Source organism: Elgaria multicarinata, chromosome 1, assembly GCF_023053635.1.
Source record: "Elgaria multicarinata webbii isolate HBS135686 ecotype San Diego chromosome 1, rElgMul1.1.pri, whole genome shotgun sequence".
In the NCBI taxonomy this organism is placed as follows: domain Eukaryota; kingdom Metazoa; phylum Chordata; class Lepidosauria; order Squamata; family Anguidae; genus Elgaria; species Elgaria multicarinata.
In genome coordinates, this window is record NC_086171.1 from 125,184,040 (window position 1) to 125,328,218 (window position 144,179).

A 144,179-nucleotide genomic window follows, 5' to 3' on the forward strand; every position below is an offset into this window, starting at 1 on the left:
CTGCCCCAATGGCTCCCATGTAGCTTGGTATGTCAAGATCCATCTAGATTGCAAACGGCTCTATGATCCGGAGCACTGGTGAGAAATGGTGTCTAGACACAAGCAATCTACTACAAAGACTGCTATTGCTAGTGGGGAAAAAGTTAGTTTGTTTTTAAAGAGGGATCCTTTGTTACGTATGAATGTCTTCTAAGCCACTGAATTGCCAAACACCAAAAACAACAACAATGACGATGATGCTGTGTGGTGACTTGGCAATATACATGCTCAGATCTATGTTAATAACAGCTTTCAAGGGTTTCTAAGAAACCTATGAGTCGTTGGTATTCCTAAGATATGGCCACGACTAACAACATTTAAAGGGTATATGCAGCATGCTATTCTTTTATCCACATTCTAACAATGTGAAACAAAAGGTCCCCTGCTTTTCTCTCTTTTGGTTTCTGATTAGTTTACAGCCCTGTAGTTCCAGCTGTTTTATTCTGAAACTCTAAAACCCGATCGCTGGGGAGTTCTGTGTAATTGCCCATAATATGCGCCACATTATCCATTTCAGGAACTCTGCTGAAAGACAGCAGCAATAAGGGGTTTTCTAAAGGCAGTCTGGTTTACACTAATGGACCTAACAGGAAGGAAATGCAATTTGAAAGAAGCTGATGCCTATGTTCTATTGTTGAATATAATGTTTGATTTAATTATTAACTGTCAGTGATGGAGAGGCAAATCCTGCTTAGTTCTACTTTGGTTTTGGGGCTGTGTGCTACTGATAACCCTCCAAGACCAACCCTTAAGGTCTATACGGGGTGGGGGTGGGGCTGAAATGTTGATACTTCATCATGATTTTTAAAACCTTTCTTCAAATGTCTCCTCTGAATATTATGAAGGAGCCCTTGTAGTATAGTGGAGAGTGTGCTGGATGTAGCTGAGGAAGGCATTGGTTTCAAAGCCCAGCTGAGTCTGAGGCTCTCTGAATAACCTTACACCAGCATTCTCCAACCTGGTGCTCTCCAGTTGGGCTACAAATCATTCACAGCTAGTATGGTGTGATGTTGGCTGGTTTGGTGGGAGTTGTAGTTCAACACATCTGGAAAGCACAAGGTTGGGGAAGAATGCCTTATGCTGTTGTTTATAAGAACATCAGAAGAGCCCTGCTGGATCAGACCAAGGGTCCATCTAGTCCAGCACTCTGTTCATGCAGTGGCCAACCAGTTGCCTATGAGAAACTCACAAGCAGGGCACGAGTGCAACAGCACCCTCCTGCCCATGTTCCCCAGCAACTGGTGTATATAGGCTTACTGCCTCTGATACTGAAAGTGGCATATAGCCATCGGGACTAACAGACATTGATAGCCTTCTCCTCCAGGAATTTGTTTAACCCTGTTTCAAAGCCATCCAATTGGTGGCCATCACTATGTCCTGTGTGGTAGCGAATTCCATAATCTAATTATGTGCTGCGTGAAGAAGGCCTTCCTTTCATCTGTCCTGAGTCTCCCACCAGTCTCTCAGCCGCCTGAGAACCTACCTCACAGGGGTGCTGTGAAGAGAGAATGGAGGAAGCTTGAGCTCCATTTCCAGAGGAGAAGCCATACCTTTGCCTAGTAAGAGCAATATTAAATTGGCGTAGTAAGAGTAATATACATATAATAGCATATAACCTTTTGACTTTAAAGTTGATAGACGTATATGCCAGACATCAGCAACCTGGGGCCCTCCACCTATTTTAGACTTCAGTTCCCATCAGCCCCAGCCTGCCAATGTTCAGGAATAGTGGAGGTTGGAGCACAAAGCATCTGCAGGTCACCTGGTTGCAGAAGGCTGGGATATAGTGTACAAAAGGAGGGCACAGCTGCATGCTGATTGCTGCAGGGGTTGCGTGGATGTGGGCTTTTATACATGTTTGTAGGAAGCAGGCCATTAACATGAGCACTGTGCAGGCAGAATCTACAGCCTCTGAAGGAAAAGAAAGGTGGGAGCAGGGAGGGGGATGGACCAGAAACAGCGCCATTGGAAATTGGTAAGGATGGGAAATGACATAGGCCATCAGGGGAAATACTTGCAATGCAACCGACAGTGATGTCACCTTCTAATTAGTGCCTGGCATGTTATCATCAGGGCCACGTCCCCTAAAAAACAATAGTGATGGTTGTGCCTGCTGGAGGAAGAATTGCAGCAGACTATTGTCAGGCCTACAAGTCACCTAATTCCCCACACTGGGGCCTTAGCTAGAACTAAGGTTTATCCCGGGATCATCACGGGGTCATCCCTGTTCATGTAAATGACACACCGGATATCCCGGGAGCAGGCAGGGACGACCCCGGGACGATCCCAGGATAAACCTTAGGTCTAGCTAAGGCTAAGAGGATAGAAGCCCAAGCCAGACTGTTCTTCAGTGCAAGATTCTCACAGATGTGGTAGCCTCCTCCAGAGGTTTTCTTCCAATCCTTCAAAGAATGCATGGGGTTGGCGTGCGGGTGCCCCCAACATCCCCGTCCTGCTGGTTCTACCTTTGCGTATTGAGGCCAAAGGTAGGAAAGGGAGTTATTTTGGCACTCAACGGAATGTGTTTAAACACATGAGGGCACAGGTATGGCAAAAGGCTGGTCTTTATGTCGTTCCTGTGCCCTCATTGGCTGTGTCCACCACCCCGCAAAGGCAGCATCTGATTGGTTCAGATCATTACTATTCAAAACTTAAGGGGGGGGGTTGATTTTTAAAAAATGTGTGCCATAGTACCTATAGGTTTGCTCAGCGGCTGCCATGGTACTTCCTTTTGCCAGCCAGCTAGGAGAAGGAAGAGCTGCCACACAGCCACTGCCACATTTAGGAGCCCTCCCACACCACGAGGGTCTGGGCCTGTGCCCCGCAGTCCTGCCCTGTCGGTGCCACCAGAAGGGAAAAGGGCTAGTGTGTATGCCTCACTCTACCCCACCATGTTTTTGAATGCGTGAAAGGAAAACATCTGAAGGAGGCATTGAAAGCTGGTGACTCTGATGTCAGTGGGGCAGTGGAACCCAGGACAGACTCACCGCCCCACTGACATTGGAGCCACCAGCCTCCACTGGAAGGGGGTGAACGCCAGGGAGGGAAGCTGATGGTCAGAAGCTCAGTGGGTTGGCATGAGAAACATCTCCATCCCATTTCAATGCAGTGGGATAATGGAATGAAGCCTGGAGCTTCATTTCATGGAGCATCAGGCTATCAATGGCTACTGGTCATTATGGTTATATAGTACCACCAGTATGCCACTGAATCTCAGTTGCTGGGGAAGACAAGAAGGAGGGTGCCTTGGGGCTCATGTCATAAAGCTTCGGCTATTGGGCGGTATAAAAATGTAATAAATAAATAAATCAATAAATACTGCATAATAGCAGTATTGAAGTGCACTGACAACTGTTGGGGCCCAGGACACATTCTGTATACCGTTTTCAAACTGCTTTCATAGGCCATGGCTAGACCAGGCCTATATCCCGGGATTGTCCTGGGATCATCCCTGTGCATCCAAATGACACACAGTGGATCCTGGGAGCAGGCAGGGACGACCCCTCCATTTGCCTGGGATAATCCTTAGGTCTAGCTAAGGCCATAGTGTGATATACTGCTTGGCGTAGATCTGGCCCTACTTGTGGACTTCCCACAGGCTATTTGTTGTGAGATGAGCCTTTGTTTGGATCCACAAGGGCACTTTTCATGTTCTTTTCATTATCTTCTCAGTTGTCCGGTCTACTGACTACTTTGCCCTTTGTGGTTGTATTTGTTGAGTAAGCACACCTTGGTGCATGGAGACTTGGATGGACAGCCTGCTCTTCCAAGCCCTGCAGGACTTGGAAGAGCAGGCTGTCCATCCAAGTCTCCATGCACCCAGGTGCACTTACTAATTCATTGCAGGACTGAAGGGCTCCATCACCTGTTTAAAGTCTGCTCATATAGCTGCAGGAAATGTGGACAATGTCTGCCTCTGAATGCCAGGGGCTGGCAAACGAGAGCTGGATCAAGAAGGACTTTGGTCTGATCTAGCAGGGCTCTTTGTATGTTCTTAAAGGTTTCTGGGGGAGGAAGGAGGGAGGAAGTTGGTGACGGACATGGGTGGGTACGTGGGTGGAGCTGGGCTGCCAGGGGATGAGTTCACCACCACCACTTATCTCCCCTGTGAGGAACCAGCTGCCTCAGCAAAACAGAGCTTGCTTTTCATAGCATCTGCCTTTGTCTCTCCCAGCAGGAGATCATGACTACCTTCTTCTTGGGGCCATAGCCTGAACAAGAGCGCCTGGATTGCCTGTCAAGGCAGCCATCTTGAGACCTGAAGAAGTCTCGTTTGTTATAAAAAGCCCTCCCTAGGGAGGCCCATTTTATACCACTGACATAGGTATAAACAGGGCAGTGCGTTTTAAAAGCCTTCCTCCCTTCCTGCCTGTGAAGACCCTGATCCACACGTACAGCAGAATGAGGCGAGCAAATGAACTGTACCACTTCATAGTGCAGGTGAAAAAGAGCACAGCAAGGAGTAGGGATGAATGAATCTGCTCATTTCAGTTTAATGTAGTTTCTAATTTTCCTGCTCATCTGGGACTGTTTCCTCAGCAGTCTGCGATTTTGGCCAAAAAAACCAAAGTCCACACCACAATCTGTATGCATTTTTGTGTGTGTTTCTCCTTCTATATGCATTTTTGTACACACTTTTCCTAGTGTGTGCACTTTCTGTACAGCAGTTTTCCCTAATGTAATGCATGTTTTATGTTTATTCCCCGAATAGATGCATAAAACATGAGCCAGTGAAGTGTAGTGGCTAAGGTGTTGGATTGGGAGTCGGGAGATCAGAATTCTAGTCCCCACTCAGCCATGGCAAACCACTGGGTGGCTTTGGGCCAGTCACAGACTCTCAGCCCAACCTAGCTCACAGGGTTGTTGTTGTGAGGATAAAATGGAGAGGAGAAGGATTATGTACATCACCCTGGGTTCCTTTGAGGGGGAAAAAGGTGGGATATGAAATAAATAAATAAATAAATAATTTTTGTGTGCATGAGTTAAAAATATTCTCTCCTAGTTTTAAACATGCCATTTTATAGTGCTGAATTTTACCTGTAGGGAGGATTTTCCTCTTTTATGTGGAGGAGCATTCAAAAATATTATCCACGGCCTGAGTAGTACAGCCCATTCTATCTGAGGACTGTACCATCTTATTCCCACCTCATTGTATTCCATCTATAGCTTATCTGCAGTCCAATTCTCTAACTGGTATTCTTTTAGAACCAGTAAATGGCTGCATTGTGTTCCAAAGATCCATACCTTTTTCTATGTCTACAAACACAAAATGTAGAGGAATGCATTCATGATGAGCAGCTAACTAGTGCTTTTATTTTATCCCGCGTATCCCCTCGTTTCACAACAACATATTTTCCCTAACAGACCAAATTAAGTAATGAAACCAAGCGCTGCTGCACTTCCAAAGGTTGGAGAGTAAAAAGCATTCTTGAATCATTCAGATAGAAAACAGGAGTGTAATACCGCCAGTAAACAGAATAATTGAGCTGTGTAATTTTCGTTGTGTATTTTGTATCTGTCTGCTAAGATTATTATCTTTGACACTAGACTGCTGGACTGGCACAGGACTGGAGTTGACATTAAACAATAGTCATGATATTGGGAATACATCAAAAACATTCTGTATTGTTAGGGAAAGTGGCTTCCACGCCATTATTTGATCCATAATTTCTCATCTTTCATTACTCATATGCTTCCGCTCCTTGCTCACATGGCATTGGCTCAGTGGGACATATTTCTCATTATGATTTCAAAAGGGGTTGTTTATTTTATTTTATTTTATTTTATTTTATTTTATTTTATTTTATTTTTGTCATGAGTAAAACAGAAAGCAACAAAAGCTTCCTGGAAAGAGACCGCCGCCATTTAAATGCCTAATTGGCTTAGACAGACTAAGAGGAACATAGGAGAGTCATTGATAGTCAGTTTCCGCTCCTGGGATCAGAGTCAGAAATTTCTTGTACAACCATTTCCCTTCAACACCCCCTCCCCCTTCAGACACACACACACACACACACACACACACACACACACACACACACACACATCAAATGGCAGCCTGTACTTATTACAGCATGATCCATCTTGGGATTGATATCAAATCGGAATCTTTTTTCAGCAGCTTTATATAGAACTTAGGTAACTTTATCTGGAAAAAAAAATTATATATATGGAGAGAGAGAGAGAGAGAGAGAGAATCAATAGCCTGTCCCTCATTCCCCCATTGCACAAACATGAGAGTCCTAATTCAAGCATTAAAATTCACATTTTGTAGGAGCTAGGCAGTGGAGAACAGAGACACCAGCTTCAGCCATGCCGCTTCCATCATATCCCTGGGTCCAGTTCTACAGCTTGGCATTATACTGTAGGTCAAAAGTCTATAATAGGCACCCCATGTGATTTAGAACCCTGATTAAGGCATGGGGGGGGGGAGAGATGCTGCTATTCCAGAGGTGCAGAGGCTTTTTCAGCCAGAAGGCCAAATTCTGTTACACAGACATTCTCCAGGGGTCACATTTCAACCAGGCTTTTTTTAAAAGCAAATTTTCCAACTGCACAAATGCCCAGTCAGACAACCACCCTGCCCCCACCCAAGCCAAACACATTATTTCTCTTTCACGACTGAACAGATGATCACCAACACTATTAGCACTTTAAACTTAAAGACAAATTGACAGGGCCATACGGATACCCAGGAAGGATGACAGACCAAGAGAAGTACACCATTGCATGTCACCTATAGCCCCCCAAATGAAACCACTGCAACAGGTCATCGGTGAACTCCAACCCATCATCAACACAGACACTTCTCTCTCACAAGCCTTGCGGGGCAGACCAGTCCTGGCCTACAGACAACCTCCCAACCTGAAGCAGATGCTAACCAGCAATAGTACACAGGACAGAGACGCAGACAGAGGGACCAGACCATGCAATAGACCCAAGGGCCAACTCTGCCCCCACATCTATTCAGGCTACACTGTCACAGGACCACAACATCACTCACACCATCAAGGACTCTTTCACCTGCATCCTTTTTATTCTCCCAGTAATTTAACAGTCCATAAATTAATTTTAACTTTGCTGTTTCACATTTGTATTTCAAATTTGTATTTTTGCATTGCTGCTGTTTTTATCTGGTTGTGCTTTTATATTGTGTTTTATATTATGGTTTTATACTGTTGTTTTGTTTTGAATTGTCTTAAATTTGTAAACTGCCCAGAGAGCTTCGGATATTGGGCAGTATAGAAATGCAATAAATAAATAAATAAATAAAATCCTTCTATCATTTGTGTTACATGCCATCCCTGATTTTGTCTATTGTTAAGTTCTTAATAAACACATATGCATAACATACGTTTCTAAAGTTGATATAGTGGTTTTAAATGTATGTGAATTTTGCATGTTTTTGTGGTTTTTAATTTTTGTATATTGTTTTTAAATGTTTTATTAGGGTGACCATATTTGGGAAACCAAAAAAGAGGACACCTAGTGTGTGTGTGGGGAAGCAGCTTTCTGAGTCCTGCAGAAAGTACGTTATTCCCCCGCCACCTTAAAGAACCCGATTGGAGTGGAGGAGGGGAAAGGATTTCATTCTGCACCACCACCATCCACTCCAACTGGGGCCTTTTCTATAATGTCCACGAATGACCCACTTTCCCCTTTAAGACCTCAATTGGAGCTCGGGGTGGGGGAATGATGTGCCTCAAGAAAGCATGTCATTCCCTCCTGCCATGCTAATGGCAGCCTTAAAGAGAAAGGTGTATCATTCCAGGACATTATTGAAAATTATAGAAAATCCCCCCTGACACCATGGAAAGAACAAAAACTAGGACAAATCCGGGGAAATCCTGACAGTTGGTCACCCTAGTTTTATCTTCTGTGAACTGCCCAGAGAGCTTCAGCTATGGGACGGTATATAAATGCAATAAATAAATAAATAAATAAATAAAAACACATAACATATGTCTTATTTTTTTCACGTTTTTTCAACTGCACATTATCAAATTTCCAACTGCACATTTTTCCCCCCAACTGCACATTTTGTGTTCAACTGCACATTAAAATACACACACTCACTGATTTCAATGGCAGGCAGGACTGAAAGCCAAAGGAGCTGGGCTAAAAGACCAGCATATTTTAGGTTAAAGTTCTTACAGCCAGTAAGTAAGCCTTGGGCATTTCAACTTTTTAGAATGGAGAAAAGACTGTAGCTAGGAAGCCACCTGGGGAAGGGGGCAGGGCCATGGTGGGCTTCAGGTGGGCCCTTTTGGGCCTCCAAGCCTGAGGTTCTGCATATCTGAGCTACCCTGCTGTTCTCGGTTTGGTGAACGACTGTGTCCCCTTGCCAACATGGAAGTAAGATGTTACTGCCAGTCTATGTTGATTTTTTGTATATGGAATGGGATAGAGGAAACATCTTGGTCATTGCCTCAGGCAGCAAAACGTCTTGGGCTGGCCCTTCTCCCTACTCCTTTCCGCATATTTCCTTGCTGCCAACACACACAACTATATAAATAAACAAGAACCACTAGGTCAGGATTCTTGTGTATTTCTTTTCCTTTCCTTTCCTGGGGGGTGTCTATACGATGCTGCTTTGCTTGCTGATTCCCTCAAAACCCTCCAGTATCGCTGCTGCAAGGTGGCATTGATAACGTTACATGGCAGGAGGCAGTGCCACCAGCCATCTGGCCTGAGACAGCCAATCCTGATCCCAAGGAAGTAAACCCGACAGTCTCCAGCTGCAGTATTGTGCAGGCTTACTTGAGAGTAAGCCACAATGACCACAATGGGACTGAGTTGTTCTTTGATGGGGAAGGAAACGCCACTGGCTCGGCGGCTTCAGGAAGAGCAGAGCTCAACCTCTTCCTCTCCCCCCCTCCCCCGCCAAAAAGGATCTCCGCTTCATCTGGCCAGATTCTTGATCTGTGTTCTTTTAAAGAAGATCCCCGCAAGTCTGCAAGTAGTCAACAATCTCCCCCGAACCAAAGCCACCACTGACAGACAAAGAAACCACACTTATTTGTTTATTTATTTATTGCATGACTATCCCGCCCAATAGCCCAAGCTCTCCGGTGCCATTGCAGCAACTGAAAAAGTTGTGGTAAATCGGCACTTTGAAGAAGCACAATTTCAGGGGCAGGGGAGGGGAGGAGCCTGATGTGACTGTGCAACCATGACAGGGTACTGTATATAAAGCATATAGACAAGCCCCTGGTTTGATGATTTCCAGGTTACTTGCCTTTTATGTATTAATTTAAAGGTGGGTTTATTCTGGAAGGACTGAGAAAGGACACGGGGTATCAACGACTCTGTCAAAAAAGCCCTGTCCATTCACAAGAATGGATTGCATCCAGTTCTGGGCACCACACTTCAAGAAGGATGCAGAAAAGCTGGAGGGGGTTCAGAGGAGGGCAACGAGGATGATCAGGCGTCTGGAAACAAAGCCCTATGAGGAAAGACTGAAAGAACTGGGCATGTTTAGCCTGGAGAAGAGAAGATTGAGGGGAGGCATGATAGCACTCTTCAAATACTTAAAATGTTGTCACACAGAAGAAGGCCAGGATATCTTCTCAATCATCCCAGAATACAGGACACAGGCCTTAGCTAGACCAGGCTTTATCATGGGGTGAACCCCGGGATCATCCCGCGCAGAGCCGGGAGCTGCGCCCATTGGGGTTAGGGTGGGGGGAGCGGAAAAAGTAATTAATTTTTTTTAAAAAAACTTACCTTTAGCGCACAAGCATTCATGCGCTCTTTCCTCTTTAAGAAAAAAATGGTGGACGCGCACCTCTCCTCCTGAGGTCATCATGCCTCACATGTAAACAGAGGAGGGATCTCACGTTAAACACAATGTGAGATCTTCCCTCCTCCATCCTGGATTAAAAGGTAGGTCCAGCTAAGGCCACAGAATAATGGGCTCAAGTTAAAGGAAGCTTGATTCCGGCTGGAAATCAGGAAAAACTTCCTGACTGTTAGAGCAGTACAACAATGGAACCAGTTACCTAGGGAGGTCATGGGCTCCCCCACACTAGAGGCATTCAAGGGGCAGCTGGACAGCCATCTGTCAAGTAGGCTTAAGGTGGATTCCTACATTGAGCAGGGAGTTGGACTCAATAGCCTTATAGGCCTCTTCCAAGTCTACTATTCTATGACTCTATGAAGAGGCACAAGCATTTAACTTCAACAGTGATTGTCTGTCCATTTGTGGTGAAGGTAATTCATCTGGTCAGCTGCCCAGATAACTAACACGTGACCTTCTGCGCAGAGACGGCCTGGGTCAAGCCTTGGGCGCCGCTATGCTTCCCATGTTGCCCCTGTCCTTTTGCATTTTCAGGTGGTGCCAAGATGTATCATACTTCTCCTTCTAAACCCTCCTTCTCTCCTACCCAACCAGTGGTGATTAGCACTGATGTGCGGAATCTTGAATGCACGTGCTGAGTGACAAGCCGGGCAAATGAGCAGCTACGTAACAGTCTCCACCTTTACGGCTTTGCGTGCAAAAAGGCAGCAAACGCCTTCAGTATGTTCGCCTGCCAAGCCTTGCCGAAGAGGCAGAGAAAAGAGAAATAGGCAACTCCAATGTATTCCCCTCTGACGATTTCTCCTGTGCGATTTCTCTCACATATTCAAATGTTTCTGTCTTCAGCAGCATCCCCTCAGTTTCCTAGAGGGAAACAGGTGTATACGCCTTGTATGCTCCAAGGTTGGCTGCAGCCCCCTGTAACCCACACACCTGCTGCCTCCGCCTGACGTAGACATGAAGTCTTTTCTCTACCTGTGGTGTGCTGAATTAATTTGTTCTGAAATAGCCGACCCTCCGCTGATTTCAAGGAAAAGAGAGTGTTTGTTCTTTTAGGGTGCTTCCAGACAGGCGGTTACTAGCAGTACCAATCAAAAGGCATTGTGCAGCTATTCTGTCTCTCCCTCCTTAATGGATTTTCTGTGGGAGAGAGAGAGAGAGAGAGAGGAAGAGATGGAAAAATGCAGGAGGGTTACAAATGGAAGATGAGAACATCTGGATCCCCTGAAAAATTCCATCAACAAGGCAATAAAAGCCTCATCTGGAGGCAAATTCAGTCAATATTAATATAATATATAGTATAAACAAATATTACTAATACGTACACATATCTATCTATCTATGCTAGTAGTATAGGGATAGGCAAACTTAGGGTAACCATATGAAAAGGAGGACAGGGCTCCTGTATCTTTAACAGTTGCATTGAAAAGGGAATTTCAGCAGGTGTCATTTGTATATATGGAGAACCTCGTGAAATCCCCTCTTCATCACAACAGTTAAAGCTGCAGGTGCCCTGCCCTCTTTTAAATCTGGTCACTCTAGTATAGCTCCTGCAGCCTTAACTGTTATGATGAAGAGGGAATTTCACCAGGTTCTCCATATATACAAATGACACCTGCTGAAATTCCCTTTTCAACGCAACTGTTAAAGATACAGGAGCCCTGTCCTCCTTTTCATATGGTCACCCTATGCGGCAAACTCAACCAGGTGCCACCATTTGCCTCTGCCTGAGCTGCTTTGGTGGCTGGCGAGCATCCAATGAGCACCCAACAGCTGTCCGTCCCTGTTCAGAGTCTCCATTGTGCATGACAATGGAGGCTTCAGAAATGAGGTGATACTGCTGCATAAATGGCGGCCATGAAGGCCCCATTTATGCAAGAGTAAAGGTGTGAACAGAGACTTTGGACGGGGGTGGATGGCTGCCGGTGCTCATCAGATGCTCGTTGGGCCATGAGGATGCTCGACTCTTGGGTCCGTGAATGCGCTGCGGGCATCTGACCAGGTCCAGAGGGATGGTCATGAGGAAGCCTGTACCGCCTCTCACAAATGGATAAACATATGGATATCTGGTCAGCTTTTTCTTTAACCTTACGCATAATCTCTTTCCTTTTTTAGAATGTTGTACTTGATGGAATATTTCTGTTTCTATGCACGTCATTCTTGTTCTTTTTCCATTTTTCTTCTCATGATTTGGTTTGTGTTTTGTTTTGTTAAGAGAAAAAAAGATTAATAAAAAAAAGAATAAAAGCAATATTGTGCCAGTTCAGATGTCTCTGCACCAGTCAGAAGAGCATAAGTTTGTGCCAGTAGCATGGATCCATGCAAATGAAACACTTTTCTTTATCCACTGGTGGAAAACAGAACATCAAGAGTTTGAAAACTCTCTCTCTCTCTCCCTCTCCCTCTCCCTCTCTGAATACCACGCAGACACATGGTGTACGGCAAGTATTAATGGCATTAGGTAGACCTCACTTAGCCTGCTGAGGGTTGTCCTCTGATGTCATTACAGGAGGGAATGAATTTTCCCCAATGCTGACTGTCAGGAAGGCAGCTGTGGATTTCCTTAAAGTAATAGAAGTCTGAAAATAGAAAGAGTATTGATCGAGGCTTTCTTGCCTATAACTGAAAAGTAAAAAAGGCTCAGCAGGTAGAATACAAGAGTAGTTGGAAGGGGAGGGGGAGTAAGAAAGAAAGGAATGGCGCTGAAGAAACCTCTAAACTAGATTTCAAGTTGAGAAAGCAATAATGACACCCACCATGTTTTCCCAGAAGAATTTATATTTGGGGGAGGGATGACTGCAAATTAAATTAAAAACAAACAAGGGGGAAATAAGTCAGGCTGTGATCAACCTCTGGGGACTATCTGAGCCCCAGGAGGCTTCCCACCAGGGTTTCCCACCTCAGCATAATATTTATTTCAAAACACCCCTAGGTAGAAATCTTTCTGTAGGTGGAAAGCTATATCAAGAAGAAGGCTATGCCAGAAACCTTTGACATGTACCTTTTTCACATAGAGGGGAAGTTTGAAGTTGCTGGAGTGTGTGTGTGTGTGAGAGAGAGACTTTCAAACAAGTGCTTTCCCCATATGCATCCCGAAATTATATCCGAAAAAGCAGGTTTGAACTGGCTCCCTTGTAGGGTGTGTGTGTGAATGAGGCAACTGGCAGCATTGGCTTGCAATAGCGCCAAATCTGTGAACCGTGGCTAGAATGGTATGGCTGCTGCTCTTTGCTTTGACCGTTTGTGGTCTCAGCTAGACCTACCTGGTCTAGCGCAATGGAGGGGTGAAGATCTCATGATATTTTTATCCTGAGATCTCCCGCTCTGTTTCCACGTGGTACGCAATGACCTCAGAGGGAGAGGACGTCGCGCCCGCCATTTTGTGTGTGTTTTTAAAGAGGAAGCAGCGCACGAGTGCTCGTGCGTAAAAGTTAAGTGTTTTTTTTATTTTTTAAAAAAAATTCCTGAGGAGCTGTGCATGGGTCCCAGCTCCTCGTGAGTAACTGCAAGGAGCCAGGACAAACTGTGACGGGGGGGCCACACTTTCCACAGTCTTGGGCTCCTCCCAAGACTGCGGAAAAAGCAGGCTGAAAGTATAGGGCCGTATCCCAGGGCAAGGGAGGGATCATCCCTCCCTGATCCTGGGATCCCCTGTGCGTCATGTGAACACACAGGGACAATCCCGAGGATCGCCCTGGGATAAAGCCCCGTCTAGCTATGGCCAGTGACCTGGCATTTACCCTCCCCTTGCTCGACATGCTGGGCCCCTGAATTTTCCCCTGGGGTAAGACCAGGAAGCCTCTGACAAGTTTGAGGCCAATGAGTACAAGAAATAAATACGTATACCTGCACTGGTTGGAGTTATACCAGTGCGTAGCTAATAATTTCCAGAACCTTGATATGGATGCACATAAAGAAAAAGGATCCAAGTCAGGGATGCTTGATCATGGTTGAACTAAACCAGGTTTCATCAATACTTTTACACTCCTACACCCCATTCGTGAGAGGGGTGAACTTACTGCAGCTTCAGCACTTACTCAGACTTCGGTTTCCCAGAAGGAGGCCACTGGACACTTGTGGTGCATCTTCAGTGGTGCATCTTTTTTTGATCTTCAGTGGCCTCAAACTTCCATTCCTCCTCTTCCTACATTTCAGTATTTGATCCTGTGCATTTATTAGTTGCTTTCTGTGCAAGTTGTGTTTTCAATAAGTCTTAGGATTTATACAAAAGGGTGGATTGAATGTGAGTTTAGCTGCCTGGATTGACACACAGGCCTCAACCCACATGTGTTGAGGCCAGAACAAGGCTCTACCTCGAGGGGTCTGCTGTGAACTGGAAGATCATCCATTCCCCTGGGATGCTGGTGTCACATGTATTACTCCTTATGAATTATAATACCTGCACTCTTAGATTACAACTTTTTTCTTTATAAATCTCCAAGAAGAGGCTGTGATGGGGAAACAAAGGCTTGGATTCTGCTTGAGCCCCATGCAGTATGGTACTTATTCAAAATACAAGCCCGACTTCTGCTTAAAGCCTCCAAGATGGTATACAGAGTGTAATGGCAAAAATAGGAAGGGGGAAAGCTTTTTTGCAGAGCAAAGGACAAACTTTTTCTAACTATATATATTTCTTTTTAAAACAAACAAAAACAACCCCCTTCGTTTTCTAAAGAGGTGCTTTTCTCTAATACAAAAGAAAGTCAACGGGGGTCAACGAAAAATGTGGGGTTTGATTTCCCCACTGTGGGTGTTGTGCACAAAAAAGGCGGTGAAGGCACAGAAGTGGGTTGTGCACCTCTTTTGTGCGTAACGTCTTAACCTTAATAATGTATTGAGATAACCTTGACTTCGGGTGCAACCCTAGATGTTGTCTGAGAGGCCATAGGATAGAAGTAGGGACATTGGAGCAATCTGTCCAGAGGATAATGCTCAGGGGAAATCACGTTCGCCTGCCGTTGCTTCTCCGCCCTCCCTTTTGTTGCTCAATACTTCCTCTTTCCCTCAGGGAGAGGAAAGAGGAAGTAAAATAGTACACGTGGCCCATTCAGGGGGCATCTTTATCGCGCCTCTTCTCCTGCACACAGCAGGAGATAGTGGCAATTTCCATCTTCGAAAATAATATGGAACTACCAGGGGCGTTTTTTGTGATGAGAAGAAAGCTAGAAGGGGCAGGAGGCGCGTGGGAGGCAGACAACACTGTGAGAGGGACTGCAAAAATCTGTGAGTGCCCAGTAACGAGTGTGCAATAAAACGCTCATCTGATGGAGCTTTGGATGTGCTCTGGACTTCAGTTTGTTTGTCCACAAGCTGGCCCTACTCAATCTGCGTTGAGTCAGGCCAGCTCTCAGAATTTGTGGTTCGTTTGTTTTGTTTTTTTTGTTTTGTTTTGTAAATAGAAATTTGCTCAAACTACGCCCACAATTTGCATAAATTAAGCAAATCATGTCCAGAATTTGAGCAGATTACCCAATTTGCAGCTGCATTTTGTGCAAATTTCTATTTATTAAAACAAAAATGAAAAAAGTTCCCAGATTTTGGTGGGGAGAGGGGAATACTACTCGCTTCATGAATGCAAGCTGAGCCGGGCGAGGGGTGGGAATCCATCTGGTTAAAAAAGGGCCAGATTTGCAAATGGTGGACACCCCTAGAAGTGGAGATTCCCCTGTCTGAGGTCAGAGACATTTCTCCGACCTCAAGGAAACAGGATATGGCTACAGTGCCCAGTTGATTGGGAGGAACCAGCCAATCAGTGGGGGGAATGCATCCCTGCCCAGACCCATCACCACTTGGACAAGGACACCAGAGAGCTTTGGAAGTACAGATCTATCTTGAGCCACCCTTTCAAAAGGCAGTGAGCATGGAAGCCAAGGAAGCTGCTGGTGAAGGGCGTAGATCATGTGTGAACTCTTCTTTTAGTGGTTTCTACCTGTTGCGCCTGTCTTCGTTTTATCCTTCTCTCCCACCCACCCCCAGCTTATACATTGAAGTCTGAAAAGAGGTTGTGTGAAGTCAGTGCAGCAGAAAGACAATGATGGAAGGGGAAGAAATAACAGACTTAACCTCTCCCTGTCCCAAGGGGGGGAAAGGTCATTTAACAGTCCCACACTCGAGTTACCGTAAGTTCTTAGTGCTTACTGTACAAGTGACCTTTATAAGCTTATTGTTTATGCTTTCTTGGTGTGTGGCAGAGTAAGAGAGAGAAAAATATTCCAATTTATTTCAAAGGTTACCTATCAAAAACTGAATATTCAATACAACTGCATTATCATATTGCATAGATTTTACATAAGAGATTAGACCCTCTGCACTAGATGTCCTTGTGCCACTTTGATTTTCTACTCCCAGACCAGACAAAGTGAAAGATTTGCACTTAATAGTTCTTGTGAAGCACTGTGGTTCCCTTTTCCCAGTATTGTTACTGATTATAAAGTAGCTGCTTTTGATTCGTTGTTGTTGTTTTCTAGACAATCACCATTCCAAATAATAATAATAATAATAATAATAATAATAATAATAATAATAATACTCGCAGATGGGTGCATCCTATACATGTAGACTTGAATCCAATGTTAGTCTAACTTATGTCCCATTTGTTTTAATGAGACTACTCAAAGTAGGGTTAATATTGGATAAAACTTCTAATGTGTGAAGCCCTTAGCATTCACGCATAAGGGCCTTAGCTAGACCTAAGGTTTATCCCGAGATCGTCCCAGGGTCGTCCCTGCCTGCTCCCGGGATCCCCTGTGTGTCATTTACATGAACAGGGATGACACCGGGACGATCCCGGGATAAACCTTAGTTCTACCTAAGGCCAAGGTCTCTCTGCAATATCATCCTGAGTCTTGTTGAGCCGGAGTGAAATGTGCAAGTGCTAAAGTCCTCCTGCTTCATTTCAACATGAAAATATTAACTTTTATCCCCCCACCCCCCGGTTTCAGACTACTGCAGTGCATTGTAAGTGGGGCTGCCCAGAAACTGCAGTTGATATAGGACGGGGCTATATGACTTGTACCTGGGATAGCATGCTGAGACCATCTCTCACCAGCATTGAAAGAATTTCACTGGCTGCCACCTCATTTCCCAAGCCGAATTCATGTTCCTGTGGTGGTGTTGACCTTTAAGATCCTATGCTGCTTGAGCCTCAGGTACCTGTAGAAACATTGCTTCCATATCCGCCCACTCAGATATTAAGATCAGCTGCTGATGCTCTCTTTCTTGCTGTCAGTGGTGAGGCGAGTGATAGACAGAGGAACAGTGTTCTCTGCTGTGGCATCTGTCTGTAGAAGTCCCTCCCCAGACACCCACTATGTTATCCTTTAAACACAAAGGGGAAACTTTTTTTAAATTCTCCCAGGCTTTTAAAGCATTTATTCCTCATTCTCTTTTAACTATTATAATACTGTTGTTGTTTTTTTATATTGATTGTATTTTATCCTTTGAATTGTAAACTGCATGAAGATTGTTCTGAGGTACATCAGTGGTCTAAATCAGGGGTAAGCAACTGTGTGAGCCGAAGAGAAAGTGTCCTGGGCACAACCATAAAATGGCTGCCATGGGTGGGCATGGCTAGTCACAAAGGACAAGTAAACTGCCCAGAGGGTCATGGGAAATTAAGGGCTCATCTACACCAAGCAGGATATTCCACTATGAAAGCAGTATGAAAGTGGTAAATAAAAGGCAGGAGCAACACTACTGCTTTATAGCGGTATTGAAGTGCACTGACAACCATTGGGGCCCATGACACTTCTACACCAAGCAGGATATAACACTATGAAAGCGGTATATGGTATGTGTCAATGGGCCCCAACAGTTGTCAGTGAACTTCAATACTGCTATAAAGCAGTAGTGTAGATCCTGCCTTTTATATACCCCCTTTCATAGTGGAATATCCTGCTTGATGTAGATGAGCCCTAAGACAGCCCAGCTAAAGGTTCCCACTTCGCTTTGAAACAATCCCAGCTGCCAGTAGAAGTATAATGATATTTTTGAAATAGAAATTGGGAGGAGCAGGCTGTCCAGGTGGGCATGAGAGAAGGTGGGGTGAGTGCACCATGTTGCTCTAAAAAAAACATAATAAATGCTGCTCTGCGTTGTTCAGTCTTACTCTCTAAGGGCCTTGCTAGACCTACTGGGTGTTCCGTGCTTGAGGAGGGGTGAAAGCGGGTTTTCCTGTATAGGTGTGACTCCTCATGGTCCACACGTTGTGTGGGTTATCCCGGTATTGGAGGGGGCTGGTTGCAGGAGTTTGCTCCGGTTGTGGTGCTGTCGGGTCGAGCATGGGATGCGCAGCCACACTGGCCTGATTTTTATGGGGGGGGGGTTCATCTGTGGCACAATTTGTGCAAGTGTGAAAGAGCGCAATCCGCGGTGGTTGGCGGCAGTGGCGGTGGCTGAAGTGCCGCTGCTGCTTTTGTTGCATTCCCCCCCCCCCGAGCTGGGCACGGGGGAGCCAGTTGGCATTAGGGGATGACCCACAGGGGGCGTGGCCAGTGGTGGCAGGAGGATGGGAAAGAGTGGCATTGTTGAGCGGCAACATTGACAAGGCAGAGATGCTGTCATTTGCTTTCGGGGGTGATGACAGATGTATTGTGATCCGAGGACAGTCGTCTGCATGTGCACTCTGCGCCTACATCTCCCATCTGGCCTCTGAGTTTTTCCGGTGATGACCGGCCCTGCGCCCTTCCCCCCATCCCACGGAGCCAACCCACATTATGGTTCCTCACACACCGGTACTCTGTCCGCATGCCCTTGGTTTTAGTGCGACACTCTTCTGCGGTTCGTTTATGGCCTCTCTTGCCCATCTCCCGTGCCACTTGTTGGAACACATTAAAGTTGCGGTGGCTAGCCCCCAGCTGCTCCTGTATCCTCTGTTCTCCCCAAATGTCCAGCAGATCTAGAATCTCCTGGTGCCGCAAAGTGACCCTCCTCCCCTTCGGAGCCATTCCTGATACCTACACACAAGCCAAGCAGAAAGAAGGGGGGCTCGTCAGTTTCCGCACCAGCGGAGGTGCAAAACCGGCGTCAGCAGCCTGCCACCGTCACTCCACCCCCACCCCCAGCAAATGCAGTTGGAAAGATAGGGGAGTGTATTGACACAGTGCAAAGGGGCCCCAGGGCACATGCCCACCCCCTGGGCTGATGCTTCCCTGACCTTTCGCCTGCCACCATGCGGCCGATGGAAGATGGCCGCCCACCCTCGCCTGTTGCCCCCTTACACCCAGCTGCCGCGTACCCACACCAATAGGCACACAGCCCTGCCTGCCTCTACCGTGCCCGTCATTCCCCACTCGCCTTTACATCATTCGCGCAGCCTAAACCACCAGCATTAGGACGGGACCTGCAGCTGCCCACCGTGACAGGCCACCAACTTCCCAATACAGTTGGATGCCCGCCTTCCTGAAACGTTACCCACACAGAGGTAACAAGCTCCACATACCCCACACATCCACAACACCCCCCAACAACTCACCAGACAGTTTTTCGATTGTCCGTTCGTGCGCAAAGCGGACCCATTTAGTAAAAAAAAAAAAAGCCGCCGCGCCGCTGCCACAGCTGCACACGGGGCGCAAATAGAGGATGAGTTTTGGCCAAAACCGCTGGCCACTCCCCTTAGCGCGCCTTCTTCCTGACCAGTGCTGATCTCACCGGAAACCGCACTGACCTCATTTCATCCCACACCTCCGCCGCCCGTATCCAAATTAGCGCTCGCCGACAGGAAAAAGCGGGCTTAAAGCCATTTCGCAAAACACGGCACATCAGAGGTTTCACCACAGGATGAACACGGATCCTGGTGAACGTCATGTGGACCTGTAAAGACAATGCTGGCATGTAACACGCGCTACAGCCCCATCTAGCAACGGCCTAACTGTAATTTTCGGTCTCAGATTTGGTTTGATGTATGGTCGTGTTCTATGATGTGAGGGTTTTCATGGTATTTTTTAATGTATATCATCCTGGGATGCTTGTTAGGTGGAAGAAGTGATTCATCAATAAAGAAATATTTCTATTCTGCTTGCCCAGAGTTAAAGTTTTATTTCACTTATGTAGTATTGCATTTCTCTCATGCCGTTTTTCCTCTTGCAAGGAACCAACAGTGGCTTACATGGTCTTCCTTTCTATTTTATCCTCACAACAATCCTGTGAGGTAGGTTGGGCTGAGTGTCTTGACTGGACCAAAGTCACACCATGAGGTTCCTGCCTGAGTGGGAGTAGATCCTGGATCTCCCAAGTCACAGTCCAACACTCTAACCACTACACCACACCACTCTTCTTCCCACTGACTCCAGCATATGGTGTCCTTTTGAAGGTGTAGTTCACTGAATAGCACACTCCCTTGGAGCCCTGGAACCCAGATGTAGGATTTCCATCCTGTTGCTAAGCTACATATATCTTGAGATAGCACTTCCCTTGTAATGACTTCAAGTCGTCTGAGTCTAATGAAGGGATTCCTCTTGAAAATTGTTCTGTGTGAGCAGAGCTCATCTGAGAGAGAGAGAGACCAGAAAGCAGTCCCTTCAGAATTTTGCATACCAGCATGCATCTCTGGAATAAATCCATTGCCCGTCATGTACCCATCTGAAACATGCAAGGAGAATGAAGACAATTGGTTGTAACATCAAATAATGGATTTGTGCAGGTGGAAATCCATTCTACAACCTGCAAGGCGAGACATCTGATTTTCATCCATCTCGTCTCCTAAGTGCTGGAATAGCAATGGCAGGAGATCGCCAATTGAACGTTTCACCAAAGGGTTAATCTGCTGTTAAGAGAGCCAGTGTGGTGTGAGAGAGCCAGTGTGGTGTAGTGGTTAAGGTGTTGGACTGGAAGTCGGGAGATCTGGGTTCTAGTCCCCACTCACCCACTGGGTGACTTTGGGCCAGTCACAGACTCTCATCCCAACCTACCTCACAGGGTTGTTGTTGTGAGGATAACATGGAGAGGAGAAGGATTATCTACACCTCCTTGGGTTCCTTCGAGGAAAAAAAGATGGGATATAAATGAAATGAAATGAAATGAAATGAAATAAATAAATAAATAAATAAATAGAGTGGTAATAGCAGGGATCACCCAGGGTATTCAGCTCCCCTAGATATATGCAAAGAAAGCTGCCTACCAGCAAGGTGGAGCCAAACAAGACGTGTTTGGGGGGGGGGGGGTGCGACTTTAACAACCTGTTGGTTGTTTTATTATGGTTTTAATTTTTGTGAACCGCCCAGAGAGCTTCGGCTATGGGGCGGTATAAAACTGTAATAAATAAATAAATAAATAACAAGGGCTACTTCTTATACAGAAAATGTTCCATTCTTGCATCAGTATCTTCATGTGTGATTTTTGCAGGCAAGTAAAGTTTGCTTCGCTAAACCTTCACTTTGCGGACTCTAGTTATTCAGCCACTCTTGCTGAACTCATTGAAAAGTTGCCCCTGGGGGAATCCCACAGAACACCATGGAATATGATAAGGTTGGCAGCAGTATATAGGGGAGAACCCACAACAATCTTCTGTCAACACTAATGCAAAGCCACCGTTGGCTACAATGCCCCAAGTTTAGCCCTTCCACAGTTGAGCAGCTCCATTCTTTGATCTGTAGAAGCAGCACCATAGAGCATGTTTTGCAGGAGTCCATAGGATTTAATTAAGTGGGGCCCAAAAATGCTCATTGGCCCCTTTTTTTCTTCTTCAATTAAAAGTGTAATTGAATTGGATTCCATTTTCAGCATGGCCTGTTTATTTATTTATTTGTAGTATTGATACCGCCCTCTTCAGCGGGGAAAACTCCCAGAGTGGCTTACAGATCAATAAGATTGTGACAGTTCCTGGCTTCAGCTTTGCAGTCTAAAAGAGGCATGACACAAAAAGAAAAAGAGGAAGGGGCGGAAAAGGAAAGCAAGAACATGCAGGCACTGACATACAAAGAGCGGATTTTCGCAAATGTGAATTTGTGCAAATTTGGACAATGGGAATTCTGCCAATGGAATGAAATGCACCTGACAATTCATGAAAGGCAGATGGAGCGGATTTTACAAAATCCATACATTCATAGTTATAGCTGTTCATTTCAGCACCCTTGCAAGCAGGGAAGACTGTAGTGAACTTAACAGTATGACTATGCCAGATTGCCCCCAACCTGGTGGCTTCCAGATGCTAATGGACATGTTTGCTGGGAATAATGGGACTTGTAGTCCAGCACAATTAAATGGCAAGCAAGCTACATTCCAGGCAGTGCTGCTCAGGCTTGTGGCTCTGCTTCAAAAGGCAGGTGTACCCTTAGGGATGCATGGATTTTGTTCCATCTGTTCCATCTGTGTTCTGCAGATTGTCAGACATCTTCCATTCCATCATCCGCCCATTGGTGGAATCAGATTGATTAAAGCAGAATTTCATTCTTTTGCAAGTGTGCATTTTGCAAATGCGCACTTGCGCACTTGTGCATTCACAATTGCTGGTTTTGCATTCACAATTGCAAAAAAAAACTTGAAGGGGGGGGAACGGTCCACAAATCCGAGGGCTCAAAACAATCTAATGGGCATTTGTGCAAATGTGCTAATGTGCATTAATGCTAATTTGCATTAACTAGTGCACATCTGTGCAAGTGCGCAGATGTGCACTAGCACTAACGTGGATTAGCACAAATTTTTCCCCTTCCCCAAAAGAGAAAAACTGGTCCGCAAGTCTCCAGACTCCTCCTGACTTGGAAAAAGCCAGTCTGCTGCAAAATCCACAGGTCAGATTCGTAGTAACATGAATTCATGTGGATCCATTGCAGATTTCTCCAACCACCCTGTCCACCTTCTATGATTCTCCTGCCAGATCTTGCTCAAGAAAGGGAAAGGAGACACATTCAGCTTCATTGTGTTCTAGTGCCTTGTTCTCCACCTTTCAGATCTTCAGCTTGCAGCGGCTTCCCTCTTTTTTCTTGTTGCTATCCTGTAGGAGAGAGAGCGCCTCCCTTTTGTTTCCTTGCCTCATGGTAGACAATGATCTTGCTGCAAATAGGGAGAGCCATTTTGCTGTTAAGAGATGTTCATCAGTTCACTCTCAGGTGCATTTGGCACAAGCACCCTATGACAGGCACAGTGATGGGATTATCTATTTATTTAGCCTCTTGTATGATATGTTTGTTAAACACGTGTGTGTGTGTGTGTGTGTGTGTGTGTGTGTGTGTGTGTGTGTGTGTTAATGGTATCTGCAATCACACATACATAAAAGTACGCACAGACATACATAAGGGGGAGAGAGAGAGGGAGAGAGAGAGAGAGAGAGAATAGAACTGATCTTCTTGAACCTTTAATTCTGAAATAATTTATTAGACTCTGCATGGGACTTTACAAAAAGGCAGTTCTGTTTTAGTATATAGAAAATACATTTGCAAGGCAGGTCAGTGCTTCCATGCAGGCCTCTGGAAAAAGATAACTGTTGCTGTTGTTTTAAATTAGACAACCTAGAATTTCCCAACTGGATTTTCTATTGTGGATTGTTTCAGTCAGAAATTATTGGCATTAAATGCTATTTGGGAGACTGTATTGTCTGCGTAGGGCTACAGAGCGAAAGCTGATGTTTGCCTCTTGAATAGATTGCTTCCGTTGTTGATGCTGAGAGTATATGTGGATCTAATTGCAGAATGAGTGGCACAATGAGAGACAGAGCAAGACAGAGAGGAGGGAGGGAGGGAGGGAGATTGTTGACCAAGTTAAGTTTCCTGTCCAAACCCCACTGAAACGAATGGGATCTTGAAAGAGCACAACACAGCCCTTGCTGAAATCCATTCATATCTATGGGACTGATACATTCCCATAGTCTGCACACTAAAATAAACAGTAACACAATCCCGTATGCCATTCCCACTGGGGAAAATGTCAATTTCAAACTGGTAACCCTGATCCGTTGTTGTTGTTGTTTTAAGAGAGGAATAAACTGCGGAGAGTAGATATAAATATGTCTCCCACCCCCACCCCCCACCCCCCAATAACTGGTGGCATAACTTTACCCAATTAAAGTGATTTTCAGCTTATCAGATATAGCCAATTAGGAATGTTAAACTTATTTTAAAAGAAAGACACTGACAGTGTCTAATTATACCCATATATGTTTGGGAAGCAAATTAGTTCATGCCAGAGCAGCCAATGCGCCGGGCGTGCCGTCCTTATGCAACACTGCCATCTAGTGGGCGTTGTCGGGATGGTTTGCTTTATGGGAAGGCAAGAAGGCAGCCGGCTGGAATTACACCAGGTACTATAAATATGGGGTGGGGTGGGGTGGGGTGGGGGAGAGCCCATTCCATAAAACAAAGTGATTTAAAATAATCATTTCTAAAGCTGTGCATCATTACACCTTTTAACAGGCCTTTGAAATCTGTTCCTTCTGAAACCAATGAGATGTTTTAGCAACGAGTGGGCTTGGGGGGAGAGAGAGCCAGGCATCGTGCCAAACAGTTTGTAAGCCCTTGATTCCAAATAAATGAAGGCTGAACTTCAATCATTTTTTCCCCCTGTGCTGTGATTTTTCTTGTGGAAATGGCATTATTTGGAGAGTGACAATGGCATCCATTTTCCGCGCTCCTGCTGTTAGTTTGGACTGTTGGCTGAGGCACTAATTCTAAATGTAGGATGATTGGGGAAGCTTGGCAAAGGGTCTCGGGTTACTGGGGGACATCGTTCCAGCTTCTTTGTGCCTTTCAAACACATCCTACAGTATATTTCTTCTCTCTCTCTCTCTCTCTCTCTCTCTCAATCTCTCTGCTTTTTTCACCCATCCGTGTAGAAAAATGGCTACACGCCACATAAATCCTAACACATTTGGGATGTTTTCGTGGGTCGTTATAGGGGAGAGGCTCATGAGAAACTGCCATGGCTCTGCACAATGGCTAAGACCTCTCCCACAAGGCCTCGTATCTTCAGACCAAGGTAGAGGGACCATTTATGAATTGCTAGAGGAACATCCCCAAAAAAGAGGACAAAAGGGGACAGTGATTTGCATATGCTAGTTTATATGTACAGATACCATCATTATTGTAATTTAAACAGAACCACAGTACAGCTAGCCATGGTGTGGAGGATTATGAACAGGTAGACCATGCCCCTCTTGGCTGTCCAGATGCTTAAGTGTTGATGGCAACAATTCCCATGGTTCTTTACCTTTAAACAGGAATTGGACAGGACAGCCCTGCAAAAGACCATCAGAGATCTCTGTTACATCTCACAGCCATTCAAATAGAGGACTGTTTCCCATAAAATGATCCTAGACCAAGATCCCGGTGCCAGCATAAGAAACCAGCCATGTGAAGCAGTCTTACACTGAGTCTAGCCCATTGCTCCATCTAGACCACTAATGGCAGTGCCCCTCCATATCTCAGAAAGAGGACTCAGAAAGCCCTGATGTCTGTAAACTGGAGGCGTCAGGCACTGAAGCGTTGTAGCTCCAGGTTTCTGAGTGTGCTTGTGCAAGACCCCCTCAATGGGCCTCCTCCCTTGGTGAGTCTACCTTTTCACCACCATTGTCATCTCATCCTCCTCATCCTCTTGCTCCTCATTGCTACCACTTCCTTTGCTTGACAGGCAAAGAGCCAGTGAGCAAGCAGGCCAGTGGGCAGCTACTGCTCCTCCATCTCATAAGAACATAAGAAGAGCCATGGTGGATCAGACCAAGGGTCCATCTAGCCCAGCATTCTGTTCACACAGTGGCCAACCAGTTGTCGACCAGGGGACAACAAACCAGGACATGGTGCAACAGCAACCTCCCACCCATGTTCTCCAGCAATTGGTGCACACAGGCTTACTGCCTTGGATACTGGAAGTAGCACTTTGATAGCCTTCTCCTCCAGGAATTGATCCAACCCCCCTTTTAAAACCATCCAACTTGGTGGCCATCTTGTGGTCACGATTTCCATAGTTTAACTCTGCACTGTGTGAAGAAGTACTTCCTTTTATTTGTCTTGACTCTCCCACCAGTCAGCTTCATGGGATGATCCTGGGTTCTCATATTTTGAGAGAGGGAGAAAAATGTCTCCCTATCCACATTCTCCATGCATAATTTTGTACATCTCTATCGTCTCCCCTCAGCCTCCTTTTTTCCAGCTGAACAATCCCAGCTGTTGTAACTTTCCCTCATAGAGGAGATGTTCCAGTCCCTTAATCCTTTTAGTTGCCCTTTTCTGCACTTTTTCTATCTCTATTGTGAACAGAACTGTACACAGTATTCTAAGTGTGGTCACACCATAGATTTGCATAAGGGCAGGATGATACTGGCAGTTTTATTCTCAATTCCTTTTCTTATACTACATAACATGGAGTTTGCTTTCTTTACAGCTGCAGCTCACCACCACCTTTGTCAGGCTCAGAGCATGAGGCAGGCATATAAGCAGGCTGCACTGGTGGAGAGTATGAACAACTCTTGGAGGCTCTTCTCAGTGGGCCCCAGCTGGTGTGAGGACCCAAGGCAAGTTCCCAGCCAGGCCTACCCTTGACACCAGCCCTGCATTGAACTTTAAACTGTATGCATGCAAAGAATGTGTGCTACTCCTAATTTTATTTATTTATTTATTTATTTATTTATTTATTACATTTCTATACCACCCAATAGCCGGAGCTCTCTGGGCGGTTCACAAAAATTAAAAACATTCAAAGTATAAAACAACAGTATAAAACCATAGTATAAAATTCAATATAATAGCTCAACCAGATAAAAACAGCAGCAATGCAAAATTACAAATTTAAAACACCAAGTTAAAATTTATTTATAGACTGTTAAAATGCTGGGAGACTAAAAAGGTCTTCACCTGGCATCTAAAAGCATATAATGTAGGTGCCAAGCGAACCTCCTTAGGGAGCTCATTCCACAGCCAGGGTGCCACAGCAGAGAAGGCCCTCCTCCTGGTAGCCACCTGCCTCACTTCCTTTGGCAGGGGCTCGTGGAGAAGGACCCCTGAGGATGACCTTAGGGTCCGGGTAGGTACATATGGGAGGAGGCGTTCCTAAGCTATAGGCCCGTCCCTTTTCCCTGATCAAATATTCCAGAACTGCCTCCCCTCTCCCCAGCTTGGTGCCCTCCAGTTGTGATAGACAGCCATGCCGGCTGGGAAAGATGGGCAATGATGACCAACACATCTGGAGATGTGTTGGTCATCAACATCCATCTTTCCCAGCCAGCAAGGCTTTCTAACACAACTGGAGGGGGCCAGGCTGTGGGAGGCAGTTCTAGACATTGACTTCTCCAGGTCTGTGGATGCAACCACTTTTAAGGGGCTCTGACTCGGGCCTCTGTCTTTGCCCTTCTGAAAGGTTCATGGATGCTCCTGTACAGTGGCTGTTCCACACTCCACCTGCGTGGAGCAGTAAATTAAGGGCCTTATTACTCATTCATTTCACAGAGGAATATAGATTGAAGTGGAGATCTGTCAATGCTATTATTCATGGGAAGAGCCAGATCGACAACTCCCTCTCCTCATTACATCATTACTCAGTTTTCATGATATCTACATTAGTCCCTCACTCCCACCCCACCCTTCCATTGCCCTGGCACCGTTCTCAGTGCCACAGACTGAGAAAGTCACACACCTGGAAGCAGCACAGGGTTGTGGCTCCGATGCCAGTGGGGCGGTGAATCTGCTCTGAGGCCTTAGCTAGACCTAAGGTTTATCCTGGGATCCCCTGTGTGTCATTTAGATGCACAGGGATGACCCCGGGACGATCCCGGGATAAACCTTAGGTCTAGCTAAGGCCTGAATTTTGGCTAGAATCAGTGAGACCTCTAAAGACATGGAGGAGCCCTGCCATTAGAGGTCTAGATGGAGCAGTGGGCTAGACTCAGTGTAAGACTGCTTCATATGGCTGGTTTCTTATGGTGGCACTGGGACCCCAGTCTAGGATTGTCCTCTGTTTGAGAGGCTGTGGAAGCTATAGAGATCTTTGATGATCGTTGAAGGGCTGTCCTGTCTAATTCCTATGTAAAGATAAAGAACCATAAGAACTGTTGCTGCTTCACACCTGGGCAGGAGACTGGGCAGGCAGGCACATGAGCTACCTGTTCACACAGTCCTCCACACTGTGACAAGCTGTACTGTGGTTCTGTTTAAATTATTATAATGATGTCTAAATTGGCATCTATGCATATAAAATAGCACATGTTATGCAAATCACTGTCCCCTTTGCATAACATGTGCTATTTGCATAACATGTCCTCTTTGGGGGGTGGGGGTGTGCTCCGCTCTTTAGCAATTCACAAATGATCCCTCTACCCTGGTCTGAAGATACAAGGCCTTGTGGGAGAGGTCTTAGCCATAGTGTAGAGCCACGACAATTTCTCATGAGCCTCTGTCCCATGATGACCCATGACCTAACCAAGATATGGAGCAGTTAGAGTTCTAACTGGTTCTGACTGAAATCCAGAGCTGATTCACTGCCCCATTGATGTTGGTTCCACCCTCCTCCATGGAAAGAACCAGGTTGGGAAAAATATACACATGGATTTAACAGTCCATCTAGCTTGGCATTCATAGTTGCATCCAATGTTAGACCCATTGAAACGGAAATTTCTTAAGTTACACTATGCTGTATTTTGTGGTTTTGATTGTTGTGAAATGCTCAGAGAGCTTCAGCTATTGAGCGATACAGAAATGTTATAAATAAATAAATGAAATTAATAAAATAACCCCTCAATCTCTTTTCCATTCTTGGTGAAGGTCAGGCCCATATATTGAAATTGCAGACGTTCGTAAGAACGCTATTCATAGAGCCAAGTGCCAAGCAACACAGAGAAGCAAATGAAAATCAGATTCTTCCCCCCACACACAAGTTCTTAAAATGTAAGGAAAAACTTTCCTCCTCTAGCTTGTGTGCTTCTTCATAATCGCCACTTTACAACAGAATGTCAGAGTAAAGCGCAAAGGCAAAAGAAAAAAGAAAAAAAGATTGCCACAATTGGAATTGCCATGGCAACTCCTTAGATTTGCCATAAAAGTTTGATTCTGTGCAGATAGTACCATCCGTACTTGTTTTCCAAGTGGGTGCAATGCTGACTCTGAAGAACACTCCAGTCAATCCCGTTAAGAATTATAAAAGACGCAATTTGACACACAGATTCTCGACAACTAAACAAACAGAAACGGATATTTCGCACAGAGTTATTTTCCACATTGCCAGAGGGGAAAAAATAGATTTCGATATTGGAATTGGTGGTTATAATAATGCTTTAGAATAGGGATAGCTAACTGCTGACGTCTTCATCTTCCCTACGAGGAGATTTTATCTGCCTGCCCCACAGTGGACTTATCAAATCTTATTCAGTTATAGCCAAAATGTTGCTTGCATCACACATAAGGAAAAGAAAGAAAGATTTTCCAGGGTAAGAGATATTTCACCCTTTTGCATTTTGTGTCTAATAGCGTGATCCCACCAGCCTTATATTGTGCTGCTGCAGCGAATTCTATGCAAGGGACTCAAATGACGCAGACGTTATAGTCTGCTTTCCCTGCGAAGGACTCCGATGACGTTGACTATGTCCTGCTGTGATTGTGGTTCTTCTGCTCCTCATAGCAAAATATTTTGGTGTGCAGAAAGTCTGGTTCTTCTAGTCATGCAAAAGCACATCACTCAAACTTTAACATGTATTTTCAAACATCGTTTCATTGCACTGTTTTGTGGGCGTGGTTTCAAAGGGGGGTATTGCTGACAAAAGAGAGGGGTGTGCCAATTGGAAACCTTTCCTTCTCCTGCTTCCGAAATCCCCCATTTTCTCCTTGCGGGGGAAACAGGACCGGCTAATACCCAGTTTAACAAGCATAAAGCAGCAGCAACAACCCTCACCCACATTTATACAGGACTGTGAGGGAGGGAAGGAAGGAGGAGGGGGGAGAGAGACTCTTTAGATCTTTGTGTGTTTTTAATGGAGCCTTTGCTTCAACGCATATGGAAAATGCACCCTCCTTGCCAGCAGCACCCGCATTTTTAAAGATAAAGAGATCCAAATTGGCACAGTGGAAGGTCTTAAGGAGTGCTTTCAGTTTACCAAATTTTAATCAGAGTGTTTCATCCATTGATTATATATGATTTTTTTAAATTTTCCTCCCTTAAACCCTTACGGTTTATAGTTTTCCACTGGTCCATAGGTCCATAAGAGCACTATTCAAAGCAATACAAGGCTGGTCAGTTTCACCCAAATGTCTTGTCAGTTTTGGCTGCTTCTGAATCCCAGTGTGTGTGTGTGTGTCCTTTTCCATTCTACTCTGCCCCGTTCTCCTACCTCCTCCTTGCTCTCCATGGGGGTGGGGCCCCTCCCAACATCACAGACACAGGCTGTGTGTCTCTTCCCTTATTGATTCGTCTCCCTAAAAAAAATGTGTTCCTCTTGCTCTTATTTGAATGGGAATTGGTGGGGGAAGGACACAGATCGTTAGCGGGTGGTTCATCTGTCCGGCGAGGTGATGTTTGCCCTGTCCTGGACGGGGTTGCACTCCCCCTAAAGGATCGGGTCCGTAGTTTGGGGGTGCTCTTGGATCCAGAACTGTCACTTGAGGCACAGGTGAATTCAGTGGCAAAGAGCACCTTTTCTCAGCTTAGGTTGATATACCAACTACGCCCTTATCTGGACAGAGAGAGCCTAGCTACAGTTATCCATGCTCTGATAACCTCTCGTTTGGATTACAGCAATGCATTTTACGTGGGGCTGCCTTTGAAAATGGTCCGGAAACTTCAGCTGGTACAAAACAGGGCAGCCCGATTACTAACAGGGACTGGCTGACGAGACCACATTACGCCAGTCCTTTACCAGCTTCATTGGCTGCCAGTCCAGGTCCGGGCCTGATTCAAAGTGCTGGTATTAACATTTAAAGCCCTAAACGGTTTGGGGCCAGGTTATCTGAAGGAACACCTCCTCCCATATGTACCTGCCTGGACCCTAAGGTCATCCTCAGGGGTCCTTCTCTGTGAGCCCCTGCCAAAGGAAGTGAGACAGGTGGCTACCAGGAGGAGGGCCTTCTCTGCTGTGGCACCCCGGCTGTGGAATGAGCTCCCTAAGGAGGTTCGCTTGGCACCTACATTATATGCTTTTAGACGCCAGGTGAAGACCTTTTTATTCTCCCAGCATTTTAACAATCTATAAATACATTTTAACATGGTGTTTTAAATTTGTAATTTTGCATTGCTGCTGTTTTTATCTGGTTGAGCTTTTATATTGTATTTTATATTATGGTTTTATACTGTTGTTTTATACTTTGAATGGTTTTAATTTTTGTGAACCACCCAGAGAGCTCCAGCTATTGGGCGGTATAGAAATGTAATAAATGAATAAATGAATAAATACTTCCATTCCTTTGAGCATGTGAAGCTGAGTGGGGGGTGGCAGGAGACACAAACAGGGGGAAGCAGAGATGGAAACATTCTCCATGGAAACATCCTGCATCTCCCCACCTTTTACTTTTCTTTTCTTTTTTAACAATGGGGGGGTCCAGTTTTTATTGGGAGTCCCCACATGGGAAAGGATGGCTTAATCCTCTCACTAACTGTGATTTCCCTCTCAATTTCTCTGTCATTGGAGGTCCTGGCGCTGCGTTTGAAGTCTCCTCCTCCGTACACTGGGAGTTGAGATGGCCACTTCCTACCTCACTTTGCTCCCCCACCCTAGCCACCCACCCCGTGTTTTTTTCCCTTTTTAAAGTTGCTAACATTAAGACTACAATCCGAGGGGTTCTAATTTGGAAATGCATTCTGTTGAACTCAGTGGGATTTATTTGCTGAGTAAGCATGCAAAAGAGTTGACTGCAGTCTTACATAAAGTTCTGCTTTGGTGTTCAGTAACAAGAGAAGCAAATCCCAATCCCTGTTGTCTGAGTGGGAGTTGTCCCCACTTCAAACAACCAATAAACAGTAGGAGGAGGTACAAAGAAGATCTGGGGGGTGGGGATAACAACATGTGTGAGTGAACCTCAACAGATCTCCACAACGCACCACAGCAGAGGTGTAAGTTTGCAAGTTATCATATGCTATATAAGCACTACATAAGCACTATAAAACCAAAATGGGATAATTTGAGAGTTAACCAGAACAAAAGTGTACGTGGGATGAACCTCTACCATATACTAGTCTGCACTTGTTTTAACAACCACAGAGAGGGCTCCTCTCAAAGTACCTTCTATTACATCAAGTGACAACAAGGGAAAGACCCTTCTCTGTTACATTGTCCCATTTGTGGACCACCCTCTCCACAGAGGCACAAGTAACGCTGATGTTGCAATCATTCCTGTGCTGAGACAAAATGATTATTTTTGTTTGGGGAATTTAAAATTGGTCAGTCCGATTCTTGCTGGGTTAGTCACTACAACCAAAACTACAAGTCTTGTGGTACTGTTCATGGTCAATGTCTACAATGACCCTGAACACTTTTGCCAGAATAAATTGGTTAGCCTATAAGGTGCCACAAGTCTGTTTGATTGTATTACTGCATTTTAATGTTGTTTTCTGACTGTATTTTATTGTTCTATATTGTATGTATGCATGTGTGTGTGTGTGTGTGTGTGTGTGTGTAAGAGAGATTGAGAGACAGACAGACAGACAGACAGACAGAACACTGCCCTGATATCATTTGATAAAGGGCCGTTTATAAATATCCAAATAATATAAAAATAAATAAATACAGGTAATAATCATTCCTAGCTCATGTTAACTTTATTATCTGAGGTAAATTTGTGCAGCAAAATACCATTGTCTCGAGTAGGGACAGGGAATGTATGGCTCTCCAGATGTTCACATATATTTGGGATGGATATTTTATGTCAACAGAGCCAAAACTATTTTCAGGAACAACATGGGAGACATTAGCAATGTTTTTTTTTTTTTACATTTCACAACTTTCTGAGGAAAATTCCTCTGGAATACATTTTAGGCATTTTGTCTCACAAGAAAGAACACTGGTTTGTACAGGGCGGAGGGAAGAATGTAAGGAAATAAAGCCAAACTGCTCACTTGAGGGAATGGTATTAAAGGCAAAACTGAAGTACTTTGGCCACACAATGAGAAGACAGGATACCCTGGAGAAGAGGCTGATGCTAGGGAAAGTGGAAGGCAAAAGGAAGAGGGGCCGACCAAGGGCAAGATGGATGGATGATATTCTGGAGGTGACAGACTTGACCTTGGGGGAGCTAGGGGTGGCGACAGCCGACAGAAAGCTCTGGCGTGGGCTGGTCCGTGAAGTCACAAAGAGTCGGAAATGAACGAATAAACAACAACAAATATGAATAACCACAGATTCTAAAAATATATTTGTCAGGTTCCCGTTCGGAATCTTTCTTCCTCAAATAAGAGTATAATGTGCACATAGATTTAGTTAGTTAAAGCTGCAGGAGCCTTGCTGTCTTTTATATCTGGTCAGGTTTAACTGTTGTGATGGGGAGGGCATTTCACCAGGTGCTGCATGCATACAAATGACACCTGCTGAAATTCTCTTTTCTATATAACTGTTAAAGATAGAGGAGCTCTGTCTTCCTTTTCATGTAGTCACCCTACCCCAGTGCAGCAGGTGATGCAGCAGCTGTGGCTTCTCCTACCTGCTTCCCCACATGCTGTGATGCACAGGGATCCAAAGGTGCAGCACAAAAGGTGAGGGAGGGGACAGATGACCCGAAACAAGAAGTGGATAGGCAGAAGAAATGGCAACTTCCCTCTTTCCTACAGCACTGAGACATTTAATTCTAAGTAATTGTGCCTGTGCTTAATTAGATTGTATCGACACATTCTTCCGTGTCATTTCCACTAATGTGGAAACGATGCTGAAGTTTTTATGTGCATGGTTTTAGGGTTACACACACGTTTCAAGGGGCTTGGTTTTGTTTCACTTCAGCCGCGCATAGCCATGTGCAAGAGATGTTCTTTCTCAGACTCAGTGATGAAACTGTAAAATGGGAATAAGTGTGACTTTTCATTACTTGTGGTTGTTTTGATGACAAACAAAATATTGACTGTCCAGCACATTAAAGGAGCCACAGAAATGAATTGTGAGGATAATAACTTCATATTGATTTCTTTTATGATGAGTAAGCTTATTGCATAGGGGAAATGCATTTAATGCCCCCCTTTTAACCTAGTGCCTTGTATTCTCCCTAGCAAGAGTAATCATTTATTAATCACTGGCCTCTTCATCTATGAAGGTAGTTGGTATTAAGAGCCAGAGTTTTGTTGGAAGGTAGAATGTTTTCTCCCCCCTAGGCTTGCAATGTGGATTTGGTAAGGATGGATGGGAGATGTTGGTCCTTTTCGCCCTCTTTCCTCCCAACCTTACCGACTACATTCCCGAGTTGCACCTTGAACTGACACATTTTTGAAAGCAAGGGCCAGTTTATATAATTAGCAGAATCAAGAGGTACATTTTTTGGTTTTGGTTTCCTCCTCTGCCCTGTGCCACTACAGGTTGCTTGTTTGAATGCTCCCTACAAAAGGAGGGATGAAGCTTTCCCTGACTAAGCGTGCAATCCTATGCATGTTTACCGGGGGGGGGGGGAGTCCTACAACTCCCAGCATGCCCCAGCCCATTGGAGGACATTTTTCCATCTAAACATGCATAGGATTGTAGCCTTAGAAAACTAGTATGCCAGGGGAAAATAGTCTTCTTAGCAGGTATATCTCACCAGGTATACTACTTTGTTTCATGGTGAAAGGCCTTTGCGTGGAGGCACATTCAAGCCACCTACATTCAGCCTGAGGTGTTATAAGCCATGGCTACACCAGGCCTATATACAGGGATCGTCCCAGGATCATCCCTGTGCATCCAAATGACACACAGGGGTTCCTGGGAGCAGGCATGGATAATTTGCCTGGGATAATCCCTAGGTCTAGTTAAGGCCATAGTCCAGGGTTAACTAGGGTGACCATATGAAAAGGAGGACAGGGCTCCTGTATCTTTAACAGTTGTATTGAAAAGGAAATTTCAGCAGGTGTCATTTGTATATATGGGGAAGCTGGTGAAATTTCCTCTTCATCACGGCAGTTAAAGCTGCAGGTGCCCTGCCCTCTTTTAAATCTGGTCACTCTAGTATAGCTCCTGCACCTTTAACTGTTGTGATAAAGAGGGAATTTCACCAGGTTCTCCATATATACAAATGACACCTGCTGAAATTCCCTTTTCTATGCAACTGTTAAAGATACAGGAGCCCTGTCCTCCTTTTCATATGGTCACCCTAGGGTTAACTGATCCTTTTGATTTATGGTTCTGAGCAACCTGTTTAGGGAAGTTTACCTCCAGGGGTTCAACCACATGTTATGCTTAAACGCATGGATGATGCCAAAAACATGTAACTCCTTCCTCTCCTTCTGTGACATATGTCTAGACATTCTGGCATTCTGTACATAATTGGCTGGTGGCAGGGAAATATGGAATATGATAACATCACAAATTGGGTCAGTTCAAGTAGTTTTGTAGTACGACTTGGGTAGTAGTAACCGACAGAAGGGGATGGAGAGCTTCATGCACAGCTGCCATTTTGGTCATCAGTTGTACATTTAGTGTAATGACTACTTTGGTCCCAAGTAAACATGAGGTTTTAAGCTTTAAAAAGAGACAGAAAGATGGAATTAAACAACAAGCTGGGTAGCATTCTTTTGTGTGTTTCCCCCTTTCTTGGCTCCTACAGAGCAATATTTTGGTTTCTTATAAGCAGAATTCCCCACTCCTATTTCCCTCAGCACTAGACAACCTTGGCAGCACTCCCTTGCAGGTACCCAGGCATAACTATGTGCTGGGTTGAATTCTATTTCTTTAGAATCCATGGCTTTCTATAGTGGCACAGCTGTGATTTTATTATTGCTTTGTGGTGTTTTAATATTCATTTGAATATTATTGCACATTAGAATCCCTATTATAACTGTTACTAAGGACATGGGCCCCTAGAAGTGTCATTTATTTTATCAGATCACAGCTGCAACATAGCAAAAAAGCCTTGGGCAGCAGCAGTGGGGAAGCTGAGGGAATCGGCATCTTGTGTTTTTCTGAAGAGAGAAAAATTGTGGAGAAAAATCTTTTAAAAAGGGGGGGGATGTATTTGTAAGCATTTCAGCACAGCAATAAACACCCTTGGGTTTGTTTCACTGCATCTGGCTTGCTCTCTCTTGTTTATTTTTAATTGCTGAAGGGTTTTCCACATTGGTTAAAGGAAACAAAGACTGCTGATACAATTTTCAACAATGTTTCAAGGGTGTCTTCAGTTTAAAAGAAAAAAAGATGATGAAAAGCTCCACCAAAACAAAGCGAACTTTTAAAAAGATGTTGGAAATGTGATTTTCTTTGTTCAGTTGTATTTTCAATGCTGTGTACAGAGTCACCCCCTCATCCAAAAAAGAATAATGTAGGAGCTGGTAAGAATAGGATGGAGTTGGAACACTTTCCTATAATGAAAGACTAAAGATTTGTTTGGGTGGGTGTGCACACCACAAAGATGGGTCATGATAGTACCTCATTTTGAAAGTGTAGAATACTTGTTTTCGGCTGCTACTGAAAATCTTCCCTTCCTCAGGGCCGAATCAGACATGATGCAATTGCTTGAATGTTGTTTTTATTGTTGTTTTTAAGTAAATAGCAAGCATGGGTGGATGGGCTCAGGACCCTGGCAGGGGCAGAGGGATTCTAACCTTTTCCCCGGCTCTGATCCCTATCCAGATGGGAAGCCCTGCACCTACTCTATATCTTGGAAGAAAGTGTTTCTATTCATGCTAACGGAATCTTTCTTTCCCTCGCAAATAGCAGATGAAGCAGCTTCAATCCTGGCCAGGACTACAACAGGGAGCAAAGGCCTAAGTAAGGTTCCCATTCCAACTCATAAAGCCCAGGCATTTACTTGATGAAATATTTACTTGATGAAAAACATCCCCAATTGCAAATTGTGTGAATGGCGTCTGCTTAGGTCCTCAGTTCACCACAGCTACAAAAGTGTGAAGGAGCAATGGAATTCCAGCAGCCCAACATGTTGCTGCATATGTGGTTTCGATTGCTTTGTGCTGGTTGGAAGTAAACAATCAAACAAAAATTGCAATTTTCACATCTTTTTGGTGATAAAGCTACAGACGTGCCAAATTTCAGCTTTCATGCTAGTGTCGAATTTGGAGACCCGTTTTATTTCCCCCATTTTTAGGGAAACATGTACAAATATTCTTCTTTCAGACTTCTTTTTATTTTCACAAGGACGGGGGAGGGAGTTGGAGTACAGTATGGGTTCCAGTTTCTAGTGCTGAAGTAGCCTAACAAAGTTTGAGGTACACTTCAAGTCTCCCATTTCAAGGGGAAAATACACAAATGTGCCATTTGCAGACAGTGGCAGCAACTTCCCTCTTTCTGGGCTTCATGGTGGTGCCTCGTGGTCTTATTGGGGGCCCTTTTAGATGGCCATGTGTGTGACTTCAGAGTACACAACTAAACTTTCTCTATTTTCCTGGCCTGACCCAAAGCCATTCCAAACTGTTTGCCAATGAAAACAGGAAGAACGCTGAGCATACGCCACTTTGCATTTTAAACTCACTTAAAGCTTAGCACTACAGGAATAAAATGGAGTTTATTACTGCTGACCTGATGCTAAACACATTTACCTGGGAATAAGCACTATTTAGTTGTTGGAAAGAATAATATGTGTTAAAATTTAATATAATAAAATGAGCACCTGTAACTATGGACATGCCTGGTGTTAACTGTTGATGGACAACAATTCTTGTGGTTCTTTATCTTTAAACTAGAATTGGACTAGACAGCCTTTCAAACAGAGGACTGACGTCTGTAAAATAAGATACATGGCCACCCTAGGTGCAGCTGGTATCAGCATATGGCATGCTTGAGCAGATGCCCAGGCCATAAACCCCATCACTGATGCTTGCTCTCGTAATTTTTTCTGGCCCACCAATCCCTGAGACCTTCTGAGGCTGTGAGGTTCTTCTTTATAGGGCTATACCCCTCAGTGATGGCTCCAAGACATCCCTAAGCAGCACTCTGGAAAATTAAAATGGTGGTTAGGACCCCTACTTGAGGAGAGAACTCACTAGAGAGCAATTTGCCCAGGACCTTCTTAAAACTGGAGCCACGCTGAGGTGTATAGCCCTGTGAGCAAATACCTCACAGACTACTTCCTGCCACAGAAGGTCTCAGTACTTCCTGCTCCAGCATCAGGTGTCATTTGTATATATGGAGAATGTGGTGAAATTCCCTCTTCATCACCACAGTTAAAGCTGCAGAAGCTATACTAGAGAGACCAGATTTAAAAGAGGGCAGGGCACCTGCAGCTTTAACTGTTGTGATGAAGAGGAAATTTCCCCAGGTTCCCCATATATATAAATGATACCTGCTGAAATTTCCTTTTCAATAAAACTGTTAAAGATAGAGGAGCCCTGTCCTCCTTTTCATATGGTCACCCTAGGTACACGAACTCTGGCATTCCCCTAGGGTGACCATATGAAAAAGAAGATAGGGCTCCTGTATCTTTAACAATTGCATAGAAAAGGGAATTTCAGCAGGTCTCAATTGTATATTTGGAGAACCTGGTGAAATTCCCTCTTTGTCAACAGTTTCTGCTGCAGGAGCTTTACTAGAGTGACCAGATTTAAAATAAGGCAGGGCACCTGCAGCTTTAACTGTTGTGATGAAGAGGAAATTTCATCAGGTTCCCCATATATACAAATGACACCTGCTGAAATTCCCTTTTCAATACAACTTTTAAAGATACAGGAGCCCTGTCCTCCTTTTCATATGGTCACCCTACATTCCCCTGCATTGCTTTCTTCTGACCTTTTGGACTGTCCCTTTCCTTGTCTCCTTTGAGATAGGAAGAAGTGTTTATTCCTAGGTCTCTGGTGTTCCATTGCAGGCAAAGCCAGAGTCATATAAACTGCTCCATTTTTAGCATGATAAGTTGCCTGAGAACATCTCCGCAAGCCGCAGAGTGAAAAAGTGGTGAGGAGAGCGACAGAACATGTCTCGAGGTAAAGAAGCTCTGTGGGAGTTGATGAAAGTCTGTGGAAGGAAACAGCCAGAACTGTGGATAATGGGACATTGCGGTGGGAGGTGGTGGGGCTTATCTAGATGACAAATTGACGAAAAGAGACTAGGAAACAATGTTGATTTAATGCCGGCGATTTGAAACTTTGGCTGCACAGCTGTTTCAGGCAGAACTACCAAGATAAATTCAGAAGTGAGTACTCTGTTGTGGGAGATTAATAATAAATAAATAAACCCACCCAGAAATCTTCACTGCAGAATGATCACTAACATGCTCTTGGAATACATCAGATAATTTATCAAAAGAATGAGAGAATCCCAACAACATTAGTTTTTAATCAGATCTGTGTATTTTGTTTTGTTTTTAGAGAATGTTGAACTGCGCCCTTTAACTGAAGGCATGGCTAGACCAGGGGGATGGAGGGGGAGGATCTCGTGATATACTGATCGTGAGATCATCCCCCGCAGTCTACATGTGGCACGAGATGTCCCGGGAGGAAAAAGATGTCGCGCTCGCCATTTTTTAAATTTTTTTTTTATCAGAATTGAATGCAGGAGCACTCCAACGACAAAGGTATTTTTTTTAAAAAAACCTCTCCTGCTCACCCCACCCCACCCCACCAGTTCCCGGCTCCTCGTGGTTACTCGCGAAGAAGCTGGACAAACGGGGATGGCCCCCCCACACGCCCTGAAGTCTCAGGATGATCCCGAGACCACGGGAAAAGCTGGGATTAAAGTCGTCCCGGCTATCCCGGGGCAACGTAAGTGCTAAATAAAGACAATAAATAACAAAAACAAAGCTAAGAGGTTAGGGCAGGATTAGGCCCTCCAGATGTCGTTTAATTACAACCCCATCATCCCTGACCGTTGGTCAAGCTGGCTGGGGCTGATCAGAGGCCAAGGCCAAAATTGTCACAGGTGTAAGGCTTTATAGGTTAAAAACAGCACCTTGAATCTAGCTTAGAAGCATACAGGCAGCCAATACAAGTGGACCAGCATTGTTCACGTGCTCAGAACTTTTGGTCCCAGTAATTAATGATCTGACTGCTACATTTTGCACAAGCTGCAATTTCTGAACAGTCTTCAAGGGCAGCCCCATGTAGAGTGCATTGCAGTAAACTAATTTGGAGATTACCAGATTATATTTATGTACATATTTGAAATGGAAGTGATTAATCCTTTTTCCGCCTCTCTTCGTGTTCTTTTCCCCCCTCCCCTTTTTTTCCTCTATAGCAAAGAAGATGTCAATTATTACTGTGTATTTATATGTTTTATTGTATGAATTTCTCTCCCTTTTTGCAGGTGTTGTTATGGTTGTATTGCAAATAAAAATATAGATTTATAATATTGTATTTTAAAAGCGTTTAAAGAATTAAAAAATGGCATTGGAGGAAAGCGGGTTGCAAATGCCACAGTGGGAGAGTGGTCAGCAGGGCTCTCCAGAGCACCCACCTAGCAGCAAGTGCCCAATGGAACCTCTTGGGGATTGAAGGGATATCATATCTGGTGTAAGTATACTGCCCTCCTGCTTTGCACCTGTGTCTCTGCCCTGTTTGGACCATTCCACTGACATATTTCTGCCAGCAGAACAACTTTACCAGAGGTGTGTTCCACCAATGTACCAGGAGAGTACTGCTGGTACATATGAACGATCTGTCATAGTTGTGGCATATCTGGCATTCTGCCATTGTTTGAGGGCTTCAGCCAAATCCTAAAGCTCCTCAGCCAGAAGAACTTCAGTACAGGGCTCCACCACCACCACCACCACCCAAACACACACACACACACACACACACACACACACACACACACACACACAAATCAATTAAATAAGTCAGAATCAGGATACCAAATGAACATCCTTCCCTTATATACCTCCGGCCAGCCTCTAAGATCTTTAGAGGAGGCCTTGTTGGCCTTTCAGAGATCAATGTGCGGTCACCATGTATCATCTAAAAAGAGGGCCTTCTCGTTAGTGGCATCAATTCTTTCTGGAACGCCTTCCCCCGTATGGTTTGGGGGACAGAAAATGTGGTGTGTTTTAAACTCCTCCTTAAAATGTATTTGTTCAGACAAGCTTTCCCTAGTTTATAATTGATTCTCAGGATTCTGCTCCATTTGACTGTCTCTTTTTATTGTTTCATTTCTTGTTGAAAATTGAAATGTTTTATATTATATATCTAATTGTAAGTTCTTTTTTAAAAAAATCTGTAAACTGCTTAGAGATTTTAGTATATTTAATACATTTTTTATATAGCTACAAGAATATTGTATAAAAACAAGACAGGCCAATATTTTAGAATTCTATCTGATTGTGTCCAATTTATGAGGATGAGAAACTTTCCCCACATATGACCCTCTCTCCAGCATATGTTGTTAAATTCACTTAAAGAGGACTTCCTGCAGAGCTAAAAATCAAATACGGTAGCTAGGAAGCCTGCGGGATTGAGGTGGGGGTGGGTAGTGTGATTTGGAAGATATCCATTTGCTGTCTTAAGTGATATTCTATAGAAGAAATGCATTAGTCTTTTAGGCTACAGGAGATCAGTACAGCAGAAAAACGCAACATCTTCAGAGATAAGAATGGCAGGACTGTACAGTTAAAAATGGAATTCACTCAACTCTGGTGTTCTCAAACTTTTTCAAAAGTTAGATCTCCATATTAATGCAATATTGGATGCTATTTAGGATACTGTGCCATCTCTCATGCATCTTGGCTTGCAAAATCTTCCCATGTACAACTCACTATGCTGAATCCCCAAGCTGTCAAATACAAAAGTAGCTTAGGAATTTGTGATGGGGTCTGTGGACTTGGCTAGACCTAAGGTTTATCCCGGGGTCATCCCAGGGTCGTCCCTGCCTGCTCCCAGGATATTCTATGTGTCATTTACATGAACAGGGATGACCCCGGGATGATCCCGGGATAAACTTTAGGTCTAGCTAAGGCCAGTGTGTGTGCAGGAAGAAGATGCTAGAAATGGATGAAGTGGGCCAAAATGGGCACCAGGATGCATTGGTGCTATCTGCTTGGGTACACATTGTGGACCTACTTCCTTCTTTGTCTATTTTCTCTTTAATACATTCACTATTCCTACTTGTATACTGTATGTCTCCAAATTCATACTTACATATAATGAAATATTTTCAGTGGCTCCTCACTTAAAGACATCTTATATTGCTTTCCAATACAGTTAAAATCAGATATTTTCTGGAAATGAGTCGCCACAGAAAGCCAAATATATCAATATTTGATGTGCAGTAGATGCAGTCATGTACTTCAAACAGATAAGCCAAAATTCAAATATCTATCCAGCTATGACGCTCACTGGTGAGATGGTTTGCACAATGAAACAACCCATGGTATGTTAATGATGAGGTTTTGGGGAGTGTGCAGGAGACAGAACATGCTGGCTTCCGACCACTTGGCTGCTTCTGGTGCGCTAAACCAAGGGTGAGCAGGAAATAGCTCTCTAGATGTTTTTGACCTCAACTTCCAGAAGCCCTGCCATCCTAGCCAATCGTCAAAACTGCTCGAAGTTGAAAACCAAAATATCTGAAGATACAATTTCTGCCCCCTGCTCCCTGTGCTAAACAATGAAAGGTCCTGGGTTGTTCTCCCCGACATACGAATCTAGAACTCTGTGTTGTTGAGGGAGAAACAACCCAGAGTTATAACCCATGTTTTGTTCTTTGGTTATAACTCTGCATTATTTCTCCTTTAACAACCCAGAGTTCTAGGTTCACACCTCATTAAGAACTCAGGGTTGGGGCATCCCTGGGTTGTTTAGTGCACTGGAAGCAGGCAAACATTTGGAGCCAGCACACTTGCTCAGTAGCTCCTGTGCATTCCCAAACCCACAGTTCAAAAATCATGGCTTGTTTCATCGCCCAAAACAGGGTCATTGTCTGGACTACTCACAGATTTGTTGTTAAGATAAAATCAGATAACCCCATATGCAATGCTCTTAGCTTCTGAAAAAAGCACAAAAAATATACCTCTATGGTGTCTTATCTTCTGTTCAATAACCCATCCACAAAGTTTATAAACCTGATAAATTGTAAAACTGATGGAAGTGAGGGGGGGGGTTCTTATGAGGCTGCCTGAAAATTGCATTCATCATCTGAGGGTCTGTTGCATGCCCCACCTCCCAGAAAGGCAAGGTTGGTGGGTACTCAAAACAAGGTCTTTATTTATTTATTATTTTTCTATACTGCCTAATAGCCAAAGCTCTCTGGGAGGTTCACAATGATTAAAACCATAACATACAAGATGATCAAATACAATACAAAAAATTAAAAGTTTAAAACTACACTATAAAAATAATAACCAAGTAGAATATAGCTGCAGTGGAAAGATTAAAACACAATACCAGATTTAAAACAGAAACTTAAAAACTAAAATGCCTAAGAAAATAAAAAGGTCTTTACCTGGCACCTAAAAAAGCACAGTGTAGCCATCAGGTGAGTCTTTCTGGGAAGTTCAGTACCTGAGTGGTGGAACTCCTTCCTTGGGGAAGTTAAGCTAGCTTCTTTTAGATGGCTGGTGAAGATCACGTTATTCTACCAAGTTTTTTAATATCACTCTTTGATTTTACTACTCATCCCTTGGTTTACTGTACCTTGTGTTGTTTTTCCAAGTTGCCTTCTTTAACTATTTGTAGTTTATTTGGTCATGTATTCTTTTTATTTATTTTTTATTTTTACATTGCGTGATGTGCTCATTAAGCAGAGGAGCGATTATAGATAAAAGTGTACCTTTGATAAAAGTTTACCTAATATTGGCATCTCAGCGGGTGAAGCAGATAAACATTTTCTGCCACAATCTTTCCATTCCTCCCATCGTACTATATTTCTGTTTATAAAGTTATCATCATTTAGGCACTCCCAAGCAATTCTGTTTGTGACTTGGATGAAAAGTAGACCTGTAAGGTGGGTTGTCTTCCATTCCATAACTCATCCAAAAAGCATCCATGCTAGTCTACACTGCTATTTTATAGAGTTATTTAAGTGCACTGATAACTGTGGGGGCACAATCCACATTCCATGTACCAATTTCATAGTATTATATCCTGCTTTTTATTCCACATTCATAACTTAATTGAGTAATTGCACTAATTAATTGATTAAGGCTGCAATCCTATGAATACTTAACTCGGAATAAGCTCCATTGAATACAGTGCAATTTACTTCTGACTAAAACATAAATAGGACTGCATTATAATGGTTGTAGCATTAATTTTTAATTGCTTCAATGCTACCTTGGACAGTTTAGGTCATATATGCAAGATAAAACTTTGCAGCCTTATCCTGTGCATGTTTTTCCAGGAACAATTTCACTGAGAGCTTCTCTACATCAAGCAAAACCTCTGCAATCTTACTGTGCTTTCTTCTTCTGGAGTCTTTCCAGGTTTATGATGGGGTCCTTTAGATATCAAAGATGTGATCTGGAATTGAAATCTTCCCTTCCTGGTAATACTCTCTATATTCAATGAAACAGTGCCATCTAATGGCTGAATTATAGCACAATGTTGGCATTTTATACTGCTGATATGGCGCCATTAACTTTTATTACAGCTTACAGTATCTTTGATTTTTTGAAATCAGGATAATGAGGGGAAGCACAGCAGACATCCTGGAGGTTGACGACATTGTGTAAAGGACCCCCAAACTTCCATGACCGTGCAATAAAACTTCACAACCGTGCAATAAAAGCCTCATGTATAAATGCTCTTTGTGAATTAGACTCAATTCCAAGTAAAATGTGCATAGTCTGTTTGCAGCTCAGATTCAAGAAATGAATACCTCTTTCTAATCTTTGCTGTTAATTCTTGACAGCAAAACTACTGGGACCGGTTTTAGAAGCAGATGTGGTTTCCAAAATTTATTACACCACCACAGAATATAACCTCTTCAGTCTGACCTAATTTCTTTCAGTCAAAGGAGTCAACTGCTTGCCCCAACTTGTTTTGTTTTGTGGACAGCATCTCAAAACAAAGCTTTACTGGGACGTACTGGGCGACTTGCCTTAGCTAACTTTTGATGTCATTTGTTAGAGATAGAAAAGATCTTTGCTTTTATAACTGAAGTCAAAGTACCAAAAAAATAAAAAGTTCTAGAATGGTCATGACAATCAGTCAAGATTACAAGACTGTATGAAGCAACCTTCCAGTGAAGGTTTATCAATGGATATTCTTCTTGGCTTTTCAGGGGGGAAATGAACAGCCCATTTATTTTGTAGTGCCTTGGGACAGATCAGGTTGGTTCAGATGATCAGTTTGGTTTTGAAGTCTAACTTTTGAAAGAGTTGTGGATCTGGTCTCCTTATTGTTTTGAGTTCTTTTTCAAACAGTATATTTGCTGCTGCATTTTAATCATTTCATTCTTTTAGAATTGCTTTGTTAGTTTTATGATTTTAATTACTGGAAGTTCCTGCAAGCACAAGGAGAAATGGGGCATTAAAATTTTAAATAATAATATCACAGCTTTTTAATTTTTTTTGGAAGAGACAAAGTAGTTAGGCTAATCACTTCATTTTGACTAAAGATGACGTGATCAAATTTGCAAACCCTTAATTCTTTAAAAAGAATTCTTTGTGGACAATAAGAACTAGTCAGAAGGAACAAACTAGAAGATTTTTTTAAAAAACCAAAACACCACTAAGCATTTTTCAAACTTGAAATGAGAACACAGATTCACTTCAAGTAAACCTTATGAAAATAAAGTTCCCAAATGCAATCCAGCACAGAATTAAATGGACTTAAAGCACACTGATTTCAATGGGCTTAGTACACTTTATACTGGATTGCAACCCTATTCCCACAGCTGAGTTGCAAGGTGTGAAGGAGGTGGCAGAAACAGAAAGATGGGACAGAACTGCGCACATCATTCCTATTAGAAATGAATGTGCAGAGTAGGTTCAGGGCATAGCTTCTAGGTCTCAGACCCTTCCAGTTTGCTGTATCTTCAGAATATAAAAAGTACAATCACAGTGCGCAACTCTCTGGGGATATTTCTAGAGAAGATCACCTCTGCCCTCCAGCCACCCTGCACTGGATACTCACTAGCCTCTGAGTTCAGAGACTGCCGACTATCCTCATAGGATTGTGCCCTAAGCTTTTCATACACACTGAAGCATTAATAAACCAGACAAACTGCAAACAGCTGCCCCCAGGAATTCAAAGTGCAGAAAATAGCAACCAGGTTTCTTAGAGCCTATAGCAGCTGATCTCTCCCATGCTCCACTCCCTCATGCTGGTGCAGGTTTTAAAGCTCCAACAGAGACAAATGTGATGGTGTTTAGTCTCTTCCCCTGTAATCTGGATGTTTCTCTCTCTATCTCCCCCCCCCCCCTCTCTCCTGCTGTCAGTTTGCTTGTCCTCCAGTACTGCCAGCTTCTTCTCGCACTAGCAAAGAGAGGAGCATTTCTCTGCACCTTCCAGACTCTTCTCTGCTGCTGCTGGAATCCAAGCACTGACAGAGGTGGGAGAAAGGTGGATGGAATTGCTGGGCAGTGAAGGTATCTGTAGAAGTGATACCTGCTACAATCAACTGGGGCATGTCTACATGAAGGGTTTGCCCCGGGGTGGATTCCCAGCAGTGGCAGGTCATCTACATGATGCAACTGCTATTGTGAAGCCATCCAGGGCGAACCCCACAAACTCCAATGAAAAAAAGTTGGGCACTTACCCAGATGTTTTTGGCAGTGGAGGCTTGTCACACCCCATGGTGCCCCATGTGGACACCATGGGCTGGACAGGGAAGGGGGCAGCCCCACACCTCTGTAAAAAAAAAAAATGGGAGGGAGGAATGGAGCCATTCTCTCCCCCTTTTTAATTTTATTATCTGTATCTGTGCAGCTGGGCAAATACAGATAGTAAAAAAAATTAAAAAGAGGGGAGGAATGGGCAGCCAGAGGGAGGTCAGAGGGATGAGAGGTGGTTCACATGTTATCCCTCTCCACGTCCTACTCTGGCTGCCTCATTCCTCCGCCCTTTTTATTTTATTTTTATTATCTGTATATGCGCAGCCGCGCATATACAGATAATAAAATAAAATTAAAAAGGGGTAGGAACAACCCCGTTCCTCTCCCCCCCCCCATTTTTTTTTAATTTATTTGTAGAGAGCAGGAGAAGTCCACCCTTGAGTTCCTTCCCTTGCATATGCCAGGAAGGAACACAAGTGCGGGAACCAGGCACCTCATGGCAGCAAATTACCTCCATCAGGACGGGGGCCTGGAAGCTTCTGACCACTTGTAGATTCATTCACAGCCTACTGTATGAACTGGCTTTCAGTGATCTTTATACACACACACACACACACTGTTATATATTGCATTCATTCATTCATGTTTTCATCTGTTCTCTGAGTGAAATACATAAAGCTAAAAATACAATATTGGCTACTGGGGATCTGCAGTGTATGCATGAGGGCCTTGATCCAGTAATGGTCACACTAATAAGTACCAAAAAGTAGTTCCGTGCATAAAAGCTGTGAAAACCAAAGGAAGAAAGGAAAGACCCACAATTCGGTTCTGCATGAGTCACCTAAATATTCTGTTTCAAGATTCTGGAAAGAATTGCTAGCTGGAACGTGCTTCTGGGAAGTGCAGCTAGAAAACAGCTGACGCCTCTAAAGCATGAAGCTGGGTTAGTGGGTTAAAAGTGACTGAAATGAGAACTGGCAGGTTAAATGTCCACCGATATTTTCTAGTTAGTATAAATTGCCAGAAACGAGTGAATGTGAAATTGTTGGGGAAAGTGTTTTGCTTTTGCTTCGGTAAGGAATACAAGATTTAATCTAAAGTTACTCAACTTTTACTGGTCACTGCTGCGTCTTCTTCTTCATCATCATCTTTGTCTTCTTCTTCATTTCCTGAGGTATTTCTTTGCTTTTACATTCTGAGGCTACACTGTTAGGCATGTGTAGCGAAATCATATCAGTAAAAAGCTATCCAGATTAATGAGGCTAGAGATGTACTTCCCATGTTAGATGTTGGATAAATGAAACACTTATATAATCATTGTCTGTGCTGACTGGGGGATGATGGGACTTATAGTCAATACATCTGGTGGGCAGCAAGTTGGGGGAAGGCTGATCTAGCCAAACTGAAGCATTTTCAAGGCCCAAACCAGATGTGAGGCAAGATTTCTCCCCCTTTAAAGTAACCATGGTGAGGCTGATTGAACCCTAAAACTCTGCTCCCTCTTCTTTCCTGAAAGAAACATCTATTACCTCTGCTAGAGCAAAAAAAGGCAAGCCAATCTATTCTATTCCCCCTCCCACCTGGTTTTCTCCCCCCCCCCCCCCAATAACTGGGAATGTCAGTCACCCACCAATTTGTGCCCAGTGAGCCTGATCAGTCTTCACTGGGCTGTTCAGGATATTTTCTCTCTCTCTCATACATTTCTGCCCCCCCAACATTGTGTGTGTGTGTGTGTGTGTGTGTGTGTGTGTGTGTGTGTGTGCACGCTTCTCAAAACCATAGAGTTCCCCTGAGTCTGCTGATACCTATCTTTTGTGTGGGGTTTTTGCTACTGACATTTTGGCTCCATATGTGCAGGAACTTTGCTCTCAAATTGGAAATACAATATAAAATGATGAGATTAATTACATTAGCTACCGATGGAAACCATCAGATAAGAATAGAAAATATTTATTGTATTCCAAACTCTTTTTTTTTCTAGCCCACAAAACAATCCGAGCATCCCATGCATCCCTAATGCTAATAAATAAAATTGAATGAATACAGTCAAGATAAATATATCATATTGGTGTCCTAGCTGGAATAACTGAGGGTAGAAACCAAAAGCATGACTCAGATTTTCATTTGAATTATCTCCTGAGAAAGGATTGTCAGGCAAATGGCGACGTACTTACCATCTGTATGCACCTTTTAAAATTCCGGAAATGTACCCAAGTTCATTCTGTAAAAGATAATTTATTTGCCTCTGTTATGTTCTGAGGGTAACCATTATCTTTATTCAATATCCTTTCATATTCATCCTAATCAGTTTAATTAATCAGTCAGCTGAATTACAAGTAAGAGAGTTTATTGACCAAAAATTAATAGCTTCGCCACCCTGTTAATGATACTGAAACACTCCAGACAGAACTGTTGCCTTTGGTGATCACAAGCTATGGCCTGATTCGTATGTTACCTGAACAGTGTGGGAGTCACTGCAGCATGGCTACCTCCTACGCCATCCTACTAACACTTCAAGGAAAGCAATCATGTAGGCGGACCAAATGATGTTGTTGTTTCCATAGCAGAAGTACTGCAGCCTGGGATGTAACCATGCCAGTCCCACCCACTCACTCACTCCCACCCACCCTCATTGCAATTGCTTCCTTCCAAATGCTATTGAATCCTTTGGGAAACCTAACTTACATTGACCGGGCGATATATGAGTTGGGTTTTGCTGGCTTAGGTACTTAGAAAGGCAACAAGAGTAGATGTGTCGCCTCAACATATATTAAAAGCTTTCTGTGACAGTATTAATAATGTTTACTTTAAAATGCCAGGCTCCAAAGTAATTGAGCATGCCCAGCGCAATTTTTTTAAACTGTTTTTGTTGAGAGGCAACTTCCAAACCTTCTGTAACCGATATTTATTTATTTATTGTTACATTTATATCCTGCCTTTTCCCTTCTGGCTAGGAACCTATGGTGGCTCATCCTCTCCATTTTAGGTTAGGCTGAGAGTCAGCGACTGGCCCAAAGTCACCCAGGGAGCTTCATGGCCGAGTGGGGCCTAGAACCCCCATCTCCCAAGTTCCAGTCTAACACTCTTAACGAGACTTGGGACCTATAGGGATTATGGATTTCGTTAAATCTATTTGCTCTGTGTTTCAGGGATTGTCAGGCATCTTTCATTCTGTTATCCACACATTGACGGATTCGGGGGGGGGGGTTGTATGAGAACTTCATTCACTTGCAAATGTGCAATTTGTGTAAGTCTGAATTAGCACTAATGTGCATTGACACTAATGTATACTTGTGCAAATGCACATTTGCAAATGAACAAAATTATGCAAATCCCCCCCCCCCAAAGGAGGGGGAAAGTCAACAAATCTGCACTACTACCAAAAAAAAAAAAAAGCTGTAGAATCCACAAGGTGGATTCATAGAAATCTGAACTTGTCTGAATCTGTTGTGAATTTCTCCAGCTTCCCTAGGTCTCCATGAGCCCAAGCCTAGCGATACCTCTTTATGGCATCCACTTGCCCTCTCTCTCCAAAACTCAATTATTTTCATAGTCACTCCCCATCACCACCTGCTTAGCATTCTCCTGTTTGCTCCCCTCTAGAATTGCTGTTCCCTCATGCGGATCGCAATCACAATCCATGTTCTTTTCCTTTCTTGGTCCTTCAGATTATTTGCTCTCATCCCTAAGGCACATGATTCTGCACCTTCTTCTAACTTATCCAAAATACATGTAATAGCAATAATTATATATTCTTCCCCTGCCTTCTCATGCCTCCATTTCCTTCTCCTTCCTCTGTTGTTTCCCTGAGTCTATTTTAGACTGTAAGTCCCTTGGGATCTGCTGTAACTGTTTCCTATAAAGAGCCATACACAGAGATGGTGCTATTTATTTATTTATTTATTTATTACATTTCTATACCGCCCAATAGCCGGAGCTCTCTGGGCGGTTCACAAAAAATAAATAAATATCTAAATATATTATAGCACTATTATTTATTTATTATCTATTATATTATCTATTATTTATTATAGCACTATTATTTATTTATTATCTATTATATATAGATAAATAAATATCTGCATTTCATAGCTTGCCCAGAGTACAGTTTCTTGGTTATGGTATAGTGTGATGGAAGATTGGGACGTTTATAAATAGGGGTCTAGCAAATTAGATCTGTGAAAGGAAGGGGGCATATGGGAGGGGGCAGCATCCTGTCCCTAGAGATGCATTTGTGGTGCTCTTCTCATCTCTATCCAGAGAAAGGAAAAAATGGGTGCTGGATTACGATCAAGTGGTTCCATCTCCTTGTCAAATGTAGGCCATATTTGGTGCTGGAGAATTTGTGCTTAGAGGCAAGTGCTATCCCCGGGTAACACCAGTAATAGTGATTCTGGCAGAGTTACAAAGCTATTGTATTGATGCCTCTGGCACTGGTAATACAAGTGCTACCATTTTAAGGTAAGTGCCTAGCATTCCAAAACAGGACTTGGAAGTTCATATTGGCCATCCTTTTGACTGCAGGATTAAGAGATTTAAATCCCATAGCTGGGTGCTTTGTTTATTGAAAGATGCTACCAATATGATAAAACTGAGGCCTGACCTATGCAGAGAGGATTTTAAAATGTTGCTACTGGCACTCCAAAAATGCAGTGCTGTGCTCTTCAGTTCACAGCCAATCACTTGGAAACATGGACAAGCAAGCATTTTTTGTGCGGGCCGTACATTCCTCTTGTGTAAAGGCAGACTACTGTCAGAGAGGCTAATCTCCCAATGTACAATGTATTATCTACAATGAACAATGCAATGTGAAAACAATAAAGGAATCATACAGCAATGAATTTGGGAAAATAGTATAATATTGTATAGACATCTCTGAGGATCCACCTTCTACTGTCCCACTTAAAGCAGAATTGGATTAACCATGCAATAATTTTGGGGTCTTTGCTTGGTTTAATTACCAAGAAGGCATGATGGAAACCATCTCCATCCTTATGTCAGACTACCTTAAAACCCCTTTCAGCTTGGCATATTTTTATGCAGAACATGGTAGCAAATGTGTTTTTTACCAATCATACATCAAGTGTCTCATACAGCCACATATCTCAAAAATGAGTGGAAAACAGTTGTTCTGATGAACAATGGATGAAATAGGCCAAATATCCTACTAAGCAGGATGTAACTCTTTGAAAACGGTATATGGAATGTGTCCTAGGCCCCCAAAATTGTCAATACCGTTATAATCCTTTTTAAAGCAGTAGTGTAGATTCTGCCCTACACAGGCATTAGGACACACAAATGGTGATGATTTCTATATGTTTTGGAGATGTTTTATACAATTTGCTGATGAAAATATGGGAATATTGAAACCTCTGACAAAACATAATTTATGAAAGAAACACATGAAAGAAATGTAGCAGCAGGATAAGAGAGCTGTTTTTAGGGCACAATCCTAGCATGTTTAGACAGAAAAAAGGCAAAAGACAAAAGTCTACAGCTATACCGGCTAGGCCATGCTGGGAGTTGTAGAACTTTTTTTCTGTCTAAACATGCATAGGATTGTGGCCTTAAATGATATAAAGAATTCACTAATAGTAATACAGACTAAACACTCTGTCCACCTGATCAGATATTGATTTGTTACTGCTTACATGCTTTATCAACCCATGAAGCTTTCTCCTGCATTGCTAGCAAAGACTTCACCTGTTGCATAACTGGCTGCCCTGCATTTAGAGACACGGGGAGATTTGTCGCGTGTGTGTATGTAAATGGGGAGGACGGTTAGGGGTCGGGGGGAGTGGCAATATTATTTCAGCCTGAAGAAAACCCTCAAGCAGAGCCTGATCCTGATGGGATTGTCGTCTCGTTCTCTTCTCTCTCCCGTCCTCCCTTATCTCAATGGAGGCTGGTGGCTCCAATGTCAGAAGGGCTGTGAATCCGCTCTGGATTTCAGTCAGAACCAATCAGAACTCCAAAGGAGCTTTCCAAGGTTCTAAATCCATTTTGGGGGTTGTGTTCAGCACCTCTGGTAGCTGCGATAGAATTCTGACTGAAACCCAGAGCGGATTCACACCCCTCTTGACATAAGAGCCACCAGCCTCCACTGCCTTATCCTATTCCAAGAATGGGGTTTGGGAGCAGGCGTGGCGCTATAAAGAGGTCCCGGGCTCATGCCTGCCTCGCAGGCAAAGCCTCGATCCAAACCCAAGAATCAAGCCGGCGCTCGCTCGCCTTCTCCACCGCTGCGCAGCGGAAGGAAAGGGAAAGGGCCAGGAGCTCCGGCGACCAATTGCCGCGCCGGGAGGAGGGGCCCGAGTCGGGGATCGCCCGCCTCCTAGCCGGGGCGCCCCACACACCCGAGAGGGAGGGATGGAGCCTGGTCGCCGCTCGCCCTCGCCGCCGCCGCCGCCCTCCTCCTCCCTTCCCCCTGGCGGCGAGGTGGTTGCAGCAGACCCTGCCCTCGCCGAACCGCCAGCGTGTCCCCCGGGCTCCGCTCGGCCCCCGCTTCGTCCCGCCTCGCCGGAGCTGCTGGAGTTCGACGACGATGAGGACCTGGAAGTGTTCAGCAAGGTACACCAGCGCGAGCCGGGCGAGGTGGGGGTGGGGGTCCCGCTCCCTACTGCGCCCGGGGAGCCTGGCAGCCCTCGGCTTCCGAGCCGGGCTGCCGGCGACAAGCGCAGACCCCCACCCACCTCCCCCGGCCAGCCCCGCGAGCGATTCCCTCTCCTACCCCCGCCTCCAAACCCCCGCCCCTCAGCCCCGCTGGCCGGGTCAGGGAGGACAAGGAGGCGGAGGAAGGTGCGGACTGGGAGGAGGAAAGTTGCCTCTCCCTTTCCCAGGGTCGCGGCGGAGAAAACGTGCAGGGGGCGAAAGGGAGGCGACGACCACCCTGGCCCGTGCGCTGGAAGCGTTGCGGGAGCTCCCGCTCCTCCCTCTAGCAACAGAGCAGAAGTCGGCAAAGCTTTTTCGCTCCGCCTGTGGCAGCAGGAAAGGCTGGCGTCGGGCACTCCGCCTTCTCCACGCCCATAGATGAGATGCCTTGAGCTGAAGGCAAGAGGAGAGGGGACGCTTCCCCCAACCTGGCGGGGACGCTTCCCCTACAACTCCCATCATCCACTACACCCAGTCCCAAAGAACCATCAGGCCTAGGAAAGCCCAGGGCTTCCTCGCCGCATGGAACCCCTTGAGTGGGTATGGAGTGAAGTGGCAAAGCAAACTCTAGGCAGCTTTTCCACCCGTTTGTAGTCCGCGTGCCTGCTCCGCCCCCAAGGGCCAGGAAAGCAGTGAGACCTTAGCTCACCAGCCATGGCCCAAGATCGAAGGGGGCTTTATATTTGCCACATGGGAATGAACGGTGTGGCAGCTGGTTCCCTCGCGGTTTCCCGCATGGCCCACCACCATCATGCTGCTGTGTAGGGAGAGCCAGCCTGCCTGAGCTCCTCTGTGACAAATCCCCTATGAGGAGAGGGTTCATTTGAAGCCTGACAAACTTCGGGAATGGTGAGAAGGCTCTTAATTTAGGGTGACCATATGAAAAGGAGGACAGGGCTCCTGTATCTTTAACAGTTGCATAGAAAAGGGAATTTCAGCAGGTGTCATTTGTACATATGGAGAACCTGGTGAAATTCCCTCTTCATCACAACAGTTAAAGCTGCAGGAGTTATACTAGAGTGACCAGATTTAAAAGAGGGCAGGGCACCTGCAGCTTTAACTGTTGTGACGAAGAGGAAATTTCACCAGGTTCTCCATATATGCAAATGGCACCTGCTGAAATTCCCTTTTCAATACAACTGTTAAAGATACAGGAGCCCTGTCCTCCTTTTCATATGGTCACCCTACTTAATTTACATGCAGGGTACTTTCTAAACAATTTTGCTCTTACCTAGCTAGTATCTTACTCTCTTTCGTAGAGGTCAAGTGTGCTGTAAATTGGTTTTTCCATTTTATCCTGCACGGTGTGGCATGTTAGCTTGACTAATGGTAATGCTTTGGCCAGGGCCATTTAGTGAGTTTTGCAACCTGATTTGGGTTTGAACCCACCTCTGCCAGTTCCAGGTTTTCCATGTCTCCATATTGGCATTTTTCTCTTATGTCCTGCTGGACTTCGGAGGAGGCAGAAACTTTTCAGGTTCCCTCCAAAGCTCAGTGCAAAGTAACAGAACCCTGCTTTCTCCCATGGTGTCCTGAGGAGGAGTTATTGCCAGAGCTAGCAAGTAGATTTGAAGAGGACTATGGGAGATATTTCTGGGACAAATGTCACATTTGCTTTGGCCTTTATCCCACATTGCTAGTGGCCTAGTGCCTCACTTCCTGTGAGGTGGGGGGCAACTTGTGGCCCTCCAGATGTTTTTGCCTATGACGCCCATCAGCCCTAGCCAGCATAGCCAATGGCAAAGCATCATGGAGGTTGTAGGCCAAAACATCTGGAGGGCCACAAGTTGCCCAAACCTGCATTAGAGCAATTATGCTGCTGGTCAGCAACTCCTGTCCTCAGTAGGCAGAAGTGTGAGGGGCTAATTTATTTTCTTTCTCTCATTGCTGTTAGTGGCTGAGTCTGAAGAATGAGGTTCAGTCTTTCCTGGTTGGGACAGAGAGCTGCAGAACACAGGAGGTGGGCAGCACAGCCTGGGGGGTGGGCAGTTTTCCTCCTCTGTCCTGAACCTCGTCATGAGGAGGTTAGCCAGGGTTTAAAAAGGCCTACTAAAGGGCATAATTGGGAATGGTGGCCCAACTTGTGGTCATGTGTGAGATGGCTTTGATGATGAGTAAGCTTCTAACTACCTCAGTTTCCGGAGGGGTAGCTGTATTAGGGCATAGCTAGATGAGTCGATATCACGGGGATCGCACTGGGATCGTCCCTGTGCGTCCATATGACGCACAGGGCATCCCGTGAGCAGGGAGGGATGATCCCTCCCTTTCCCCAGGGTATCACCCTACCCTTTAATCCCGCTTTTTCCGTTGTCTCGGGATGATCCCGAGACCGCGGAACATGTGGGTGGGCATCGCGGTTTGTCCTGGCTCCTTGCTAGTAACCACGAGGAGCTGGGCATGGGGCACAGAGCTCCTCAGGAGCTCTGTGCCCATCAGGGGTGGGGAGTGTGGAAATTAATTTTTATTTTAAAAAAGCACACCTTCTCTGCACGAGCACTCATGCACTTCGTCCCCTTTAAAAATAAAAGACAAAATGGCGGGTGCGATGTCCTGTTCCTCCTAGGACGTCGCACACCACGTGTAGACAGAGGGAAGATATCGCAATAAACCGAGATCATACCCCCCTTGTCGCGATGCACCAGGTAGGTCTAGCCATGGCCCCAGTCTACAGCAGCGAATACAACAAATGGTCTTGTGTCAATTTAAAGGCTTTCTGGCATAAACTTTCATAAATGAAGTCAACTATAGCCCATAAAAGTTCGTGCCAGAATAAATATGTTAGTCCTCAAGACGCCCCAGCTCTTCGTTGTTTTAGCTCCCTATCAGTGATTTACAGAAATGGTCATGATGCCAAAAAGAAGAATGCACATTAGCATCCACCTTTGTTGTTTTCATGGATCCACTCTTTCTCAGCTGTCAATACAGGCATATCAATACAGGAGCCTCCCTTGTGCATTAGCACAAGTGCAAGAAACAGTATTCAAATGTTTACTGCGAGCCGAAACAGACAGTACTATAAATCTGCATCAGGCAGTCTTGTTGTCATTTGTACTCTGGAGTAGCTGCAGGGGAGCTGATCCAGATTGGGACCCTAGCATAGGAAGTAAGGGTTTAAGATCTGAGTGAGGCCCTTTTACTCACTCAGAGCAGGGGTGGTGGCAATTTGCGGCCCTCCAGACATTTTAGGATTTTTAGGTCAAAACGTGAAGGGCCACAAGTTGCCCACCCCAACTCTAGAATAAAAATGAAAAAGTAATGTCTATTTTGGCCCTGAATTGTCTGTAGCTGGGTGGTTTTTGGCTCATGGACCGGTCGATCTATTCCAAGGTCTCCAGTCTGCCAGGCAGACTATTCAGGTATGACACACGCTTTGTGCACAGCAGCTTTTTGGGTTGCAGAAATCAAATGCACACCACAGCTGCAATGAAAATCAAATGTAAGGCAGTTTAAGCTAGGGTGACCATATGAAAAGGAGGACAGGGCTCCTGTATCTTTAACAGTTGCATAGAAAAGGGAATTTCAGCAGGTGTCATTTGTATATATGGAGAACCTGGTGAAATTCCCACTTCATCACAACAGTTAAAGCTGCAGGAGCTATACTAGAGTGACCAGATTTAAAAGAGGGCAGGGCACCTGCAGCTTTAACTGTTGTGACGAAGAGGAAATTTCACCATGTTCTCCATATATGCAAATGACACCTGCTGAAATTCCCTTTTCAATACAACTGTTAAAGATACAGGAGCCCTGTCCTCCTTTTCATATGGTCACCCTAGTTTAAGCATTGGGGAAATTCAAAAGATCCCCTGCCTCTGGTAATGGCTCCCTGGCCTGGTCTTTCTTTGCAAAGCGAAGCAATCTCAGGAAGTGAGTTCTTTCAGCCTACGCTACCAGAGCTCCACACAGGCCACTCCTTGCAGGGAAGGAACAGGTCCTGGAGTTAGTACATGCAGTCACCACTGCCTGTGTGGGAACAGAGCCACACCTGAACCCCCAGGGAGACAGCAGAGATGCAGAAGCTTACGTTGGCCTGGGCAATTTTTCCCCCCATTTTTCCCCCAATTTTTTCCCCAATAGCCTGATATTGGAAACAAGAATCAGGAACAAACATCAAGAGATTTATCCCTAGCTCTTATTTTGTTTCCAAAAACCAGTATCACTGGTATAAGAAAATGCCCCTTAAAAATGGGAGGTATCTGCAATATTTCATGTTTTTAAAATTAGATGTTTTCACATTTAGAAAAACCACGGGACCTAGAAATTGTGTGAATTGTGATGTTCGCCAAAAACACACAAAACCATGTCCTGCAGTGAACTGTACATTAGAAACCAGCATGCTGTGTTCTCCCTGTTAGCCAGATTTTCTGCAGTTTATTTATTTATTATTGCATTTATATCCCACCTTTTTTCCTCCAAGGAACCCAAGGCGGCATACATAATCCTCCTCCTCCATTTTATCCTCACAACAACAACCCTGTGAGGTGTGTTGGGCTGAGAGTTTGTGACTGGGCCAAAGTCACCAAGTGGGTTTCCATGGCTAAGTGGCGACTAGAACCTGGATCTCTTGACTCCTAGTCCAACACTTTAGCCACTACACCACCCTGGCTCAGGAGAGTCAGGGAACAGTGATACCCACGATCTAAATGCATTCAGCTGCCATACACACACACACAGACACCTACCTTCCTTAGCTGCAAGTGGTAAGGCCATAGCTCAGTGGTAGAGCACCTGCCTTGCATGCAGAATGCCCTAGGTCCAATCCCCAGGACCTCCGGTTAGAGCTGGTAAAAGCCCAGTCTGAAACCCTGGAGTAGAACTGCCGGTCAGTGTAGCCCAGCCTTTCGTAACCTGGGGCACTCCAAGTGTTGTGGACTTCATCTCCCAGTCAGCATGGCCAATGGACAGGCATGCTGGGAGATGTAGTCCAAAGCCTCTGAAGGGCACCAGGTTGGGGAAGCCTGACTAGGCCAGATGGACCAATTGTCTGCCTCACTATAAAGTAACTTCCTACGTTCCTTTTCAGGTGTGAGTCAATTTCATGTGAAAATTGTCTGGCTTTGTGAATGCTGTAAAAAAGACATTATGGTTCCACTATGACTTGACACTTATCTCTTTTGAAAACTATCCAGAGAACTTTGGCTGCTGGATGGTATAGAAACATCATAGGTATATGTTTATGCTCATGGGGGAGTCAAATCACTACATTGGGCTTGAGCCAGAGATATATGGGTTCAAACTCTTGCTCAGAAGACAAGTCTGCTGGGTGGTTTGGGGGCAGTCATTATCTTTACTTAACCTACCTCGCAGAGCTGTTGTGAATTTATTCTTCCCAGAGCTGTTGTGAATTTATTCTACATGGTCATAAGTTGGGACTTATGACCATGTAGAATAACATTTGCCATATAGTAATATTTGAATATTCTAAAGAACTACATAAATGCAATCCTATACAATGTATAGTATATTTGTCTACTCTGTATATATGTCTACTCAGAAGTAAGCCCCATTGTGCTCAGTGGGATGTACTTCCAGATAAGTGAATATACCTTTGTCGCCTACAGCCTAAGGATCATTATGACTTTTTTTGGGTTTAACTCCAAGTTTGAATTGAAAGGCAAGTGAGGAGCATGAATATGGAAGTACACATTTTTGCAAAAATACACGATGGTAAATTAAGCATGACATATTTCACTTGGAAGAAATTAGTGACTAATAGTCCTTCTGTATTTCTCTAGTTTCTTAAACAGCAACATGTGCATTTGAATCTGTTCCTTTGATCAAAATGTCAGGATCCTTGCTGTTAGGCAGTAATGCCTGGGACACTAACTTGGGTCAGATCAGGTCACTACGTGACTTACACTATTTATTTATTATTTATAATTAAAATGTATCCTACTTATCCACTAAAACAAGTATTTAAGTTGGCTTACAAAAAAGTAAAATTAGTGTAATATCATAAATACAATAAAAATATAAAACCTTAACAAGTAGATTAAAAAAATCAGTGGACATAATACAAAGAGCTTTAAAAAATTAATATATCAGCAGATCAAAGATTAACAGGAGAATGGTTTTTATACATCATCCAAAGGCCATCCAAGAGGGAGTGAGTTGGGCCTGCTTAGGGAGAGAATTCCAAAGCCTAAGCACATCCAGTAAGAAGACTTACACCTGTGTCCCAGTAAAATGAGGTTCAAATGTTGGAGGGACACACACAAAAAAATGTCTCCAAAAGATCTTAGTGAGTGGGCAAGATATTAGTTGTTGGCTCTGGTGTGTCTGGTTCACACATAACTATAAGCGATGGTGTGATTTCTTGAAATCTGGCTTGTATTTGACCTGATTTGCATGATCGAACCAGCAGCACATGCTTGTGCATGCTGTGTAGGATTTACATATTCAACATCTGGCCACAGCTTGTCATGTCATGTGAACCCAGGGACCATGGCTTATTGTTTAGCCCTCACATAACCCATGATCCCAAGGTTTGCACAACACAACAAGTTGCAGCCAGACATTGAATGTTCAAAATGCACAGCCACATGCACCAGCACGCACCTCAGTCCACTGTGGCTTAAATAAGCCAAGATGGGCTATTTGAGCCTATGAACGGGCCCTTTGTGGCTTAACACATGGCTGCAAACAACCCATGCTTTGTTAACTAGCTATAAACCACAATTAGAACCCATGCTTTGTTGTTGACTTGCAAATTCTTACTTGTTTAAACTATGGCTTTTTGTGATTTCTGAGAACAATAGCTTATCCCTGGCTTCTTTGCATTGTCATCTGCCCTGAATATTGGCAAAATAGGCAGAAGAGAAACAAACCAGAAATAGGGGGAACAACCCACCATTTGTTTGTTTATCTGAAAGACAATTCATGACTAAAGTAACAAACTATGGATAATAGGGCAGCCATTGTCAAAGAAGTGGTCAGGTCAGAAGAACAGGAAATAGTAAGACAATGGGCAGAGGCCTGGAAAATAGGATCAGGCAAGGCTGGTCATCTGGGAAAGAAGCAAAAACAAGAGCCATGTGGAAGAGGCTACTTGAACATGGGAAGAATGTCTTTGACTGAGGGCAGTCTGGAGACAGGAAGTTTTAAATAGGACATATAATCAATCAAAAGGCCAGAATTAACATTGGTTGTGGCTTGAGGAATTTTGGTGATCAGTTGGTGACACCTTGAAATGCAGCAAAATCCAGTTACTTCCGTGATCGATCTCTGATGTGAAACTCTGACAAGGTCTTACAGTATTATTTATTTATTTATTTTTATTTATTACATTTCTATACTGCCCAATAGCCGGAGCTCTCTGGGCGGTTCACAAAAATTAAAAACATTCAAAGTATAAAACAACAGTATAAAACCATAATATAAAATTACAGTACACTAATTATTGGTTCAAAACCAGCTGTTCAGCATGGCAGACATTCAACCCTGCTGTTTTCCTAAAAAATAAGCAAAAGAACATTGACAGAGCAGCTGTAGGAGGCAACACACACTTTTCATTCTTGAAAATCTACTTTCACAGAACTGTTTATGACAGAAATTTATGGAGCGAAAAATCCAAATGTCAGCACCCTAAGAGTTGACTGCTAGATTTGCTACTGAATATAAGCCTAAGAGGCATTAATGAATCATTTATGGATTGTACACTTCCTAATGTTTAAAAATAAACTCAGCTAATGTTGAAATAAATATTTCGGCTTCTGCTCAGTGTACAGGATATTTTCTCTCTCTCTCTCTCTTTTGGTAAATACTTTGAGTCAACATTTTAATATTTGAATCTGCCATTTCTAAGGTTCCTCAAAAGAAAAAGCAATTTCTGTCAACTGGGCTTCGGGGAAGATGTATATGTGCAGAGGAAAGATTAATTGATGTGAAGTCGGGGTGGGCAACTTGTGGATCTCCAGATGTTCTGGCCCACAACTTCCATTAGCCCCAGTCAGGATTGCCGACTGTGAGGAGAGCTATATGCCAAAACATCTGGAGGGCCACAAGTTGCCAAGCCCTGATGTGAAAGGATATCTCCACCCTCAACCCCCAATTTCCTTTTCTCTCCGGCCCTGCTACACTTCTCAAATTCTGCCATCACCCACTCATCACCTGCCCTACATCCGCTACTGGTCCCACTCTGAGCTTTGCCGTGTTCCTCACTCTTGTTCATTCTATCCCTTTCCCTTGATCTTTTTCTCCTTCTTCTCCTTTCAAGTCCTTGGACTCTTCCCTGACATTGCCTTTCTTTGTACTGTCCTCTTTTTGCCAATGACTGGAGTAGTGCCCAGGGAGACAGGCACAGTGGCTGCATTGGTAGTAAGTGCAGTGGCAGAACAGTGCAGCGAAGAGCCATGCTAGATCAGATCAAGGGACCATCTAGTCCAACATCCACTTCACACAGTGGCCAAACAGTTGCCCATGGGAAACCCACAACCATGAGTGCAACAGCCCCTTCCTGCCCATGTTCCCCAGCAACTGGTGTACATAGGCATACTGGCTGTGATACTGGAGGAAGATATAGCCACCTAACCCTTTCCCTGTCACCTTAAAGGTTGTCTTCTTCTCCTCCTTATTTTTCTTCTTCATCATCGTCATCATTATTATTATTGAATTAGTATCAAATGTATTTCGTGTTTTTTTGTTTTCACTGTATTTTTTTGAAAACTCCATAAAAAAACCAATCATAATTCTCAAATTACAAACATAATAAAATATAATAAAACCATCAGTAAAACAGATGCAACCCTTACCTATATCCTAAACCGATTCGGCTATTGGGCGGTATAAAAATGTAATAAACAAATAAATAAATAAATAAACACCTGTAAAAATAAATACATCTTTAGCTGGAGCCTGAATAACAACAGTGTTGATTTTTATGTCATTTATTTATTTATTGCATTGATATACTGCTGAACTGATATACTGCCTTGGGGTGGTTTACCATCATTAAAAACAATGGCCAAATCCAAAGCTCTAGATAGGGTCAATGAAGAAAGGAATCCTTTTGTTGGTGGTGGCAGGAAGGCAGAGGTCATGAGATGAGGCTTCAGTGTTTGAGACAGTCACACACTCTTGTACTTTAGAACTGACTGCCATAGTCCAAAAATCTGCTTCATGCATTTAAATGCCATCCGCCTCCATATCCAGCAAAATCACACATGAATGCACATAACAAATGCCATCTGCTCTCTTCTTTGCTGCAAAGGAGTGTTAGGAGGAGTTAGGGTTGGCATGCTGAACAGTTAGGGTCTCCGACATGGTGTCCATGGGCACCAGTGTGTCAATGGATACCTCTCTAGGGGCTCACCAGGCTCCCTACACCTCTTGATTTTTATTTTATTTCTTAATAGTTTTAAAATTAAAACCAGTTTTTGGAAACTGAGCAACTGACACTGCAAAGCAAAGTGCTGCCCTCTAATGTGGCCTTTATTTGAGTTCAAAAGACTGTTTTTTTGTTGTGGAGCTCAAACCCCACCTCTGTTTTGTTGTTGTTGTTATTATTATTATTATTATTATTATTTATTTATTTATTTATATAGCACCATCAATGTACATGGTGCTGTACAGAGTAAAACAGTAAATAGCAAGACCCTGCCGCATACTTTTCTTTTAGTCTCACCAGCTTTGCTTCTGGGGAATGAATGCTTTGTGACTAGCCGTGACCACTATGCGAGCCATTCTATGAACGAGCAAGCCCTCCATAGCAGCCATGTTGTGAAAGTGCCCACAACACTCTTAAAACCCCAAATGTGCCCATTGATCTAAAATTTAAAAATGGTCAGTTCACTACATACTATCTGATCATGGTTAAGTATTCACTGAAGCTAAGGAGGCCTGCTTGCTCTCAAGCCTTTCAACAACGCCCTGAGAGCTTAATGATATAGGCCAGGATACACATGTTTTAAATAAATAAACGAACAGTAAAGGGCAAACCTAGCAGAATAGCAAAGCTTCTTCGGCTTGACAACTGCTATAACTTTAGGCTTCTCTAAACAAGAACAGGAATACATGCAGTTGCCAGTGGCAAAGATCATGGTCTAGGGCTCTGTTGGGCTTGCTTGCAGATATGGAGTATTGTCTCCATGAATTGCATTCTCCAGTTACGGAGTCGTCTTCCCAGTGAGGGCTGCCTGGTCCAACCATTATCATCTTCTCAGTGCCAAGTGAAGACCTTGCTCTACTCCCAGGCATTTGATGGCATATGATGGGCTTCTTAATTTATTATTATTATTATTATTATTTATTTATTTATTTATATAGCACCATCAATGTACATGGTGCTGTACAGAGTAAAACAGTAAATAGCAAGACTCTGCCGCATAGGCTTTATCTTGTCTTGGTATTTTAAAATTTGTTTTTAGCGGTTTAAAATTATTTGTATGTTTTAATCCCTGTTGTATGACACTTGCTTCCAAATTGATTTTATTTATTTATTTATTATTGTAGTTTATTGTTACATTTATTTTTCCTCTTGCAAGGAACCCAAAGTGAATCGCATGGTCCTCTTCCACTCCATTTTAGCCTTACAATAACCCTGTGAGATAGGTTAGCCTGAGAATCGGTGACTGACTGGCCCAGTGTCACTCAGTGAACTTAATGCCCAAGTGGAGGCTAGAACCCAGATCTCCTAAGTGCCAGTCCAACACTCTAACCACTACACCACACTGGCTCACAGTGCCAAGTCTCTGTGCATTTAATGGACATTCCTTTGCTCACTTCACTAACTCCAAGTTGTTGTTTTTTGCCACTTTATTGTATTGAAATACCATTTGAGGTATTTACATCCTTTCCTTGAAAGGGAAGCAGCCACTTGCCTTTATCTACAGATCGGTATTTTATTTTATTTTATTGCAAAAATCAGGTTTTGCAAACATTAATAGAAGTGTTCCTACAAAATCAATATTAATATGAAGGAAATTCCCTTGTTGCCGTGATCCTTCCATGTATTCATCTGCAAAGTTTGCTGCCTAACCAAAACATTATTTTTTCGAGTGCATGAGTACCTGGGAGTAAATTGACTTCATATATCATTCCTTGCAGCTTGCACAATGGAAACAAAACAGCTCCCTAAGTGGTGAAAAATGAGAATCTTAAAACTGTCAAGTTTAATAATCCAGATTATTACTCAAAAAACATAAACATGAAGTACATACGATTTAGAAAATACCTGGCTGTACAGCCCAGTGGTCCCTGGAGCACAGAAACCTTGAATGGAGTCTTAGAAGATAATAATGTAGGCCGTCACCTGTTCCTGAGGTATGAGAAGCAGGAGATTTTTATATTCTGTATCTAGAGCTGTGGCTACTATGTTTTAAAAGGTTAAAAAGCTATTCTGGAGTAGAGATGTGATGGGCAAGTGAGGGGGGACGGTTTTCTGTTTTTGTTTTTGAAAGACTATTTTTGGTCGTCCCCGTCCCATCCCGTCCCCCCCGGCCGAATTGCAAAGTTGAGCAGCCTTAGATTATGAAATATTTTCTTTTAGAATTTAAGACAAGATGTTTATATATTGTTACCAAGCCTTTGCTCCCCTCCACAAATGATTTCTAAAAACTATGGAATAAGAAGACTTTAATAGAAAGACTAGAGATTCAAAAATGTCTGGAAATAATGGAAAATGGGTGTGTGGGGGGGATAATCTTCTCTGTAAATTTTCTGCTTAGTTATTTCTTCCATTTCTAATTAAAATTATTGAGTTCCAATATATATTTTACTGATAGACATTTTGGGATGTTCCAAGTCATGCTCAGTTGTCCAACATGTGAGTAGAGTGACCTTATTATAATATAGAAGAAAATGTGCATTATTGGCAGTTTGGGTTTTGTTCTTCTGAGTCCTGTGTTTCTGGACTTGTCTTCCTCTGCCTCCAGTTATTTCTGCTTCTTCTGGCTTCTAGGATGATTCGGATGTTTCAGGGATTACTTGCTGAAGTTACTTTTAGTCAGACATAAACTAGGAACCTGAAATATGTATAGGTTTGCTGATAAAATTAATAATTTCAGTACATTAAAATTTAAAAGTATAGTTTATTCAGGCAACAATTCGTTTTTTTTTTAAGTTTTCAAATATAATGATAATTTTATGAGCAAACCAAGTTATGCATAATATAACTTGGGAACATAAAGTCTGCTTTCTGTTCCTACAGCAGTATTCCTCAACCTGATGTCCTACAGATGTTTTGGACTGCAATGGCCAGTATTCCTGACCATTGGCCATCCTGCCTGAGGCTGATAGGAGCTAAAGTCCAAAGTATCTGAAGGGCACCTGGTTGAGGAAAGCTGTGGAAAAGCAACAAAGTGACTTTAGATCTATAAAGTGTTCTTGAAAAATAAGTATTGCTTATTTTTTTCATTTTCTCCCAAATTTCTATTTCCCCCCCCCTGAAAACAAAACAGGGGAAAACTTTTTTCTGCCATGGCTTCTAAATGTCCAAAAGTTTTACATCTCTATTCTGGAGAGAGTTACCTTTACAGTTTCTTTGTGTCAGGTACCTGCTTTAAAATCTGCCTGGCACCCAGGAACAACTTACTGCAATTTTGTGCCTACAGAGCAAGTGTAGTGCAGTGGCTAAGGGTGTGGACCGTGAACCCAAAAATCACAGTTGAAATCTCACCTCTGTCACTTAGGTGAGCCACATTCTTTCATACTCATAAGAACATAAGAAAAGAGCCATGCTTGATCAGAGCAAGGGTCCATCTAGTCCAGCACTCTGTTCACACAGTGGCCAACCAGCTGTCGACCAGGGAACCACAAGAAGGACACGGGTGCAACAGCACCTTCCCACCTATGCTCCCCAACATCTAGTGTATACAGACTTCCTGCCTCTGGTATTCAGCCACCCTTCAGCAATATCTCAGAAGAATAAATATATCAAAGGTCTGTTGTATGGATTGTTTAGGTTAGGGTGGCGTAGGTAACCTGGTGCCTTCCAGATGTTTTGGACTATAATTCCCACCATGTTGGCTGGGTCCCATGGGAGTTGTAGTACAAAACATGTGGATGACACCAGGTTACTGACCCCTGATGATAGAGAAGTGCTTTAAAACATTTTAAATGTGCTATACACATGCTGTGAGCATGGAATCTCTTCCTATAAAGTGGAAAGTATGTACGTCAATAATAAAACTTTGGTTTGAGTTGGATTCTCAGTTAAGTTGACTTATGGACATTTTCTGTCCCTTGCTATCAATGGCTACTAGCCCTGATAGTTATGTGCTACCTCCAGTATCCAAGGCAGTAAGCCTGTGTGCATCATTTGCTGGGTAACATGGGTGGAAGAGTGCTGTTGTACCATGTCCTGCTTTGTTGGGCCCTGGTCAACAGCTGGTTGGCCACTGTGTGAACAGAGGCTAGATGGACCCTCAGTCTGATCCAGCATGGATAGCAGAGTTGGAAGGGGCCTACAAGGCCATCGAGCCCAACCCCCTGCTCAATGCAGGAATCACCCTAAAGCCTCCCTGACAGATGGTTGTCCAGCTGCCTCTTGAAGGCCTCTAGTGTGGGAGAGCCCACAACCTCCCTAGGTAACTGATTCTGTTGTCGTACTGCTCTAACAGTCAGGAAGTTTTTCCTGATGTCCAGCTGGAATCTGGCTTCCTTTAACTTGAGCCCGTTATTCCGTGTCCTGCTCTCTGGGAGGATCGAGAAGAGATCCTGGCCCTCCTCTGTGTGACAACCTTTTAAGTATTTGAAGAGTGCTATCATGTCTCCCCTCAGTCTTCTCTTCTCCAGGCTAAACATACCCAGTTCTTTCAGTCTCTCTTCATAGGGTTTTGTTTCCAGACCCCTGATCATCCTCGTTGCCCTCCTCTGAACACGCTCCAGCTTGTCTGCATCCTTCTTGAATTGTGGAGCCCAGAACTGGACGCAATACTCTAGATAAGGCCTAACCAGGGCCGAACAGAGAGGAACCAGTAGCTCACGTGATTTGGAAGCTATACTTTTATTAATGCAGCCCCAAATAGCACTTGCCTTTCTTGCAGCCATATCGCACTGTTGGCTCATATTCAGCTGGTTATCTACAACAATTCCAAGATCCTTCTCGTTTGTAGTATTGCTGAGCCAAGTATCCCCCATCTTGTAACTGTGCCTTTGGTTTCTATTTCCTAAATGAAGAATTTGGCATTTATCCCTATTAAATTTCATTCTGTTGTTTTCAGCCCAGCATTCCTGAGATCACTTTGAAGTTTGTTTCTATCTTCCAGGGTATTAGCTATCCCACCCAATTTTGTGTCATCTGCAAATTTGATAAGCGTTCCCTGCACCTCCTCAACCAAATCATTCATAAAAATGTTGAAGAGCACTGGGCCCAGGACTGAGCCCTGCGATACCCCACTCGTTGCCTCTCCCCAGTTTGAGAAGTTTCCATTGATAAGTACTCTTTGAGTCCGATTCTGTAGCCAACTGTGAATCCACCTAATAGTTGTTCCATCTAGCCCACTTTTAGCTAGTTTGTTAATCAGAATATCATGGGGTACTTTGTCAAAAGCTTTGCTGAAGTCAAGGTATATGACGTCCACAGCATTCCCACAGTCCACGAGGGAGGTTACCCGATCAAAAAATGAGATCAAATTAGTCTGACAGGATTTGTTCCTGACAAATCCATGTTGGCTTCTAGTAATCACTGTATTGTTTTCAAGGTGTTTATAGATTGACTTCTTTATAATCTGCTCCAGAATTTTCCCAGGGATGGATGTCAGACTGACTGGTCTGTAGTTCCCAGGTTCCTCCTTTTTGCCCTTTTTGAAGATAGCGACCTCCTCCAGTCGTCCGGCACCTCACCCGTCTTCCATGATTTTGCAAAGATAATAGACAAAGGTTCTGAGAGTTCTTCCGCTAGCTCCTTCTTTACTCTAGGATGCAGTTCATTGGGCCCTGGAGATTTGAACTCATTCAAGGAAATTAGGTGTTCTTTGACCATTTGTTTATCAATCTCAAACTGCAATCCTGCTCCCTCGACTTCTGCTTCACTTTTTCCAGGGGGGTCATAGACCCGCTTTTGGGAGAAGACTGAGGCAAAGTAGGAATTGAGCACTTCAGCCTTTTCTTTGTCATCTGTTATCAATTTGCCATCCTCATTAAGCAGTTGAACCACCATTTCCTTCCTCTGTCTTTTACTACTCACGTAATACTACTCATGAAGGACATTCTTTGTTACGTTAACCAGCCTGATGCTTCCTGGACTAATACATGGTCTGGATCACTGTTAATCCTGGGGATTAAGTCCTCCAAATTTTATGATGTAGTTTTCTGCTCAAAAATTGCATACAAATTGTATATTAGGGGAAAGTTGGATGTGAAAATAACTGCATTTTCATCAAACCCAGGTGAGGCAGTGACTGTTCTGAACCAGTGCCTGGGCACGGTAATGGACTGGATGAGGGCTAACAAACTGAGACTCAATCCAGACAAGACGGAGGTACTGTTAGCGAGTGGTTCATCTGTCCGGCGAGGTTATGTCCTGGATGGGGTTGCACTCTCCCTAAAGGATCGGGTCCGTAGTTTGGGGGTGCTCTTGGATCCAGAACTGTCACTTGAGGCACAGGTGAACTCAGTGGCAAAGAGCACCTTTTATCAGCTTAGGTTGATATACCAACTACGCCCTTATCTGGACAGAGATAGCCTAGCTACAGTTATCCATGCTCTGATAACCTCTCGTTTGGATTACCGCAGTGCGTTATACGTGGGGCTGCCTTTGAAAACGGTCCGGAAGCTTCAGCTGGTACAATACAGGGCAGCCCGTTTACTAACAGGGACTGGCCGGCGAGATCACATTACGCCAGTCCTTTTACAACTTCATTGGCTGCCAGTCCAGGTCCGGGCCTGATTCAAAGTGCTGGTATTGACATTTAAAGCCCTAAACGGTTTGGGGCCAGGTTATTTGAAGGAACGCCTCCTCCCATATGTACCTGCCTGGACCTTAAGATCATCTACAGAGGCCCTTCTCCGTGAGCCCCTGCCAAAGGAAGTGAGGCAGGTGGCTACTAGGAGGAGGGCTTTCTCCGCTGTGGCACCCTGGTTGTGGAATGAACTCCCCAGAGAGGTCCGCCTGGCGCCTACACTGTACTGCTTTCGTCGCCAGCTGAAGACCTTTTTATTCACTCAGTATTTTAACACTTAATTTTAACTTAAATTTAAATTTTACTGTTTTAACTCTGTATTTTAATCTTATATCAATTTTGCTGCGTGGTTTTATCCTGGTTGTGCTTTTTATACTGTATTTTGTATTTGTGCTTTTAACCTGTTGGTTGTTTTATTAGGGTTTTAATTTTTGTGAACCGCCCAGAGAGCTTTGGCTATTGGGCGGTATAAAAATGTAATAAATAAATAAATGAATAAATATTTTCTTGTGGAAATTGGACAAAATGTATTTAGGACAGAATACATGCAAAACTGCCAGGAACTCACGATTTAGACAAACAGGAGAAGATAGTTCTAGACTAGCAAGACAGGGAAACATTTGAAGCAAGCACAAGAAGCTTAAAGTGCAAATAAGAAGCAAGAGCGAAGGGACGAGTACAAAAAAGTAATATGATCTGAATGGCAGTGGAAAATATTAAACATATCAGTGTTTTAATAAACATTTTTTTTAATAAACAAGTGCTGCCACTCATTGGAACCAATCAAACCATAGTTACCGTAAGCTAAGTGCTCTAAACACCAAGTGGATCCCAGCCTAAATTAAAAAAAAGTCACATCCAACCAGTTCCGTGTGGTTCAAATAAGTGTCATGATATAGATGGGGACTATGCATTCCAATGTACATTTACATTGGTTAGCCATGTAGAAGACGGCTTCCATGCATGGATCACACTTGCTGGATCAGGGCGATGGTTAGAAAGAAAGTCAATCTGTAATACAATCCTTGAAATTAAGATTGGGCTAAATAGCAGCTTTGGTGTCTGGGGAGAATTTTGGGTGAGAAAATGGTGCAAAAGGAAAGGGAGGCATCCTTGCTGTGCTTTGTAAACAACAAAGGTGTGACCAGTACAAACACATTATTGAATCGTGTTCTGAAAAGCTGGTCTGGTTTGACCCTGATCATATTGCAGATGAGATGAGAAATGGTTGTTTGATGAAGGACATTAAATTCATGGCAAAAGTGAGAATTGCATTGAAGACTTCCTGGGCCTTAGCTAGACCTACATGTTATTGTACGACGGAGGGGTGAAGATCTCGTGATGTTTTTATCACGAGATCCCTCCACTGTTTACATGTGGCACGCGATGATCCGCCATTTTATTTTTAAAGAGGCAGCAGCGCACAAGCGCTCATGCGCAGAAGGTAGGTGCTCTTTTTAAAAAATAATTATTTTCCCCGCTCCCCCCCCCCCCATCCCCGATGGATGCAGAGCTCCTGAGGAGCTCTGCGCCCCATGTGCGGGTCCCAGCTCCTCGCGAGGAGCCGGGACAAACCGCGGCACCCAGCCACAAGTTCCGCAGTCTCGGGCTCAGGCTGGGACCACAGAAAAACGGGACCTAAAGAGTAGGGCAAGATCCTGGGACAAGGGAGGGATCATCCCTCCCTGATCCCAGTATCCCCTGTGCATCTTGTGGACACACAGGGACTATCCCAGGGATCGCCCCGGGATTTCGCCCCGTCTAGCTATGGCCCTGGTTTACAGCTCATTTCTGTTAGCCATAGTGCTATCCTCCTTCTAAACCTTGTGAGGCAACTGTATTTGTGGGTATGTATTTGTCACATTCCTGTTCCACAATACTGCGTGCAAATAAAGGCTCCTGCAGCAGCTCAGGGAGTTTTTCATAAAGTACCTGTTTGTGTAGCTTTGCAATTTATATAATGATCTACCAGGAAAAGGTGGGTAGAATATTAGCACTTCAACCATTGTAAAAACGTGGTTTCCACTGCACGGTTCAGCTCCTTATCTACAAAGGAGCTCTGTTGCTTGAAAAGAAGCAAAAAGCAGAGATGTGTGTGACCTTTGTGGGGCAGGGGGTGCAGTGCAGGGAAAGCAATGCAGTGAACCCAGACTCCAAGGCCATTTCCAAGAAAATAAAGGCTATTGTGGTGTGTTGGTTGATTGATATGCCTTCCGCCCCGCCCCGCCCTTGCTGCTTCATTGATGAGTGGCCAGTTTTCATTGAGACAGCCATTGTGGAACGGGCTGTTGCCTGACAATAAAAGAGCAGCTGGTTGTGGCTAGTGTGCCGGTGTGGGAATAAATTCTTGCTATATATAGAAAAAGACTCAGTTTATTCTAGAACAGTGAGTCAATCATTTAATCTTTCGTTCATGTATTGCTGATGCCCTTTAAAAGCTTAAGTTACACAATAAGCTGTCTAGTAGTGTGTGTGAGAGAAACAGAGAGAGAGATACAGACTGCTGCCAGTGTTCTTTGCCTCCAGGTAAAGAGATGTAATAAAATTATGCAATTCTTTAATGTAGCATTTCTTGTCTACCCCACTGTACTATATACTAACATTTGCTGGTAAATGTTGTTGCCACCTTTTCCTCATAATCTTGAGGGCTTGGAAACATGGTTTCAGTGATCATTTATCATCTCAAGATTAGAATGTGTACTTCTGGCGCATAGAAAACGTCTCAGGGACGAAGTGCAACCCTTGGCTGTCTGCTGTTACGGCGACAAGCGGTATCTTTTGGGGATGAGTGACAATTCATTCAAACATCTTTTTTTACCCACAGGATGCATCCCTAACGGAGGTAAATTCATTCAGCCCTTTGATGCCAATGTCTCCATCTTCAATGATAAACCAGTACAGATTTGAAGATGAGCCAGAATCAAGGGATCTTTTCATTACAGTTGACGAGCCTGAAAGCCACATCACTGCCATTGAGACATTCATCACCTACAGGGTTGTTACAAAGGTGAGCTTTCTGTTACTGTAAAGGTGTAAAAAGGGTAGAAACGAGTTCTCAAGATGCTGAACTTTTTACTTTTTTATATATTAGGCCTTGCGAAAATACAGGCTGAAACACGTCGGGCTTCTCAACCTAATATAAAAAATAAAATAAAAAGTTCAGCATCTTGAGAAATCGTTTCTCCCCTTTTTGCACCTTTTTTGATGCTTCTCTACTCTCATTTTTGCTGTTACTGTAAAGCAATGATTCAATAATTTAAACCGGAGGTGTGCAATTCTGGAAGGTCTGGGAGCCATGTTCACATACACACACACACACACACACACACACACAGAGAGAGAGAGAGAGAGAGACCACACATACACACATCCCAGCGGCACTGTTATTTATTTATTTTAAAATAATAGTTATTCTCTAAAACACTGGTTTGCCACTGATATTCAGTGGTGACCCATTCTAAAGTGCTCAGTAGTGCTAAAAGGGTTAAATTTAGCTTGATTACAAGTTAAATTTGACCCTTTCAGTGCTCTGTACAAATTACGGAGTGCTAAACTAATTTTTGTGAACTGCCCAGAGAGCTTCGGCTAGTCGGCGGTATAAAAATGCAATAAATAAATAAATTGGACACAAATGCAAACAGGCTAAATGTCACCTTTTTAGCACGCTGTAGCCACTATGCCATTGTGTTTCTTAAAAGTATATTTTTTAAAAAATTCAGGGCTGCAGCAGTGGTGGGGAGGAGCCACATCAGGGGACGGTGGGTGCCACATGCAGCCCATGGGCTGTATGTTGCCTACCCATGATTTAAACTTTGCATGGCCACTACTCATCTGATAGATTGCAGCCTATAATTTGCATCGACTTTCAGATCAACGTAGTAAAATGTTCACAAGAAGAGGACTAAAAAATGACTAAATCAGCTTCAGTACCACTGCAGGAAAACTTGTGACCGCAATTGCTGTTGGATGTTATTGGACCATAATTCTTATCGTACTTTACTATTAGCTGGGCTGACTGGGGCTGATGGGAGTTGTAGTCCAATAACATCTGTGAGAACACAGTTTTATCCTGTCATACAGATAAAATGGAGAGGCGGGTAAGAAATAATAATAATAATAATAATAATAATAATAATAATAATAGTGATATAGCATAAAAGATCCAGTTTGGGCTTGTGTTTTTGTGACAGCAGCCCCCTATGCCATATGGCAAGGGTAGGCAACCCAGTTAGCTTCAGGTGTTTTGGACTACAGCTCCCATAATCTCTGCCCATTAGTCATGCTGTCTGGGGCTGATGGGAGTTTTCCTCCAGATGTTTCAGATTACACCAGGTTGCCCCAAACTGTTTTTGAAACCAAGGGGAATGGTAAAAGTAAGTGTGTGACATGACATGTAAGAGTGCTTTTCAAGGGGAAAAATGATTCCAGAGCACCCAGGAGTGTTGCCCAAACCCTTGGATCCCATCCATGGCTCTTTATATGCATAGTTAGATCACAGGGAGGTGGTTTGCAATGCTGCCTCTCAGTTTATCATAGGTTGCCTTCTGCCACTATTCTTACTTATACACACACATATCTATATCTACCTATGTCTATCTTGATAGAGATATATCCTGTCCTGTAATTAAATTTTTATTTATTTATTTATTTATTACATTTTTATACCGCCCAATAGCCGAAGCTCTCTGGGCGGTTCACAAAAATTAAAACCATCATAAAACAACCAACAAGTTAAAAATACAAATACAAAATACAATATAAAAAGCACAACCAGGATAAAACCACGCAGCACAATTAAATGATTTTCCATCATAAGGAATTCCTTTATCAATTCCTTTCTGCACACACATACACGATTGTATGGTTGTTACGAAGCAGTATTAAAATAAGAGAGGGTATTTTTAGCATAGGAGTGTGTGTGTGTGTAGTTTAGCTTTAATGTAGTTTGTCCAATTTAAAAATAACAAGAACATATAATTGGCCACTTATGAAGACTCCCTGAGAAGTGCTGTGCTTATATGACCCTCTGTTTTAAGTTGCTTTCCTCACATTCCCATTCATAAATGCAAGAGAAAATATGCACTCTGATCCTATGCATGTTTACTTGCAAGCCAGTCCCACTGTATTCAGTGGGGCTTGCTCCCAGGTAAGTGTGCACAGCCTTAGAAACATAGGGAGAGGCCAGCCAGTGTTGTTCCTTCTTTTATTCTTCTCTCCAGGTTCTTCTGAAGGTAGTTGACTTAAAGCTTAAAAAGATTTTAGACCAACTTACAGACATTTTGGACTGCATCTCCCATCATCCCCAGCCAGCATAGCCAATGGTAATGGATTATGGGAGATGTAGTTCAAAACATCTGGAGGGCACTAGGTTTCCTACCCCTGCCTGCAAATGCAAGTAGGGCAACTGTACTTGTACTAGCCTGTACTTGTACTAAAATGTTCTGCAACATGGGTCCAGCTCATGCACAGAGTCATGGATTGTAGTTATACACAATATCTCAAATACGTCTTGGAAAGTCTTACTAAAATTAGTGACGGCTGCCTTTTGAGAGAGAAAAACTGTGAACAGGTTGAGGATTACTAATGCTTGGGTTAAGGGAAAGGAGGCAGACTGTGGCCTTAGCTAGAGCTACCTTTTATCCCATGATGGAGGAGGGAAGATCTCGCGTTATGTTTAATGCGAGATCCCTCCTCCATTTACATGTGACACGCGACAAACTCACAAGAAGAGGTGTCACGTCCGCCTTTTTTATTTTTTAAAGAGGAAGGAGCGCACGAACGCTAGTGTGCTAAAGGTAAGGGTTTTTTAAAAAAAATAATTTAAATTCCTGCTCCCCCCACCCTACCCCCAATGGGCTCACGCTCCTGAGGAGCGCTGCACCCCATGTGCAGCTCCCGGCTGCACGAGATGAATCGCGCAGTCGGGTCAACCCGCTGCAACAGGCCACATGTTCTGCGGTCTCAGGCTCAGCCCGAGACCACGGAAAAACCAGGGCCAAAGTGGAGGGCGAGATCCCGGGGCAAGACCCCTGTGTATCATGTGGATGCACAGGGACGATCCCGGGGTTTGCCCCAGGATAAAGCCCCGTCTAGCCAAGGCCTGTCTTTGAACTTGCCTACAAATAAAAGTCCTTGTGTGAGAGAGGAAAATTCCCATCCATAGTGAATTCTCAGTGATCATATAAAAGTTACATTTAAATGGGGATGCATGGGAAATTCTTCAGTTCGTTTTTGATCAGGATTTACCCAGTTCTCACTTTCTGGACCCAACACAGATTTGGTCACAATCTCTGCTTGCGGTCCGTATATTTCCGAGCTTGCCATTGTGATTCACGTACCCCAAATGTCATTCAGTAGCATGCATACATTTGAAAAATGCACCTGAAAAATGTGTACTTTTTAAAAATGCACACAAAAATGCTTTAATCAATGGGGGAAGAATGTGTACATTTAAAATTGATGTACACCCAATTGATGTGTACATTTGGAAAAAAATGTACACAAAAATACAAACAGATTTTCATGTGAAAAGAAAAAAAAGCTTGCAATCATACAGACTCAGAATGAGTTTCGAGATGGAATTCAGAGCACTTTACTGAGCTTGAGTTTTGTTGATTCGCATATCCCTATCTCTGTAAACCAAGAGGTGGGGAACATGTGGCTGTCCAGATGTTGCTGGATTGCAACTCTCATCATCCCTAACCAATGGCTATGCTGGTTAAGGCTGATGGGAGTTGCATTCAATCACACCTGGAAGTTCACATGTCTCCAGGTGTCTCCATGGGGTTGCACTCGATGGCCTTATATACGCTCCTTCCAACTCTACTATTCTTTGATTCTATGATTCTCCCACCAGTGCTGTACATCATAGAATACACATGCCTTATTTGCCTGGTTTTCTTTATGGTTTTCAGACAACCCGTGGTGAATTTGATTCCAGTGAGTATGAAGTTAGACGACGATATCAAGATTTCCTTTGGTTAAAGGGAAGACTTGAAGAAGCACACCCAACGCTCATTATTCCCGTAGGTCTAGTCAATGTTTTCTTTTGTTTTCTTTACTTGCACAGATCCAAAGAAGGGATAAAGCATAGAAAACTGGGGCTCATACAGCCAGAAATTTGTCATTTGTTTCTCTGCTGTAGTTCCTGTTGTTGAAGAGACTGGCCTTCTTTGTAAAATGAATAGAGGCTTGTCTCTTCATTCATATCACCTTTTAAACCCTGGCCCAAATATTTACCTGTGCTTCTACAATCAAACAAAATAGCCTGCAAATTGAGAATGTGGGCATTGATTTTTGAGTGACATGGTAATGTTTCTTTACAGTAGCGTATTCTCTTCATTATATTTCTAATAATGAAATGGCTGCAAGCCATTTTTATTTTGAGGCACAAAGGACTGTATTTGTGTATTTCTGTATTGGACTAAGGACTGTATTTTTTGAACCGTTGTTTAGGCATACATGTAATTGTGCGGCTTAATCATTTTTCTTCCTTTTTTTTCCTTCTCAGCCGTTGCCTGAAAAATTCATAATGAAGGGAGTCATGGAACGATTTAATGAAGAATTCATTGAAACAAGAAGGAAAGCGCTACATAAATTTTTAAACCGAATTGCTGATCACCCGACTTTAACTTTTAATGAGGACTTAAAAATTTTCCTTACTGCACAAGCCTGGGTAAACAAGTTTTTAGATGTTGTTATCATAAGGTAGGATTTATCATAACCTAGTAATATCCAACTAGGTTATGGTGAGTTCTTTAACAATGGTCATATTCACATTAGCTTTCTCCCAGGATTATACTTGGGGATAAATCATGAGTTAGTGCCAGGCTTCTCATTTCCATTTCTGTTCCCCATTCACTGTCTTGTGAGAGAAATTTCTCTTTATTGAGGGAGAAAAGAACAATAAAACTGGGAGAAAGTGGCAGAGGAGATACTGAGTTCAAATAAATATGGGAACTCCCAGTTTTCTCATTTAGAAGAGACACAAGCCTAAGATCTTCTGCCTGTCTATTTCTGGGTACAATCCAAATGGAAAAGACTGCCTGCATTGGGAGATGTAACACTGAGTCATGGTTTAACAGTATGAAGATGAATCACAGCAAGTCTTGGGTTCACATGTTTTCCTCTTCCGGTCTGACTGCAGGAGGAGACTGGTAGCTTTTGCTTCCATTTTAGACTAACCATTTTGTTGTGTCATCTAAACCTGGATAGACTGCAATTAGTCTTAACTATGGCTAGTAGAAACAAACCAGCTTCAAACCATAGCCCTTGCTAGACCTACCTGATAATCCGGTGGGGAGTCGGGGCGAGGCCACGCTGCAGCTAGTGCGGGCCGTCGCCCCTAGCTAGACGTAACATGCGACGGGGGAAGGGAAAGCCCCATCGCGTCCTCCATTTTTTTTTATTAAAGGGCCATGTGCGCAGGAGCGCACCAACGGAAAGGTAAGGCTTTTTTTAAAAAAAATAAAGAGTTCCCTGCTCCCCCTGCCCCCGATTCCTCCCCCACAATGTCTGATGCCCCCCCTGCCCGCTCGCTCACCCGTCCTCCCCCTGCTCGCCATGTCCGCCCCCGCTCGCTCACCCGTCCCCGATCTCTTTGCCCTGGCCCCGTTCTTCTTCCCCCTGTCCGCCATGTCTGATGCCCCCACTGCCCGCTTACCAGCCCGCTCGCCATGCCCACCCGATCACCCGCCCGCCATGTCCGATGCCCCCTCCGCGCCCCCCCATCCGTGATCTCCCCACCCTGGCTCCACTCTTCCCCACCATCTCTCCTGCTGGGTCCGCTCTTTCCCCCTGGGCCCCATCTCCCCCCCCCCCCCCGGTGATTTCCCTACCCCGGCCCGATGGGCCAGCGCTCCTATGGAGTGCTGTGCCCAGTGTGCGGCTTCTCCCGGCTACTCGCAAGTAAGCGAGCAGCTGGGAAAAGCCACGGAAGTAGCTAGACCTTCTGCAGCCCCGGGCTCAGCCCCGGGGCTGTGGAAAAACCGGGCCACAAGCGGATCCGGTTATCCCGGGTCAAGGGAGGATTTAGCCTGACCTGACCCCGGGATACGCTGTGCGTCGTCTGCATGCACAGCAGGGAGCCCGGGCCTCGCACTGGGCTAAGTCCTCATCTAGCAACAGCCATAGTTTATGAAGCTGGCTTGTTTTCAGTAACCCTAGTTAAGAGTAATCAAAGTTTACAGTTCAATGCTAAACTGTGGTTAATCTAAAACAGAAGGAAGGCTTCCTATCTTCACATGGCTTTCCTGAAGGAGGGTTGGAAAGGAGAGTATGGGCATGTCTACACCTAAGGGTGTAGAGGGAGGGAAGGGGTAGGATTGTGGACTTACCAGCTTCCACGATCCTCCCCCAGCATCTAGATGGCTGTGCGATGTCCCGGGAAGAAAGAGGGACATTGCGGCCGCAATTTTTTTTAAAAAAAAAAATCGCATGCTGCGAAAAGGTAAGTAAAAAAACACATACAGCGCCCAACCCCACCCTGCAAAATTGCTGCCCCCACCCCCATGGGCACGGATCCTACGTGCGCAGCTCCATGCCCAGCCTGGCTACTTGCAGGGAAGAAGGGAAGCCACACCGCCCACATTCCTCAGGATGGTCCTGGGACCGTGGGCAAAATCGGGATAACTGAGGTCTCAGTTTTCCCGGGGAAATGGAGGGCTCATCCCTGCATGCCCCCAGGATCACCTGTGCGTCATTTGGACGTACAGGGATGGTCTAGGGACAACCCTGGGATAAAAGTATGGTGTAGACTTGGGCCATGGCTAGACCAGGCCTATATCCCGGGATTGTCCCGGGATCATCCCTGTACATCCAAATGACACACAGGGGATCCTGGGAGCAGGCAGGGACGACCCCTCCATTTGCCTGGGATAATCCTTAGGTCTAGCTACGGCCATGCCCTATGAGGCTTGCTGAGGCTTACCCTCAGTATTGTAAACCTCAGCAGAAGTGCAAACCAGCCATTGGATTATTTTGTTTTTGTTTTTGAAAGCTGCAGACAAAGTATAGAGCACTGTGAAATAACATAACTTCCCAGAAAACTTGGAGCCTTAAAAAGGTTCATGTCTGTCTCCATTGTGTGGATGCCTTTGAATCCTTAAGGACTCACATTTACTGTTACATGCTGGTATTATGGATGAAGCCATGGAAACCAAAGAAATCCTCAAAGGCACTAAACAGGACTGCAAGTGAACAGCAGGTGGCTTTCTTTCTTTTTTGGTAGCTATGATGGGCACATAGGCCTGCCAAGTTCCATCTGCACTCTTTTGTAAAGCCCGGATATAGACTATGGGGTGTGTGTGTTTTTTGTTTTAAAAAAGAGCCATTTGCTTATATCAGTGTTGGATTACCTCTATTAATTTTTAGGAGCTTTCATCTCACAAGAAGCAAGGCCCTGGGTTGTTCAGCAGAATGGGACAAACTGTTAAAGCAGTTGCTTCATCCATGCGAGGAGGTTCCGTGAAAAACCGCCCTGAAGCCTTTACAGAAATGAATGACTATGTGGACATATTTAGCCAGAAAATCAGTCTGTTGGACAAAATCTCCCACCGAGTTTACAAGGAAGAGAAAGGTTAGTGGAAAAGAAGGGCCAAACACAACTACAGGGTAGATGAGGGGTCCCCAACCTTTTTGGGTTGGTGGGCACATTTGGAATTTTGAGAGAACGTTGTGGGTGCTTTCACAAAATGGCTGCTATGGCGACTTGCCCATTGACAAAACAGCTGGCATGGCCAGTCACAAAACACTCATTTCCTACAAAGCAAACTGCTGAGACTTAAAAGAGAAGTAATTTGCCCAAGAATTTAAATTTGAGGCAGAGGTGGGGGTCTCAGCTCCGAGACACAAAACCATTCTAATGAACCCAAATAAAGGCTCCTGTATCTTTAACAGTTGTATAGAAAAGGGAATTTCAGCAGGCGTCATTTGTTTGCATGCCGTACCTGGTGAAATTTCCTCTTCACCACAACAGTTAAAGCTGCAGGAGCCCTGCCTACATAAGAGGGCAGGGCTCCCTGAACTCCACTGAACCCTCCCTGAACTCCGCTGTATTGGATAATTGGTGGTCAGGCTCCAATATTCCATTGTTGGGCAAAGTGGAGCATGTGGTGGTGTCTCAGCTCCAAGGGTTTCTGGATGATGCAGATTATCTAGATCAGGGATGGCCAATGTGCCCCCGCCCCCAGCCTGTTTTATGTCCCCCTCCAACGAATACAGTGCTGCCGAAATTGGTGGCACAGCAGCAGGAACAAGGAAATTAGCTACCTTTTAAAAGCTGAAAGTATGGTTTGTTGCCAAAATGTGATGGCCCAGCAGCAGCAGCAGCAAAAATCGGCCATTTTAAAAGTGAAATGGTGTCATATTCTTGCCACTGGATCTTGTTGACAACCCACACTTTCAGCTTTTAAAAGGAGGCCATTTCTCCTTGCTGCTGCACCAAATGTCAACAGCTAGGTGGTGGTGAAACAAGGGATGGGATCTGGGAGGGGCAATGAAGACCCCCAAACCCTGGAAGCTGCTGACTCCAGTCTAAATCCATTTTAATCTGGCTTCAAGCTGTCCACCTTAGTGGATGATCTATATCAGGAACAAGACGAGAATGTGCCCTTGTTGGTTTTGCTGGACCCATCAGTGGCTATCAGTACCATTGATCCTGGTATCCTTCTGGACCACCTGGCTGCAGTGGGATGTGGAGGCACCATTTTATAGTGGCTCCAGTCCTTTTTGGAGAGGCAATTTCTGAAGATGGTGCTGGAGGACTCTAGTTTGATGCAATTGCCATTGGTTTGTGGCAGCCTTCAGGGTTCCATCTTGTCTCCCATGCGTTTAACATACACATGAAACTACTGGAAGAGACTGTTCAGTTTTGAGGGGTTTGGTGACACCAGTATGCTGATGACACTCAACTCTCTCTCCTTTCCATTTAAATCCAAAGAATCTGTTTAAGTTCTAAATCAGGTGCAAGATCTTAGTCGGAGTTCGATGGTGGCCTGGAGTACATTTTCATAGCTAAGGGTACTGTGGCAACTACACCTGCTCCAGAAAATGTCTGGCCTTGGTATGGTGACACATGCTTTAGTTACATTTCCTTTGGATGTGGAGCTGCCTTTGAAATGCTGTGGCTAGACTATTAATTAGAGCCAGTCATAGGGAGCATCTGACTCCTTTGTTACAACAGCTTCACTAGCTATGGGTCTGTTTCCAGGCACAATTCATAGTGCTACTTATGACCTATATAGCCCTACATGACTTGGGACCAGGATATTTGAAAGATCGGAAGAGACCCTTGTCTTGTTTCTGCCGTTATTAGAGGTTCTGCCACTATTAGAGAGTGCAAGTGAAGGCCTTCTTGGTGGCCGCTCCCAGACTTTTGAATACTGTTCCACGGAAGTCCAGATTAGCTCCATCTAGGACATTTTTATGCGCCACTACGTTGTTTATTTGGGATGTAGTTTTTAATCTGGTGGGTGCTGTTATTTATTTCTAATTTATGTGTTTTTATTGGATGTGTTCCTAGTTTATGTATTTTACTGTTTTAATCATTACTTTGTTATTTTATCTGTATTTTATTGTTAGCTGACTCGAGCACTCTTTTAAGTGTTCTTTTTTTTAAAAAAAATTGTTGCATTTGACATTTAAAAGCATGTATCCAAGAGCACATACTTGATCCCTTCCTCCATCCCTTCAATCTTATCCACTTTTGAAACCTGAAATGGCGTTCCTGCATTACAAATCGTATGTGATTATTCCTCCGAAGAATGTGTGATGTACGTTCCCATTTTAATTGCTTGACTTGGATGCATTAATTGTTTTAGAAATTGATCTAAATGCAAATCCTTCTTTCCTCCCCCTGCCCCCTTTTCTTTTTCAAGACTATTTTTGTGAAATGAAGGAATTTGGCCCAATCCACACACTGTGGTCTGCCTCTGAAGAAGACCTAGTAGACACACTCAAAGGGCTGGCCGGCTGCATTGACAAGTGTTGCAAGGCTACCGAGAAACGGATGTCTGTGCTCTCTGAAAGCCTCTTCCCTGCGATCCATGAATATTTGCGTTACAGTGAAATATTAACGGTAAGATGGTTCAGAATGTTGGGGACGGGGGTGTAGCTCAGCGGTAGAGCACCTGCTTTGCATACAGAAGGTCCCAGGTTCGATTCCCAGCATCTTCAGGCAGGGCTAGGAAAGAATCCTGCCTGAAACCCTGTGGAGCTGCTACCAGTCAGTGTTAACAGCGCTAGGCTAGATGGACCAATGGTGATGGACCGGTGGCAACTTCCTATGTTCCTATGAAAGTCGGCAGGAATTGACAGCACGGCACTCTAAAACATTATGGAGTTTCAAGAAAGCTTTTCCTCCCTACATTTATAGTACTGGAATATTATAGGCCTCAGCTAGACCTACCTGGTCTAGCACAACGGAGGGGTGAGGATCTTGTGATATTTTTATCCTGAGATCTCCCCCTCTATTTACACGTGGCGTGTGACGTCCTTGGAGGGAGAGGACGTCACGCCCGCCATTTTGTTTTTTGTTTTTGTTAAAGAAGAGCGCTCGTGTGCAAAAAGTAAGGTTTTTTATTTTAAATCATTCTTCCTGCTCCCCCCACACCACCCCCGATGGGCGCAGAGCTCCTGAGGACCGCAACACCCGCACACACGTTCCACAGTCTCAGGATCAGCCCGAGACCGTGGAAAAAGCGGGTTCAAAGGCTAGGGCTAGGTCCTGGGCAAGGGAGGGATCATCCCTCTCTGCTCCCGGGATCCCCTGTGCGTCATGTGGATGCACAGGGATGTTCCCCGGGATATCTCTCCATCTAGCTATGGCCATAGAAATTCCAGTAAAACATATAATTCACTGTTATTATACGTCTGAAATGTTAGCATAGTGGAATCCAGGGAGCAGATGAAAGAAGCCAGCAGGCAAGTGAAGGGGAAGGAAAGAGGCACGGGTGAATAGCTTCCTTAGGCAGGCCCAGATGAAAGAGATGTAACAAAGCTTTTCATGAAAACCTTAAGGATAAGTGATGCAACACACACACACACACACACACACACACAAATATAGATTCAGTTATTAAGTTGCTCTATGTTTAAATGCAGTTTTCTCTGATTGTATTGCTGCAGTGGCCAATGTGTGACTGCAGTCAGGGCATTTTCTTAGTTGTCGCTGATCGTGGAGGGCTGAGGACGTGGGCAGAATCCACTCCATCACGATGATATCTGAGCACTTCCTTATTTTGTGTGATGCTTTCATAAATGGAAGTCTTGCTTTCATGGCTGCTAGTCTCCAGGGAGAAAACGACGAAAGGTCAACTAGGAATCATGGGGGTAGGGTCTAGATAAGTTGGGAATGATATGGTGTGCTGTTCTGGCAACAGGACCCTGTGAGATTCGAGAGGGTACAGTCCTTCACGTTGGCATGTTTTCCACCATGGGTACAAACAGTGCAATTGTTCACAGCGCCCTAATGCGTGAACAACAGTTGTATCCATGGCAGCACACATGCTATCCCTTCAAACATCCATGTGGAAAATGCTCAGATCAACAACATGACAGGTTTTCCCTTGGATGGTACTAAATTCCTGCCAGGCCAAACCAAAATCTGAAGCTGTAAAACACGCACACACAAATACACACACACACACACACACACACACACGTACATAGTATATTACTATTAAATATTACTGAGATTCCAAGGCACATATTGTAGGCCAGGGGCAGCAATGTCCAGGCATTGGTAGGCTGCATTACTCCCCAGAACCTACTAGGGCTGCACTCCGCCTTTGTAACATTTTGAAAGAAGATGCAAGATGTTATTTATTTTTATTTATTTATTTATTTATTTATTTATTTATTTAACATTTTTATGTCACGTCCTATATCACTAAGATCTCAGGGCGGCATACAGATAAAGACATACAGTATAAAACAATAAATATACACAGTTAAAAACAAATTAAACCATAATCCAAGTTAAAACAATATATAATTTAAAAGCAATAGATAGTGTTAAAACAGTTAAACCAATGTGCCAGTGAGTTTAACCATCAAAGACTTTGTTAAAAAGCCATATTTTTACTTGGCGTCGAAATGCAATCAGTGTTGGTGCCAATCGGGCCTCCAAGGGGAGGGCATTCCACAGTCGGGGTGCCACCACAGAGAAAGCCCTCTCCCTTGTCCCATCATAACGTATATGTTGCATTGGTGGGATGCGGAGAAGAGCTCCTCCAAATGTAATAAATAAATCAGATGCACAGGAAAGTGGGGGGGGGGGACAAAAACTTCCAGGAGGATAGCATATGGGCCTTGTGTGGGCCACCCTTCTTGTAGGCATTAGGGCACCTATGATTAACCACTATCCAATGAGCCAAACATTATGTTGTCCCTATCTTAAACTTTCCTCTGAGAAAAACTCTTCCTTTTGTTGCAAGGTTACAATTTTGTCGTGATGTACACCATGAAGAAAGCTCCACCTCTCTAGTTTCCTTGTCTTTTAAAAGTATAACACCTACACAGTGGGTGCAGCTCAGAGTAAAACGTGTCACACCTGAATTCTGCTGGCTTCAAACGAATGATTTGCCTGTTTTCTCTAAATCACATCTAGCTAGGGATGATGGAAGGTGGAATTTGACAAGTTTTTCTATTACACACACACACACCGCGAACTTTGTTCTGGATCCTGCTGCGGTGCCCAACTCAATCTTGAAACAGATTTTCTGGGCATTTTGCACATTGTTCATAAGTTCTGCAAAAAAGATTCTGGAGTCCAGGGGAAAGCCAACAGCTTGGGTCACAAATGCAAATTGAGTCATATGTGCCACAAAACTCCATTGAAGAAGAAGAAGAAGAAGAAGAAGAAGAAGAAGAAGAAGAAGAAGAAATCAGATTTACCAGTGACATACATCAGCATGCTTTCAAATTCCATGCTCCTACTTTAGTGTCCTTTTAGCTTCCCCAACCAGGTGCCCTCCAGACTTTTTGGACTACAACTCCCATCATCCCTAACATCCCTAAAAAGATAGGTGGGGCATTTGCAGTGGAAAGATATATACATTTGATAAATGAATGGTGCAAAACATGGGGGGAACCTGGTTGGGAAAGGCAGATGTACTTACTAACAAATGTGTGGCATTTTCAAATTGGAGGGGACTTGTATATACGCTTGTGGTTGAACTGGTTCTGCAGCCACCATAGCAAACTTGGGAGTGCAGGCACCATAGCAACGAAGGGAAATTACTCTGACTGTATGACATGTATACACATGCACACAAGCAATGTATGCTCAGCTCTGCTGCTGTTGCAACACAGGTCTCTTTTTATATATGTAAGAGAACCATGAACCTACATCAATAAAAATAGATTGATACTTTCTGATGCTTGTCGCTTAATTTAGCTTTGAATGCCATGGGTGGAACGGGGTGGTTCCTCTGCTTTGTACAAGAGCATTCAGCCGCAGTACTTCGAAAGGACAACTTTAAATTTCTATTTTAAGTAATGCGCTTGTTAAAAAAGTGGAAATGAAAGTGCATATCCGTTTTTGATGTCAAAATGGGAGAACAGCAGCAAGATCTCTCCCGTCACGAAAGTATTGGGCCTCAGTTCTCAAGACCGAAACAATAAACATCCACAAGGGGGAGACTTCACAAAAATATTGACCATGTTCACATCACAAGGTAAAAATCACCTCATGATGAGCTGAACAAGGCCTAACGGGACATCTGTATCATTCATTGACATTTTAATGTAGGTGGAGAAATGTGTCCTTTGCCGGCTTATGCTGGCGATTAGCAAGGAAAGAGTCTAAAGGATTTTACTGCATTTGTTAGATCCCTAAACTCCTCCTCAGCCATATAATTAGGCTACATTTGACGCAGGCAGGGGGTAGATCATCCTTCCATTAACACAGCATTTCGGATATAATTTCTATTTTATTCCTTTGACAGCTGCAGGACCTCCAGGGTGCAGGAGTCTCCTTTTTTAAGGTTTAAAAGCAGTACAGCTGTTTAGTTCTTGCACACACAAACACACATGCACACACACTTGTACCAGCACAGCAAGGCGCTGTCATGCAAGGGGGAAAACGACATACACGTAAGATGACCTCAAGTTGAGAGGGAAGGGCTCTCTCTACACTTCCTCCCAAATTCTAAGAAAAAGATAGGTGGGGAGTTTTCTTTTCCAGAATTATTATCTACACAAAATCTTGTCCTCTAACAGCTATATTTATCTCTATTTTTTTTTACGATTCAGGGGGTTTTGAAAAGAAGAGACCACATCCAGGCAGAACTGGATTCCAAAGTTGATGCGGTATATAGTAAAAAGACCGAAAATGATCTGGTAAGTATGCAATCAGTTTTTAAAATATCTAACGGCAAATTTCTTGCTATAATCGGAGATTGGGTTACAATCCTTGTCATCACTGTTGTTACGTGAGACTGTTAGTGAAGATGGTTGACCAAGTATGTAACACCTGGCTTGTAGTATCTGCACTGACTTCCTGGAATGGAAGAAGCTGCCTTATACCAAGTCCTCAGAGCCACACAGCGCTAGGTCCAATGGGGCAGGTCTGCGGTAGAGAATAACAACGGTAGAGAATAACAACAATCAGAATAACAGGAATCCTTTTATTACTGACCTGGAAGCTTTTATAGAGGTCAGGCTCTATATCACATGACCTGTTCAGTTTGAGGGCTCCATTACTGATGTTGCTTGTTACTCTGGAGGTTCCTTCTTTGACCAGAGCTCAGTGCTGCTGTCCAGATCCCCAACTAATACATCAAACCCCAAGTTGAGCATCTGTTTTGTGAACTGCCCAGAGAGCTTTGGTTATTGGGCAGTATAGAAATGAAAGAAATAAAGAAGGAAATTGGGGTTTGAATTCTGACACCTGTCGAGGAGCCATCCCACATCAATTGATATTTAGCACACTAATGACCACTTTACCATTTCATAACAGAAAGATCAGAAAATCCAAACTGAAATTGCTACCTCAATTACATTTTTAACAACTATGATTGAATGCAAATTAGAAGTAGACTTCAAAAGGAACTCTTAACCATTATGTAAATTGGACACAGCTGTTTCCTTGCGCCTGGATATGTAATTTGTTTGGAATTTGAGTGCAGCCGTTCACTTGCTGATGTAAAAAAAAAATGATGACCTTCTTATTGTCAAGTTTTGAAGTACTTATACCCGGGTTCTCTACTCACTCCATGGTAAGGAATAGCTGCTATAAAATGAAGATAGTTTTGCATAAAATTTAACTTAGGTTACAAGCCCATAACACTTACCTGAGAGTGATGCCCACTGAATTTAATGGAATGTGCTGGTATGTATGGAATTGAAGTTTGTCATATTTCTCACCTTTTTTCATTTATTCTTATGGTGGCTACTATTCCAAATTAAAAATAAATTCTCATTTTGCAAGAAAAAAAGAAAAAAGGTGCCAATTTTTCCTTCCAGCACAGGTTACAGACAATATTCACTGATAGCTTCAAATTTCCATTTCTTTGTATCACAAGTCATCTATAGCTACGCGTCACCTATTGGACTTTAGATTTTCTCACCATTTGGGTGTAAAATGTTATATTATCAAAACATAAATATGGGTGTCTTATAGGTGCTACTGAAGAAAACATACAAACTTAAAATGTAATATATAAAAACCCTGAGGAATGAAGTTATGCGCCCCTGCCTTTGAAGATCAACTTTTGTAATGTGGATGGTGATTCTTATCCCTATTTTGCAGTGGGACAGCTGAGGCTGGGCATAGTTTGCCTTAGGCCACATGTCAGAGTTCCACGTATGACCTCGGACCCCTGAACATCTCCTTAAGGATATTTTGTTTCCTTAAGAGTCCTACCTTCCTTCCTTCCCCTTCCCAATATCGTGGATTCAAGAAGGACGCAGACAAGCTGGAGCGTGTTCAGAGGAGGGCAACCAGGATGATCAGGGGTCTGGAAACAAAGCCCTATGAAGAGAGACTGAAAGAACTGGGCATGTTTAGCCTGGAGAAGAGAAGATTGAGGGGAGACATGATAGCACTCTTCAAATACTTAAAAGGTTGTCACACAGAGGAGGGCCAGGATCTCTTCTCGATCCTCCCAGAGTGCAGGACACGGAATAACAGGCTCAAGTTAAAGGAAGCCAGATTCCAGCTGGACATCAGGAAAAACTTCCTGACTGTTAGAGCAGTGCGACAATGGAATCAGTTACCTAGGGAGGTTGTGGGCTCTCCCACACTAGATGCATTCAAGAGGCAGCTGGATAATCATCTGTCAGGGATGCTTTAGGGTGGATTCCTGCATTGAGCAGGGGGTTGGACTCGATGGCCTTGTAGGCCATCCAACTCTGCTATTCTATGATTCTATGAGTTTAGGCTGTAGATGTGGAGTGAGACACTATAGGTTTAACCCAACAGTTTACTAAAATATTAAAACAATCAAATTACAAGTAAAGGTATTTAGTCAATAGAGCTGAAGGATACAAAAGCACTGAAAGAATATGAAAGTTGCAAAAACACAAATACTTTTACCCTCACTGCATTTAGGCTTTTCCAGCTGCTTCTTCCTCATGTTCTCATCTTTTCCTGCTTTCTCTGACTGGCTCTTTCCTCTCTTTTCCTCTTCCCCCAAATCAGAAAGTACTCTTTGAACCTTGAAGAAATGAAACTTAACTGGAAAAATGAAACGCTCTCCCAACAGAATAACCCCAGGCTTCTAAGGCCTGACCGTTTTACTTTGCCTCTGCAGGCCTCAAACCTTCACACTACCTAATGAGGTTGTGGCAACAGTGAAATTCAAAGATGGGTCTTCCCAATTCATAGGTCAATCACTACCATACACCACAGACTCTTTGGGAATAATGGAGAAGTGATTTGGAGCCGATTACATGCCTTGCTGTACGGAATAACATTTGGCTCTGTTTAGCAACCTTACCCTCCCCTCGCTTACACATTCCTCTCATAGGTCTTAATGAGCTCTACACAACTGTCCACTTGAGCTCGCCTTTGAAAACAGATAGCTAAAAATTGCGTTGACAGTGAGTGGCATGAACTTGAATGTAATGTGAAGAGTATTTGCACCAGAGAAATGGAATCACAAACATGCCATTAGCACTGAGAAAAGGCTACGGCGTGTGGTGTTTAAATGGGACATCAATTCGTTCCTGTAGAGAGCTCAACTGTGACGCTTAAGAAACAGGAGTAGAGCAGGGCTAAGAATGTTTTTTCCAGTCCTCATCATATCTGCTTTAAGACTGAAAATAGACCTGTTTAGAGAAGTTGTATAATAAATACAATAGCTTTCAAGCTGAAGCCTACCATGAACAGTCTCCGTTTTTCGTTTATAAATCAACTCCTTTTATAACAGGTCTAGAGGTGTGATATAAGTCAGTAGAGCGACCTGGTGCCCCGTTCTAGACTACAATTCCTGTAATCCATTATAACTGGCCATGCTGGCTGTGGTTTATTGGAGTTGTAATCCAACACATCTGGAGGGCATGCAAATGTATGGTGCCACCACACTTGGAATACTGTGTACAGTTCTGGTCACCATACCTAAAAAAAGATACGGTAGAGTTGGGAAAAGGGCAACTAAAACGATCAAGGGGCTGAAGCATCTCCCCTATGAGGGAAGGTTACAACAGTTGGGATTGTTCAGCTTGGAAAAAAAGATGCTGAGGGGAGACATGATAGAGGTGTGCAAAATTATGCATGGTGTGGAGAATGTGGATAAGGAAACATTTCTCTCTCTCTCCCATAATACTAGAAGCCAAGGCCATCCCATGAAGCTTATTGGTGGGAGATTCAGGAAAGATAAAAGGGAGTACTTCTTCACATAGCACATAGAGTATGGAATTCGCTACCACAGAACATAGTGATGGCCACCAATTGGATGGCTTTAAAATGGGATTAGATAAACTCCTGAATGAGAAGACTGTCAATGTCTGCTAGTCCTGATAGCTATATGCTACCTCCGGTATCAGAGGCAGTAAGCCTATGTACACCAGTTGCTGGGGAACATGGGTGGAAGCCTGACTGTGACTCCCAGCTCAATAGCTGGTTGGCCACTGTGTGAACAGAGTGCTGGACTCGATGGACCCTTGGTCTGATGCAGCACAGCTCTTCTTATGTTCTCATAACTGTACCTAGGCTACCCTTGCAGTAGAGTGTTGGATTTGGGCCCCCTCCAAGGATAAGAAGGGTTATAGAGCACATGCTTTTTATACAAATGTTCCCAGGTTCAATCCTGGCACCTCTGAACAGGGCTAGGAAAGATTCCTGTGTGAAACCCTAGAGACTTGCTGCCTTTCAGTACAGACCAGGAGTGGACACTGCAGATGTTTTGGCCTACAACTTTCATCATCCCTAGTCAGGATAGCCAGTGGTGTGGGCTGATGGGAGTTGTAGACCAAAACATCTGGAGTTGCCCACTCCTTGTCTACACTGACAGGCAGCAGCTCTCTAGGGTTTCACACAGGAATCTCTCCTAGCCCTGTTCAGAGGAGCCAGGATTGAACCTGGGAACTTTTGCATAAAAAGCATTATTTATTTATTGCATTTCTATACCACCCAATAGCGAAAGCTCTCTGGGCAGTTCACGAAAGCATGCGCTTTACAACCCTTCCTATCCTTGGAGGGGGGCCAGGATCATGCTGTATATGAAAAACATAAAATAAAGTTGTAGCCACCAACCATCCATTGTTTGCTAACACAGTTCCATTACCGTTTTCTTGATAAGCAATATGAGCCCTCCGCTTCCTTAATCTGAGTATTATTGTTTTCCCAAGGCATCTGAAGACATAGGAAAACTTGAAGACAAAGTAGAGTGTGCCAATAATGCTTTGCAGGCTGATTGGGATAGGTGGAAGCAAAGCATGCGTCTGGATATGAAGTTGGCATTTAGCGACATGGCAGAAAATAATATCCACTATTATGAACAGGTAAAACACATTTCATACATAAAAAAAGTTGTGTGCAGTTGTGCATTTTATTTTATTTATTGCATTTATATCCCACCCTTTTTCCTCCAAGGAACCCAAGGTGGTGTACGTAATCCTCTCCATTTTATCCTCACAACAACAACCCTGTGAGGTAGGCTGGACTGAGAGGCTGTGACTGGCCCAAAGTCACCCAATGGGTTTCCATGGCCAAGTGGGGACTAGAACCCGGATCTCCTGACTCCCAGTCCAACACCTTAGCCACTACACCACATTGGCATTTTGCTTATAAAAGTAATAATCTAATATTTAGGGTGAGCGAGAGATGTGTTTAGAAGTGTAAATGCTGCTTTCTTTTCCAATATATTTGATTTGAATTACCTACTGTACACTCAAACTGTTTCAGAGTTCACTATCAACAGAGGGCAGTCTTGTTTTACAAAGCACAAGAATGTAGGCATATACTTTTTTTTGCTTCAGGATTGCTGCAAGTGTATCAGCAGGAGAGCTTTTGCTTCCTGGGCTGTGTAAATATAGGATTACCAGATTTGATCAGCAGATCGATCACCTAGAGCAGTGGTTCCCAAACCTTTTCAGGTCACCGCCCCCTCGGTTCCACGAACTCGTGCCCAGCGCCCCCCACCCTACACTATAAAAATCATTATTCAGAATAGCGGTTTTCATTGACCCACTAAGGAAGATAATAACAATAAAATTCAAAACAGTAACAATTAATTGAATATTTATGCAAAATCCAAAGCACCCGCCGCAGGCTTGCCTAGGGAGGGAGGGAAAAGAGAGTGAATGCCTCTGTTTTGCAACCAGCGTGGCGGGGCACACCAGGCAGGGTATGTCTCTTCATTAGCGTTTTGGTGCTTTTGAAACATTACAATTCACCATTAAAAGGACTCGTCTTAAACTGTATTAATACATGTGTGGATTCTTCCCCTATATGGCTTGGGACTAAACTACCTTCTCCCATAAAAATGTCCTTGGGTTTTTAGACTTTCTGGAGAGGCACTTCTCAGAAAAGACCACCTCAAATGCCCCCCTGCCGCCCCTTTGCGTCTTAGCGCGCCCCCCCCCACTGCCCCCTTGCCTCTTAACGCCCCCCTATGCAATCCCATCGCCCCCAAGGGGGCAGTACCACCCACTTTGGGAACCACTGACCTAGAGCTTCAGGTGTTTAATCAGTGTGGCAAATTTTAATCAGTCGAGACTGATTAAAGGCAGAGTGCAGATTCAAGAGAGTTGCCATCTGTTTTTATTGGCCATCCTGCTGCTGCTGCTGCTGCGCTTTAAACAGCAGCCGAATATGCAGAAATGAAGCTGATAAAACTTTTCCTGAGACTTTTCTCCATTCTTCATTTATTATTATTCATTTGTTTTCTCCATTATTTATTATTATTATTATTTATCACACTAGTTTGCTTTCCTTAATGCTATTTTGGCTCTTGTGAGTCAGTGGCTGTATTTGCACAGAAAGATAAGCAAGGATTCTGGAGAATCCTGGCTTATTGTGAGCAAGTTACTAGAGCAAGTGGCCCATCTGTTTCTGCCTTGTTCCTCCACACTAGTGAAAACCAACCAGACACCGGAAGTTTCATGTGTTGTCTGAACTGAGGGTCCTGGCTTGTTGCCAGAATTAATTTTTTTTACAGTTTTGTTCTTGCTGTTTGAATCCTGGCTTGTTTTGGATCAACAAGCCAGGTTCTGTGGTTCAGACGACATGCTAAGCTTTCCGTTTCTGATTTATTTAGCAGTTCTAGCTGGGAGAAGCAAAATAGGACCAAGCTGAAACCTGGCTTATTGATTTGTGCAAATGCAGCAAGTGTACTATGGAATGAAAAAGAAAATATAAAAGATAATATTTTGTCTAACAATGATCATCTTCAGTGGTTGATTTCTTCTTGTTGTAAAATCTAAGTAACGATGGCACTTCCTAAGAATCTGATCCACTAAAAACATACACGTGGTACCTCCTTGCCGTATTTGAACTTTTTTCTTTTTTCTTTTTTAGCCAAACGTGAAATCCTAAAGCTAAATAGGTTTAGCTGGTTTTCTTTATAAATTTAATTAATTAAAGGAACCAAGAACAAATGAAGCTTTCATACAAAGGAAAACCCATTTTCCCCTTAAATCTTTTCTTATTGAAAAGGTACCTACGCCTGTTTAGACTGAAAAAATTCCTGCAATCTACAGCATTCCAGTTTTAAGACTTTTTTCTGTCTGAAGAGGCATCGGATTGTGCCCTTTCTGTATTTTGTGACTGAATAGAGCTTATTCGTTTATTTCTTTTTTAAGTAATAGTCTCCATACCTTGTAATATATATTTATTTTCATCTGACCTCTGGAAGAAGAAGAAGAAGAAGAAGAAGAAGAAGAAGAAGAAGAAGAAGAAGAAGAAGATATTTAATTGTTACCCCGCTTCTCCCTCTGGATCGAGGCGGGGTACAACACTAATAAAAACACCATAAAATCCATACAACTAATTCAAACATTTAAAACCAGTGCATCATTAAAAGCAGCACACCATTAAAAAAGGCATCTTATTAAAGTGTTCTGTATGTGCAGATCATTTTGGCAGAATGTCATTGGAAAGGCAGAGCTCTTGATAACCAGGGCTGCTTAATTAGTCTGAAAGAGGGTACGGGGGCATTGACAGTCTGCTGTTCTAGATCAAGATCAAAACTTTGCCTGACATTAGGAAGATTTCCTGCTTCTTGTCATTTCCTCAGCTTTTTCTATCCTCACGTGACGTCTGAATTTTGCATCAGTTCCATGCCTCAAAGCTAGTCGTCATACGGATGTTGCACTCTAAAAATATCAGACTGTTTGCAGACTAGTCTTGAGACCATTTTTCTTTTATTTATAGATGAAAAAGAAAGGATTTGCAAATAGGGATGCTGGAGAAATACTCAACAGAGTTAAAGCGGCAGTGGACTGGCTCTCCCTGCCAGCGTTGGCACTGGCTGGGAGGGCGGGAGGGTTCTGCACGGCTTGCAGATTTTGTCTACATTTTCTCCTTTAAAAATGGCAAGTTAACATAAATTGCGTAAGCTGCAATTTATGCATAACTAAGCACTTTACAGCTCCAATTTGCATAAAATATGTGAAGTACGGCCACAGTTTGTGTAAAAAAATACAGTACGGCCACAATTTATGTAAAATAATACAGCCTTAATTTGCACAAGATTTGCAAATTGCTTACACAATTTACGTATCTTGCCCTTTTAAAAAAAGGTTTACGTTTTCGAGCTCACCGTCACTCACCTGCCACTCCTTCGGAGGAGGGATCCCTTTGGAGTGCATTTTGTTGTTGCCCTCCTCCTCCTGTTCTGTGCAAGAACAACCTCCGAATTCAGAAAAGTAATCACAGTCATGATACTTTAGAATTAATACAGCACGTTTGCTAAGCTCCTGAACTTTGTGTGTTTGTAAATCCACCCACAAACCAAGGCGAGAACATCATAAGCCCTGAAATTCTTCTGTGGCTTGCATCAAAAACCACACCTAGCTTCCCCATCACTAGCTCCTCTTGGCAGGGACCCCACTATTAGCCAGTGTGTCAGGGCAAGGGAGAGGAGAGAGAGCCCCCATCCTTCCCTGCTCTTGCAGGATGCCCTAGCTGCCAGAGGAAGGGAGAAGTGACTTTTTGCCAGGGAGGAGGGTGCTGGCAAGGAAATTGGTAGGATGGCAGTTTTTCATGCCCTTGAATCATAGACTCATAGAATAGCAGAGTTGGAAGGGGCCTACAGGGCTGTCGAGTCCAACCTCCTGCTCAATGCAGGAATCCACCCTAAAGCATCCTTGACAGATGGTTGTCCAGCTTCCTCTTGAAAGCCTCTAGTGTGGGAGGGACCACAACCTCCCTAGGTAACTGGTTTCATTGTCATACTGCTCTAACAGTCAGGAAGTTTTTCCTGATGTCCAGCCGGAATTGGGCTTCCTGTAACTTGAGCTCATCATTCCGTGTCCTGCAGTCGAGAAGAGATCCCGGCCCTCTCCTGTGTGACAACCTTTTAAGTATTTGAAGAGTGCTATCATGTCTCCCCTCAATCTTCTCTTCTCCAGGCTAAACATGCCCAGTACTTTCAGTCTCTCTTCATAGGGCTTTGTTTCCTTGGATTGGCTCAGGAAACTTTTCTATGGTTCCCCAATTATTTTTTCCAGGAAATATTGAAATGCTCCTGAATGATTCTGAGGGGAGCCTCAGTTGGATTGCCCATCTCTACATCATCTACACATTATCAGTAATTCTTCAACAGCCTTTTAATGTAGATTATTATTATTATTATTATTATTATTATTATTATTATTGTTGTTGTTGAGTGCAAAAACTGTCCCTTGTCTACAGAAGCCTAATGAGTTCACTTACGTTAAGATTTGAACCACTGATTTCCTGGCTCATAATTCATTCTAGCTCCAGGGTGGGGAAACTGTGGCCCTCTAGAATTATTGGACTCTGACAACCATCTCCTTCTCTCATAATACTAGAACCCCGGCTCTTCGATGAAGCTGAATGGTGGCACATTCAGGGCAGACAAAATGAAGCAGTTCTTCATGCAGCGCATAGTTAAACTATGGAATTTACTGCCACAAGATGTAGTGATGGCCACTGCTTGGACGGCATTAAAAGGGGGGTTGGACAAGTTCATGGAGCATAAGGCTATCAATGACAGCTAGTCCTGGTACCTGTATGCTACTTCCACCATGAACACCAGTTCCTGGGAACATGAGTGGGATGATACTGTTGCACTCATGTTCTGCTTGCAGGCTTCCCATGGGCAGCTGATTGGCCACTGTGTGAAAATAATGCTAGACTAGATAGGCCTTTGATCTGATTCAATGTGGCTCTTCTTATGTTCTTACATTGTTATTGGAACCAAACAGCAGACTCGTTTAATTGTTCTGGCTGTTGAAATGTTGGGTGTTCCCAGCACTCAGTACAACCCCCTCAGGTGTATGAAGGGACAAGGTATCCTCTTGCTTCATTTTTTAGTTACTGTGGACTAGACGGTGATAAAAGTATCGCAGACTCTTTATCAAGCCATGCAGATATTTCTAAAATGTCATTTCTCTTTTCTTAAGACTGGGGTAAAGACGTGACCTTCGAGTTGTTCACATCCTTTCTTAGGTACTTTTGCCTGCGGATTTTTGCTGTCAATCTGTCGAGCCCCATTTAGCTAGTATGTAAGAACAGGTTTTATCCTCCTTAAGCCAGATTAATGCTGTCACTATGTGAAGTGTACCTATGAATTGATCTCCACTGAGCAGAATGGTTTAAAATGAGCTGCCTGTAGGTTTTTGTATTGTTACTGGTAGCTAAGATTTATTTCTGCCCTGCACCAGTGGAATCCCCTTCTGGGTGCTGTTTTAATTATGTCATTCAAAATTTGTATCAAGAACCCTAGCAAAACAGTGCCATTGCCATCCTGTTGAATTGTGTGGCAAAAGACCCATGGGTTTGAATTAGGACTGTCAGTCAATTAAGAAATTTTACGTTTTTTACAATGCAATCCTATGCAGGATTGAGACTTACTCCAGGTATGTGTGCTGAAATTTTGTCTGGGCAACAGCAGTCTTTGCAGTGTCTGGCCCCAGCTTCTGGCTTGTGATTTGGTCCCTAGCTTCTGATTTCTTCTTCTGTCTAGCCCTCCTTCCCCAGTTTGGTGCCCTCCAGATTAATTCCCATCATCCCCAGCCATCATGTCAACTTAGCATTTCGCATTAGAGATGCCACTGATGTGAAATGCCGAGCTCACTCCCCAGAAACAAACTTTGGGACTTGTAACACCACCCTTAAACCCAGGGGAGAGCATCGTAAGCCTTGAAATTCATCCATGGCTCAGCTCATAACCCATGCCTGGGAAGAATTCCTGGCTTCGCCATCACCAACTGCCCACGCTCTGGCATGCTGTTAGTCAGTGAAACAGGACTACAGAGAGGGGGAAGAACCCCCTTCCTTTTCTGGTCTTGCAGGTCGCCATAGCTGCCAGGGGAAGGGAAGGTTGCAGGGCGTGGGTGCTAGCCAGGGGCATGGCTACCCCAGTGTTTATGCCGGGGATCATCCCTGTGCGTCCCATGACACACAGGGGATCTCGGGAGCAGGGAGGCATGATCCCTCCATTTCCCCAGGATATCTGGGAACACTTTTAGCCTGATTCTTCCCGCAGTCTCTGGATCATCCCAAGACCGCAGGAGGTATGTGGGCGATCGCCCTGGCTTCGTCCTACCTCCTTGCAAGTAAACGTGAGGAAGCAAAGGGCACAGGGCACAGGGGTCTTCAGGTGCTCTGTGCCCATCAAGGGTAGGGAGCAGGTGTTTGTTTGTTTTTACTTAAAGTTTTGTTGGAGCGCAAGTGCGCTCATCTCTGTTGAAAAAACGAAAAAAGAAAATGGCAGGCGCGGCATCCCTCCTTCCTCCTGGGATGTTGCATGCGTGTGTGGAGAAAGGAGGGGGATCTCGCGAGCAGAATATTGTGAGATCCGCCCCCCTCCCTCCCTCGGTGTAGACATGCCCCAGGAGATAGGGTGACAGATTTTTAAACCTTTGCATTGGCTAAGGAAACTTTTCTGTGGTTCCCCAATTATTTTTTCACAGGGAATTTTGGAACTTTGAATGATTCTAAGAGCTTTAGTTGGCTTTGCTCATTTCTATTTCACAAACGCATCATCTACAATAGCCTTCTATTGTTGGCTATCATCATCATCATCATCATCATCATTAGACATGAATGTTCCACAGAAGAGGTAATTTCAGAAATGACAAAAAAGGTGTTCAACACTTCTGTGTTGCTTTATCTGACAGAGGTACCAAAACAACATTGCTTTAACCAGTGTCTTCATTTATTTCCTGGTGCAGCTAATTTGGCAAACTGTAAATTTATATTCAAGGAATGATATTCTTCGGATTTAAAAAAATACTTGAACTCAAGGGTTGTTATGGCTGCGTTATGGTAGCAAGAACCTCACTAATCTACTTGCATGAACAAAAATCGCCACCGAGGGATCACATCGGGAAGTTTTTAAAAGCCAATTGTTACTTCTTTTTGCTCTCAAATCCACAGTGAATCAGTGCTAGGCAGAGGTAGAGTGAAAGACTAGATCAGTCTTCCATAATTTGGGCCCTCCAGAAGTTTTGGACTACAGCTCCCAGGATTCCTGAGCATTGGGATGATGATGATGATGATGATGATAGTGACCATCATCTACATTAGCCTGTGTAGACACTCTATGGCCTTAGCTAGACCGGGCTTTATCCCAGGGCAAACCCCATGAACGTCCCTGTACGTCCACATAATGCACAGGGGATCCCGGGATCAGGTCCCAAGCCGGGAGTCGCGCACGGGGCGCAGGGTGGGGGAAGCGGGAAAAGTAATTAAAATTTTAAAAAAATCTTACCGCACAAGCATTTTTGCGCTCCTTCCTCTTTAAAAAAAATGGCGGGCGCAACACCTCTCCTCCTGAGGTCGTCGTGCCTCACGTGTAAATGGAGGAGGGATGTCGCGTTAATCACAATGCAAGATCTTCCCTCCTCTGTCGTGGGATAGAAGGTAGGTCTAGCTAAGGCCTATGAGACAGTACTTTCAAAACTCTTTAGGTGCTCTTTTTAGTAAAACAAAATTTCATTCGCATTTTGGTATGCATTTCTCCTAATGGATGTATTTTTGTACACATGTTTTGTCCAGAGAGCTGCACCTCAAAATAGGGAGAAGTGCGAAAACTGATGGATAATTGCATTCCCTTCTGTGTATTAATTAAGTCCATTTGTGATAAAAACTGAACCAAATAAATTTTCCCTGATCCCCAAATTAGTCTGCTACGTCACCTGCTCCCCCATAACAGGAGTCAGTGGGAAGAACCACTAATCTACTAAGGCTTTGCAGGGCCAAGGGGGCGGGTGCACTCATGGGAGTTGTTATCTTCCTGTAGGCTGACTGCTGCCTTGATAGAGAATAGAGCTCTTTCCCATAATGTAGAGTGACAACTGCAGTTTTATTATTGTTGGCATTGTTGGAAGTATAGACTTTCCCCCGTTTTGCATGAGTAAGCTTTTGTTTTAAAATGCTGCTCTGTCAAGCCATTCTTGTATGATCGTGTTTACATCTGAGTAAGCAGCTCAAGCCAAGCCAGCCCTTATCTGCATGATTCTTTAGTTAGATCCTTAGCAGCGCAGGCATTGTTTGGAAGAGATTGAAATCATGTCTTCTTACTTCAAATAATGCATTTGCAAAAGGGGGCCTGCCCTGAAGCCGGTTGCTGATGCGTGTTGGTAATGCGTATACATGGTTCAGCAGAAAATTTGCCACTCCCAGAGATAACTTTGGCCCACTGGCACAGTGAAAGAGGCACATAGGTAAGATTGCTTCATGACACCACAGTGATTTGCTCTGTGTAAATGAGCTACCTCAGGCGGAACATAAGAACATAGAACAGGCCAAAGGCATATCTACTCTGGCACTCTGTTCCCACAGTGGCCCCCCAAATACCTATGGCAAGTCCACAAGCAAGACATGAGCACCTTCGTACTACTGCCTCTGATACTGGAGGTAATATATAGCCATCACAACTAGTAGCCACTTAGGCCTTAGCTAGACAGGGCGAAATCCCGGGGCGATCCCCGGGATCGTTCCTGTGCGTTCACATGATGCACAGGGGATCCCGGGATCAGGGAGGGATCTCACCCTACCCTTTGAGCCCGTTTTTCTGTAGTCCCAGGTTGAGCCCAAGACCGCGGAATGTGTGGCCTGGCCTCACGGTTTGTCCCAGTTCCTCACGGTTCCTCACAAGGAGCCAGGACCCACACACGGGGTGCAGAGCTCCTCAGGAGCACTGCATCCCGTCGTGGGTGGGGTGGGGAGAGCGGGGGGAATTTGCTTTTAAAAAACCAAACCAAACCCTTACCTTTTGCGCGCAAACGCTTGTGTGCATCTTCCCCTTTAAGAAAAAAAACAAAATGGCGGGCGCGACGCCACTCCGTCTGAGGTCGTTGCACACCGCGTGTGAACAGAGGGGGAGATCTCATCCAGCTAGATCAGTAGGTCTAGCTAAGGCGTTATTCTCCTTGAATTTGCATAGTCCTCTTTGGGAGGCACCGCAGTTGGTGGCCAGCTCTACATCTTGTGGTAGCGAATTCCATAGTTTCAACTATTTATTTATTTATTACATATTTATACTGCCCAACAGCCTAAGTTCTCTGGGCTGTTTACAACTAAAACCATAAAATCCAGATTAAAACTTTAAAATCACACCAAACCAGAATAAATTTCAGTCCAGGGAAGGCTTGTTTAAAAAGAGATGTGTTTAGGAGGCGTTTAAAAGTTATTACATTTTCCGCAACTGTGTGCGGAGTGAAGAAGTGCTTCCTTTCGACACCTTCAGTCATGCATTCAGCTGCCAGTGACCCAAGTTTCATGTGATCCCATGCGCAGAAGTCAGGCGCTGTGCATGCATTGTGAACCATCCCTCGGAGGCTGTGTTCCAGGTGCCTGTTCTTGTCACTCCCCCCGCCCTCAAAAAAAGGGAAAGAAGAGAAACCCATAGTGGGAATTACAAAAACGTGGCCGCGCAAATGCAGCCTGCTTGGCAATCAGAAGAAGAGCATGCTGTTCTCAAAACAGCAGGTAACCGGCACAATTGTGTTTGTATCACAAGTCAGCAGGGCCTCTCCTAGGAGAAGAACAGATGAGTTTTATGCTGTCCTCCCTAACACTCCATACCTATAATGTTTAATTCATCATTTCAGAGGATAGCTTCATTAGCAATCACATCATCTTGCTGGAAGGGGTCTTACTACGTCCAGAGAGACTTGACAGTTTTAAGGCTAGATGAAATCAGACGAGCTTAAAAACACTTATCTGTATAGACTGTTCATTTCATGGGGAGATGATATCGTTGGACGAGGGTTCCAGCATGGGAGTTTGCACAGCAGGCACAGCTACTTGGGGGTGTGGGAATAAGCTTAAAATAAGGTGTTATACCCAAAGGCGGCTTTGTGGTAGCGGAAAGCGTTGCCGTTCATGTAAGGCAGGTCACCCAGGTTTGCCAGTGTTCCTTATCTTCTGTACCCCTCTGTGTCATATCCAGTACTGTTCCAGGTTCCCAGCCCTCAAGAGCAGCTTTCCAGAGGGCATGGGGGGGGGGTGCAGTAGCTAGGAGAGAGCAGTGAAAATTGGACACCCCACCATGTGCAAGCAGAAATGCTTTTCGCTTGGGCAAAGCCGGGCATCCCCTTTTACAGAGGTATGCTCTTCAACTACAAAGGAAAGGACCTTTTCAGCCACAGTGCCCCCATGATGGGTTACCCTCCTTAAAGAGGCTAGTCTAGCGCCTGGGCTGCATTCTTTTGGGCGCCACACAAATTATTTAACCAGGCATTTCAAATGCATTGTAAATCCCAGACCTGCTTTTAAGGAATGGCTGTATTGATTTATGATTGCTCTTTGTATTATGGCACATATTTTGCAAACCACACTGAAATCTTAGAAGAGTGCCTATACCAGGGGTGCAGAACCCCAGGCCTTTAAATGTCACAGTCTGGCCCTCCAGAGTCTCCCAAGAAAGCCAAGCCCCTCTTCCCCAGCCATCGATCATTTGGCGGTTTCCTCGCTTTTGTGCAGTCTCCCCCTCTCCCCCCCCCCCCCATTCCTCTCCTAAGGCTTAGTTAATGGCAGCAAGAGCTTTCGGCTAAAATAGGCTGGTATTTTAGTACTCTGTACAGCACCATGTACACTGATGGTGCTATATAAATAAATAAATAAATAATAATAATAATAATATTGGGGGCCCTGTTCCTTTTGCCTTCAGCCTCCTGAATGTGACTTTTGAGAGTGTCCGAAATGGAATTTGACCCTCAAGGTAAAACGGGTTCTGCACCCTGGCCTACACCCATATGAACCAGCCCAAGTATTAAGATCAGCTGCAGATGCCCCGCTTGTATGCCCACTAGTGGGAGTAGTTAGCTTGGTGGGCATGAGACACAGGGTCTTTTCAGTGGTGGCTCCATACTCCATCCCAAGAAGGTACAATGAACTCACTGCCTACTTTCCTTTAGGTTGGACCACCATTTTATTTTAGACTGCTTTTAATTACGAGGCTAGGTTGATGTTTCTGCTGCTGCTTGTTGATTTTCATGGTTATGTATAAGGATTGTTTATGGCTGGTGGCTGACCTGCTATTTTTAATTATTGGATCCAGTTTATTATGTTCATAGCCTGCCATTCACCAAAGGGTTAACTCATTTTTTCCTGTCACAACGACCCTTTGAGAAAACAGGCTGAGTGAAACTGAATGGCCCAATCCCACCTGGCAAGTCTTCATGGCTGAGCAGAGATCAGAATCTGGGGCCATGTCTACACCTATGGGTGTAGAGGGAGGGAGAGGGGAGGATCTCGCGATATGGTGATCGTGAGATCCTCCCCCTCAGTCTACATGAGGAAGAGGACGTTGCGCCTGCCATTTGGTTTTTGGTTTTTTTATTGAAAATGAGCGCAGGAGCGCCCAATCGCAAAAATAAGTGCTTAAAAAAACACTTCCCAGACCACAGGAAAAACCAGGATTAAAGGCTTGTGCCAATATCCCAGGGAAAAGGAGGGATCATCCCTCCCTGCTCCTGGTATCCTCTGTGCGTCATGTGGACTCACAGGGATGATCCCGGGGCGATCCCCGGGATATCCCGTCGTCTAGCCGTGCCCAAGGCCTCCCTCATTCAGCTCTACGCATAAGCTCTACGCTGGGCATGGGTTGGGAAGCGTTGCATCACAGGAGATATCCACTTGGTGCTCAAAGCCCTGGCGTGACCACATTTCATACAAGAAATGCAGTAGCAATGGGCACACCATGTGAGGAAAGTGAGGAATAGTAGTTTGAGCACTTGGAAATTTGATATGCTTGCCTCCTAAGTATAGCCCGGAGTGGAGGCGTGTGGAGGACTCGCTCACAACAAATGGATAACAGAAGTAGCATTTATTGCACAAAAAACCTGATTGTGTGCAAGAGTTATAAGATCCCTCATCTGAGCAAAATCCAAAGTAAATTGCTTTAAGTTGAGGGTGAATGTCAGTATGTATATGCAGGCAAAGGAGAGCCACCGTGTGGCCCCAATGGTCCATAATCGAAATACATGTTATTTATTTGTTTGTTCGTTTTTAAAAAAAGGCAATTTAAGGCCCAACATTGAAAAGAAGAGTTCAGAATTAGAACAAGGTGTCTGAAGCACAGGGCAGGAGGGGCGGAGCATCACCTATCCTTAAGGTTTACATGAAAAGCGTTGTTACATCTCTTTCATCTGGGCCTGCCTAAGAAAGCTATTCACCCGTGCCTCTTTCCTTCCCCTTCACTTGCCTGCTGGCTTCTTTCATCTGCTCCCTGGATTGCACTATGATTGCCCTATGCTAACATTTCAGACGTATAATAACAGTGAATTGTAGGTTTTACTGCTACTCCTATAAAATTATTCCTGTACTCTAAATGTAGGGAGGAAAGATTTCCCTGGGATTCCATAATGTCTTCCTACAGTGCCATCCTGTCAGTTCCTGCTGACTTCCATAGAAACACTGGAACCTGCCTCATACTGAGTCAGACCCTTGGTCCATCTATCCCAATACTGTTAACACTGATTGGCAGTGGCTCTCCACGGTTTCAGGCTGGAGGTATTCCTGCCTTACCTGAAGATGTTGAGGATGAAACCTGGGACCTTCTTTATGCAAAGCAGGTGCTGTACCAGTAAGCTAAGGCTCCTCCTCAACAACTTGAACCATCTTACCGTTAATATTTCACCGTAAAGAATATACTTATGGATAGCAGAGAAGAGGCATGCAGACATGGGGCCCTTTGCATGCATAAAGTATGGTCTGTACTGCTGAGCTATCGATCCAGCACTGCCGTAACTGGAAGACTGCAATGCAAACTGAATAACCAGGTCTGGTACACCTATTGTCCCTGGTGGCCATTTGGGGACGAGGTTGGTGATCAGCAGAAGTTGGTGGTCCCAGCTATACGTAGAGCAATTTCACTCGTCAGATGCACCGCATAAGATCAGTTAGGCCATGGCTAGACGAGGGGGTTGGTGTTGAGTTATGGCTTTTGAAGCTGTTTAGTTATGGCACAGACTGGGTTTCTGGCACATAACCTTTTGTGTTAAGTCTCTGTCTGGGCCCTACAGAGACGAGCAGAGATTACAGCGGTTCTCAGCCAAGTCAGCAAAGACGTGAATTAAGACAGAGATTTATGTAGGTTAAAATAAACCTTTTTTACTGGCAAATAAATATATAATTTAGTTATGGCAGTACAGATACAAATACTTACAAACGGTCAGTCAATACAGCTCACATGAGGGACATGGAAGTTATACAGGAACTTGAAAATACATTTACTTTTATAGACAACCTGTACAATGATGCAACTCCTTGCAACCCTTAATTGAAGACAATCAGTTAGACAATTATTCAATTATGACACTCAATGTCCAGGTGTAGAGTTGACCTTTAAGTTTCTGCTGAGTCTTCTGTTCCTCCAGATCCTCAGCAATTAACAAATCAATGGAAAACATAACCAGGATCCATTCCAGGATCCAACAGTTGGAGGGCGGCGATCTCGCAATTTTATGATTGTGAGATCATTGCCCTCGTCTTCACGTGGCGTGCGACATCGCGGCTGCCATTTTGGATTTTTTTTTAAGGGAAAGGAGCGCTCGAATGAAAGGTAAGATTATTTTTTTTAAAAAAAAAAAACCCACCTCGCCCCACACCCACCCCACTCCCGATGGGCACAGAGCTCCTGAGGAGCTCCATGTCCGGTTCCCGGCTCCTCGTGGTTACTCATGAGGAGACGGGACACCCAGCCACACGTTCCGCGGTCTCGGGATCATCCCGAGACCACGGGAAAAAAGGGTAGGGCGATATCATAGGCCAAGGGAGGGGTGATCCCTCCTTGCCCCCAGGATGCCCTGTGCGTCATGTGGACGCACAGGGATGATCCCAGGGCGATCACCGGGGTATCGCTTGGTCTAGCCGTGGCCTCAGTCCCAAAAAGAGCATGGTATGTAGACATGAGCGAAATACAAAGTGGCGTTGTTTAGAACGACAATGTTAAAATGGCTCATTTATCGCTGACAAAACAAGAGATTTTAAAATTAAAATCGCAGTGGCTCATCTTTGAAGCAACAGTACAGCGTAGCTTTTCGAAGCGATGATTTAAAACCTCTTTTACTTATGTAAGTTTTTCAGTTTTAAAGCTTATCCTCATTTATGTTACCAAACGTGTGTTCCCAAATTCCGATGCTTCTGTCGCTTATTTTGTTGTCTGAGATCTGAGCGCTGCTCCAGCTGACGAGATATATAATTAACCACACCAATACAAAAGTAGGTCTCTGTGCCTCGGGCTCTGGGCCTTTCTTCTCCAGAACATCAGCTGCAGAAGTGACATTGCTTTCAAGGCGTGCATTTCAGCTGCTCTGAAATTATTTTCTTCCAGTCCCTTAGCATGAAAAGGAAGAGGGTTGATTCCACATAAAGGATCATTAATGCAAAATAACCACAGTGAGTAAGATGTTAAGAGGAAATTTAATTTGGATTGAATTTGTAGTTTAGACTCTTATTACTCGTAAAACTGTTACGGGTCACGGCGAAAAGAGAACTACCCAGAAATGAAATGGCGGGAGCGTGCCTGAAATTGCACATCATATCCAAATGTGATTGCAAGTTACAACATACAAATTACACCATCAGTTTTAGGAGAGGGGCGGGGGGAACCTGGAAAGTGTTTCAATATTGCAGACAGCTGTGTGTTCAGTTCATTAGCAACTATGTTAATTACGGCATAATTCTGTCTGGAGCGTTCGCAACGACCATGAAGTATTTAAGAATGGGAAGTCATTTCTGATCCAGTGAAGTGAATATTGGATGTGCTGTGTTGAGCTGAGATCAATAAAGCATTCCCTTGGCTTATGGTGTGTGAGAGCACTGCAGCCTTCACTGCAGTTGTGGCAAGCTTAGAACTTCCCAGTCCATGGTCTCTCTTTAGGGCTAAGAGGTGTTGGAGACAATCATCAAACTGGGACACACACACACTCACACACACACACATGCGCTTTGTATCCTTGTTAGACAATCTGGAGTAGAAAGCACCCCATCTACTTCAGGTATTTAAGATCATTATCACATATTATTTTGCCCATAAGCTATACCACGAACACCCTGACATCACCAGCAGTAATACCATCTATGTACATTAAGCTCTAGAAAGAATAGGTTTGAAAGTACAGTCTAAAGATAGTCACAAGGGATAATGGAAGCACAGGTAAACAAGGATGCGAGATTAGACATAAAAGGGAAAAGACAGAGTGTAAGGAGCAACCTCTGTGCATTGAGTGGCCCTAGCGTGTGCCTTTGGATCCACAACTTTCAGGAGTGCAACTAACGGCACAATCCTATACATGTCTACTCAGAAGTAAGTCCCAATCAGTTCAAAGGGGCTTATGCCCAAGCAAGTGTGCAATCTTGTTAGACCAGTTCTTCGCCCTAGGGATGGGATCCAATTAGCCCCTAAGCACGACTCCGCACTTCAGCAACAGAGGGTTCAAAAGCGCTTTATTGATTATAATCAAGGTCTAGTCTCTTCAAGGCGAGCAGTCAGACAGAGAAGCAAGGAATTCAGTACAGCATTTGAAGCCTGCAAGGGGCAGTGCCTAGTAACAGCATGAACCAAGCAGAACGTAACACTGGAGCATAACGGTCTTTCTAATCTTCACTAAACAACCCCTTTGCTCCACTGTAAACTAACTTTTGTGCTGGAGCCGAGGCTCTTGTTTATGTCAGATAAGACAGACACAAGGAGACACCCGCGGGTACGTGACGCTTCGCTTGCTGCATAATGGCTGTTTCATAGTTTCCTTTTTAAAATGGAGTCACTTATGCTAACAATCTGAGATTGCAATCCTATACACCAGGAGTGGGCTGCATGCATCCCCAATGTGGTCCCCATCACCCCACAATTTGGGGAAACTCCCAAAATGTTGCTTTAAAAAAAAATGCAACCAAAATGGCATCCTGAGCTGATACAGGGTACCAAAGGGGTAAAAATTAGCTCTGTAGCAGTTATGGCTGCCATTTTGTTTTTATTTTTGTTTATATTTCATTTCCCAGTTTGGGCACCCACAAAGAGGGGTGAATCCAGTCTTGGTGGGTGGCAAAAATGCCCCCTTGAACCTCCCAAGTTGTCCACTCCTGCTATACATACTCACTTGGGAGTACCTCCTATTGAACACTAAGGAGATGTGGATAGGATCACAGTGCTGGCTGGAGTCCTAGGCCATAGCTAGACCTAAGGTTTATCCCTGGATCGTTCAGGGGTCAAACCTGTTCATCTAGGTGACACACAGGGGATCCAGTGCTCAGGCAGGGGCGAACCCTGGATGATCCCAGGATAAACCTTAGGTCTAGCTGTGGCCCTAGGGTCACCTGTTAAAAAAAGTAAGTGCCAGTGAACTCGGTAAGACTTACTTCCAAGTAAATATGCATAGGATTGGACTGCAAGGTTTGAATCCTAAGCATACTTCCTATTGAACTTAATGTGACTTACTTCTGGGTAAACCTTAAAGAGAGCATGTCTTTCTCACAGGGCACATCTCCCCGAGTGGGAATTACAGGGCTGTGCCCACAATGAGTGTTACTCTTCAGGCTATCTGAAAATCACAGGCACGGAGAATTTTCTAAAACTGTTGGGCACAATCCAGGAAATGTTAAGAACGTTGTTGTTGTTAAGGAAAATGATGAAAAGCAGTAGGACAGTTACTTACGTATTTATTATCACCATTATCATTTGCCTGTGCATAGTTCTTGTGCTGAGTGTCCAGCAAACATCCAGCAGCATTGCTCGGCTACTACATCGAGGCAATTTTATTGCCGGATAAATCCCATTTAATTCAGTGGGACTTGCTTCTGAATAAATGTATGTACGGTTTGGCGTTGGATGTATTCAGGAAGACCCTAAAAATTCATGCTGCTGCCTTGAACCAGCACTCAATTTATCCCTTTGCATAATCTCCATTGCTGTTGCATTGCATCAGGACAGGAAAAGATCTCTAGTGACCCCAAGGCACACAGGGCTTATTGCATCTATTTTTGCAGCTCAGTCATATACGTGTCTACTCAAAAACAAGCCCCATTGAGTTCAATTGGGACTATTCCCAGGTAAATGGGTATAGGATCGCATCCGTATTTAAACATTTGCTGCTTTCTGTTTTTGCCACCTTTGTGGAGGAAGTAAACTGGAAGAGGAAATAAACTGAACTGAATATAACTGGGGGAAATGGCTTTGTTCCTTTCTCTCTTGGAGTAGTTTAGTATGCACAGTTTCACTGCCTGAAGGCACAAGGTTATTCATCTTGGCATGGAAGAATTGACAAAACTCAGAGCTTTCTCTCTTTGAGGTCAATTTCACACATTACACATCAGCCAATCTGGGTTCCTCAGCAGCTGAGCCCAGACTCTGGAACTCCCAAGGGGGACTGGCTCACCCCTTCATTAATGACTTCCCAGAAGCAAATGAAGACCTCCCTCTTTTGGATGGCGTTTAGTGTGTAATTTTTAATTTACTGTTTTAATCGGCCTCTGTTTTTTTGAATACTTTATTTTGATTGCCGTTGCGTTATGGTTTTCTGCTGCTGTTTTTGTGCTTTATGTTGTGTCTGAAATTGGAAAGATACTTTTAATAGTTATGCTATTGACTTGCTGTAAGCTGCCTGGAACTTTTTGGAAATCAGGTGGAGACAAATCTTGATAAAATAGTTAAGAGCAGAGACACCACACTGACAACAAAAGTCCGCATAGTTAAAGCAATGGTATTCCCCGTAGTAACCTATGGCTGCGAGAGCTGGACCATAAGGAAGGCTGAGCGAAGGAAGGTAGATGCTTTTGAACTGTGGTGTTGGAGGAAAATTCTGAGAGTGCCTTGGACTGCAAGAAGATCAAACCAGTCCATACTCCAGGAAATAAAGCCAGACTGCTCACTTGAGGGAATGATACTAAAGGCAAAACTGAAGTACTTTGGCCACGTAATGAGAAGACAGGATACCCTGGAGAAGATGCTGATGCTAGGGAAAGTGGAAGGCAAAAGGAAGAGGGGCCGACCAAGGGCAAGATGGATGGATGATATTCTGGAGGTGACAGACTTGACCTTGGGGAAGCTGGGGGTGGCGAAAGCCGACAGAAAGCTCTGGCATGGGCTGGTCCATGAAGTCACGAAGAGTCGGAAACGACTGAACGAATAAACAACAACAAAAAAATGAATGTTTTAAAAGAAATAGAATGAAATAAAAAAAATACACACTTGAGAGGGAGCCACATAGGAGCACCATAATCTGTGTACCAGTATGATAATACATGAGTGTGTTTGCAACCACATCCAAGGCATTCACACTGTGAGCCTGTTCAGACAATATGCTAAGCCACAGTGGTTAAAGCATTTTGAGCTAAACATTATGGCTTAGCATGTTGTGTGAACCATTCCTAACCATGGTGGCTACATAACCACGGTTTAGATGTACTCACCTAACCATGGCTTAGCATGACATCTCAACAGGGCCTTTATCTTTCCAATGTGCTCTTAAAACATCATATGTGAAATGGTCCACAGTTAGGGTCTGTTTTTACACCACTTTCTGTAAGTGTATGACTAAAAGTCTCTTCCTACTTTCCCCAGAGAGGAAGCTTATACATTAGAGTCATTTCTTCTAACCTTGGCTCTGTGGAAGTTCATGAAGGAATATTAATAAGTAGGAAACTATGAACCTTATAGTCTAAGGCCTTAGCTAGACCTACCTGTTACCCGCAATGGAGGAGGGAAGATCTCGGGATGTGTTTAACACGAAATCCCTCCTCTGTTTACATGTGATGCGTGACGACCTCAGGTAGGGTGACCATATGAAAAGGAGGACAGGGCTCCTGTATCTTTAAGGGTAATGTAGAAAAGGGAATTTCAGCAGGTGTCAATTGAAGAGGGTGAAATTCCCTCTTCATCACAACAGTTAAAGCTACACTAGCTATAGTAGAGTGACCAGATACAAAAGAGGGCAGGGCTTCTGCAGCTTTAACTGTTGTGATGAAGAGGGAATTTCATCCTCTTCAATTGACACCTGCTGAAATTCCCTTTTCTACATTACCGTTAAAGATACAGGAGCCCTGTCCTCCTTTTCATATGGTCACCCTACCTCAGGAGAGGCGTCGTGCATGCCATTTTTTTAACTTAAAGGGGCAGCATCCCACGAACGCTCGTGCGCTAAAGGTTAGTAATTTTTTAAATTTAAATTGCTTATCCTGCTCCCCCCCCCCATCCTACCCTCGATGGGCTCCTGAGGAGCGCTGCGCTCCGTGCACTGCTCCTGGCTCCTCGCGAGGAATTGCACAGAGTCAGGTCAACCCGCGGCACCCAGCCGCACGTTCTATGGTCTCGGGCTCATCCCTCCCTGATCCCGGGATCCCCTGTGCATCGTGTGGACGCACAGGGACAATCCCTGGGATCACCCAAGGATAAAGCCCCATCTAGCTATGGCCTAAGACAGCAGAGCTTCCTCTGACTCACATGTAGGCCTCAAAGCCTGTGGCAAAGCCAGGGGTTCTGTACCCCCCCCCCCAGAGTCTTTGCTTGCAGATACCACTGATGTGCAAAAGCACAGTGCCTGTGCTTTTGCAAGAGAAGTCAGGATGACTTTTAAATACCTTTTCCTAATCTGCTTCCGTCCTGATGGCCACTGACCCTTTAAAGCAGTGAGGCAACATCACTCATCATGATAATAACCAACACGGGCTTTTCAGTTGAAAAGTAGCTACAATAAGCAGCCATATAGAACTGGATTTTCTAAACACAAGGTAAGACAGCAACTTGCCAATATAACTCTGTATGTAGCACACCACATCATCTCTGAGGCTGTCAAACAGACATACTTCTTTGCTTTTATTAGAAAAATCAATGAATCCTAAAAAAAAAAAAATCACTCCATTGCCCAATTTATGACATGCACATTGAGACTTCTTTATAAGTTTGAAAAACTTTAAACTTTCTCCGTTTTGTTTTCAGTGCCTTGCTACCTGGGAGTCCTTTTTGACATCTCAAACAACCACAGACATTCGTTTGGAAGAAGAACCTGAAGATCGGTCTTGACTTCCTCTTATGAGGATCTGATAAATCTTCCTCTGAAATATTGCTAGCCAAAGAAGTGCTCTGTACATGAAATCAAATCCGTTTATTCTATATAACTGTTAAGATTCAAAAATATGTGGAAAGCAAACTTATTGAAGTCTCAGGTATTCTATTGTCCTTGATGTATTTGAATAGTGGTGGGGGTGTATACACATGTACACACATAGTATATACACACACCCCGGCAGAGAGCGGGAGAGAGAGATCTAGTTTGGATGTAACACTAAACACTGGTTTAGTATTATGAGTACAAGCCTCACACTCAAGACACCCCCTCCTCTCCTCTTCTCTTCTCCAGTGTAACCATAAGGAGTAGGCCAGAAGTTTCCATTTTAGCTTAACCATGAATAGAACCCTAAATTGTATGACCCCTATGTTATGGTTAATCTTAAACATGGTTTGCAGAAACAAGCTAGCTTCTTAGAAGTTGGGTTGTTTCAACAAAGCATAGTTAAGATTAACTGCAGTTTGGAAAACATGACAGGAAATCAGAAGTGAAAGCTTCTAAATGACTCATACACAGCGTAGAAGGACTGAGAAGGAAAGTCTACAGCTTGCTTATGCTCATTCTCATAATGCTAAACTATAATTTAATGTTACATCTGAACTCAGGCACTTACACAAAAATAGAGAGAAATCTGGTTTCCAACGCTTGTGCATATATTTAGGATTTTTTAAATATATATATATATACTGTGTAATTTGGATATAAAATATTTTAAATATGTAAAAATAGCTCAATTTTAATAATAAAAAGCTCAGGAGGAATTTTTCTTTCTTAATGTTCTCTTTATGCTCATTGGTGCAGTCTATTTAGATTGCTTTGGGGATTTATAGCACTTTATAACAATTTTCAAGTGAAATCTTCCACTCTGTACTGAGGAAGCGGGTCAAGACACATCTTTTTAATTTGACTTTTTAAATTGTTATGCTTTTAAAAGTGGTTTTTTAAATTTTTTAATATATTTTTTTTTATTTTTTGCTGTGTCGTTTTTATGTTTTTTGTTTTCTGATATATTTTTTTAAACCACCGGTTAGTTCCAGAAAGGCAGTATCAAAATGTAATGGTAGTAGTAGTGGTGGTGGTGGTGAATTAGCAGCTCTATCTGGATTTGCACAAGCTGGAATAGCCTTTAGTTTGATACACCGAACCCTTCAAGCAAAGTTACAGAACTGTCCTAGCGGGGCACATTGTGCCCACCCTGTCTAAGTGAAACTACAGCCACTGGCACCCCTAGGCACAGCCCCTGCCATGGTGCACCCTCTATAATCTCCAAAGGGAGGAGGTCTGTCCACTCTATTCCCCTGATGAGAGGGGCTGCCCCACAGCAGGTGGACGTGCAGTCATTTCACTCTACCCTCAAACTCCCTCCCCAGCTTCAAACTGTATTGACTGCAAAGCTATGTGCTGGTTAGGAAAATCTGCCACCTAGTGAATGAAGATGTTAATGCAGGCTTCAACCACACAATTAAATTAATTAAAAGAAACCAAATAACCTTGAGGTGCACACCACTAGGGTGCCCTTAGCATGTATGCCAAGTTTCAGATGTCTAGGTTTCATGTGGTTGGAGCTATGGCACTGACTGACAGACACACATCCTCTATTTTTTATTATTAACATTATCATTATTATTATTATCTGCATTGCAATGAACTTTTCACTGCTAGATAGAATATGAATGTCGCTAACTGTAGATTCCACACCAGTTAGTCTGACATGTCTGACACTAAGGGACAAAATTCTTTTTAATTTAAGGTTGTAAATAAGTTCTCTTCCTGTCAAACAGCATTCTTTAAGAAGCCATTTTTAGTGTTTGTATGTGCCCTCGTGTGGGCACATACATGCGCCCCCACACATACAGAGTGCATTGTTCTCAAAGGAATGTGCTATTTCCTTTTCAAATGGTGCGATTCTATATTAATCATTAGAAACAAGGGCTGCAAACCTTAAATGGGTTATTTCTAGATTAAGTGAGTAAACACTGATTAATTAGTGGTGGCAAATTTTAATTGGGGAGCTGCAAGCTAAGGACACACCTTGTAGTGGGGAGCTGCGTTAGTGTTTGTGGGTTTGTAACAATAGGTGGTAGGTATTTGTTGATTAAATGACAAGACTTCTTACATTTCCTTTATTGCCTCAATAAGTTGCCTATACTGATATTGCCTCTATAAGGTGTCTATAAAAATGGTTTAAAATTCATCAATTACTAATTTTCCTTTTAACTAGCAGACCAATCCTACATGGGAGACCAGGGGCAGAGCCGAAATCAGGGGATCTGGCATTTCATCGGGGTGTGATTTTCCTTCTTTGACCCTTCCCTCTCCCCTACACACCCTTCTGAGTTCCATCCCACTGATTCCAGTAAGAGAGAATTAGGCCATAGCTAGAGCTAAGGTTTATCCCTGGATCGTCCAGGGGTCAAACCTGTTCATCTAGGTGACACACAGGGGATCCAGTGCTCAGGCAGGGGCGAACCCTGGATGATCCCAGGATAAACCTTAGGTCTAGCTGTGGCCCTAATCACCATGGTTGGTTTAGGTTTTCTGTTGGTTTCAAGGAATGGGAAGCCATAGGATCCTGCGGATCCAAACCTTCCCCCCAAATCCTTTCTTGCTATGCCCAAGGAGCACCCTCTTTTTTTCCCCTCTCCTAAGGTCAGAGCTGGGATGCCAGTAAGACCCAAGTTCCCATGGTGGCTGAGAGGGTGTTTCTGAGGTCAGATGTCCCTCTCCGAGGACGGAACTCTCCCTCTCTGCCCTCGGATAGGAAGATCTGAATCATCCTAATTAATCTACTGAAAAGTATTCAATCTTTGGACAGCCCTAAAAAGGGTGCATTCCTCCAGCTAGTAACACTTTGACCAAGTTCGCATGATCACAGAGGAGAAAATAGTTTCCCTCCCCACGCGTGCCAGTTGCGAGCCACCTAATTAGCATAATTATCCTCACTGGGCGTGGGTAATGGCTGCAGTGGTGGCTGGGTGGTTCCTAAACCAGCCAGCCACCTTTGCTGGGTTTGGACATCATGACAACCTGTGCCTGGCAAGGGTAATTGTGCTAATTCAGCAGCTTGTGACTGGCACATGCGGGAAGGGAAACCCAGCTACAGTGACTTATTTTCCCTCGGTGATCGTGTGAACCCACCCTCAATGATTCCTCGATGTCACTTGGATTTATGCACATTGAATTAGCACTTTGATTTATGCACATTGAATTAGCTAACAGTAATGCAAAAAGACCGGCGTACTCATCCTTCCTCCTGTGTGGCACAATTGTGCCATGCAAAAGATGTTTTAGGATAGAATAGAGCAAAGTATCTATAAAGATAGGCTGATGATATGAAAGAGAGTTCAAAAAACACAGCTATCCAGGGCTATTTCCTAGTACCTGGGAGTTCTTGTAGCTTAAATTAGACGCCATCTTCAAACCAAAAAGTATCCTTTTAAACATGCAGGTACATTCACATTTTCAATTTCAAGATTTGCTGTGCAAACTATTCTCCTACACTGGTGCAAACCAGAACTATGTTTCTTTGAAACATGTGTGCCTTGTTATATTTTCCTAATTCCCATTTCTGTTTTCATTATTCAGCGAAGCTGTAAATTAGGGAAGAAAGAATCTCATTAGTAGCCCACAAAGATGGAGCTTTTCTGCATTACACCATTGCCCATTCTATAACCTTCCTCCTTCTAATACTCCCTCATAAATCATTCCAGCCATTTCTTGTTTTCATGATTCATTTGTAGTATGATAAGTTATAGAGAAGGGGGGTGCGGGTTGGCCATCAAACTACTTCTAACATATATTTTTAAATATTTTTATTTTTTTAAATATGTGGTTGTATACTTTATGGCCCTTCTGGAGTCAATTTCTGACAATTCGTTGCCCCTTTCGTCCTGTTACTGAAGATTCATTTTTTTAAAGTATTCCTGGCTGCCGACATTTGTTTTTCCTTAGCCCACAGTTCACGCATTTCAAGTGCTCTGTTGACACCCCAGCGGCCAACTTATTTTCAGGGAAATGTCCTTATGTGCTACCTCTTTTGGTTAGATAACTGCAGGTTGACACTTTAAATGGTTCTTAAATATAATTCTGAAGCAGAAGCAAACTATAAGAGAATACACAATCCTACCCTGCTGATGAGAATTTCAACATCGGAGCCTCCAACTTTTCCAAAGCCCTGCCAGGCTCTTGCCAACAAGGCAGAAGTAACAATGGAACTAGTTTTCATACTTTTCCCCTTCTGTGAAGATCTTTCCTCCCCCCCTTTATATCAACATTCCCCTGGGTTGATTTAGATCAGTCCCAAGGCTGGTCTACTAAATGTTCACCTGTGTTGGGGGACAGAGCCGGGATGGTTGGTTCCATCTCTTTCATCTTTCATCCCTTCTCTTGTAACTAAAGTTCAGTTCTGTATTGGTAGGTGGTAGGTCAGGGGTGGGAGGCAAGAAGTCATTGACACCATTTTAATGTACCGCCCAAAAATCACTTCCGTTTGCCCCTTAGGGCAATGGAGTCAATCCTACAGTCTTATCTGGGTACACTCTGTGCACAGAGCCATTGGAAGTATCAACTTTGTACCTTCTTCATAGTGGTTCGTTGTCTCATAGCTTGCCCCAAGTCACCACGGCAACCATTTATTTGTCTTTTCCCTCCATTCAGAATCCAGAGACCCAGATAATAATAATAATAATAATAATAATAATAATAATAATAATAATAATAATAATAATGCCCTTCCTTCCAACTGAAAACAGCGAGTCCTGCCCTTTATAGCCCCCAGATTTCTGTCATTCAGTAGCTCTGTGGGCCTTGTCCCTGGTACTCCTGGTTACTAGAAAAACTGAAAACGAGATATTTTTTACCTTTCTTCCTTGAAACCCAGGACATGATGTCTGCTTTATAATGGCTGTCAGCATTTTGGCACCGAACAAGCCACGGGACAGGTGAGACTGTATAGCTATGGATGTTCCAACACCACAAACATTTTAAAAGTTACAGTTTCAGTTCCTATTGCAATTCCCAGCAGCCCCTGAACTTGGAGGCTTTGGGGAATCCTATGTAGAGTGGGAGCAGCATGAAGGCAATTTCACCCATCTAGTGGCAGCGCCTCAGAGTGGGAGGGAAGAAGGAGGCTGGGACAGCCATAGGAAATGGCGTAATGCTGCCACGCCAGCCTCCTCACTTCCCTCCCTGACCTGGGAGTACTCCCTTTTCCCCATCTTGCCAGGTATAGCTGGTGTGGTTCTCTCCACGCTTGCTATGAGGGGATGGGGGTGGGGAGCGTGGTTTAGGAATATAGGAAGCTGCCTTATACTGAGTCAGACTATTGGTCCATCTAGCCTAATATTGTCAACACTGACTGACAGCGTTTCTCCAGGGTTTCAGTCAGGATTCTTTCCTTAACCTACCTGGAGAAAACAGGAATTGAACCTGCGACCTTCTGCGTGCAAAGCATGTGCATTATCACACTGATCTATGGCCCGTCTCCTGTGAACTCAGAGCCAAGAAATTGAACTATCCTATGCCTCCTCAGACACTGTCTGGGGGGCATAAGATTGCTCTTTAAAAATGTATTCTAGTGGAATTTCTTTCCTTTATTTATCACAATACTGAATAAAAGGAGTACATTAGGACATGAAATACAGAACAATTGATTATGCTTCATGCCGTATGCGCAAACCTAGCCTCCCCAGATAATGGAACATATATAAATGTCTAACTAAAAACAATTCTGGAATCAGAGTATGAGGTCAGCTTTCAATTCCTTCCATTCATTTACATTTCGCCCCCTCTCTCTCTGCATTATTGATCTGCATTTGCACACTGACAAAACGCTGCAAAACAGTAAACCTTGATGTGATTATATGTGTCCCTGCAAGTTGACCGTTTTTGTGCAGCATGACACTGATGTGCACCTATAGAGTAGGAGTAGGCAACCTGAGGTCCTACCAGTTTTTTGGACTGCAACTTCCATAATCCCTGATCTTTCGCCATGCTGGCTGAGACGGATGGGTATTGCATTCTAAAGCATCTGGAGGGCACCAGGTTGCCAACTGCTGCATTAGAGTCATACTGAGCTTGCTCTTTTCACTGTTTGTCAATGCACATTTATTTATTTATTTATTTATTTATTACATTTCTATACCGCCCAATAGCCGGAGCTCATCAGTAATGCGCAGATCAGTAGAACAGTGAGAAGTGGCAAATGGCATACGAACAGTGCTCTGCATAAAATTTGGAAATAGTGCCCCCCCCTCCGGCCTCAAACAATTGCTGATCCTTCAAGGGCCTTGTTCAGACAATTCACTAAACCATGCTGCTCAACCACAAAATGGTTAACAGAATGCATTAACCTTCATACATTCCATTAACCATTTTGTGGTTAAGCAGCATGGTTTAGCGTGTTGTCTGAATGTCTCTAGCACTTTGGAAATAAGACCAGATAATTCAGGACTCCCAAAATCTTGGGAGAAATTAGAATAATGAGAATTTTGGATGCATTGCTAATCCTTCGATTGGAGGGAGTGTTTGAAATGGCAACCAGCAACGTATTGATTTTTTCAGAACGCAATCTGAGTTTCGTTTTATATAGGTGGGTGTGGTGGGGAGAGACCTGCTTTGCCCACAGCCTTCTAGTTCTAGTTGTGCAATTATGTGCAGACATGGGAACCTGCCTTAGAGATGTTCCTTCAAATAATGGACACACCGTGGCACTTTGCAGGAACTTGTCACAATACATTCTGGGCAATGACACCCTGGAAACGTACGAAGGGCCTAGCAGTTCTTTAACCTTGCTGGTTCCGACAACAGCACAGACCCACGTGGCTGTATTTCCTTCCTTTTCCTTTGATTTATCACTCCCTGGGCCTGGGACCAGAATTAGCCCCAGTAGCAAAACCATCTGTCTGTATTTGTTCCTTACATCTTGCAGAGGAAGACAGTGGACGGGGTGGGTGGGAGATCCCACCCAGGAATCACAGTTCCAAAAACAGCCACATCAGTTCGTTGAGGCACACTTATCTCTCAGGAGATATATCTTTAAGCAAAGCAGCCTAAATATGTAAAGAAATGAATAAATAGTTATTTATTTATTTAGTGAAAATCTAGCTACTTCTCATTTTGGAGCCAATATTTGCTTCCGAGCAGAATTTATATTTGTAGAGCTCTTACCGCTTAACCGTAAGGATCCTGACCCCATTTTGTTTGAATTGCTTCACGGGGGGAGATTGTTTCTCAGGTTGTTATTTTGCCTTGTGATGTAACGGTTGCTATGGGAATTCTCCAGCTCTGTTCCTCAGCGAGGCAAAGGCAGTCGTTGGCACGGAGGGTGGAAATGATTGGTTTGTACATCCAGCTTAGCATTATGACCTTCTCATGTGTGCTGAAACCACAGATGTGCAGGGCTTCCCCTTGCTTTACAGCTCAAGCCCTCTGAACAAGTCCTTCCCAATAGAGATTTAACGTTCGGTTCGGCAGCCATAAATTTGTTTAAATTCCTGTACTCTTTGAGAGCAGGAGTGTTTGGCTCAGAGGCATATCCGTAGCAACGTGGTTTTTGTGCTGCGCACACAATTAGTCCTTGTCAGCAGTCTCCTAATGAGAGATATGTGTAGCCAGAAGCCCTACCAGGACAAGGGTACAAAAGAACGCCTCCAAGCTAAACTGTCTGGAGCTACGGAGTGCTTCTGGCTCCTCTCCAACCCTGAAAGCCAGTTCCTAGGTTTTGCAGATGGAAATCATTGGTAGATAAGGCTGGGGGCTGTGGAAGGAAAAATAAGCCATGGCACACCCATCTCACTAGAGCACATTGATTTTAATACGTAGATCAGCTGGCTAAGGCTAGTTCACACAAGCCTTCAACGAAGTCTTAAGAACATAGGGAGCTTCCCTTATTCTCAGACCCTTGGTCCATCTTAGCCAGTATTGTCGACACTGACTGGCAGCAGTGACTCTCCAGGGTTTCAGGCAGAAGTTTTTCCAGCCTTACCAGGCAGGAGATGCCAGGGATCAAACCTGGGACCTTCTGCAGGCAGAGCAGGGGATCTAACACTGAGCCACAGCCCCATGTTGCACTACGGAGTGCTCCTGCTCAGAGTTCCAGCCAGACAGCCGCGCGCTCTTCTAGGATACTATATTCCATTGCCCCTCCCACCTGATTTCCTGTTCTCAACCCGTTCCACGATCAGCATTCCTTTGAGCAAACTCCGTTCTCGTTGAGCTGTTTTGTCTTTGCCTTTTCCCTAACAATGTTCTTGTATGTCTGCAAACCTTGGCATCCCCCAAGCTTGTTTATTCCCCCCTTTTGGTATCCCTTTACCAGCCAAGCCTCTATTTGTCCTTGCTACCAATTCTGTCCCTACCCAACCACACCCACACACGCATGTGCAGAGGACTTCTGGAAGAGGTCTAGAGGTTGTTTTGCATTACGGTATGGAAATAAGGAAAATAAGGGTGCAATCCTATGCATTTTTAAAAAAAGAGAAATAAGTTCTACACCTTCCAGGATGCCCCAGCCAGTCATGCTTCCTGGAGAGTGCTGGGAGCTATAGGAATTATTTCTCTCTAAACTTGCATAGGGCTGTACCTAAAGTCTCTCTGCTGCTGTTTATCTCCCCAAACTGCTGCAGAAGTCAAAAGACTTTGGGCCTTGCTAGACCTACCTTTAAATCCTGGCGTGTGGAGGGGCCAGCCTGCGCTAGAAGTAGTGCAGGCTGTCACTCCTGTCCACACGTGACACGCGACGGGGTAAAGGAAAGCCCCATCGTGTCGGCCATTTTTTTTAATCTTAAAGGGGCCAGGAGCGCGCCAACGATAAGGTAGATGTTTGTTTTTTAAAAAAAGGTTCCCCGCTCCCCCCTGCCCCTGATTCCGCCCCCCCCCCACACACACACACACAATGAAGCTGAGCATTACGAATGGGCGAAGTTTGACCAGCGAACCAACTAGTTGCAACATTCAGTGGCAACACTAGTCATAATATTAGTGGATGAAAGGCTAGATCTTCACTACTGTTTTATAGCGGTATTAAGGTACACTGATAACTGTAGGGGCACAATCCACATTTCTTCATAGTGGTATATCCTTCTTTTTATTCCACATTCATAATGATTTCACACACGGTGTAGATCTGGCCTTAGTTTCACTTTCTGCTTTAGTGATGATGCCTGTTCAAAAGATGAAAGAAATGTATTATTGATGATGATGATGATGATGATGATGATGTGGCTGTTGATATGAATATCAGTTGTTCTACATCCCATAGCAACATACACACAAAGGAAGCCACAGTGTCCTAATTATAGGGCATCTCAACATGTACAGTATGTTCTATGGCTAGAAGTTCCCCACAGAAGATGTAATCAATTCACAGGGAGGCTTTTTCTAAAATGACATTTTAGCTTGTGAATAGACCTTAAAACTTCCAATTTATGAAGGAGGCCCAATTCCTATAATTAGGGAAATCGCCTCTCCCCTCCCCCACCGCATGTAAAGGTAGAGCAGCTTTAATTTGGACCTCCTACTGGAAAAAGAATGTGTGAGCAATTTTAAAGCATGTCAGGAAAGAGTGCAGCTATGGAACCACAACATCTAAATGTTGGCAGTGAGATCTGAAATGAAAACGACATTTCTGAATGAATACTGAATTTCTCTGCATTTTCTATGGGGGTTTTCTGCTTGGGGAAGTGTTTCTCTTTCATTGCTTCTGAACGGCTGTTCTGGATTCTACAGACAGCATTGCTCCCTTGGGGATTCATTTGACATGTTGTGCAGCTGTTAGCTTGATGGAGCGTAGTGAGGACAGGGCTGCAAAATGACTGCTATTTCCCAACTCTTCCTAGGCTGGTGACTCAAGTGTCATTGGTTGTGCTTTGTTGAATACAGGATTGTATAATAGCAAAGATGCGGTTTGTTTATTGTTCTGGGTCCTCAATTTGACTATTTGCGAACAGGCTTATCAGCACCATAGCTCCACTCTGGTGTAGCGGTTAGATTGTTGGACTGGGGCTCAGGAAATCTGACTTCTAGTCTAGGGTGACCATATGAAAAGGAGGACAGGGCTCCTGTATTTTTAACAGTTGTATTGAAAAGGGAATTTCAGCAGGTGTTATTTGTATATATGGAGACGCTGGTGAAATTCCCTCTTCATCACAACAATTAAAGCTGCAGGTGCCCTGCCCTCTTTTAAATCTGGTCACTCTAGTGTAGCTCCTGCACCTTTAACTGTTGTGCTGAAGAGGGAATTTCACCAGGTTCTCCATATATACAAATGACACCTGCTGAAATTCCCTTTTCTATGCAACTGTCAAAGATACGGGAGCCCTGTCCTCCTTTTCATATGGTCACCCTATTGTAGTCCCCACTTGGCCATGAAGCTCATGGGGCGACTTTGGGCCAATCACTGAATCTCAACCTAACCTACCTCACAGGGTTGTTGGAGGCAAAAATGGAGAGGAAGAGGACCATGTGAGCTGCCTTGGGTTCCTTGCAAGAGGAAAAAAGGTGGGATATAAAATGTAATAAATAAGGAAAGGCCTGAGGCCTAAGGTAGCCACACGTCCTCTTTTACAGAGGACAGTCCTCTAACTGAAGGAATGCCAGAGGACTGTCCTATATTTTGAAGCCATCTTCTATTTGAAGGGCAGTCCAGTCTAAGTTTGGCTTAAAGTTAAAGAGTCATCAGAAGGAAGAGCTGAGCCTCATAGCTACCCGTCTACAGTGAGCACTTGACAGCAGACGGAGCAAAGCCTACGGGTCACCTGGTCACAGTCTACCACATTATGTTAAGATGTGCTGTATTTCTATATAAGTAATAATTATTTCTAAATTTGCAGTAATATATATTAACGTATGCACATTTTATGCAAATTGGCATCCTCTTTTGCCCTCTTTTTTGGTGATGCATTTCCTCTTTGGGGGGTGATTCATAAGAGGCCACACCGGATGTTTGCACTGCAGTTTGCACCTGACTGAAACCGCACTTTAAAAAAATAAATAGAAAACCAGCATGTCAAGGAGGAGACGACGGCAGAAGGATTTCCTCTGACATCTGTTTTTCTATGTAAAAAGGGAAAAGGGAAATCTCATCGCAGTTTTCCATTTCATAGATGAAAAGGGCTCATCATATGTGAGTTTATTTGCTCCAAGATTTCACTGTTCTCATGAGTAGACTGCTCACTTGAGCAGCTTATCCCACAAGAAGTATCATATGAACAGTATGTCTGACATCATTTTTAGGCAATTCAATTAATCATTGCATCCCAAAATTGTTGCTGCCTCTTACAGCCTTCAACTTTCTTTGACACACTTAATCAAACTAAAAATGGGCAAGTTTAGGTCTTTCACAATATGAAGGAATGGGATTCAAATTATATGTCTTCTAGAGATGAAACAAATGCTCATCATTATTTGTAATTTGCCATATTGTTCAACTTTGCCATCCATTTTTAAAAGAGAAATTTCAAAGTTGCATTAAAAATTCAACTGCTTCAGCATGTTGGCATGTCCTGATTGTTTTAATTTTTTCAGACATCAAATGAGATCTCAAACTATCGCATACCAACTGGCATCACATCTTATTTCTTAAACTCTTTCAGATTAAAAAAGCAGCTGGATGCCAACTATAAAATGCTGTCAAGCATTAAATACTGTTCCAAGTCAACCATCAAAAATACTATCAAATCAGGTATTTCAGTCGTTTTCATACTGTCTTCCAAGGAATCCCTGACAGGTGAAAAGATCATACAATGTTTACTTTCATAAACAGACATCTTAACCACCACTACCAATCTTTTCTTGGAAAGAGAAACCGCAGGGGACTGTTGGGTGTGTTACAGATCACATCCTCAGAAAACAGCAGGTGATCGATCGTACGGCCCAACAGTGTCTGGATGATCTGAGTGTGAAACATAGTATACATGCCCCAGAATTTCTTGCAACATGTAGGGGTTCTGTAGCAGATAAATCAGTGCAGGAAGGGTCCCCTAAAGACATAAAAAAAATATTTCTGTGATATGCCATTTTATTTCACCTAGCAATAATGTCAACAACTAAATGTCATTGCATGCCAACAATCAAATGTATTCTCAAATACCAACTGTCAGATATCAAATATTGAAATCAAATTTCAGGGAAAGGCCTCAAGCAGGGAGCTTCCTCTATGCAATTTAGAACCCTGTTTTAGAACCCAACTGAATGGGACATGATATAGGGAAAGGGCCTGCAAGTTTGGTCCTGATATCCACCATATGTGTTTGGTGGAAAGCGTAAACACCCGAATAGGAACATGTCTAGAGAAAATTCTGCAAAAAGGCAATTTAGAATATATGGGGTTGGATCCAGACTTAGTTAGAGTAGACTCGCTGTAATCCACAAATTAATAATGACTAACCATTGTTTTTCATTGGGTCTACTTGAAGTATGACTAATTTGCGATCCAACACATATTTTTAAAAATGAATTTGTTCCAGCTCAATTTTTCTTTCTTGTATGCTTCTGTCATTCCATCCTATTAAGGAAAAAGGAAGACAAATATGTAACTGGCAACACAAAAGATACACTCTCAAGTTGGCTTAGTGTGTGTGCGTGTATTACATAATGATGACCCTGATGTTCCCTCTAACTTGGCTTCACGCATACAGCCATCCCTCAATCAAAAAAAAATTCTTGCCTAACTTGTATGATGTTTTGTGCAATATTTTAGCCATTAGATAGGCCAATTTCAATTTAGTTTCTTATTTACAAGCTAATAATATGCTGCTCCTAGTTTCCCAACTTAGCTCTTAAATGACTGCTAAGTGGTTTGATTGCTACCTCATCCAACCATGACTGATCTGGAAAGCAGGGAGGAAGGAACCACACATAACAACCAGTTTTATATAGAAAAACATAGCCTTGCAATTATGCTTTTAGAATGCCCTCTTAAAGCTTTCGCTTTCTGGTTTTTATTATTATTTATTTATTTAAAATGTGATAGGTTTTAGCTTCAGGTTTTGCCTCCTCTTAATAAAATAAAAGATGAAGTTAAGCCTCCTAGATTTTTGGCCACCATATTGAATAGACAGTAAACTTTGCACAAACCCTTGTAACAATCATCCATAGATGCTTCTCAAATGTGAGCATACATGGCAACATCCAGGGCTTCAAAACACAAACACAAACTCACAGACAAAGTTAGACATGCTATAAAAGATAAAACAGAGAGAAAGAAAAGAACAAATAAGGGTGTTGGGTTTTGCCTAGTGAGGCTGAAGTAATGCTAATCAGTGAATGTTTGTTGTGATATTGTTACTGTGGTAGTGTCGTGGAACATTCCAGAAGATCTTTGTGATTACAAGGAAGGTGACTGTGGTGTATGACAGTGGTTCCCCTTCATGCTCAAATCCCCATGCTTAAGTTCCAATTTTTCATTTGTCCTCTGTGCCTGAACTTTCTCCTGAGCCCTAAGGGGAGAGGTGGTCAAAAGGAACTAAGGCCACAGCTAGACCTAAGGTTTATCCTGGGATCATCCAGGGTTTGCTCCTGCCTGAGCACTGGATCCCCTGTGTGTCACCTAGATGAACAGGTTTGACCCCTGGACGATCCAGGGATAAACCTTAGGTCTAGCTATGGCCTAAGTGAGAAGGGAGAGCCACAACTCCTTGCGCATGTGCAACAAGAGTGGGGGTGAGTAGCCTGCCAAAATGGTAGTCTAGCTCTAGAAAGTTCTGAAACAATAGCTCTTGTCAAGTGTTTAGAAGAACACATGAAAAGAGCTCTTGTAGAACTTTCTAGAGTTGGAAACCATTTTGACAGGCTACCCACTCCCACCCTCATAGTACATGGTCAACAAATGAGGAATAAAACTGGGACAAAGGCCACATATGCTGATTTGACCACATCTAGAAGTCTGTGCTAGCAGGGGACCTCAAGTGAGTGCAAGTAGAACTCCCTTGCACACCTTGTCACTCAGCACAGCAATGTCAGGGATCTGAGGGGGATGGGGTGGTGTGTATGTGACTTGGCGCCGTCTCAAGTTTTAGCCCTCACACATTTGGGATAACACATGAAGAGGTTAACTGTCAGGTGAAGAACCCATATGTGAGACTTCACAGTAACCACAAAGTGTGTGTGTGTGGGGGGGGAGGATATATCTGTTATTCTGATAGACTTTCTCAAGTCCATCTAGTAATCTCATGTCTTAACAAGCATTTCAGCCCAGGTTTCCAGGTTTCAAATCCAACATTTTATACACTACATCACATTGGCTTCTTTTTATATCAAGGAAAGTCAACTTCATCAATATGAGCAAGAAAAATAGACATGACATTTAAAAATTAGATTGGACTTGAGTTCAGTTTGGCAAGAATGACTCATCTCCATGCTAGGATTCTCGTGGTTGTGTTTTCATGACATGCCTTCTGCCTGCACCCGTTGAACTTAGTTACATGGTTGTAATTAATGCTTATCTGTCCTCTGTTCCCCATTTTGACCCATGGAAACAATCTTGGGCTGGAATTAACAGCCGCCTGTCAGAATCGGAGTGCTTCGCAGCCCTCATGGCAGTAAGATGGATTGTAAGAATTCACTTTAACAAATACAGATAATAAAACGAAATGTCACATTTTATTAGACACTTCTATCCCATCTGTCTAAGTGATTTTAAATGCCAGTATATTAAAAAAAGAAAAAGGAAGTGCCAGCCGGCCACGTCCCATGGAGGTGCTTGCTTACTGCTACAATGTCATTTAACATTTGCTTTTCATTAATGGGATAATTCATCAACACTATAAACTATTAAAAGGGCAGAGAGGGGGCAGCTGGAATTGCAGCATGGCACAGAACCAGACTCCATCTGTGTTCTTTTCCTTGTAAGGATAGACCCACACACTGCTTGTCATCCACCAGTGGGATTGCTCAGAAGTTGCCCTCTGTTAATATCATCTTCTAACAGGGAGTTGCTCAGGTTTGTCACTGGCCACTAACCATTGTTCAACAGCCTTCCCAAACCTGGTGCCCTCCAGATATTTTGGATTACAAATCTGAGCATAACTGACCATTGGATATGAAGGCTGGGGGTTGATGGGAGTTGAAGTCCAAAACATCTGGGAGACACCAGTTTGGGGAACTCTGAAGCAGTCTTTATGGTATTTTCTAGTGCTGTGCCAAAAATTTCGTCTATTCCGTTTTCTGCATTTCATGGGCGGGGAGGGGGGATGAAAACTCTGGTGAAAGAGGCTGGGAGAGGTTAGAATTTCAGAGAATTTTTCTCCTTGGGGAGTGGGTAGCCAATTGTTGAGGGGTCTTCTTTCTTCCTTTTATATTTTTTTTTTAAAAAAAACACCCCCAGCATTTTCAGGATCCCAGGAGTGCTTACTGGATGAGGATGAGGTCACATGGTCTCCAATAGGCATTCACTAAGAACTGCTGGGCTCCTCCAAATGCTGGAGGAAGGGGTGGGAGGGGTTTGGGGGGGGGTTGGAAAAACTAAAAAAAATAAGAAGAAAGCCCCCTCCCCAGCAATCAGCTACACTTAAAAAAGCTATGTGGAAACCCCAAGGAGAAAATTCTCTGAATTTCCCCCCCTCCCTGCAAAAGTGGCAGAAAAAACAATGCCTCTTTTGCAGGGAGAAAGTTCCCAAAAATGGGGGGCAGGGTTCAGCCCAGCACCAGTATTTTCCACCAGCATTTCTTCTAGGCCTGTAGGTCCCAAAATATACCCAAAGCAGCTGATGCAGTCTGCCTTGTATCACTGCTCGTGTTTCTGATTAGGATTCCATTGTTAACATTTTATAATGAGAACTCAGTATTCCATTAAATCTTACTTGCAGCATCTGAACATTGCCCCCATGCAAACTTTCCATTTCAAATGGCTAAATAGATCTGCTTGCAGGTAAAAGCTCCAGCTTGCCTGTAGAAATGGGCACTTGCACACCTAACTGTGAGCAAATCTAATTGGAGCAAGCATCTGAGTTTGCTCTTTCAATTGTTAGGCCGGAGTGCCTACCAGCGGGTATTCCAGATGAAGTGCTATCATGTGACTAGCGTCTAGTCATGCAATCAGCTGGACGAGAACATATCAAGGAATGTACATTCAAATTAGATGCAAATTCTGTACACAGCATCTAATTCAAAGCAATACTGTGGATAGACTGCATCCTCAACTGGATGTTCATCTGAATGTGCAAATGACCACAGTTCCTAATCCAGAAGATGTTGTATATAGCATGCATGTACTGGCTTAGATACGCATACCTTCTTATCTGGAGCAGGACGGCGATCTTTGCACACACAGCTTACAAATGAACAAAGTGCAGGATGGCAATATTCTGGAACAAAGATGTGCAAACTAAAAAAGGGGGGATCAGTCAGGTAATACTGCTATACATGCAGCATAAGCATTGATCTGATTTTGTCAAAATAAATGTTATTTTTTTGGACAGGGGAAAAAATGGTCTGCATGCACTCCCATTCCACTCCACTCTCCCAAAGGAGAGCGCAATGCCAGGTGAGAATCCCATCATCACTTTCAATTCTGAGCTTCTTACACTAAAATACTATCACTTGTACTAATCAATGGATTCATAATGCAGAAAAAGATCTAGCCCGGTTGGGATGTGTAGCTTTGCTCCAATTCTGTGTGTAAATCGGAATTAGATCTCTTGGGTTTTTTAAAAAATATATCCATAGGGATAGTAGTCTAATTTTATTACTTGACTGCACAGGGATAAAACCTTTTACTTATGGGTAGAATTACTCACTTAACCCTGCACAAGGATAAAAACCTTTACTTATAGGTAGCAGCTTAGACTTCCTATAAAATGGATTAGACTAAAAACGATGCCCTGAAGTGGTCCATTGCCTCTGGATGGATTTGCATCCCACCGATGGTCCCATTAAGCTCTCAGACTGGTGGGAAGTCACACCAGTAATTTGCATCGCCATAAAGGGATTAGCAGTGTTTTGATTCTCATTTATCCGTGAGCATGTTTAGAAAAGGACTGCTGAAAATGCCCTGGGTTTTCGGTGCTCAGCTCCAAAGGTCTAACAGCATTCCTTCTACTGGCAGGTTCAGTAGATTGCTGTTCTCTCGCCTCCTTCGGATGAGGGGGTCCCTTATCAAGGAACAAATCTCTGCCCCTCTCACACACACCACTTACTCACGCTGCAAAACTGCTCACCAAGCAGTGCTGACATTCTAGACCGTAGATAAGCAGTGCTTTCCTCCCACTCAGTCTCCAGGGATCAACTCTAGCAAAGTCCTTTCAGCTTCATTTCACTACTGGCACTCCTCCCTTGGGTTCCCCTTGGATTCACAAGCCTCTTGTATCTCTCGGCTTCACACCCCTCACCCTGGAGTGCCGCCTGATTGGCTCAAACACATTGAGAAGAGGAAGAAATGCCAATGCCTGCTTTTAGTGCAGCAAACCAGCCTATAGCACTGACTGTCAAGCTTAGAAGAAGGGTCCTGGTTGCTGCTGCTTCACATTTTATTTATTACATTTATATATCCTGCCTTTTTTCCTCCAAGGAACCCAAGGTGGTGTACATAATCCTTCTGCTCTCTATTTTATCCTCACAACAACAACCCTCTGAGGTAGGTTGGGCTGAAAGTCTGACTGGCCCAAAGTCACCCACTGGGTTTCCATGGCCAAATGGGGACTAGAACCCAGATCTCCCGACTCCTAGTCCAACACTTTAGCCACTACACCACATTGGGTTGGGGAACAGGAGCCCCGTAGATTTCAGTAGAATCCCCTGTTGGGAATAAGGGCCACTTTAATGTTTTATTTATTATTATAGTTATATCCTGTCTTTTTCTACTTGGAAGGAACTTAAGATAGCTTACATGATCCTCCTCCTTTCCATTTTATCTTCACAAAACTCCTGTGTGGTCGGTTAGGCAGAGAGATAGTGGGCTCCAACACATCTGCACGTTTGCCCTCAAATTATCCACCTTCATTTCCATAGCGTGTAAAAGCCTAATCACTTACACTTTTACATTTCATTCATCTTTCCTCTCCTGCGCACGAGCATATTGCTGTTGTTCCACTGAGATGCACTCTCAGATCTCCTTTGTACCTCCTCCTACAGTTCATTGGTTGGTGGTAGTTGGACACTTCGCCCTGGAGAAGGTTGTGGGGTTGTGTAAATCCCACTGATTTTCAACTGCATTATCATCCAATTTATACTAAAATCCCATGCATGCTTACCTTTGAGTGAACCCGATTGAACAGAGACAGACTTACTAAAATGGGGTTTACTCAAGGGTAAGCATGAATGGGATTTTAGTATGAATTGGATGTAAATGCAGTTGAAACCAGTGGGATTTACTCTTGAGTAAGGGAACCAGCAGTGCTGTAGTTTATGAACTTGAAGATGCACAGCTTCAAAGGAATGGAAGATCGATCCTTCGCACTTGAGAACTACCAGGAAAATGGGTTTAAGGGGGGAATTTAAAAAATCATTAAAAAATCAAGGGATGACGAAATCTGATTCAAACTTGGCATGCTGAAAGCCCTCCCTAAGAGCTATCACTCTGCCAATTTTAATCTATTTATCTTTAAAGCTTACACAGATGTAAGCATTTTTAAAATTTCCATTTAAAAATTCCTTAAAATCAAGGGATAACCCAATCTGATTCAAACTTGGGGTGTCTAAAGCCCTCCTTAAGAGCTATCACTGTGCCAATTTTGATCTCTTTATCTTTAAAAATTAGGGATCCGCAGGCAAGGAGGGGCATCCACATTTCTTTTAAGGTGAAAATGTACCCCTGGTCATGCCTACTCAGGAGTAAGAACAGAGTTAAATGGGACCTCTCTCCCTCCCCCTTCACAGTTGAGTGGAGAATCAGTAGTACTGCTGAGTATAAAGTAAAGTGCCTGGAGTGGAAGGCCCATGTATACTTACTATGGGGGGGGGAAGCTATTTTGCTCTGAGCATGCAGCTACAGATGTTCCATGTCCCAGATGAAAATAAGGCCTTAGCTAGATCTAAGGATTACCCCAGGCAAATGGAGGGGTCATCCCTGCCTGCTCCCAGGATCCCCTGTGTGACATTTGGATGCACAGGATGATCCTGGGATATAGGCCTGGTCTAGCCTGTTAGTGTTATATAACCAGTACATTTTAAGAGCTTCCTTAACCTTTGGTTGGTGGATGGTTTGTACCCTGTCAGTATTGGTGGGGGTAGGGGGAGATCATCAAACTTTTGTTTCCATCTTCTACAACTCCATGCACCAGGTATTCCTCAACTGTGATGAGGTGTGAATTACTAGGTGGTGTTTTGAGGCCCTCCTCCTATGTCTAGTGAAAAACTGATAAGTCATTTCTTACGATTTTAGGGGTCAATTCTACCCCTATTGGGATGACTGAGAAAACTGGAAGACCACATGCATAATGTGCTAGGGGTCAAAGTGAACGTGCAAATGCTGTTTAATTTTCTATTTATTCTTCATCTTTATAGCTACTTAGACCAGAACCTGTTCTTTTCATTTGCTTTGTGAAAAGAGTGAAAATACAGTATTTGTCATTTTCCTAGTAAACAAAATATGCAGTTTCTTTAATATTACAGTAAACAACAAATGTTACAGTAAATGGTGTGAGCAACCCAGCAAAACTGGGTTTTATGATCATACCTGTTTTCAGAGGGCTTATCTACACCAAGCTGGATATTCCACTACAAAAGCGATATGAAAGAGAGATATAAAAGGCAGGAGCCACACTATTGCTTTATAGTGGTATTGAAGTGCGCTGCAGGATCTACACTACTGCTTTATAGTGGTACTGAAGTGCACTGACAACTGTTGGGGCTCATGACACATCTACATGAAGCAAGATATAACACTATGAAAGTGGTATGAAAGTGGTATACGGTCTGTCAATGGGCTCCAACAGTTGTCAGTGCACTTCAATACTGCTATAAAGCAGTAGTGTGGCTCCTACCTTTTATATACCGCTTTCATACCACTTTCATAGTGGAATATCCTGCTTGGTGTAGATGAGCCCAGAGTTGCTTTTGGAGTCACTGAGGCCATAGCTAGACCTAAGGTTTATCCCAGAATCATCCTGGGTTCGGCCCTGCCTGAGCGCTGGATGCCCTTTGTGGCACTTAGGCCATAGCTAGACCTAAGGTTTATCCTAGAATTATCCAGGGTTCGACCCTGCCTGAGCACTGGATCCCCTGTGTGTCACCTAGATGAACAGGTTTGACCCCTGGATGATCCAGGGATAAAGCCTGAGATACCAATTGCATCTGCAAATTTCTGTAAGCAACCTCCTGCACCTGCACCTCAGAAAGTGGCCAGACTTAATGGCAACTCTCAATCAAGGATCTTTAGAGGACCCCTTTTCTCTTTTTACAGGTCTATCTTTGCAAAACTTGTCATTGAGGGTTGCCCTCAGGTGTCCCTGTAACCAGCCAGCCACTACCTCAACCCATCAACCTGCTATTTCCTATTAGACAGTGATGTTCTGAAAACTAAAACAAGAATGGGAAGGGCAGGATACTTACCTTGTTGACTACTGTCTATCCCTGCCTTGATGATTTTGCCTTGGAACTGAACCTGTGAGAACTTACCTTTTAATATCGTTAATATCTTTTAATGTCACACACATTTATTTGTATGAACTGCTAAGACGTTCCTGCCATTAAACCACTGTTAGTCACTGGCCTTAGCTAGATCTAAGGTTTATCCCAGGATCGTCCCGGGGTCATCCCTGTTCATGTAAATCAGGGGATCCCGGGAGCAGGCAGGGACGACCCTGGGATGATCCCGGGATAAACCTTAGGGCTAGATGGCCACTGATACACAGAACAGCAGGTGAGCACTGAAAAAGAGCTGGGAATGAAAAGAAGTGTTAATCTATAATGACATGGAGAATTTTTCATAAAACATTTTGATAAAAATTAATAAATGTTCACGTACAGGGATAGAAAACCTCAGTATTTATTTCTGTCAGCACGACGCCTAACCTTTAATTTCAACAAATCTTTTAAGAATCAATGATTTTGCAAACCAGTGACATTTGGAACATAAATGCTCTTAATATGAAAAAACAGACAAGATTAAACTTTAGAAAAGCTACATATATAATTGCAGCAATTCACTTGACATCAATGGGAAAATAGCTGTCAGAGTCCATGTAGTAAAGACAGCTGGAATGGAAGTCAAGCATAAGAGTTGGTTTTGAGAAGCACAAGATAATTAGGGAAATCGGATGTATTGCAATCACATATGCTTCTAACCATTTTGGGCAGGAGGAGATTGCATTACCAAAATTCATTCACCAGCACTAATCACGGATGGTCTAGGCTGTAATTAACTTAATAGCAAACATTATCTGCAAAATCTGTCAGCTTGGCCATAAAGTGCAGCCTGACATGCTGTATACTAAAGTCTTCTATGATGCTATAATCGTAAGAATTGTAAGTTGAAAGCAGATCTGTTTAATTAGTTGTTTCCCAGTGTATACAAGCGTCTTCAAAGCCATTTCTCAAGCAGCAAATTGTTGATAAACATGTTGCAAATTGCAGTCAGGGTCGAGCGCAGCAAAGTTTAGAATGTGTTGAATTCATGTGGTCTTTTATTTCTGAGAAAGGTGTGGACTCTTTTTAGCCTTTGTGTGCATGTGGGATTGGTAAATGCTCATTCTGTTCTGCCTTTCATTTTTTTCTCTGCTAAACGGCCTTTCTAGCAATACCAAATAATTGAAATTTCCCTTGTTCTAGGGCACCTTCCTGCAATACAAATTGAGAATATATGTATGCTGAAGATACACATCTGCACACTATCACACCTGAGATGGCTACAGCAAATTATTCTATTGCATGTACCTGCCATAGGGAGCTCTGATTGGCCATGGGCCATAGGCATAGCTGGTTCAAATGTGACATGTACATCAATGGGTTTCAACATGCTCGGTGCTGTGGCTGAAATGAAATGTTAGAAGATTACATGGCTGCCACCGAGAACCTCAGTGTCATGGCATACTTTGCTGGATTGTGGCCATCACATAAAGCAAAATGGCTTTCTTGGGATGGCACAGTCACTCTAACGTACATCCAAGCCTCCACAAATGCATGCAGGTCCTTCATTTGCTGGGTAACATATTTTATTTTATTTATTTATAAAACTATATGACCTTCTTTTCATTATAAAATAATCACAAAGCAAGGGGCAAAACCAACAAAGCACAGTAAAAACATACAAATGCCAATCGATGAAACAATAAAACAGGAGAGAACAAAGCACCGATAAATAACAGAATAAAAATTCCACCCTCCATCTCTCCCCCAAACACTCTTTTTATTCTTACATGAACGCTGTGAGGTTTAGGCTGTGACAAAAGTCCTCTTCAAGTGTTCAAAATGAATACCCAATAACCAGAAGCTCAGAAGCTCCCTCTGTGGGGAGGGGGACATTGTATGTGGGGAACGAACCTGCGTGGCCCTGCTCACTCCTTCATGTGTTGAACACGTTGAACTCCTAAAGGGGCTAATTTGACTGGCCCAAACTAACACAATCCACTTTGTGGCTGTAGGGGGATTTGAGCCTGCGTTTCCGCATTCTTAGTCCAATACTTTAGCCACCACACACCATACTATCGTTCAGTATCTAGGAGCATCATCAAATGCATGTGTGTGTGTCTGTGTGTGTGTGTGTGTGTGTGTGTGTCACATTTCCTCACTGTCACTTTCCCCCTGCTTCTGTCCCATGATACTTCCTCTTTTTTTCACACGGGGGAAGGAAGAAGAAGTAAACAATGGCCACGTGGCCCATTCAGTGGCTGTTTTTATCACGCTACTTTTCCTGCACAAAGCAGGAAATGGCGGCACATTTTGCTTCCCCCCCCCCGCCCCGGAAAAAATATCACATTTGCCAGGGTCTTATTTGTGGCGGAAAGAAGACCAGAAGGAGTGGAAGACCTGTGGGAGGAGGATGTCATTGTCAAACGGACCCACAAAAAGCCATGAGTGGGCAGTAATGAGTGTGCAATAAAACACTTCAAAGCACTCTGCTCTTTCTGCCGAGGCAGGGAAGAGTAGTCATTCTCCCACCCCAGCAGGGATGTGCTTTGAAAGTGTGGATCCAGCCAGACTCATGCTTCCAAAGGCCAAGGAAGGGGCAAGCCATAGCAAACAACTCCATAGCTCTTCTTCTTCCTCCCTCCCCCAGAACATCTGGTTTTCACCAGCATAACACACACACACCACTCCATTTCATTGGCTGCGACCTGTGGGGACAACAAAATATGGGCCACATTTTCAGGGTGAAGACTAAGCCAGATTCCATTTCCCTGACATCTGGTTTTCTATGTGCAGGGAATACATTTGGGGGTGGGTGGGAATGGAGGAACATTCAGAAATGGCTTTTACCCCAGCTGGGTTCTCAAATGGAGTTCAGTTGCAGGCCTAGTAGTACTTCCATTGCTATTTGCATGAAATGGGCCTCAGTGCTTGGCTGTAAGACTAGTGTACTGTCATATGTTCTGTGATTGTCAGAAATACTGCAGAGTTAGGAGACTTTTTTTAAAAAAAATCTAATTATTGAAAATGCCTTCTTCCAAACAACTCACTTTGTCAAGCCTGTTGTGACAATTAAGGCAAGCAGATAAGTGATTGATTCCATGAAGGCTGAAGGAGATCTGAAAACAAGAAAGAATGTCTGAAATTGAGAATAAGCAGGCAGTCTGTCTACAACAGCCTTCCCTAACCTGGTACCCTCCAGATGTGCTAGACCACATCATCCTTGACCAGCATGGGGGTTGTGCTGGCTACAGACAATGGGAGCTGTAGTCCAATTTGCCTGGAAGGCACCAGGTTGGAGGAAGCTGGTCTATACTGAAAACCAGATTGAAACATTTTTTTTTCTTGAATTAGAACAGAAACTGGTTTTGAAGGTCTGTGTTAAACATAAAGTGGAACAGAAACTAAGGCAAATTAAAGTATCGGTTTGCTGGCACAGAATCAGGGTTTGGCTAAAGAAACCAAAGTGGATGTACATATTATTATTATTATTATTATTATTATTATTATTATTATTATTATTATTTCTTACCTGCCTCTCCAGTTTGACCAAGGCGGGGAACAACAGTAAACAGTAAAATACATTAAAATGAATTAAAACATAATATACATTGTTAAAACAACCTTAAAAACATTCTAAAAACATTCTAAAAACATCTTAAAATTCCACTGGATAGGCCTGCCGGAAGAGATCAGTCTTTATAGCTTTCTTGAATGCTAGTAGACTGTTAAGTTGACAAATCTCCTCCGGCAGGCCATTCCACAGTCTAGGAGCAGCAGAAGAGAAGGTCCTTTGGGTAATACCCGTCAGCCTAACTTTGACTGACTAAAGTAGATTCTTCCCAGAGGACCTGAGTGTGTGAGGTGGATTATATATGGGGGAAGGCGATCCCTCAGGTAACCTGGAACCAAACCATGTAGGGCTTTAAAGGTAATAACCAACGGCAATGGAACAAGCATGTAAAACCTGTACCTTTGAGGATTTTAGAACATTCTGGGGAAGAATTGCCCTAGTTGGGCTCCTGTGTTGTAACAGCTACAGCATGGATGCTCTTTGTCACAACAAGTTACATTAGCTGCATGATGAAAACTCAGGATGTGAAAATATCAGCTAGTCTGGGCCACAAAATCAAACCTCAGGCTTGTACTGTCACTCATGCATTGTCTTTGGCTCATTGCCTTGTGTCAAGGGGTAGTTGTGACAAACGTCTTTATTAGAACCAAGGACACGCGCATTATCCACGTCTTCTGCCACCAAGGGGATTGCTCTTGAAAGTCTCGTCCATGTACATTTTTCTCACAGCCAGCTGAGGCAAGCCGACAACACTCTTGAGCAGAAAAAAAAACCCTCAAGCTCTAGTTGTTTTATGTTTCTCATTCTCCACATTTCTATTACGGTTAGGTTATTTTTCTTTAAATCTGCCAAATTGCTTCAAATCCCTTAAAATTGTTTTGTTCTTTTTAAAAGCTCAACTACTGATGGGACCATGAGATTTGGCACTATGGCTTATTTTGTGATGCCCCACCCCCCATGTTATTTTTGGTTTTTATTTTGTGATTCATCAGAAAGGAACACTTGGAACATTTTGAATTGCTTTCTATAATACCTATGTGGATATGTTGGTGTGCACACGCACATATGTTGGTGTGCACATGCTCCATTGTTTCCCTCTCTCCTCCCCTCACATTCCGATGTCTTCTTCCACTTATGATTTAGCAACAAACCCAGTTTGCTGTTACATCAGCCTTAGCTAGACCTAAGGTTTATCCCAGGATCGTCCCGGGGTCATCCCTGTTCATGTAAATGACACACAGGATATCCCGGGAGCAGGCAGGGACGACCCCGGGACGCTCCCAGGATAAACCTTAGGTCTAAGGCCATCCAAACTGGGGAAACTGTGATTTGAGAAAGACAGGGCTTGTCCACAAATTAGCATTGCTTGAATTAGGTTTGAAATTGTCACTTGCAGGCAAACTATGGTTTGCACAAACCATAGTTTGCCTGGTTCTGATATGTTGGATTGTTTGCTTTAACATCAAAATCAAAAGTGGGAGAGTAAATCAGAGAGTATGAGGGGAAGGAAGGAGCATGTGATCACAAGGTTCATTCACATGGTTAGCCGATGTTATGTCTATGGCCTTGTTCTTCTCTATTACAGTTTGTTTCTTCCAGCCCTTTCTCTCCCAATGTAATATAAATTAACTACTTTGTCTTGGTGCAATCATGTCCTTCTTCTTCATACTGCCTGCCTTAAGCCAAACTATTCCCAGAGTCCCTTGTACACATATCTCCCCAAGCCCCTAATTTACAATACAATTATGAGAGTAAAGGGTAAACCCACGAAAAACCCACAAATAAATAAAAAACCGGGCAAGCTCACTCAATAAATTATTCATTTCAAATTAGACACGCTTGGCTCTATTAAAATGTTACTCCGTTGCATTATTGCTGATACAGAACTTCATTTCATCCCTTCAATACAAAGAGTTTATTTGTACTATTAATAAATAAGATTGCCATAGGGATTTCCGCAGCAGCAATATATTATCTTGGTTTCCCTCAATTCGCCCCCCATCCCAACTTGCGGTAGAAAGGAGTATTTATTCCCAAGGAGAAACACTCCAATCTCCTATCACTTGAAATAATGTGTGGGCGTCTTAATGAAAACAATCGTTTAAAAATAGACACATTTGTTAAGGAAAGCACATTTGTTAAAGACAAGACAACACTCCAGACGTATAGTAGCTAGGAGAGAAATGACAATATTGTTATATCTTCCCATCATTGGGATTGATAGGAAACTTCAGAGTAGACACAGAGCAAACCTCCAGAAGCAGAACTCCAACTGAAAGCGTTGCTTCAAAAGGCCAAGCTCCCAATTTGACCTGCAAAGGAAAACATGTATATGCATGTTCTGAACTGAGATAGTCTTCCTCAGACTTACTGATCACATTCTCTATATGACAAACAAAACAACAATTTTCAATTTAACATGTTGTGTTATAGGCTTTTCATGTTCTCTCAAGCTCTAAAATGCCAGGAAATTATAGCTCTTAAGGGCCACACCCTCAACAGATGTGTTATTTAGGCAATATTATTTAGGTAATATTCATATGCTATGGTATCCTATGGTGTAGTTAATTCCAGCTTCACCATTGGTAACTAGGGCTGTGCACACCTTAGCTTTGGATTCGGATTTCTGAAGCTATGGCGGCCATTTTCTGACTGAACAGCCATTTTAGGCCACATCCCCAGGCCCTGCAGCAGGGAAAGAGCCTACAACTCCCAGCATGCACTGAGATGACTTACCAGGGCACAAGAATGGCGGGCACTCGTGGTCCCGCTGCTGCCACCACAATCACCTATCCGGCACCTGCCCATGTGCTCCAAGATGTGCAAATCCCTAGGCCATAGCTAGACCTAAGGTTTATCCCTGGATCGTCCAGGGGTCAAACCTATTCATCTAGGTGACACACAGGGGATCCAGTGCTCAGGCAGGGGCGAACCCTGGATGATCCCAGGATAAACCTTAGGTCTAGCTGTGGCCCTAGATGGGGTGCCGCACCTTCTGTGAGTGCTCTGCAGCTGCCTGCATCCTCCGAGAACGTCCCACTTTTCCCCCACTGTGGGGTGCTGTGGTTGTTTGGTAAAAAAAATGGTCACCTCAGCTTCTGAAATCTGATTCCGAAGCCAAGGTTTGCGCAGCCCTACTGGCAACCAATATCATCCACACAGGATAATAGAGTTGGAAGGGTCTTTGAAGGTCCTCTAGTCCACACAACCTACTGTCCTCCACCCTGATTTCTGTTTATAATGGCAGGATGTGATTCAAATGACTGTGGCCCTATAATAGCCCTATTCAGGCATTTGTTTTCTCCAACATGTGAAGAGGAAGTGGGGGCAAGCACATCCTCTCCATCACTTTCCCTGCCACCCTCCATGAGTTGGAAGCTGATCCGGGAACTTGCCCTGTTCATGTACCGGAAAGGTTCTAAGCCAACTGGGGAGCCTTCATAATGCAGATGGTTGCCCCCAGTTTGAAGAGGGTGACTAGGACATCAATGAAGGATGCTGAGCAAGCACTTTCAGTCGCTGCTTCCCCTTCACACAATGTTAATTTCATGAAGGAAACGAAGAGCTGAATAGGGAAAATGTTTAACTGGTGTGGGGGGGAAGCAGAGTAGATAAATGTGGGGTTGGATTCAGATTTAGGCCCATGTGATTGGGCTGGTGGAATGGAATTGACTTCCCCAGCCCCTCCCCACAAGGCATCCCCCCAAATTCTGAATAGGGGATCAGAGGTTCCTGCTGATTGGGGTGAACTGTGGTGCGGGGGGGGGCGTCCCTGAAAAGCAGGCACAGGCATCTTCCAGGAGTGGAGAATGCTGGGAGTTGTAGGACCTTTCTCTGTCTAAACATGCATAGGATTCTGCCCTAAGTATGATGACATCTGGATACAACCCTGAGTTTCAAACAAGATGATCCAGAACACAGATGTCCCATAAAGATTTATAAGTTGAGATCAAATTTCTTTGCCGCCAAAGCAAATCTTGCAACTCTCTGTATGGTACACAAGTCATTACCCTCAAGAAGAATATATTTCTACTCTAAAATAGACACCTGTAAGGAAGAGACTGTAAAATACGGGCAAGAAATATATGCCTTGAGTGATTACATAAAGATCAGCTTAATAGGTAATAGATAACATCTGGTATCTCCCAGATAGCCTACAAATGCAAAAAAATTAATCAGGGCTGGCCCTACCATAAGGTAATGTGAGGCAGTTGCCTCAGGTGAAGCAGTAGCAGCCACCTGGCTGTTTCCCTCTGTTGGAGGACATAGCTGTGCATTCTAGTCAACCTGTCCTGCACTCCCTAAGTTAGGCTGCAGCCAGCAGAGGGTTCTTTTTTTTTCTTTTTCTTTTTTCTTCGTGCTGGAAGGAGGCTCAGAACTGTGTCTCCTCCCAGCATGGAGAAAGCCCAGGACACCCTGTACCACTGTTCTTTTCTGCGATCTGAGATTGAAGATAGCAGCAAGGATGCAAGGTGCCCACCCAAGCTAGGGATTGGATACTTCTGGGCAGGAAGAAGTATAAAAGACTTCCTGTTGCAGCTAAGCCTTGATTAAGCAAGAATGTCTACCTGAGTTCTGGTAAAGTGTTTTTCTGGTCTTGTTGTCATGCCTCCTGGTTTGTCCTCTGACCTGGATTGCTCTTTGGTTCCAATTCCTGGCTCTTGGCTTGTGACTTGCTCTTGTCTGCTGCTTGTGGCCCAGTCCAGGCAATAGCGACTGAATGCCACATAAACTTATATTACGCAGTGTAAACATTTGTGTAGCTGATACAACAGCACATTGGTTGATGCAGGCTTATTCCTCATAGCAATTAAGAAATTCAGAAGATGGGCTCATTATGAGAAAAGAAGTCAAATCCAACAGCTATTAAATATCTCTGAGGAAAATGAAATGGTGAAATATATCCCCTGCAGTAAAATAAATATGAAAATAAAACATTTGGGAACAGGAGCAATATATTCAAGCTTTCTGCAATATACTAAGCACTGAAATGTAAATCCTCGGAGAATGAATAAAACCCAAAAGGCCTTTCCCTGGAATACATAGTTTCAAGAATGACAACTGTGGGCTGAGTTCTGAACTCGGAGATCAAAAGACTCTACAATTCCATCAAGGATTCTAGTTTGAAACTTCATGATGAGATTCAATGGCATCAATCCTTAGAAAGTTTAATAAGCTCCGGAGAGGCTGTGGCATCCGCCAAGGGAGCACATTCTTTAAAAGCACCATTGACAACGATGCTCTTCCACGTTCAGATGAGTTGTCACTTTTGAAGCATATCTCCTCCTGCATTTCTGCGGAGGTTTATTCTCAGAAACAATCTAATCGGTGAAAAATCCAAGAATTATGACAAGTTCCTTTCCAAATATGAGAGGGGGGGGGAGAATCCACCCCCATTCCACCCAAAGTATGAAATCTGGCAATCATCATAGGAAACTGACTTATGCCAAGTCAGACCATTGATCTGTCTAGTTGAGTACCAGTCAGCGTAGGCCGTTTCTACACCAGCCCAAAAATCCGGGCTGGTCACGTCCGAGTACCTGTGCATCCAAATGACACACAGGGACTTCCGGGAGGAAGTGGGGGGATGAGAACGGGATTTTCCCAGGGATGATTTTCCCAGGGACAATCTACACCCCTTTCTCCCCACCAAGTAGCTGTTCAGGGTTGTTCTGAGCCAGGTCTATATTGATACTTAAAAGCTGTGAGCATCCATTTTTAAAAAGGACCAACCTGAGCCAAGAAAATAGTATATTATTTTGGCTAAAGTGTATCTATGTTTAGGGTGACCAACTGTCAGGATTTCCCCAGGTTTGTATGGGTGTTTGTACTATCCTGTGTATCGGGGGATTTTCTGTAATTTTCTATAATGTCTGGGAATGACACACTTTCCCCTCTAAGGCCACCATTAGCATGGCAGGGGGGAATGATGTGCTTTCTAGAGGCTCCAGAAAGCACACTTTCTCGCCCCCCAATGGGTGTCCTCTTTTTTGGTTTCCCAAATATGGTCACCCATATTAGACAGCAAAATATTCCTCCTCATCCTCTCTCTCTCTCTCTCTCTCTCTCTCACACACACACACACACACACACACACACACACTTCTTACCCTGCAAATGTGGTAGATTCAAAGGGTTCCCTGATTTGTTTCAAACTGACTTATTTGAGTTTATTAATTTGCTTCAGATTATCAGGAACCCACCTTATTTTTCTGGTTCTGTCTATATAACACAACAGTAAAGAGTAGGGCTGTGCTCCGCTCCGTTTCGGGTCATAGAAGTGGGAGCGGAGTGACCTGCTTCGCCTCCGCCAAAGGTGGAGGCGAATCAGGTTGGGGGAGTAGCGGAGCAACATGGAGCGGTTCTCTCATTTGCGGAGAGCTCCATATCTTTTCGGAGCTCCGTCCGCCATTTTGGGCATCTTTTTCCATAGGATTGCATTGGGCAAAAATAAATGCCTATAACTTCTTTGTTTTTAAAGCTAGATTCCTGAAACTTACTCTGCTTAGAGATTGATCATTGGGGATCATTTGTGTAGATTTTCAGAATTTTTCATCATGCGGTTTGCTTGCAATTAATTTTTATTGAATGGTTAAAAGCAGGAAGGGGGAACCTTTTTCCCCCCAGCATTGATAGACAGGTTAATCTCCCAATCATGATAAGTGATCAGCCCATGTGAAGCATCCTCCAATCCCAATGTTGGAGGGGGGAGACTAAGCCAGAGGCATACAGAGACACTTTTCTCCATGTGTTCATTTTTGAAGTGTTTAACCTGAGAAGAAGGTTCTTATTTAGGTTTATCTTTAAATATTCCCCCAAAATCAGTGCATGATCTGATTTCCTTCAAAATGGAGATGAATAAGGATCTATGTGGAAGCTCTCACGGTGCTCAGTTGCATGTGTGTATCTGGAAAATGATAGATAACTGCATTTCTGTAAATGGGGGGGATCTTTTAAATATTCCCCAAAATTCAGGGCATGATCGGATTTCCTTCAAAATGGGCATGATTGGGCATCTATTTAGAAGCTATTATGGTGCCCATGTTGATGTTTCTAACTTGAAAACTAAAAAAGTTATAGGCGTTTTACATTTTCAATGCAACTCTATGGGGGGGAGCGGAGCTCCGGATCTGAATCCACTGCGGAGTGGAATGGAATGGAGGCGGATCATCCCAAAGCAGAGCAGACCCGATCTGAAAGTTGCGGCTCAGGATCCGGAGTGGATCAGGGGGTCCGTACACAGCCCTACTAAATAGTGCTGAGCTCAAGTCACCCTTCACAGAACCCTATCTGCATTGCCCAGATTGACTTTTCATGGGCACTGTCTCTTGCCCTTGTGTATATTATAGATTGGTCTGTGACACCAAAGGAAGAGGACACCCTTTCTCCCTATGCCAACAGCTTCTCTCTATTAAAGGGTGGAACTCTAGTGCTCAGGCAATAGAGATTTTCAGATTCCACCTCATTAGGAAGTTGCTGTGATGGGAAAAACATCCTTGTTATAGGAAAAACAAAACTTTCCATCCGTCATTCTCTTGGAGAACATGACTTTGGCCCTAATACAGTTTTAGAAAATGGATATTTTTAACCCAGGGCTGGGCAACTTGTGGTCCTCAAGTGGTTTTGGCTTACAACTCCCATCACCCCTAGCCAGCAGAGCCAATGGTGAGGGAAGATAGGAATTGTAGGCCAAAAGATCTGAAAGGCCACAAGTTGTTCAAATCCTAGAATCTTATAATTGGTAACTACCTGAGTAGGAGCCTTTTGCCTTTAACCCTATCAATAGTTTCCTATTTCAAAGTAATACCCTATTTCTTCGATTCTAAGACACACTTTTTTTACCATATAAACATCTCTAAAAATGGGGTGCATCTTAGAATCGTGGGTGTGTCTTAGGATTGTTGTTTTTTCTGTTGGTGGTACTGAAATTAGTGTGCGTCTTACAATCGAAGAAATACGGTAAGAGATAACTTTCAACTGAATAAACAAACTCTCCAATCCAGCTAGAAGTGGTGACACACATATATAAGCAATCTTCTGCACACACGTCGTTATCTCAACCAGTTTCTGAAATAGCTTATTTTTTTAATGTCATGTCATTGAGATCTCCTAACATTCCCTTCCCCTTATTTTACCGTTTCATTGAATTACAGTGCCGATGGATTTAAAGCCCCTGAGGCTTCCTGCATACTTTAATCACTGTCTTGACCATGCATCCTACTTTGCAGAAGACAACCCTCCGTTGGAAGAGCCATCGTCTATTTGAAGACCCATCCCGTCTAAGTCCAGTTTAAAGATCCATAAGAAGGCATAGCTGGGGTCTTAATGTTACCCATCCACAGTTATCACCTGAACAGCAGGCTGAAGAGGTACACAGGTCACCTGATCAAAGTCCTCCCCAATATGGTTTTATAAATTACAGCTATTATAAATTTTATACAAACCTGTGTTCTGTTTCCCCCCCCTTTTTTTGGGGGGGGGTGATGCATTGCTTCTCTTATGGCAATGTCTTTGGGATACAACCTTGACTCTTAGTTCAGTGCAACCTCTTTACTCGTTTTGCCAGTTGCAGGCTTTGTCTTGTTCTCTCTTATTCTCTCTCTCTCTCTCTCTCTCTCTCTCTCTCTCTCATTTATTAAAATTATCAAATACACTGGCAAAATGAAAAGCAGCACCAGTTTCAACAAAGTATTCGAAGGTGGAATTCCACAGCCCTCAGTTATGCAAGTAATGAGTTGAATTATTAATGGTGTTTGCAATTGGAGGCTCTTTCACTGGGGACCTCTTGTATTTTTTCAATGATGCCATGTTCCTTCCCTCATGCTAATCTCAGCTATTAACATTTCTTTTCATTAATTTCAGTTGTAGAATATTGGCTATTGTACAGGGTAATATTTCCCCCTCATTTTTTTAGTTTCTCCCCCAGCCCTGCTTCCCCCTAATCTATTTCTAGCTTTTGCTAGTTTTTGTTTTGAAGG

General features: G+C 43.6%; 1 protein-coding gene across 1 annotated transcript; it reads left to right on the top strand.

The window, feature by feature from the left end:
- Positions 1-52,862: 52,862 nt before the first annotated feature.
- SNX7 (sorting nexin 7) lies at positions 52,863-111,850 on the top strand. The gene is made up of 9 exons (XM_063136301.1): positions 52,863-53,064; positions 71,806-71,988; positions 75,896-76,006; positions 76,492-76,656; positions 79,353-79,557; positions 81,857-82,056; positions 86,235-86,321; positions 90,774-90,926; positions 110,999-111,850. The coding sequence occupies exons 1-9, from the start codon at positions 52,864-52,866 to the stop codon at positions 111,080-111,082; spliced, it is 1,389 nt and encodes a 462-aa protein (XP_062992371.1). The 5' UTR covers position 52,863; the 3' UTR covers positions 111,083-111,850.
- The last annotated feature ends 32,329 nt before the right edge of the window (positions 111,851-144,179 follow it).

Coding starts and splice junctions, on each gene's coding strand:
- SNX7 (XM_063136301.1), top strand. CDS start 52,864: ATGGAGCCTGGTCGCCGCTCGCCCTCGCCGCCGCCGCCGCCCTCCTCC. Junction 53,065..71,805: donor ACCTGGAAGTGTTCAGCAAG/GTACACCAGCGC, acceptor TTTTACCCACAG/GATGCATCCCTAACGGAGGT. Junction 76,657..79,352: donor TCCTTACTGCACAAGCCTGG/GTAAACAAGTTT, acceptor ATTAATTTTTAG/GAGCTTTCATCTCACAAGAA.